Source organism: Epinephelus lanceolatus, chromosome 15 (genome assembly GCF_041903045.1).
Source record: "Epinephelus lanceolatus isolate andai-2023 chromosome 15, ASM4190304v1, whole genome shotgun sequence".
Classification (NCBI taxonomy): Eukaryota; Metazoa; Chordata; class Actinopteri; order Perciformes; family Serranidae; genus Epinephelus; species Epinephelus lanceolatus.
Genome location: NC_135748.1, coordinates 44,283,129 through 44,405,024, shown reverse-complemented (window position 1 = coordinate 44,405,024; position 121,896 = coordinate 44,283,129). Strand labels below are relative to the sequence as shown.

At 44.6% G+C, this 121,896-nt stretch overlaps 3 protein-coding genes and 2 long non-coding RNA genes across 6 annotated transcripts in view; 1 reads left to right on the top strand and 4 right to left on the bottom strand.

The window, feature by feature from the left end:
• Positions 1-4,901: 4,901 nt before the first annotated feature.
• LOC117266809 (protein LBH-like) lies at positions 4,902-33,325 on the bottom strand. Of its 2 annotated transcripts, XM_033642170.2 has the most exons (5): positions 33,133-33,325; positions 19,129-19,207; positions 18,180-18,354; positions 5,765-5,865; positions 4,902-5,387 (listed from the first exon to the last, which is right to left on the bottom strand). In XM_033642170.2, exons 2-4 carry the CDS (start codon positions 19,204-19,206, stop codon positions 5,798-5,800), a joined length of 321 nt encoding a protein of 106 aa, XP_033498061.1. In that variant the 5' UTR covers position 19,207; positions 33,133-33,325; the 3' UTR covers positions 4,902-5,387; positions 5,765-5,797. The 2 variants fall into 2 exon arrangements, with proteins under 2 accessions (XP_033498061.1, XP_033498060.1); XM_033642169.2 differs by having other exon boundaries at positions 4,902-5,865.
• On the top strand, positions 21,149-26,794 carry LOC144467057 (uncharacterized). Its single transcript, XR_013493431.1, has 2 exons — positions 21,149-25,549; positions 25,671-26,794. It is a non-coding gene; the product is annotated as an uncharacterized LOC144467057 (long non-coding RNA).
• Positions 33,326-35,142: 1,817 nt separating the features above from the next.
• On the bottom strand, positions 35,143-68,902 carry LOC117267159 (uncharacterized). The gene is made up of 7 exons (XM_033642868.2): positions 68,583-68,902; positions 53,820-53,869; positions 49,415-49,519; positions 48,787-48,900; positions 48,539-48,692; positions 48,118-48,278; positions 35,143-48,028 (listed from the first exon to the last, which is right to left on the bottom strand). Exons 1-7 carry the CDS (start codon positions 68,638-68,640, stop codon positions 35,852-35,854), a joined length of 12,819 nt encoding a protein of 4,272 aa, XP_033498759.2. The 5' UTR covers positions 68,641-68,902; the 3' UTR covers positions 35,143-35,851.
• Positions 68,903-84,366: 15,464 nt separating this feature from the next.
• Positions 84,367-84,990, bottom strand: LOC144467052 (uncharacterized). The gene is made up of 3 exons (XR_013493420.1): positions 84,893-84,990; positions 84,656-84,805; positions 84,367-84,569 (listed from the first exon to the last, which is right to left on the bottom strand). It is a non-coding gene; the product is annotated as an uncharacterized LOC144467052 (long non-coding RNA).
• A 32,732-nt stretch (positions 84,991-117,722) lies between these two features.
• Positions 117,723-121,896, bottom strand: part of LOC117266692 (SERTA domain-containing protein 2) — a 6,725-nt gene continuing 2,551 nt past the window's right edge. Inside the window, exon 3 of the mRNA XM_078175397.1 lies at positions 117,723-121,896. This exon is cut by the window's right edge and continues 942 nt beyond it. The gene's annotated coding sequence lies outside the window, so the exon portion shown is untranslated.

The following is a 121,896-nucleotide window of genomic DNA, read 5'->3' as shown; positions in this document are numbered from 1 at the left end:
TGTGATAAATAACCGAAATATTGTTCATGATGTCAGTGAAGAAGAACTCTGCAGTTAAAGTTACAAAAACAGGACCAACTGAATGTAGTTGATGTTTTAGTGACTCAGTGAATCTGTAATGATGTTTCAGTGACTCAGTGAATCTGTGATCATGATGTTTCAGTGACTCAGTGAATCTGTGATCATGATGTTTCAGTGACTCAGTGAATCTGTGATGATGATGTTTCAGTGACTCAGTGAATCTGTGATGATGATGTTTCAGTGACTCAGTGAATCTGTGATGATGATGTTTCAGTGACTCAGTGAATCTGTGATGATGTTTCAATGACTCAGTGAATCTGTGATGATGATGTTTCAGTGACTCAGTGAATCTGTGATGATGATGTTTCAGTGACTCAGTGAATCTGTGATCATGATGTTTCAGTGACTCAGTGAATCTGTGATGATGATGTTTCAGTGACTCAGTGAATCTGTGATGATGATGTTTCAGTGACTCAGTGAATCTGTGATCATGATGTTTCAGTGACTCAGTGAATCTGTGGTGATGATGTTTCAGTGACTCAGTGAATCTGTGATCATGATGTTTCAGTGACTCAGTGAATCTGTGATGATGATGTTTCAGTGACTCAGTGAATCTGTGATGATGATGTTTCAGTGACTCAGTGAATCTGTGATGATGATGTTTCAGTGACTCAGTGAATCTGTGATGATGTTTCAATGACTCAGTGAATCTGTGATGATGATGTTTCAGTGACTCAGTGAATCTGTGATGATGATGTTTCAGTGACTCAGTAAATCTGTGGTGATGATGTTTCAGTGACTCAGTGAATCTGTGATGATGATGTTTCAGTGACTCAGTGAATCTGTGGTGATGATGTTTCAGTGACTCGGTGAATCTGTGATGATGTTTCAGTGACTCAGTGAATCTGTGATGATGTTTCAGTGATTCAATGAATCTGTGATAATGTTTCAGTGACTCAGTGAATCTGTGATGATGATGTTTCAGTGACTCAGTGAATCTGTGATAATGTTTCAGTGACTCAGTGAATCTGTGATGATGATTTTTCAGTGACTCAGTGAATCTGTGATCATGATGTTTCAGTGACTCAGTGAATCTGTGATGATGTTTCAGTGACTCAGTGAATCTGTGATGATGATGTTTCAGTGACTCAGTGAATCTGTGGTGATGATGTTTCAGTGACTCTGTGAATCTGTGATGATGATGTTTCAGTGACTCAGTGAATCTGTGATGATGTTTCAGTGACTCAGTGAATCTGTTATGTTTCAGTGACTCAGTGAATCTGTGATGATGATGTTTCAGTGACTCAGTGAATCTGTGATGATGATGTTTCAGTGACTCTGTGAATCTGTGATGATGATGTTTCAGTGACTCAGTGAATCTGTGATGTTTCAGTGACTCAGTGAATCTGTGATGATGTTTCAGTGATTCAGTGAATCTGTGATGATGATGTTTCAGTGACTCAGTGAATCTGTGGTGATGATGTTTCAGTGACTCAGTGAATCTGTGATGATGATGTTTCAGTGACTCAGTGAATCTGTGATGATGATGTTTCAGTGACTCTGTGAATCTGTGATGATGATGTTTCAGTGACTCAGTGAATCTGTGATGTTTCAGTGACTCAGTGAATCTGTGATGATGTTTCAGTGACTCAGTGAATCTGTGGTGATGATGTTTCAGTGACTCAGTGAATCTGTGATGATGTTTCAGTGACTCAGTGAATCTGTGATGATGTTTCAGTGACTCAGTGAATCTGTGATGATGATGTTTCAGTGACTCAGTGAATCTGTGATGATGATGTTTCAGTGACTCAGTGAATCTGTGGTGATGATGTTTCAGTGACTCAGTGAATCTGTGATGATGTTTCAGTGACTCAGTGAATCTGTGATGATGTTTCAGTGATTCAATGAATCTGTGATAATGTTTCAGTGACTCAGTGAATCTGTGATGATGATGTTTCAGTGACTCAGTGAATCTGTGATAATGTTTCAGTGACTCAGTGAATCTGTGATGATGTTTCAGTGACTCAGTGAATCTGTGATGATATTTCAGTGACTCAGTCAATCTGTGATGATATTTCAGTGACTCAGTGAATCTGTGATGATGTTTCAGTGACTCAGTGAATCTGTGATGATGTTTCAGTGACTCAGTGAATCTGTGATGTTTCAATGACTCAGTGAATCTGTGGTGATGATATTTTAGAAGTTAAGAGCTTCCACCTCTGTCAGTGAAATAAGAGGCGTCTTTAAGAGGACAGATGAGTGCAGGTCCGTCGTCCCTCTGAAAAACAACTCGTGACATTTCAGAGATAATTGACACAGGTTTTTTTCCTCCTCGCAGCTCCGCTCCCGCAGTCCTTCATTTTCCCAGGAGTGATCCCGCTCACTGCGGTGAAGTGCTCTTCTCAGCGCTGTCATCAGAAAGGTCAGATCCAGAGACAGAAATAAGACAGAGATCCTTCTCACTGTCTGAACCGAGACACTGCGCTGTCACAGTGTATCAGCCTCAAGAAGCCGTCGAAGCGTAGGAGGGAACACGACGCATGTTGGTCGGAGTGTGTTTATACAACAGAAGGAAGGATGAGACGCTGAGACAGGAAACACTCACAGTTATAACGTTTGCTCCGAATTCTTCTTCTCTGAAAGAGGACCTGTTCTTCATACATGACTTTAATGTTTCTACGAGAACATGTTAACGTACTTTAACATTTATCCCTCTCGTCCTGTCTGTGCTGAAATACCTGGATTCACCGTCTGTCTGAGACTGAGTCTGTTTCAGCACCTGTCTCTTTAACACCTGGGACAGTCTGCTCTGATTGGTCAGCATCTCTGGTCCTTCTGATGCAGCTGCCAGCTCAGACGAGAAATACTGCAGATACAGATGTATTTATCTGTTTATACAGGAGGAAATATTTTCTCTACGAAACACTACGAGCATTAATATCTGTCCATTATATCTCATTAAACTGTGACATTAAAGAACTGTGCGTCTGCTCAGAGCTGCTTTATATCGGTCCTCTGTCAATTTACTCAGGTTCTGTTTCTTCTACTTTAAATACCAAACTCTTTATTCACTATAATTTATCGCTTAAATTTTAATCTCATCTCCACTTCGATCAGCTGATTTTCTTCCTGTGACTTAGTTTACACTGTAGGAAACACTGTTGGATACAGACGTGTCTCAGCGTCAGTAAAAACCAGCAGCTGCTTTCAGCTGAGTACGGTGGCCTGGAGAGTTTAAACTACTGCTCTCAGCTGAGTACGGTGGCACAGGGAGCTCAAACTACTGCTTTCAGCTGAGTACGGTGGCCCGGAGAGCTCAAAGCACTGCTCTCAGCTGAGTACAGTGGCCCAGAGAGCTCAAAGCACTGCAACTTGAAAAGACTCAATCATAAAATCAAAACATAAGAAAAACATGTGAAGCGCTGAACTCTGCAAAGTTAGAAAACAACCACAGACAGAAACACGGACACGCCTCAGGTCCCACCAAAAAACCTACATTTTATCTCGTTTTCAAACATCACGGACGGACAGACGGCTTCAATAACTTCACAAGTCAGAAACAACAAACCTGTCAGAGCCGTGTGCTTCACTTTTTACTGTCCCCTGGAAACTGTTGTGGTCTGCTCCCAGCAGGTTTCTGTGTTTACATGTGTTTTGTTTGTTTATATGTGTTTTGTTTGTTTACATGTTTTTGTTTAACATGTTTTTGTATGTTTACATATGTTTTGTTTGTTTGCATGTTTTTGTTTAACATGTTTTTGTTGGTTTACATATCTTTTGTTTGTTTACATGTGTATTGTTTGTTATCATGTTTTTGTTTAACATGTTTTGTTTGTTTACAAGTGTTTTGTTTGTTTAAATGTTTTTGTTTGTTAACATGTTTTTGTTTAACATGTTTTTGTATGTTTACATATGTTTTGTTTGTTAACATGTTTTTTTTAACATGTTTTTGTTGGTTTACATATCTTTTGTTTGTTTACATGTGTATTGTTTGTTATCATGTTTTTGTTTAACATGTTTTGTTTGTTTACATGTGTTTTGTTTGTTTACATGTTTTTGTTTGTTAACATGTTTTGTTTACATATGTTTTGTTTGTTTACATGTTTTTATTTTACGTGTTGTGTTTGTTTATGTTTTTGTTTAACATGTGTTGTTTGTTTACGTGTTTTGTTTGTTTACATGTGTGTTTGTTTACATGTTTTTGTATGTTTACATGTTTTGTTTGTTTACATGTTTTTGTTTATTTACATGTGTTTTGTTTGTTTACATGTGTTTGTTTGTTCACATGTGTTTTGTTTGTTTACATGTGTTTCTGGTTTTCTTACATGTTTGTTTGTTTAGATGTTTTTGTATGTTTACACGTTTTGTTTGTTTACATGTTTTTGTATGTTTACACCTGTTTTGTTTGTTTACGTTTTTGTTTGTTTACATGTTTTGTTTCTTTATGTGTTTTGTTTGTTTACATGTTTTTGTTTGTTTGCATGTGTTTTGTATATTTTGTTTTTATGGTTTTAATCTTGTTTTTTTGTTAGAGAAAATTAGCATTAGCATCATCACAGTTCATAACAGCTTTAAATGCACAATGCTAACCTTGCTAGCAGCTACAGTAGGGTTAGCTCCACCCTCTCATCCAAATATGATCACTTCTGGCTCCAAAAGACCAAGATGGTGAAGGCCAAAATGACAAACCTGAGGCTTCAAAACGGGAGTCCACAAACCAACGGGTAACGGGTCATGGTGTTTACATTGATTATTCTCACGTATTAAGCTGCAGTGTGTTGAACCTCCAGGCCCACCGTACTGACATCATTAAACATCAAAGCTTCACTGCGAGCGTCACAGCACAGGGACAATAAATTAGAGAGGTTTAAGAATTTTGAAAAGGTTTATTGTGCAATAATTTAGGCTTCCAGTATTTTAAAAAATATCATGTCTGTGACAAGTGACACACGTCTAAAATATTCCGCTCATTATTATTAATATTATTATTTCCTTTTTCTTCAGTAACAAAATGGACGACCATTAACTTCCTGTCAACATATTGCTCCAATAAGTGAAACAGAACACCATCAACAACATCTTATAATCTATTAAAGAACATCGAATAAAGTGATGAAGGCTGTCCTCATCATCATCATAAAATACATCGTAGCTATTATTACAAAGTGCGTCACCAAAACTACAGCGGTCAACATACAGTCATCATTTACACCTAAAGTTCATGTAAAAACTGTGCACAGAAAACAGCAGCTACCATCAGTAGTTGTAGTAATATGGCACACAGGAGCTAAATACTTAAGACAGCATTTAGAAACGTCCGTCCAGATCACATGACGATGACGTCCCAGGCATCTGGATGGCGAGGGCTTGGAGCCAGAGAGACAAAATAATTTATTAAAATCACAAACAGAGACGAGAACGAACCCTCAGATACTCTGACTTCAAAAACATGAGTGCTGCCTGAAGGTTAGAAACAGTTTGATCATGTTCAGGCAGCGTCTCGTAAAAACAAAATAACTTCAATCATCTGCCTGATATGTGACGATGTCATACGTGACGTGAGAAGAACCTCCCACATCAGCGTGGAAGCGTTAAAACAGTAACATGACTCTGGCTCCAAGCCGCTGAGCTGGGGTTTGGAAATCTGTTTTTCTACCTGTCTCTAAACTGACTCCGGATCTTTCTACCATCGAGTTCTTCTACTGGACTTTACTGTCATTCATCCCTGTGTGGACACACTCACAGGGACAGAGGACGACTCAGGACGACAGCTCCTTCAGTTGGAGTCCTCCATCTCTGCCGCTGACACCTGTTCGTCCACGCCGACATCCGACTGGTCCACATCTGGAACAAACACATTCTGGTTTTAAATCTGAGTTTCAGACCAGACGGACTCTTGACAGGACTTATGTTATGACACTTCGCACAGTCATCGACCCAAAAACAAATCTGTACTGTCAACAGCCATGCCAGCGGCTCAGTGAGGCATCAGCCAGCTAACAAGCTCACTGTAGATGTCTTCAGACAGGAGAAGCCCCGCCCAAATTTTTATTAACCATGACCCATCATAGATCTTTGAGAGAGTTTTTTAGCTCTGAGCGCCAGACGAACCATGAGCGACGTACGTGAACAATGTACGCAGCACTGTTAGCCATTAGCCATTAGCCAAACAACAGCTCGTAACAAAGAAGATGGACCAACAGTAAAGTCCAGGATTTACTGAATGTAAATGTGACGGAGGAAATACAACACGATTTAAACTCTTCGAACAGTACGTGATACTGATTGACCTACAGTCCGTCTGTTCAGTGTTCATGTTGGCGGTGTGAAAGCAAACAGAGAAAAAAAACTGTTTACTGTCTGTAACTGTGAAGAGAGCGCATCATCTCATCAGCACAAAGAACGACAGGGAGTCAGTACAGGAAATGACCTTTTATGGCTTTAATCAATCAATCAATCAATCAATCAACCTTTATTTGAATTCTGAGGATCATTGAGAGCAAGCCCTCATTTACAATGATGCCGAATGTACAACAACCATAAAAACAATATATAACAACAATACAATAAAAATTAAACAGAGACAAATTCAAAGCAATTACACTCATAAGTAAAATGGTTAACCAACATAATTTGAATTGACCAGGCTGTACAAACGTTTCCAACTTCAGTGCATGCTGCAAAATGTTCCAACTGTGAGCTGCACGGAAGCTAAATGCAGTTTTTCCAAATTCAGTACGTGGACATGGTACTTCCAGCATAAGAAAATCAGAGGAGCGGGTCGGGTATCTACCACTTTGCTGCCTCAATAAGGAGCTATGGTAATAAGGAAGCCTTCCAATAAGGGCTTTATAAACAAAGAGAAACCAATGCCTATCACATCTGACAGACAGGGAAGTCCACCCAAGTTTTTTGTACAAGATACAATGATGAGTAGAATAACTATCACCAGTGACGAATCTTAAAGCTGAGTGGTAAACAGCATCAAGTGATTTTAGGGTGGAAGCAGACGCGTGTTGATAAATGACACCACCATAATCCAAAACTGACATAATAATAATAATAATAATAATAATAATAATAATACATTTTATTTATACAGTGCTTTTACAGCTCTCAAAGACACTTTATATTTAAAACCAAAGAAAAGAAGTACATACATGTAAGTGCAAAGACATAAACAGAAAACAAGGACAATATAAAACAACAAGGTGCAAAAGCATAGTGCAAAACAAAGAAAAGGAGGGCACATGAGGAACCGAGAACGTAAAGCTAATGTTAAAGGTTAAAAGCGGATTTGAAAATGTGGGTTTTGAGGAGTGATTTGAAGGTGGATGGATCTGGACAGTCACGGATGTGTATAGGGAGGGTGTTCCAGAGGGAGGGGGCAGCTATGGAGAAGGCTCTGTCGCCCCAGGTTCGGTGCTTGGTCCTGTGTGGGGGTGAGAGGAGGTTTTTGACAGATGATCGAAGGTTGCGGGAGGGAGTGTGGTGGTGGAGCATGTCCGTGAGGTAGGAGGGGGCCTGGCTGTGGAGGGCTTTGTGGGTGAGGAGGAGGATCTTGAAATTGATTCTGTACAGGACAGGGAGTCAGTGTAGGTTTTGCAGGACAGGGGTTATATGCTCACGGGAGCTGGTGTGGGTGAGGAGGTGGGCAGCAGAGTTTTGGATGTACTGAAGTTTGTTGAGGACTTTGGATGATGAGCCGTAGAGGATGCTGTTGCAGTAGTCCAGTCTTGAGGTGATGAAAGCATGGATGAGAGTTTCAGCGGCAGAGAAGGAGAGTAATGGACGGAGACGGGCAATGTTTCTAAGGTGAGAGAAGGCAGTTTGGGCGAGGCAGCTGATGTGATGTTCAAATGAGAGGTTATTGTCAAAGATGATACCAAGGTTGCGGATGAATGGGGAGGGAGAGAGGGTGGTGTTGTCAATGCTGAGGGTGAAGTTTTGTGTTGCTGTAGAGAAGGATTTTGGGCCGATGAGTATTATTTCAGATTTGTCACAGTTGAGTTTGAGGAAGTTGGCTTGCAGCCATGATTGGTTTGAAGAGTTTATTGATGGTGGAAAAGAGAGTCTTGGGGTTATTGGAGCCAGAGTGAATGAGTTGTGAGTAGTAGTTGGACCGGGCGGCAGTGAGGGCATCTTTGTAGTTTGAAAGGTGGTCTGTATAGGCATGGAGACGGACTGTGAGACTGGTTTTCTTGTAAAGTCTTTCAAGCTGGCGCTTACGGGTTTTCATGTGACAGAGTTCAGGAGTGTACCAGGGAGATGAGTGAGTAAATGAGACAGTTTTGGTTTTTAAGGGAGCCAGTTTGTCGAGGCAGAGGGACAGTGTGTTGTTGTAGTGGTTGACCAGGTCAGAGGGGTTTGGGGTCAGCGGGGTGATGAATGTGGACAGAGTATTTGCCAGTGAGTCAGAGAAAGCAGAGGGGGAGATGGACTTGATATTTCTGAAGGATATAATGCGTTTGAGTTCTGGGGGAGGGAGGGGGGTCTTGAAGTCCACAGTGATGGCCAGGTGATCTGAGATGTGGAGGTTGGTACTGGAGAGTTGGTGGAGGGTGAGACCGGTGGAGCAGACTAGGTCCAGGATGTGGCCGCGACAGTGGGTGGGGAAGTTGAGATGCTGGGTGAAGTGAAGGCAGTAGAGCAGTTCCAGGAGGTCTATTGCACTTTTGCAGTTTGGATCATCGATGTGGATATTGAAGTCCCCCAGTAGGAGAATTGAGGGGGATACGGCAGATAGCTGGGTGAGGAATTCGGCAAGGTCTGACAGGAAGGAGTTGTTTGGTTTGGGAGGGCGGTAGATGATGGCGATGACCAGGGAAGTGGGACCAGACAGTTTGAGGGCGACTTGTTCGAAGGACTGAGCAGGAGGTATGGAGATTGTGGATATTTTAAAGCGTTTCTTGTAGATGGCAGCAACGCCACCACCCCGTCCATCTGGGCGGGGTTTGTCGGTGTAGGTGTAGTCAGTGGGTGTGGTCTGGTTTAGGGAGAAGTAATCCAGGGGTTTGTGCCAGGTTTCAGTGAGGCAGAGGAAGTCCAGTTTATTGTCAGTGATGAATTCATGTAGGATGGCACTTTTGTTGGTCAGTGAGCGGGTGTTGAGTAGAGCCAGTTTCAGGTCTTGTAGGGTTTGAGTAGTACAGGGGGTAGCAGGAGTGCAGAAGATGGGGGATAAGTTTTTGTAATTCACAGTCTTAGTGCAGTAAGGGCGGGGTGGTCTGTGCTTTATGATGGACTGTATGGGGCATGTCTCAGGTGGGAGGGTTAATGTTTGATATGGTCAGACGGGGGCGCTGGTGAGTGGGGCTGTGCTCTGAGCTGCAGTTGGAACGGCGTGAGGAAGTGTGTCGGTGGAGGGGGCGTGTGATGTAAATAGTCATGCACGTGGTGCGTGATGTACGGCATGCTGAATATTGGCTGCCAGCATGCGGCTTCCCAGGGAGGTAGGGTGAATGCCATCGTGTTTGAAGAAAGAGGGACGGTTCCAGAAAAGATTAAAATTGTCGGCAAAGTTGAAGCCTCGAGCGTAGCAGGCAGGCCTCAGCCAGGTATTCATCAGGAGCAGCCTGGAGAAGCGAGCGTCCCCGCGACCAAGTGTGGGAATGGGACCGGAGATAAAAACGGACTTTCCACAAGTGCGTAGCAAGTCCAGGAGGGAGGTGAAAGCACTTTTGGTCAGCTCAAAGGCGCCCTGAGCCAGGTTGTTGGTCCCTACATGCACCACGATGCGGGTAATGGAGGAAGGGAGTGACTGCAGCAGCCCAGGGAGTTTTCCCGGGATTACCAGGACTGTGGCTCCAGGGAAACAACAGGTGGTGGCATTGAAGAAGCGGATATTCCTTGTGATGGAGTCTCCGATGATCAGGGTGGTTGGAGGGAAGAGCGGGCGAGGAAAGGTTTTTGCCGGGTTGGATGGTGGCGAGCCAGCGTCCGGGTCGTCCGCTGGCCGCGGTATCGGTGACCGGGCACGGTTGGACAGGTGTTGCGGTGGATCGGCCGTTACAGCCCTAGGATGAGGAGAGTCTGCCGGGAGCGTGGGACATGAAGACTGCCTCAATTACCTGCTTCCTGCAGGACGTAGGACAATTATCTCTATATTTATAGAAATACCCAATTTTCTGACGCAGCTTTGTAACAAGTGTGGTGATATGACGCTTAAAAGTGAGTTTTTGATCCAGCCAAATACCAAGATATTTATATTCTGGAACCCTTTCAATATATTGACCATCCTGGGTCCTGATGCCCAGCGGCATGTCGATGACAACTTCATTTCTAGGAAAAAAAAAACATAAATTTGGTCTTGTTAGGATTTAGTAATAAAGAGAATCTTGCAGGCTGTCAAAGGCTAATTGAAGGGTTTCAATAGTGGACTGAGTAGTATCAGCAGAACAGTATAGAACTGTATCATCTGCATGATGAGCACTACTGCTGGTCAAAGCAGATGTAATATTGTTGATTAAGACTGAGAACAAGATAGGACCCAGGATAGACCCTTGAGGAACACCTTTTGACAATGGTAGGAACATAGAAAGATCATTACTCTAGATCACACACTGTTGTCTATGAGACAAGTAATCACTAAACCAGTTACAAGAGTTATGATGAAAACCAATGTCACATAATTTCTGTAGGAGCAGAGCATGGTCAACAGTGTCAAACGCTTTGGTAAGATCAATAAAAGTGCAGCACAGTACTTCCTCTTATCAATATCAGAAACAACATCATTTAAAACCATGGTAATAGCAGTGATAGTACTATGTTGGGCTCTAAAGATTGATTTGGACTCAACACAATTTTCTGAGAGGAACAATTTGAGCTAGTCATCTACAAGAGATTTCAGTATTTTAGCAAGGCAGGGTAGTTTGGAAATCAGTCGATAATTATTTAAATCATTTTATCACCACCTTTATGCAGTGGGATTACATGGGCAGATTTCCAGACTAAAGCGACAATTCCACTTGATATAGAAAGGTTAAAAAGTTAAGCTGTTCTGTAATAAAAGGGGCACAGAGCTTTAAAAAATAAGGATCTAGTTTGTCCTCCCCAGTTGCTGACCTACAATCGATGGACTGTAGTACCTTCCTAACAGTAGAGGGAGTAACAGCCTGAAGAGTGAACTGAGGAGAGGCAGAAGAAGTAGAAGACGGAGTGGATGCATAAGCCGAGGACTTGGAACAAGAGGCTGCTCCTGGATATTTGACATCAAACATAATTCCAGCAGAAGCAAATTGGTTGTTGAAAGCCTGACAAATATCTGATGTCTTATTTAACAGACAGTCATTTAACGTGATATGAGATGGAATTGATAGAGGACTTTTTATCTTTTATATTTACTGCTTTCCAAAATTTCGAGGGATTGGAGGAAGAGCAGGTAATCAACTCCACATGATAGCCTGCTTTTGCTTTCCGTACAGAGGATGTGCATTTTTTTAAGTTGTCTGAAAGTTGGCCAATCAGCTGCTTGACCAGTACGTCTGGCTAGTGGCCATGCTTTGTCCCTTTCCTTGAATAGAAGAGACAGTTCTGCAGTTCTTGTCTGATGAAGGGCAGGGGCCCGAAACGTAACACATGAATAAATTGTTCAAGGAGCAGCTTCTGGTGTGCGGACTTTATCTTTTATTCCATACTTACCTTTTGGTCCAGCACCCAGCATTAAATTTTTTTGGGATGTGCGTGCTACTTTTACCTGTTAATAGTTCTGCAGTAAACCAGGGGCTTGATCTTTCTTTAATCCTAAACTTTTTAAGAGATGCGTGTTTATCTATGACAACAAGTAAAGTATTTGTGAAATATTTCAGTGCTGCTTCCACATCAGGAATGTCAGAGGTATACAGTAAATCAAATTGCTGTAGGTGAGGTCCCTAAGAAAGGCCTGTTTATTAAAAGATTTAAAATTCCTTTTAAAAATAATTTTCTAGCCTAGTTTTTTTCCGTTTACAACTGCGTATACATACAACAGGACAATGATCACTAAAACCAAGTGTGAAGACCCCAGATGCAGTAATGTTTTCCTTCCTGTTTGAAAAGAATTAAGTCAATCAGGGTAGATTATGATGGGTCCTTTAAATTTGGTCTTGGTTCTTCAATCAGTTGTGACAGATTGAAATTTGCACATAACTCCTTTAAACTAGATGAATCACTTGACAACCAGTTCAGCTTTAGGTCACCCAGGATCAGTAGCTCATAATGCTCAAACTGAGCAAGCAAATCAGCCAAAGCACCAATAGCACCAGGAACAGCCAATGGTGGTCTGTAAACACCAGCAAGATTGAATGGCTTATCATGAGATGAATTAATTTTCAAAATAATCAATTCAAAACAGTGGGGCACAGAAACAGCACTCAAAGCAGAGACAGGCAAGCTAGATCTGACAAATACAGCAACACCTCCTCCTCTGCCAACCCTGTCAATTCTATAAAGATTATAATTTTGGAGGGAAACCTCTGAGTCAGGAATACTTTTCTTAAGCCAGGATTCAGTCAAACCAAAATATCAGGGTCAGACTGTTGTACAAGAATCTTTAGATCTTCTAATTGTCTGCAGAGACTTCTAATATTTAGGTGTAAGATTCCCAGGCCTTTCTGGCCTTAAACAAAGCAGGGTTTAACAGAGGAGGCTTAGGGGGTTCCAATATTGGGGCTGATAGAAAAGAAAAGACACTTGGGGTGATGACCATGGATGGTTAGTGATAACAGAAATCAGTGAGCCTTGACAATTAATAGGTTGTGAAGGGAGGACCAGTGAAAGTGGTACTGCCATAGGAAGCTGGCAGGGGGCGCTGTGGTCAGTAATAGCATCCAGAAGTGAGGGGGGGAGAGAAAGTGGGTGAGTGCATACAATTGGATGTTTTTACTGTCAGTCAAGCAGAGATGGGTGCTCGACAGGACTTCACAGTCAGATCAATATTAATTGATAAGAGCTGTGATCCTTCTCGGTTAGGATGTAGACCGTCCCTGCCAAACAACCGAGGTCTGCCCAGGAAGATGGTAAAGTTGTCCGCAAAGGGAACATTTCTGCGTAGACAATAACCCTTCAGCCACAAGTGGAGTTGGCGGAGATGGCTGGTGGTGACATCACCGAAGCGAAATGGGGGAAGCGGGCCAGAAAGAATTACCTGCTTCCCAGTGTCCAGCAGGGGGTCCAACAGGTGGATGAAGTCTTTCTTAAGAAGCTCTGACTTTTCTTGTTTTAGATCGTTTATGCCGGCCTCGATAACCACCGTGGAGGCAGAGGTGTGCTGAGGTGTAACCTGCAGGGCGGCAGATGTAATATCCCTGACGGTGGCACCAGGGTGGCAAAAGATCTGACTGTCGCGTAACGCCACATGTCTGACCATGGAGGACCCCACAATCAGCACAAAGGGAGGGTGCCGCACCTGGGCACGGACCCCTGACCTCCTGGGGGTGTGTCGGCAGCGCGATGGAGCCCGCTGTAGATGACCCACGTGTCACTGGACCCCATCCGCTCACACACAGCCGACATGACAGAAAAGTTTGTAAGTCGGTTACTCAAGTGAGAGAAACATGACCGAGATGTTGTTTAAAAGCAGTATTTCGCTGGTGTGGTTTGGTGTGCGGCTGCGAGGAACAGTCATGGCTCAACTCTTCCTCCAAAATCTTTAAAAGTACAAGCCCGATGACTGAGATTCCTCATCCAGTTGAAGGACACGATTTAATAGAACAAGTTTCTTATACAAGGTGTATCAAAAAGAGGCCAAAAAGGTTGTAAAAACTTGCACACGGGAGCTACACACGGAAGTGACCCTTACCCAGCAAACTTAAAGAGGCAACAGACAGCATCTTTTCCTATATATATCATGATGAAAATAATGTGGGTTGCACAGGGTAGTGGCCACAGTAAAATCAGACTATCAGTGTTTACATAGGTTACTTAATGGTTTTGCAATAAGCTTCTGCCACCGGTGCCGAAATTTCGCGGAAAAAATCTGCTTTGTGGCAAGAAACGCGTCATGTATTGCAAAACTGGTCGGTCAGCCAATCAGGGACTGGAGCTGGTCCTTATGAGGAGTTGGGCATGAGATAGTTGAGTCATGAGCACAATGGCAGACGGACAAAGTTTGGAGACAAGTGAAAAAACGGCCTAGCAAAAGAAAAGGAGCTCCTCTGTGTGAGGAGGCAAAGAAGAGCAAAAAGGAGAGTGATAAAAGAAGAGGAAAAACAAGAGTAAACCTCAGTCAGGCGTTCAAGAGATGGAGGGAGCTCCGTGACCAAAAAGGCTTCAAAACCCATGTCCGGCTAGCTTTCTTTCTAATGGATCAGTAAGTAACACGGCTAAATGTTAGCTAGACCAGAGAGGACTGTACTGTACTGGCTGCTAGTTCATTCCTTCCTGGCCGGCATCGCATCCTGGTTGCCATTCTATGGCAGCCCTCGGACAGCGATAACGTTACCACCCCCCCCCCCCGACTGGGACAAGTGGACTAAAATCCTCTCCTCCGCTCCCGTTTGTCTGGTGAACGCCTCTCCTCTGTCAACACACTCTGTTGGCATCAATAATATTGTTGCCAGTTGTAACATTTGAATGTTTTAGTAGTAAGCCATGTTCTAAGGGGGATAATGTATAGTGAGCCAGTGACTGTTGAAAAATAACTCCGCTGCGCGTCGTGGTACCATTCCCCTGTCCATCTGTCACCGGCTCACTATACATTATCCCTTACATGTCTACTGTTGTTTGTACTGATACTGTACATATTGGTATCATTTACTGTGAGTTGTTTGTACTGGTACTGTGCATTCTGCTATAATTATTTGCATTACTATTTGTTTTTTCTTCAGATAAATCTGATAATTGTTGCTCGGTCTCTTTACTCATTTATTTAGTAGAGTGTCCACACACCTTATCATTCTACATAAACACAAAGGTATACTGGTGGCTTTACAGCCTACATTTTATTCATTATCTCTGATCCCCACGCTCAATTTGGTCGTTGCGACAGTGCGACGCAACACCCCTGATGCTAGGTGGCGCCAAGCTAAAAAAAAAACGAATCCGTTCTGTTGCCTCTTTAAATTAGAACTGAAAAAAAAAGTTTGGATGTTGATTTGTGTTGTTACGCCCCACCCTTAGACGGCCCTATGGAGCAAACAAAACTCCAAACACTGACCCAATAACAATCACATAAACACCTTTAAAACAATCAAATCCATGGGATTTATTAGAATTTAAACAGGCAACAAGACAACAAAAATCCCTCGGTGAGAGGCAGCAGGACCAGCAGTCCCCACACCAGAGCCTCTCCCCTTTGCTGCTGGCGCAGGAGCTCTTAAGCACCTCCTCCATGCCAGGTGTACTGCACCTTGTTAGGTAATGCAGCACACCTGGGCAGATCTACAAGGAGTGAAAAGGGACAGCAGCAAGGAACACATAGACAGCCGTAGCACCCCCACCCTTAAAACAATGAATAAATAATTTGTCACACTGTCAGTTAAGGTAATTACGGTTAAAACACCCCATAGTTCAGACAAATGCCATGTATTCATTGAAATGTAAGAGGAAATGAGTGCTACTTACCAAGGCTGTATGTTAAGACAAACAACCAAACACCCAGATTAATAGGACTGATAAAGTGTCACCATGGGTCAAATTTGGATCAAACAAGATTTAAATCATACAGGGCCAACTAATCTTCTGCCACTGAGTTCAAGAATAAGCAGCAGCTGCACGAGTAGCCACATCAGTGGGTGCCAGTCCCACCTGGTGCAAAATGGCTACGGCCATGAGGTGAAAAGAAACCCAAAGCCAAACGAAGTTACTGCATTACCAACACCAAAAACAGTAACACAGGTGACCAACACAACAGTGGAGTGCAACAGCCACATACCAAAAGGATAATCACACATAGACCACCTACAAAGTTGTTGCCATACCGACAACACAAAGATCCAACAAAAGTGAACTGCCACTACCACAACACAAAATGGACACCATATGGTCTCGAACCACACACACAAGTTACTGTGATGGATGCAGGAAACCAGCAACACAAATGGACCTGATGAATTGGGAAACCACACCCACCACTCTAAGATCCAATGATCTGTGGGGGTGACTACATCCCAGAGTCACAACGAATCTGCTACAACAAATACCGACAAGCAGTAACACACAAGTGACCACACCAAAAAGTGGACTGCAACAACCACAGAACAAAATGGTCACAATGTAGTTAACCACTACACATATGTTGCTAACTTAAACCTAAGCAGCAACCAACAAGTGACCCAACAAATGTGGAGTGCAGTGACCACCACCCTAACGGTCACAAACCACAAGTTACTGCACAAGTATTTATCACAGCGACACAAAACCACGACCAAACAGAAACTAGTCATCTCAAGCAAAACAAAATCACAATCAAGTTGCTCTGCAAAGTGCCAACAAGGAAACAAGTTGTTGAGGCACCCCAACCCTGACGTACCTACCAAGACAGCTTACTAACCTAGCTAATTTTCAGTGGCCTGCCGAGCTCGAGGCGGCTTTAAACGCTGAACTCAGTGCATCGCAGAAGACCATAGAAATAGCCAACTGTAATATACTGAAGCGTGCCCCCACTCAGGATTACCACCAAAAATAAAAAAGGCAAAATAACAAAGTGGCAAGATCTTACCTGCCTGGTGACTACCTAGTCAGGGTGCTCAAAACTAAAGTTTCAACTCAACACAGACCAACAACCACAAATGATTTAACAAAAGGGCTTACCTCTACACAATAAAAAGGCCACGAGATACACACAAAAACTCACATTTACATCACCTCATGGATATTCAAATTCCGGACGAGCCCCCATTTGTTACTCCCCACCCTTAGACGGCCCTATGGGGCGAACAAAACTCCAAACACTGACCCAATAACAACCACATAAACACCTTTAAAACAATCAAATCCATAGGATTTATTAGAATTTAAACAGGCAACAAGACAACAAAAATCCCTCGGTGAGAGGCAGCAGGACCAGCAGTCCCCACACCAGGGCCTCTCCCCTTTGCTGCTGGCGCAGGAGCTCTTAAGTACCTCCTCCATGCCAGGTGTACTGCACCTTGTTAGGTAATGCAGCACACCTGGGCAGATCTACAAGGAGTGAAAAGGGACAGCAGCAAGGAACACATAGACAGCCATAACAGTGTTCAGAGAGATGAGCTCACCAGCCACTGGAGGAAAGTTACTGAAAGTTACTGAATATATTTACTCGAGTACTGAACTCAGGAGTACCACCACATTAATCTGACGTCTCATGTTTCGATTTCACATTAAAAACTTTTAAATTTATAGAATAAAAAACACGTCATACATTAAACACAAACAATGTCACAGGTTCCTGTTCTCCAACGCCACCTTCACTCTGGACATGTCATCACTCTGATGGATGTTTACACTAAGAGCTCATTTCTCTGACACTCAGTGACAGATTAATCTCCTGTGTTCTGGTCACATGATCTGTCTGCTGCGCTTCCAATCGTCTGTCTCGTCCTCTGTTTACATTCAGATCATTTATATCAAATATTAAAGCCTCCCAGACTCACTTCTCTTCTGAAGGAAACTGACTGCACCAAACCAAACTATCGCTCCAGATGGTAAGCCGGCTGCGGAGCTCAGGGCCGCATCGTGTTTACTGTCGACAGCACAACTGTTTAACAAAGGCGGTGAAAGGAAGCGGGAAGAAATCATTTCACTTTTCAGCATTTCTGAGTCCAGTGTGAACCCGACAACATTCGACCCACAGGAGTGTTTCCTGAGTGGGCGCCTGTACAGGTGTGCAGTGGCAGAACAGGTCGTACATGATTCAAACACGTGAACGCAACATAATGAAATGATAGGGTTAGAAATATTTGTTACTAACATGACGTAAGCTGACATAACCTGACATAACGTGACCTCGTATGAGTACCGCCACGTTGTGATCCACTGGACCAGTTAACTGTTATATTGTCGTTAAAAGTAGCTCCACCCACCCAGCAGCTACAACAGTAACATGATACTAAAGCACTGATCATGTCACTGTCACTACTTTTCCTCCAGTCAAAGATCTGAGTGCCTGTTCACTTCTGATTTGTCAGTTTAAATCTAAATGATCTTTTCCCACTGTGGAGTCAGTAACCTCACCTCCTCCTCCTCCTCCTCCTCCTCCTCACCTGCAGGTTGTTCAACTGCATGCTGCCTCTCAGTTTTGGCGTCTGGAGAGCTGGGCTCCTTTGGCGGCCAGCGGAGCTCGCCACTCTCCACCTCAGCTGCGTCCATCGGCTCCACCACGATGGAGGGAAGCCTCTTGGAAAGCTTTGGAAACCTCTCGTGGGTCTCTGTGAAGATCTGAGTAAAGCTGATGTAAGGTTGAACACACCTGGGAAATGACGCCGTAACCACGTGTGTGTTGGCTAAACGTAACCACGTGTCTGTGTTAGTTAAATGTAACCACGCATGTGTGTTGGCTAAACGTAACCACGTGTGTGTGTTGGCTAAACGTAACCATGTGTGTGTGTCGGCTAAACGTAATCATGTGTGTGTGTGTGTGTTGGCTAAACGTAACCACGTGTCTGTGTTAGCTAAACGTAACCACGTGTGTGTGTTGGCTAAACGTTGTTGAAGGAAAAAAACATCAGTTGGTGGTGTTGTACTCACATAGTGCTTTTATTTTGGCTGATCTTTATATCATTGTATCACATGAACTCTGAAGGTCAAAGGTCAAACTTCCTGTTTCAGTCTGCTGTGTTGTTTCAGTCGACATCAGGATGAGATGCTCAGGAGACACTCATCATCATCACCATCATCACCATCATCATCATCATCATCATCACAGTCACCGTCATCACCGTCATCACCGTCATCATCACCGTTATCATCATCATCTTCATCATCATCACCATCACCATCATCACCACTGTCATCATCATCATCACCATCATCATCTTCATCAAGTTTATTAAATCAGTGGAAGTGTAGTAGATGATAAAACCTCACAGCCCAGTTTACTGTTGCTCATCACTCCTGTAACTCACCGCCGCCACTGTGAGCTTTACACACCAATAACACACACACAGACACACACACACACACACACACACACAAACACACCTGAAAGGATACTGAGCCCTGATCTGCTCCGGCTCCGCCCCCGCTGAAGTCCTCCGTACTGGGCTCCAGAGAGTTCATCACCTCGGTCATTCTGCAGGAAACACAAACTGATCATCACCAATCAACAACATGTCTGTACAAACATTTCTAAGGACATTATTACTGTCTCTGTTCACACAGAGGGGGTGCCACAGAGCCATACTGCCATACGTGCACGCCACACAAGCAGCCTGCTGTGCACTTCCTGTTCCCCACCCACATGTCCCCAGACCATTAAATGTGTAAAATCACAGACATAGCCACAGTGACGTCACCCGTTGGTTTGTAGTCTCCGGGTTTAAAGCCTTGAGTTTGATTATATTTGAGCAAGAAAGTGGGGCTGTGGAGGAGTGAACTGTGAAGGAGTGGAGCAGTGAGGGGTGGGGCCGTGGAGGAGTGAACTGTGAAGGAGTGGAGCAGTGAGGGGTGGGGCTGTGGAGGAGTGAACTGTGAAGGAGTGGAGCAGTGAGGGGTGGGGCTGTGGAGGAGTGAACTGTGAAGGAGTGGAGCAGTGAGGGGTGGGGCTGTGGAGGAGTGAACTGTGAAGGAGTGGAGCAGTGAGGGGTGGGGCTGTGGAGGAGTGAGGGGTGGAGCTGTGGAGGAGTGAACTGTGAAGGAGTGGAACAATGAGGGGTGGGGCTGTGGAGGAGTGAGGGGTGGAGCTGTGGAGGAGTGAACTGTGAAGGAGGGAGGAGTGAGGGGTGGGGCTGTGGAGGAACTACAGGTTGTGACTTCCTGTTTCAGTCCTGCAGGGCGACACCTGGTGGAGATCTGCACTCACCTGACTTTGTGTTTGTATCCACCTGAGACAAAACCAAGAGTGAGACATTGTGCTGGATCTGAGGGGATCTGTGTGGATCTGAGTGGATCTGAGTGGATCTGTGTGGATCTGAGTGGATCTGAGTGGATCTGTGTGGATCTGAGGAGATCTGTGTGGATCTGAGGGGATCTGAGGGGATCTGTGTGGATCTATGTGGATCTGAGGGGATCTGTGTGGATCTGAGTGGATCTGTGTGGATCTGAGGAGATCTGTGTGGATCTGAGGGGATCTGAGGGGATCTGTGTGGATCTATGTGGATCTGAGGGGATCTGTGTGGATCTGAGTGGATCTGTGTGGATCTGAGGAGATCTGTGTGGATCTGTGTGGATCTGAGGGGATCTGAGGGGATCTGAGTGGATCTGAGGCACATTCAGTCATTCGTTTCTGGACCTTCATCAGCAGTTGTAACTGGAGTTAATGTGTCCCATCATGCCTCAGTGTGACATCATGGCGTCCATTAGGCTCCTGTATCTGTTTAAAGCAGTTCCAGTTTTCGGCTCACTTCACTTTAACATGTGACACGTTATCAGAAACACTTTCCATACAATCAGGCTGCCAGGTGCTGTTTCCATGGAGATGGCCGGTTGGGACTGTGCGCCTCTGATTGTCTGAGTGCTGCACTTTGGCAGAGCGCAGCAACAAGGCCGAGAGCTGATGTGTATTCATGTCAGAGCGGCTCCTGGTCGTTGTGTCGCCATCATCGGGAGACAATCCGTCCTTTATTCCTCATCACAGCCTCGTTTTGTTCCTGCAGAGATGATCTGTGGCATACATCTCATTGAGGTATCAAGAGGAGGAGGAGGAGGAGGAGGTCTGATTCAGTCTGCTCTGAAGAAGAGTTTACATGTTTTTATCTTTGCAGCTGAATTATTTTAATGATTTATCTGATGCTTTAAATCTGCGACACGTCTTCACTCAGTCTCAACATGCTGATATATCATCTTACATTTTAATAAATCCATTAAAGGTGTCACAGAGTAAAATTCTTTATAAAAAAAAAAGAGACCTGATGTATTAAATCAAACTTGAGTGCCGAGTTCTCGCCCCTGGACTTTTTACGTTTCTCAACTGAATCAATATTTTTCAGCTTTATGGAAACTGAAATTGATCTTGAATTAAAAACATTTAGATTTCTGACTGTGAACTTTAAACTCTTTAAACTGTCCTGAGAAAGTTTCATGTGAACAAACAGAAATTATTTTAATGTTAGTTTCTTCTCATCCAAATTAATTTTATGTTTTTATTTGCAGGATTTGAAATATTTTAAGTCACATTGACGTTAACGTGTCGGCCGAGATGTGTGATCATGTGACCAGCGAGCTGACGGAGTGAAGACGGAAGTCATCCTGAGCGGTCGGTAAGGAGTCAGGTCAGGAAGGTGGATGAGTCACAAACACAGGACTTTTTCCCCAAAAGACACGTGTTCGTACCCGTATCAGTCATTTTAAGGTTCTTCCTCACCGTGTTTCTGTTCCTGAACTTAACCTCTAAAATGATGTAACTGTACGTTCAGGACGTAACGTCATTCTTGGGGCGCTAACTTGTAGGCTATCACATGAACAGTTGTGTGAGGACATGTTGACCAACAGCAGTGACCACAAACAGAACAGGGGACCCACCTGTAAAAACACTGCTCTATAGCGCCACCACAAGGTCCCTTTAAGCATCTGTTGGAGCTACATCTTGTTTCATTACTGTATTCACACGCTACACTGAAGTAAAAATGCAAACAGTCCTTCATTTAAAATCATATGTGAGAAAATATTGTCAAAATATACTTCAACTATCAGAAGTAAAAGTTCTCATTTATTCTGAGGTATGATTTTAAATCATGTCACTAATAAATCTGCTTCTCTTTTAATAAACTGATACGGAGATGCTGTATGAAGATGATATAATGCTCCACACTCACCACCAGAGGCCACAGCTGTGGGTGATGGGGAGAATGTCACAGGCCCTGTTGGTGCTGACCATAAAGTCAGTTATTTAATAAATCTAGTTTTATAAACTAGGTTCGGGAAGAAAGACCACGCCTCGAACACATCCCATTTTAATTTTATTTTTTTATTTATTTATTTTTTTTATTTAAGCACATCTGATTCATTCTCTGTCTCTTCGACATATTTCTCACACAGACCGACCGTGTGCTTCACGTGTAACCACAGACTTACCTCAATCTAAAAGTAAGACAAACGCTAGTTTTTATTGTATCATATAATCAATCAATCAATCAATCAATTAATTTTATTTATAAAGCCCAATATCACAAATCACAATTTGCCTCACAGGGCTTTACAGCATACGACATCCCTCTGTCCTTATGACCCTCACAGCTGATCAGGAAAAACTCCCCAAAAAACCCTTTAACGGGGAAAAAAAACGGTAGAAACCTCAGGAAGAGCAACTGAGGAGGGATCCCTCTTCCAGGACGGACAGACATGCAATAGATGTCGTACAGAACAGATCAGCATAATAAATTAACAGTAATCCGTATGACACAATGAGACAGAGAGAGAGACAGAGAGAGAGAGAGACAGAGAGATGCAGGTAATGACAGTAGGTTACAACAACATTATTGAAAGTAATAATATTATAGTTATAGTTCTGACTACTGTGGTACAATATGTTGAAAGTATGTATTAATATCTGGCAGTATACATGTGTGACAATAATCATATGTGTATAATAACAGTAGAGGTATGACTAAAATCAACTCACCACGGATCCAGAACTGCAGAACAATCCTTCTGATCCAGACAAAATCCTCCTGAAAGCCATTATGCTCGAGTCATATTATTTCCGCAGCAGTCAGGCTACAGACATACTTCTAGGCAGAGCTGCAAGCATTCCGTGGCTTCCATACCTCGGCTTCGCGAGCTCCTCCATTCCATCTGCCCCGCAAACTCTCTCCAACTCCAGATCAATCCTCTCCTCCATCCACAAGGGCCAAGAATCGCGGTCGCCATTGTCGTGGCACGTGCATGTTCTCCACTTGTTCCGACGAGCCATTGCCACGCTCTCAACCCTAACCCTATGTGTTTATCCTTTCTTGAGTCATTCCATTATTCTTGTCATCTCTGCATTCGAAGGCTTCATCACATCGCCACCAGTCATCTAATCAGTTCCACAACCAGAAAACCTTCCATCAGCTTCAACAGAAAGCTTTCCATAACAATCTTGTTATTTCCATCACTCTCGGCCCATCTTACTAGCCAGTGTCAGCTCCCCTTTCCTCTCTTGACGTTACGTTCATTCGCAGTTTAACCATGCACTGTATCCATTAAACAATTATAATAATACCCACAACTACCTATTCGGAACCAGCTTTTCATTAATCTAGCTACTGGCAGTTGCAAATTGCTACATACATTCTCACATTAACCAACACTTGCAAAAGATTTCTGCTCTTGCGGCAAACGCTTGCCACCGACTTCCAACTTTCTTAGCCCTGCATCCATTCTCTTCAGGCTACTCATACCCCCAGTCAACCCCTCTGTAGCATCCATGGTCCTTGCTTCAAATTTGCTCCAATGCATCTATGACCCTCCACTTCATCCCAGTTTTTCTAAATGCTACTTCATACTTCTGCCTGTCTCTCGTTGTCACTCCTGAGATGTAAATAAACGCAGCCTCCTACTGACCACCACATTAGCTCCCACGTTTGCAACAATCATAACCATTTCCTCCTCCCAGACCTTCATATATCCGTCCCAGACAAGCATTAATGGACAACCTCCTGTCCCATGTTTATCCCCTTTTCTCATTCAACATGTCATAATTCCCCATCTTATTAAAGCTTTACAGTACAAATCGCTTGGTCATGGTAAAGTCCTTGCTAGTAAACCAGTTTACCAGTTGGCTTAGGGTCTGGGAGCAGGACCACGCCTCACTACTTATCCCTTGTTTTCCTCCTCACGCAATTTGTTTCCGTTTTCTTTCATGTAATCAAAATTTTCATTGCTTTTAGCATATGTTTATGTTTTTGGGGTAGTTGATTTTCACACTTTACGCATTCCATGCTGACACCAAACTGCGTGCTGTGAACTACTGAGACTAACCTTTCAAGCTGACTTGAACAAGGGTCAGTGTACTGTTCCCTGGTGTGGTGTTAACTCTTCACACTTATCCAAAGAGCCAGACTGAGGTTAAGCATGCACAGATCACCCAAGCTTGACTAAACTTGCAAGATGGAGCTAAAACCTTAGCACCAGTCCCAAAATTCTCCCGGAACGACATCCCCTTTTGTGACGATCACACTAAGCCACGAGTTATCCAACCGTACACAAACTCAGCCACCCCCACCCCTTCATCCACAACCCGCGAAATGTACCCAGTCTCTATAGAAGCCATTCTTTTGGGGGCACGATCGCATTCACTTAACCACATGCTTTTCATGAGACACTCACCCTAGCTGAGCTCACAGAGAGACAACGCCCCCACTCAGTCTCACTCCCAGGATCCCTCCTACGTTCCTGCTTTTGACCCAACACATTCATCATCGCACTCGCCTGCTACCCAGAAACTGAGCCTTCATCCCTCAACCCTCATCCCTTCATCCCTCAACACTTCATCCCTCATCCATTCGACCCTCAACCCTCATCCCTTCATCCCTCATCCATTCGACCCTCATCCCTTCATCCCTCATCCTTTCATTTTCTAATCCCTTAATCCTCACCCCTTCTCACCTTCCTCTGAACCCAGAATCCATCATATGCAATAACTCATTCGAAATCTTCATCTTGTTGTTGTGGTCTTTGTTAGTGAACCACATGATGTCATTCGACACATCGTCTGCATTCAGCCCTCTGATGTGTCGTTTCTGCTTAATTTTGGGTTCTCCTTGCTTCCTGTCTGTTCATCACTCTGTGTGAAGGTTTAAACCCGTCAGAGAGCAGCTGATGACATGTTAGGATCCAACATGTTCTCACTCCAAACTCCTCACATATCACCGTCTGGTCACGGGACCTTCACGTCTACATGTGACGAGCTAGGTGTCCGGGTTGCATCTGTTGTTGATGTTCTGTGATGCTGATCATTTCACACCCGTCACAATGTGTCCTTTCAAAATAAACTTCTGTTTTCATAGGAAGTGTTTCTGCGCGTTAGAGACAGATAAAGGCTTTTTCAAAATAAACTTTCAGCATAGGAAAACACCTCATAGTTACCTTAATGTCACTGTGTAACAAACACACCTGCTCAGGTCACACCTGGGGCCTGTATCACGAAGCGAGATCAACCTTTCCTGGGTTACCCAGACCTATCCTGGGTTGACTAACCCTAACAATGGCAATCAGGTTAATCGGTATCACGACGGTGGATATCAACTCGGTAACTCAACCCAGAGTTGCTTTATCAAGAGCCGTGAACGCGCACGCAGCGGACCAATCACAATCATGAGAGAAGCGCAGCGTCACTGAGCGTCACTGAGCGTCCTCACAGAGCGCCGTATGTGAGGGGGAAAAAAGTATTTCTCATGTGAGGATCAGAGATCAATTCTACTAAAATATGAGGAGGAGAAAAGCAACATTAGAGAAAAGGCCAACACCGTGGCAGCTGCAGGAGGAGGAAACATGCGTGGCAACGCATAACGGGATGAATAATGTTTAGTTTTAGTTTAGATTAGTTTATTTGCACATAATGATAAAAACAGACAGTATAACATTTACAAGATTAAAAAAAGAAAAGTGCCGGAGAGGTTAGAAGCCACTAAAAGCTTATCAAAGAAATTCCCCTGTCAAAACATCAATGAAATCACATAATAGAGAAGAAAAAGAAACGGGTGAGGAAAGAAGAAATAGAGGAGGAGAGAGGGAAAAATCAAGACAAAACAAGGCAGCAAATAAAATGATGTGTAGGTTAAATTACTCATCACTGGTTCAAGTAGCTACAGTACCTGTACCTGTACATCTGACACTGATCACACCCTTGAATCCCATGAAATCAATGCTGCGCAGATGAATTGCGTGTATTACAATTATCGTCTAACATCATTGCGTCTGATAAATTGGTCTTCTTTGTCATAACGTTATATATGCTACAATAAAGCTTAAAGGCCCAGTGTGTAAAATGGGTTGAAAACCGTTGAAAACAGTGACATCAGTGGTCAAATTCTAGATTGCAGGGCTCACTCGCTCACCCCTCCCGTCGGGTAAATGACGGTGGCCTTGTAGGGACAAAAAGCCTTGTGCACGAGTTTTTCAGGAGTAGGTCTATCTAGCAACGAGGTGAATGTTTATTTAGAAATCTAAACCATGTGTTGGGAATAGAATGATTTTATGTGTTTTACTATAAGTTGTGTTTCACTATATAAGTTTTAGATGTGTGAACAATGAGAATACTGAGATGATTTCAGCTGATCTGAATGTGTTTGCTTTGCAGAAGTGAAGAAGTACAGGAGAGGAAGAGACATGAAGTCTGAGGAGCACATACCGCAATGCTTAGATAATTAGTTTCATATATGGTAAAAAGAATAGAAAGTGATATACAGATAGTAAGGTACAGCACGTGTAGGGAGCTGTGTTGTTCTCTTGTCTTTCAAAACAGGAACCACGCCCCCACCGCCAGCGGGAAGGAGTCAGATTAACAGGAGGCAGGGGCGTGGTGTGGTGAAGGAGGAAGTGGAACTGCCAATGAGAAGAGGACAACGCCTTGCGTGCACAATGACACTCTGTTACGCTCAAATATACTGGGTCAGGGAAAGGACAGGAGGTCAGACTTCGTGAACTGACACACCTTTGTTGTTCGTCAGGGACGTGAAGTTGAGACCCAGAGCTCTGTAATTTTATTCCTTTACTGCTTAATAAACTACATTAACTGAGACCGAATATCTTCTCCTATTGCTTCATTAAAGAACACGCAGGACTGAGCTCACACATAGCACACTGGAGAGTAGGATGAGACTCTTAGTCCAACACATGTTACGATATTGTAATGAATCCCTCACGAGCAGGAGACCAGAGGAGCATTCGGGAAAAAGGACGGTTTATTTGAGCACTCCAGAAACTCTGGTAACACTCCACTCCGTCCCAAACTCTGACTCTTCTGGCGTTACAGACACACTTAATAACTTTACACACATACTCATTTACGATACTAAGTGGGGACCCCCTCCCCCCTTCTGCTCCACCAATCTCCAGCCCACACACTGACTGACAGGGTAGCCGGTAAACAGTGCTCAGCTGTTTATTTAACCTAGCAATATCTCCGGACTATAGTAGCTGCAATGGACGACTTTGAACGCGATTTTGAAGAGTTTCTTGTAGTGGACACAGACCCAGAGCCATACCTGTTTGAGCCGGAGCATACAGATGAGGAACTCCATGTGTTTGATGCTGAGCGGGTGAGAAGAGAGGCTGAATGCACAGAATGGGATTCGGTGCTACTGCTGCCATCGTTGGGGAGATATATCATCAGGAGGAAAAGCGCCGCAGAGAGTGCATCACAAGGAGTGAAGTAGCGTCTTCTTTTCCTCGCAGATGACGGTTCGGGTTCATTCTCTCCTGTTGCGTGGTAAGTGTGGTCCATTCGCAAACTTTATAACTAAAAAAACTTTTCACTACTCTCTATCTACGAACTACTAACACTCTCTGCTGTTTCTTCCTCCTTCTTCCTTCCTTCCGCTGTCTTCATTGGTTCATTTATACACACAAAACGCGTTCTCTGGCTGGCTGGATTGTCCACTCGGTCTGCCGTACATACATGGCGGCGCAAGATGGCGACCTCTCTAAAGCAAGGCCCTTGATATATATATATATATATATATATATATATATATAAAAGCATAATTATAAGGCTACGAAAACCAAACAAATTTTATTTTATAGCGATCATACACTTGTATAAACATATTAATGGGTAGAATATTCAGATTCAGATTCAGACTGACAATAAACCATGCCAAATATTACACACTGGCCCTTTAAAGCTGACGCCACAATAAATCATATCAACACCAAATTGATAGTCTGAATAAAATCATCCTGATATTGAGCTGTGTTAGAAATTAACAGCTGCACAAAAATATAGCTAGTGTCCCTCTTTAAAAAACAAAAAGGAAAATCCCTCAAACACCATGAAGTGTAGACATGATAGGCTACTTTCCACATTTCCAGCAGCAAAGCTGTCAATTAGGCCCATTATCTTTAACAGGGATCATTTCCTCCAACAAAACAAAATGTTGGCACTAATTAATGGTGCTATTAAGTGTCTGCAAATGATCAGTTTCTTTCTTATGAAGGGGTGGGATGAAAGTTCCACTTCTTTCCACTCCTTTTTGAACAATCTTTTCATTGTCTGTTGTTGTTGCTTTCTTTTCTGTTTTAATGTTCAAAATAAACTTTCAAATCAAAATCAATCAAATGAATTAAACTTCCCGTCATGACTGGGCTGCATTTCTGTCAGCCATCAACAGCTGATTGGCCAGTGGGTGGTGCTTTTTATAGGATCAGATTCAACCCTGAACTTACCCTGCTCCGGAGCAGGATAGCCGTTCAGAGTAAGTTACCATGGTGATCTACCCCAATAAGAACTGAACCGGCTTCGTGAGACCGAAAACCCAGAGTTAACCCTGAAGTTACCTCGCTAAGACATTAATCCTGCTTCCTGATACAGGCCCCTGTTCAGGTCTCACCTGGTCAGGTTTAGGGTTCCTATTTGTGGGTGTTTATCAGTCTCAGGCTCCGCCCTCCTGCCATAAAGAGACTTTCCACCTCTCAAAGTTTAGTTTTTGTCTTGCAGCATTCCAAGCTGGCGCCATCCAGCGGCAAATCGCACCACAGTGATAGGGTGGCTTTTTTAATCTGTCTAACACAGAAATCACGGACTGAGCGTCGATATGTTACGACTTCAGAATGAGACAGAGTCCAAACGGCGCTGTAGAACAGATGACATCACACACACACCGAACCATGATCACCACAGATACTGTCCGTTAAAATGAGTTTACAACAACAGAGAAATGTCAGGAAGATACAAAAAAATAAACGATACCACCGAGGTGTGAAACTGACTCTGCAGCTGTCAGAGCATCATACAATTACAACAGGTAATATATCCAGTATTAAATTTATATATATATTTATACATATATGCTGCTCTCTGGATTATTATTATTATTACTATTATTATTGTTATTATTATTATCATTATTTTTACAGATGAGAAACAGAATGTTCATGTTGTCACTACCGGACCTGACGTTACATCACATCCTGTTTATTTTCCATCATGATGAGATGATAGAACTGGTGACTGTTGTCTGAATGAACCAATCAGATGTCTAGTTTGTTAAAATCTTATTATACAAACTGAGTTATAACGACGGCCATCAGATTAATGTGACGTGGTGAAGTAACAGTACATCAGACTCAGGATTACAGTACTGAAGTATTTGTACTTAGTTACTTTTCACCACCGCAACGATCCAATGAAACATCTTCACACTGCAGATTTTTGTTTTTAATATTCTGAAACAAATTAAATGTGTAACGATGTTTATGATATTTACTTAATCAATGATTTCAAATCCAAACTGTCATCAGACGTTTATTTTTTATTGTTTTGATGAAAATCTGTTTCCTGTTGTGTTTTCAGAAACTTTAATTATTAAAACAATAAATAATAATTTAATCAAAATAAAAGTGTAACTGACCTGGAGCTGAGATGATTCATGGAGACACTTTAAATCTGAACATTTTGTTTTTTTATTATTAATATTCGTTGTTTGAATAAACAGAGACATTTTGTGATGAATGTTTCAGCGTCTGATAGAAACTTGAGCAGAGAATAAAACAATAGTTTGTTTCGCAGCCGTCGACGTCTCACAGCCAAGAACACCAAGTGATGGAGCCAAAAACCCACAAACGCACCCTGATGTAGCGCCGCTTCACAGACCCGAGCTGTGATTAACAAATATCAGATTGATGAAGGAAGTGACCTCCCCTTCATCACGGTGGAGACACTCCAGTTAAAGAACCGAGGATGATGATGGTACTCTTCCTCTCTTCTCATTGCCCTAGCTGCTTTTTTTTCCATTTTTGCTGCTGCTAAATCAGAGCCAGCAGCAACACCTCCTCTTCCTCCTCCTCATCTTCCTCCTCCTCTTCCTCCTCCTCCTCCTCCTCCCCCATTGCAGTAAGTTTGTACAGCCCAAGGACATGAAATAAAAATCCAATCCATGTCCAAATATAGTGGTCATCTGCTGCTCTCAGCTCACAGCCTCTTCACTGCTTCTCCTCTTCATCACCTCAGTCTGTTTTTATTTTAGGCTAATGTCTCAGATTCATTACATGATGATCTGACACATACCTGACACGTATCTGACATGTACCTGACACGTTTCTGACATGCATCTGACACGTATCTGACACGTTACCTGACATGTACCTGACATATATCTGACACGTATCCGACACGTTATCTGACATGTACCTGACATATATCTGAAACGTATCTGACACGTTATCTGACATGTACCTGACATATATCTGACACGTATCTGACACATTATCTGACATGTACCTGACATATATCTGACACGTTATCTGACATGTACCTGACATATATCTGACACGTATCTGACACGTACCTGACACGAACCTGACATGTACCTGACATGTATCTGACATGTATCTGACACGTACCTGATATGAGGGGTGAAACGTATCAGCGAACACACACAGTGCATTCACTGCGTATTTGATACATGTACATTGCGTGCGCAACCATCACCTGGTACTTGCTTCGCGTGCACTGCGCGTGCATTCACCGTGTACTTGTAACACATGCAATGCGCGTGCAATGCCTGCACACGCCTAGATGTGTGGTTATTAGACGTGCGTGTGTTTATGGCAAGCCGTTTTAACATTTAATCGCTAGACTGGATATTCATTACTGATATCTGCAACATAATTTTGCCTAGTCAAAACTCTTATTCAAGATATCTGTAATTCAGTTTTGACTAGTAAGATTCAAACTACTTTTGCCATTCATGTGTATGTAGTTTGTCATTATAGATATCTCCAATGTAGTTGCGGATATCTGCAATTGTTATTGCAGATATCCGCAACTGAATTGTGGATATCTGTAATTCCAGTTTGAGATATCTACCATTTAATTTTGACTAGTCATAATTCAAGTTCAAGATATCTTTAATTATCATCAATTGAAGATATCTACATGGTCCTTTCTAGATATCTTGAATTAAGTTTCAGATAGTCAGAATGATGTTGTAGATATCTGCATCTGAATATCTGTAATTCAGTTTTGACTAGTCAGAATGACATTATAGATATCTGGAATTAAAATTCATACTAGTCAAAATGACATTGTTGATATCTATAATGGTAATTCCGGATAGTCACACTAGTCACACGATTAAATGTTAAAACGGCTTGCCACAGTGCGTTGACACATGTTGAGGCATATAGGCTTTTTTACAGCAAACAGGAATAAAATATAAATCTAGATTTTACAAGTAAGGAAAGACTTGACAAAACATCAGCATGAACAGCGCTGTGTTCCCCACTCTCAACCTGGTAGCCAAAGTCCGAGTGAATTTAACCCATTTAAACCCATTTAAGGATGTCTGAAAAGCTGTTTCCATAAACAGTCAAATCCGCAAAAGGGCAAAATGCGAAAAAAATGTTTATGAAAACACAACTATTGATTAAAAACATACAGATGGAGGTTTGCAGCATTTAGGATCCAATTCAATAATAGGCTATATATTCACAATTAGGCTGTTGTAGCCTATATATTATCTTAGTTAAATATTTTTAAACCACAGCCAGACATCGAGGGTGGTCAGTAGCTCTGATTTGTGAGGATAAAATAAAAATTTTAAAAAATCATGCGTGTGTATATGCAGGCGTATATCTGCAGCGACTTGATTCATTATTCATTTCATCATGAGCGATTCATTTATTCATTCCACTCTTGCGAAGCACACACACGCACGCCTGCCTGCACGTGTAAACTATGGAGACAGACAGTTTGCCAAAGTAATCTGACGCGTTCAAGTGTTAATGATGTGTACATGCACTGTGTGTGTGTGCGAGATTCACACGCACACGCAGGTGTAGTGTATGTGTGGCATTTGTAAAGCACTGTGCACGCGTCCTGAAAAGACGTGTGAGCGCGTCATGTGAGTGGAACGAACAACACCTGCGCGTCATGTAGCAGGCGTGCGTGTAACACTCGTGTCTCCATAGTAACCCTATGTAAAATGTAGGCATGCGCTCACGCGGTTTGATTTCATCTGATGTGTCCTAAGTAGGCGTAAGTGACGCATTGTAGTGTGGTTGGGTGAAACGTTTGACACCTCATAGTATCTGACATGTATGTGACATGTACCTGACACATATCTGACATGTATGTGACATGAATGTGACATCTATCTGACACGTACCTGACATGTACCTGACACATATGTGACATGTAGGGGCATGTATCTGACACGTACCTGACATGTATCTGACACGTATGTGACATGTATGTGACATGAATGTGACATGTATCTGACACGTACCTGACATGTATCTGACACATATCTGACATGTATGTGACATGAATGTGACATCTATCTGACACGTACCTGACATATATCTGACACATATCTGACATGTATATGACATGAATGTGACATGTACCTGACTCGTACCTGACTCGTATCTGGCATGTACCTGAAATGAACCTCCTCATTCCTTCATTTAAACTCCTCTTCCTCACTCCTTCATCAAACTCCTCTTCTTCCTCACTCCTTCATCAAACTCCTCTTCTTCCTCACTCCTTCATTAAACTCCTCTTCCTCACTCCTTCATCAAACTCCTCTTCCTCCTGTTCCTCACTCCTTCATTAAACTCCTCTTCCTCACTCCTTCATTTAAACTCCTCTTCCTCACTCCTTCATCAAACTCCTCTTCCTCATGTTCCTCACTCCTTCATTAAACTCCTCTCCCTCACTCCTTCATTTAAACTCCTCTTCCTCACTCCTTCATCACACTCCTCTTCCTCACTCCTTCATCACACTCTTCACTCAGTCAGTTTGATGATTAAAAGAATAAAGTCCTGTTGGTGAAGTGATGAAGGCTGTAATAAATAATCGGAAGAATAAATGTTGCAATAAATGACTGAATGAATGTGTTAGATCTCGGCACCTACCTGTCGGTGTGTGTTTCAGGTCCAGAGTCTCACAGCAGGAAGGTCTCTGTCCTCCGCTGCTTCATCACACTGCTGCTGCTGCTGCTGCTGCTGCTGATGATGATGATGATGGTGATGATGATGCGGGCTGTTGTGGGCAACAGGCGGCGGGGCGCGCGCGAGGCTCCCGGTGAAGTTGCCGCTCTTTAAGTGTTCGGAGTCTGCGCAGTGGAGCGGGACCGGTGCTGCATTCAGGGACTGTCGGACACGTTTGGATGGGAGGCAGTACACAGATGTCTGAGTGAAGTAGAAGTATCAGAGAGCAGAAGTACTCTGTTACAAGTAAAAGTACTGCGTTCATAAAGTTACTCCAGTAGAAGTATAAGAGAGTATGACAGAATGAGGTTTTTATTTATTTATTCATTCATTCTTGTATTTATTTATTTATTTATTTATTTATTATATCCTATGTACTGCCACGCAGCTTGTGAATTTCACCAAGAGATTAATTAACTTTATCCATAAAATCATATTTTACTTGTTGAATATATTTTTAATTATTGATAAATTATAAAATCCAAAGTATGAAAAAGATGTAGTTAAATAAAAAGTAGCCTACAGGAAGTATAAAGACGCAGTACTTGAGTAAATGTACTTGGTTACTTTCTGCCATTATTGTGCTTTTAATTTGAAAGGTAGCTCTGTGTGTGTGTGTGTGTGTGTGTGTGTGTGTGTGTGTGTGTGTGAGACCTGTGATGTGTTCAGGTTAAAGGTCAAATTACCTTAATGAAGTAATTAAACTGTGAATCAATAATCAATAATCAGTGATCATGTTCTCTTCATTAAACACAAACCTTAATTTAATTTAATCTTCAGACACACACACACAGTCAGGTTTAAACTCGGTGTGTGTGTGTGTGTGTGTGTGTGTGTGTGTGTGTGTGTGTCCTGTGAACTGTGTCTCCCTCTGCTGTACAAACCTGTTCATTCCTCCTGTGACCTACCGAGGTGATGACGTCATATTGAGTCTTCTCATGGAAGAATTAAAGCAAAAATACTACATTACAAAAACACTTTGTTACTAGTCAAATTCAAACATCAAAATAAAAATAAAAGTTATGATTTTACAGAATAAGTTAAATAAATGGAATATAATTATTAATATATGTTCATCAGTAAGGTGTAAAAAAAAAATCAGTAAGGTGTAAAATGTGTGACTTTCATTATTATCATTATTATTATTGATATCATTATTATTATTATTATTATTATTATTATTATTATTATTAATGGTTAAGGAGAACCAGTGTGTGTGTGTGTGTGTGTGTGTGTGTGTGTGTGTGCTTAGATCAGGGTTTCCTCTTCGTGTGTGTGAAACCTGATCAACAACATTTATAGACAAACTGGATTTTATCATGTTTTTATATGTTGGCTTGACGTTGTTGGACGGACTTCAGTGGTAAAGTTTAACTGAGATATTTATGGAGTCTGAATTCATAACGATGAAAAGGAAAATGTGCAGTAGATGTTTTTACATTCACATTAATGAGGGATGAGACGTGTTCTCCCAAATCTCACAACACAATAAAGGTTTAGTGTCAGGTGACACAGACGTGACGTCACATGTGATTTAACCTGCTGTCCTCTTCGTGTGGACACGTAACATCTGCAGAGTTTCAGACATGCAACGTCCATCGGAATGATTTTTTTAAATTAATGACAGGAAGTCTCATAAACTGTCCCAGTCTGCCTCAGTTCACCCAACATGGAAATACTCAGGTACTGTGTGTACAGTACTCGTGTAAATGTACTGTTACCTTCCATCAGTGGTGACAGTATCTGTTTATTCACTGAAATCTGACCTGTTTCCAATAACCAACAGAATAAAGAGGATAAAAACAGTGTGTGGCTGAACTGGAGCCAGAGACAGAACTCATCAGCTTCACCTTTACATTTAATCATATTTATTTATTTACTGTGTGTAACTCTGCCAACAGGCGGCATCAGTCATCAAATAAAACCCAGAGGTCATTAACAGCTATTTACACAGCCAGTTTATTAATATTCCTCTTTGTACAGAGATACTGAAAGGCATCCTACCATCCATATATTTTTATCGTAGCAAATGAGGTTTTAAGCAAAAATATTAATACAAATATAGATGCAGCAGCAGCACACGTCATCAGGAGCGTTTCATTTCAGCTTTGCATTGCTATGTTTGTTTCTTCAGCTACAGCAACAAGAATATCTGGTGATACATTATCTGTTGTAGACTGCGCCAAACGAAGGCGCTGTGAAATTACTGTAAACACATTTTGGAATGTCAGTAACATCAACTGATTTTCAGCTCAGATCAAACTTTCTTAAATTAAATGCACTGGTGATTATTGTCTGATAAATAAGAGCACAGGAAGTCGGATCAGTGTCAGACTTTATAAAAAGATACTAGAGTAAAAGTCATGGCTTATTTTAGTTCAGTACCATAAGAAGCAGGATATTTGGTTCATTATCTGCAGTAAGGGCACTCAGTTACACAGCTTATTAACAACTTCATCACATGGTCAGTGTGATTTACATCAATCCGTCTCTTTACAGATCAACAACATGCAACCAGAGGTGAACGCAGACTCAATCTTTACTGTGATTCGTTAATGATCTGTTTTCTGTCTAAGCTCTCCATCAGTCAGAAACCCACCGGCCCCTGATACCGGTCAATAAACACAGTTTATATTGAGTTATTTCACTTGTTGACTCCGTCGAAGAACCTCATTTTCTCCAAGTGCACAGAGTCTCGTAGTCGCTGAACGGATGACGCCGTCTCACCTGAGATGGGCTCCAAGGAACGTGTGATCTGTTTTGTTATAACAATTGTTTCTTTGCTTTCACTTCTTCCACTTGATGTTTCCCGGACTAAACGCCTTTCAAGGACCGTCCTCTTGCCGCCATGTGAATCCTCGACGGTCCACGCTGCCGCTTCATCAGCGTCTGATTGGAGGGGAAGGGCTCCAGCTGATTGGACCTGGAGAGCAGTTAGCAGCTTGGCATGCTGTGCCTCTGGCGTCGCCTGTATGTTTGATGTAATGACATGTATTTTTCCAGATTCCAGTCTGAGGGTGTCCTCGGATGAAGATGAAACTCCGGATGACAGAATGGTGATTTTCTCAGGCAGGTTGGGCTCAACGGAGACAAGCTCAGTCCTTGTGGTGGAAGTAATGATGTTACTGTGCATCTCTCCAAGCACTGTGGCAGCATCAGGGTCCGAGTATTTGACCGTGACTTTGGTTGGAGAAGATAAGGACAGGCCAGCATGCTCACTCGTCATTGCAGAGCTAATGTCAGCGAAGGCATCAGATGACTGGACAGAACAGGTTTGACTTATTTCCTCATCCACTGATTCTCCTGCTGGACTCTTCTTGTCCTTGTGCTCGTCTTTTTCAGGTGTCTTAACAGGTTCTGATGGCGAGGACAGTCCAAACCGGGGGAATTTAAACCAGCCTGTCCTCTCAGGACTTTTGACAGTATCTTGCTTTGTCTCCTCTTTTTTTGTCTCAGACTTTTTTCCACTGGGTTCATCTGTGTCATGAACTTCCTTTGAGGTTTCAAGACTTTCTTCTGGTTTTGGGACATCAAATTCAACATCAATATTCTTGAGGATCTCACCAAATGATGTCAAAGCCTGTTTTGGTGATTTAGTCTCTGCTTTTGACTCAGCCTCCTTTTTCAGCTGATCTTTGCTGTCAGTGTCCACTGGGATATGTTCGTCCTCAGGGACATGTTCATCCACAGGGACATGTTCAGCCTCAGTGGCGGCTCTGGAGAAACTCAGCTTTGGCATCTTAAATGTTGGTAATTTGAATTTACTTGGAGAGGCAAGGCCTGCGCTGTCTGTTTCAGTTTTTGGTGCTTCAGAATCTGCTGCAGCAGCTTTGGACACATCTGTCTTAATGTCAACACTTGGACCTTTGATGGTGACAGTGACATCCTCCTTCAGTTTAGCTCCTTCAGTTTCCGCTGCTTTGTCAGCGGCAAGTGCTTCTACGGTGACATCATAGACAGCACCTCCAAATTTGGGCATTTTCACTGTGGGCATTTTAAACTTTGACGGTGATCCTCCAACATCTTTTGACTTGGCTTCACTCTCAGAAGCTTTAATTTCCACACTTGCTGAAGATTGTTTGACTTCAGGGAGTTTGACCTCGGCTTTAACATCTGGCAGTGTGATGCCTACGTCTCTCTGCGATGTACTTAACTCTTCTGCAGGTCCTTTTGTTTTTGGTAATGCGATGCCAAACTTTGGCAATTTAAACTTGCTTCCTTGTTCATCATGTTCAGCTTCAAACTCCAGAGCTTTCATTTTCATTTCAGGTTGTTTGACTATCACTTCTCCCTCTGGAAGAGAAACATCCACCTGTGCACTGACTGCACCTTCTTTAACATTTGACTTTGACAAAGAAAATCCTGGTAGAGAAAATGTAGTTTTTTTCAGGTTTGCATCGAGTTCAGCAGAATGAGGTTCTTCCACTGAAACGGACCCTGAAGGTCCGTGGACTTCTGCTTTGGCCTCTGGTGATGTCACATCAACTTTGGGTGATTCAAAGTTCACATCAACATCAGGGGCTTTACTGCCTGTCCGTGAAAATGAAAACTTTGGAAATGTCCAGTTCGGTCGTTTCAACTTGGCCTCAACCTCAGTAGTTGGTGCATCTGGTACTGAAATGGCACCTTCAGGTTGTTTGACTTCAACATCAGGCAGTTTGACTTCAGCTTTGGCTTCTGGTAGTGTCACATCTACATCTTTCTTTGATGAACTCAGATCAATTTCAGGTCCTTTAACTTTGGGCATTGAGATGCCAAACTTTGGCATTTTAAACTTGCTTCCTGACCCTTCAATGTCACTTCCTTTAGCTTTCACATCTACAGAAACACCTTCAGTGTCAATGCTGGGTGCAGTAACATCCACTGTAGCTCCATCAACTTGAACATCTGTGTCTACATCAGGTACTCCCACACTGACCTTTGGAGCTCCAAATTTGGGGAATGTGAATGATGGCATCTTAAGTTTGGCCGGTGATCCATCAACATCACCAGTTTGACCTTCAATCTCAGGAGATTTGAGGGCAGAGGGTTGTTTCATTTTGACGTCAGGTAGTTTGACTTCAGCTTTGGCTTCTGGTAGTGTCACATCTACATCTTTCTTTGATAAGCTCAGATCCATTTCAGGCCCCTTAACTTTGGGCATTGAGATGCCAAACTTTGGCATTTTAAACTTCCTTTCCTGCCCCTCTAATTCTATGTCACCTTCTGACAGCTTAAGCTCCACCTCAGGTTGTTTGACTTCGACATCAGGCAGTTTGACTTCAGCTTTGGCTTCTGGTAGTGTCACATCTACATCTTTCTTGGATAAGCTCAGATCCATTTCAGGTCCTTTAACTTTGGGCATTGAGATGCCAAACTTTGGCATTTTAAATTTGCTTCCTGACCCTTCAACATCACTTCCTTTAGCTTTCACATCTACAGAAACACCTTCAGTGTCAATGCTGGGTGCACTAACATCCACTGTAGCTCCATCAACTTGAACATCTGTGTCTACATCAGGTACTTCCACACTGACCTTTGGAGCTCCAAATTTGGGGAATGTGAATGATGGCATCTTAAATTTTGATGGTGATCCTTCTTTACCCTTTCCTGATACCTTGATCTCAGGAGATTTCATTTCCACTTCAGGTTGTTTGATTTCAACTTCAGGCAGTTTGACTTCAGCTTTGGCTTCTGGTAGTGTCACGTCTACATCTTTCTTTGATAAGCTCAGATCGATTTCAGGTCTTTTGATTTGAGGTCCAGAAAAACCGAGACTTGGCAGTTTAAACTTGCCTCCTTTTCCTTCATGCTCAATTCCTGTAGTTTTAATATCTATTGAGGGGCCTTCAATGTCAACACTGGGTGCTGCAATGTCAACTGTAAGAACTTCCTCAGGAATGTTGATGTCAGCTCCTTCAAATTTGACATTTTTGTCGGGTACATCTACAGTGGCACTTGGAGTACTAACTCCAAATTTGGGTAGTTTGAATGTAGGCATCTTAAATTTTGATGGTGATCCTTCTTTACCCTTTGCTGATACCTTGATCTCAGGAGCTTTGATTTCCACTTCAGGTTCTTTGATCTCGACATCTGGTAGTTGAACTTCAGCTTTGGCTTCTGGTAGTGTCACATCTACATCTTTCTTTGATAAGCTCAGATCCATTTCAGGCCCCTTAACTTTGGGCATTGAGATGCCAAACTTTGGCATTTTAAACTTGCTTTCCTGCCCCTCTAATTCTACGTCACCTTCTGGCAGCTTAAGCTCCACCTCAGGTTGTTTGACTTTGACATCAGGCAGTTTGACCTCAGCTTTGGCTTCTGGTAGTGTCACGTCTACATCTTTCTTTGATAAGCTCAGATCCATTTCAGGTCCTTTAACTTTGGGCATTGAGATGCCAAACTTTGGCATTTTAAACTTGCTTCCTGACCCTTCAATGTCACTTCCTTTAGCTTTCACATCTACAGAAACACCTTCAGTGTCAGTGCTGGGTGCAGTAACATCCACTGTAGCTCCATCAACTTGAACATCTGTGTCTACATCAGGTACTTCCACACTGACCTTTGGAGCTCCAAATTTGGGGAATGTGAATGATGGCATCTTAAATTTTGATGGTGATCCTTCTTTACCCTTTGCTGATACCTTGATCTCAGGAGATTTAATTTCCACTTCAGGTTGTTTGACTTCAACATCAGGCAGTTTGACTTCAGCTTTGGCTTCTGGTAGTGTCACGTCTGCATCTTTCTTTGATAAGCTTAGATCCATTTCAGGTCCTTTGACTTTGGGCATTGAGATGCCAAACTTTGGCATTTTAAATTTGCTTCCTGACCCTTCAATGTCACTTCCTTTAGCTTTCACATCTACAGAAACACCTTCAGTGTCAATGCTGGGTGCAGTAACATCCACTGTAGCTCCATCAACTTGAACATCTGTGTCTACATCAGGTACTCCCACACTGACCTTTGGAGCTCCAAATTTAGGGAATGTGAATGATGGCATCTTAAGTTTGGCCGGTGATCCATCAACATCACCAGTTTGACCTTCAATCTCAGGAGATTTGATTTCCACTGTGGCAGAGGGTTGTTTCATTTTGACGTCAGGTAGTTTGACTTCAGCTTTGGCTTCTGGTAGTGTCACATCTACATCTTTCTTTGATAAGCTCAGATCCATTTCAGGCCCCTTAACTTTGGGCATTGAGATGCCAAACTTTGGCATTTTAAACTTCCTTTCCTGTCCCTCTAATTCTACGTCACCTTCTGGCAGCTTAAGCTCCACCTCAGGTTGTTTGACTTCGACATCAGGCAGTTTGACTTCAGCTTTGGCTTCTGGTAGTGTCACATCTACATCTTTCTTTGATAAGCTCAGATCCATTTCAGGTCCTTTGACTTTGGGCATTGAGATGCCAAACTTTGGCATTTTAAACTTGCTTCCTGACCCTTCAACATCACTTCCTTTAGCTTTCACATCTACAGAAACACCTTCAGTGTCAATGCTGGGTGCACTAACATCCACTGTAGCTCCATCAACTTGAACATCTGTGTCTACATCAGGTACTCCCACACTGACCTTTGGAGCTCCAAATTTGGGGAATGTGAATGATGGCATCTTAAATTTTGATGGTGATCCTTCTTTACCCTTTGCTGATACCTTGATCTCAGGAGATTTAATTTCCACTTCAGGTTGTTTGATTTCAACTTCAGGCAGTTTGACTTCAGCTTTGGCTTCTGGTAGTGTCACGTCTACATCTTTCTTTGATAAGCTCAGATCGATTTCAGGTCTTTTGATTTGAGGTCCAGAAAAACCGAGACTTGGCAGTTTAAACTTGCCTCCTTTTCCTTCATGCTCAATTCCTGTAGTTTTAATATCTGTTGAGGGGCCTTCAATGTCAACACTGGGTGCTGCAATGTCAACTGTAAGAACTTCCTCAGGAATGTTGATGTCAGCTCCTTCGATTTTAATGTCTTTGTCGGGTACATCTACAGTGGCACTTGGAGTACTAACTCCAAATTTGGGTAGTTTGAATGTTGGCAATTTAAATTTTGATGGTGATCCTTCCTTACCCTTTCCTGATACCTTGATCTCAGGAGCTTTGATTTCCACTTCAGGTTCTTTGACCTCGACATCTGGTAGTTGAACTTCAGCTTTGGCTTCTGGTAGTGTCACATCTACATCTTTCTTTGATAAGCTCAAATCCATTTCAGGCCCCTTAACTTTGGGCAATGAGATGCCAAACTTTGGCATTTTAAACTTGCTTTCCTGCCCCACTAATTCTACGTCACCTTCTGGCAGCTTAAGCTCCACCTCAGGTTGTTTGACTTCAACATCAGGCAGTTTGACCTCAGCTTTGGCTTCTGGTAGTGTCACGTCTACATCTTTCTTTGATAAGCTCAAATCAAATTCAGGCCCCATAATTTTGGGCATTGAGATGCCAAACTTTGGCATTCTATACTTGCTTCCATCAACTTCTGCCTCTAATTCTGGTATGTTCATATCCACTTCCCCTTTTTTCACTTCCACTTTGCTCTCTGGAATTGCAACTTTCACGTCCTGAAGACTAGCATCCATTTCAGGGACATTAACACTTGGTTTTGAAAAAGAAAATCTGGGCAATGAAAACCTGGATTTTTTCAGTTTTGCATCTACCTCAGCACCCGGCTGTTGATCTATCACAACACTGCCTGAAGGCATTGTGACTTCAACCCCTGGCAGATGGACCTCTGCTTTAACTTCTGGTACACTGACATCTGCTTGTGGCACAGATATGTGCATGTCTGTGCCATCAATTTTGAGTTTTTTGTCTATATCAGGTACTTCAGCGCTGACATTTGGAGTGGCAGATCCTAATTTGGGAAATTTGAATGTTGGCAGTTTAAATTTTGAAGGTGATCCTTTCACATTGCCTAATTGAGCTTCAATCTCAGGAGCTGTAATTTCCACTTTAGCAGAAGGTTCTTCAAGTTCAACATCAGGAAGACTGACCTCAGCTTTTGCTTCTGGTAGGGCGATGTCTGCATCTTTCTTTGATAAGCTAAAATCAATGTCAGTTCCTTTTACTGTTGGCATTGAGATTCCAAACTTTGGGATTTTTAACTTGTGCCCTTGCCCATCAAGTTCACCTTCAGACTGGAAGGCTTTAATTTCTAGTTCAGGGTGTTTAACCTCCATCTTTGCTTCTGGCACTGAAACATCTACTTTTCCAAGGTTAACATCAATTGCAGATCCTTCTGGGAGTTCAACCTCAGGCTTGGCCTCAGGTAATTTGATATCTTTCTTTGGTAAGCTTAAATCAATCTCAGGCCCTTGTACCTTTGGCAATGATATTCCAAATTTTGGCACCTTGAACTTGCTTTCTTTCCCCTCACCTTCAGTTCCTTTCATTTTTACATCAAGTGATGGGCCATCAATATCAACATTCTGTGCTGCAATATCAACTGTTTCTCCATCTTTAGGAATTTTAAACCTAGCCCCTTCAACTTTTATGTCTTTGTCCATTTCAGGTACCTCTGCACTGATGTTTGGAGTGGCAGCTCCAAATTTAGGAAACTTAAATGATGGCAGTTTAAATTTTGATGGCAATCCTTCCACGTGACCCAGCTGAGCTTCAATCTCAGGAGCTCTAATTTCCACTTTAGCAGACGGTTCTTTCAGTTCAACATCAGGAAGTTTGACTTCAGCTTTAGCCTCTGGTAGTGTCACATCGACATCTTTTTTGGAGAAGCTTAAATCAATTTCAGGTCCTTTTACCTTTGGCATTGTGATTCCAAACTTTGGCATTTTAAACTTGCTTCCTTGCCCATCAATTTCTGCTTCACACCCTGGTGGTTTCATATCAACACCAATGTCCGGAGCGTCTGGGAGTTCAACCTCAGCTTTAGCCTCTGGAATTGTCACATCAACATCTTTTTTGGAGAAACTTAAATCAATTTCAGGCCCTTTTACTTTTGGCATTGTGATTCCAAACTTCCGCACTTGTAACTTGCCTCCATGCCCTTCACGTCCAACATCATCAGGTTTTCTAACCTTCACCTTTGCTTCCGGAATCAAAACTTCTGCTTGTCCAAGATTGGCATCGATTTTCGGGGGTTCTGGGATTTTGATCTCTGCTTTAGTCCCTGGTAATATGACATCTGTGTCTTTCTTTGATAGGCTTAAATCTATGTCAGACCCTTTGACTTTAGGCATAGAGAAACTAAAATTTGGCATTTTGAATTTTGAAGGTGATCCTTCTGTGCCCCTAGCTACATTTTCAATCTCAGGAGCTTTAATTTCTACTTTAGCATGAGCGTCTTTAAGTTCAACATCAGGGAGGTTGACATCTGCCTTGGCTTCTGGTAGGGTGACATCTCCATCTTTCTTTGAGAAGCCTAGATGAAATTCAGGACCTTTCACTTTTGGCATCGACATTCCAAACTTTGGCATCTTGAACTTGCTTCCTTCAACTTCAACTTCAGTCTGCAAAGGTTTAATTTCCAGCTCAGGTTTTTCAACATTAGCCTTTACCTCTGGAATGGAAACATCTGCGTTTCCAAGATTAATATCAGTTTTAGGGGCTTCTGGGAGTTTGACCTCAGCTTTAGCCTCTGGCAGTGTGACATCAACATCTTTCTTTGATAAGCTTAAATCAAATTCAGGCCCTTTTAATTTGGGCATTTTAATTCCAAGCTTTGGCATCTTGAACTTTCCCCCCTGTCCATCAAGTTCACCTTCAGTCTGCAAGAACTGCTTTTCCATGTCCGGTTTTTTAACCTCCACAGTAGCCTCTGGAACTGAAACATCTACTTTCCCAAGATCCACCTTTGGAAATTTGGCATCAGCTTTAGCCTCTGGTAATGTGACATCTCCATCTTTCTTTGATAGGTTTAAATCAAACTCAGGCCCTTTGATTTTTGGCATTTTGATTCCAAACTTTGGCATTTTAAACTTCTCACCATGTCCATCCATCTCTGCTTCTGGTGGTTTTATCTCCACAGCGAGTTTATGGTCTTCTGGAAGTTTTATTTCAGCTTTAGCCTCTGGAATTGAAACATCTACTTTCCCAAGATTGACCTCTGGAAGTTGGACATCAGTTTTGGCCTCTGGTAACGTGACATCTACATCTTTCTTTGAAAGGCTCAAATCAATTTTAGGTCCTTTCACTTTTGGCATGGATAAACCAAGATGTGGCATTTTAAATTTGCTTCCTTTTCCATCCTGTTCAGTTCTTTCAGTTTTCATATCTATGGAAGCTCCGTCGATGTCAATGCTGGGTGCTGTAATGTGAACTGCAGACCCCTCGTCAGGGATATTAATACCTGCTCCATCGATTCTGACACCTTTGTCCGTATCAGGTGGTTCTGCAGAAATGTTTGGAGTTACAATTCCAAATTTTGGTAGTTTGAATGTTGGCATCTTAAATTTTGTTGGTGATCCTTCTGTACCTTTTGTTGCAACATGTATTTCAGGAGCTTTGACTTTCACCTTCACAGAGGGTTCTTTTAGTTCAACTCCAGGGACATCTACTTCAGCTTTGGCTTCTGGCAATGTCCCATCTCCATCTTTCTTTGATAAGCCAAAGTGAATTTCAGGTCCTTTTACTTTTGGCATTGACACTCCCAACTTTGACATTTTAAACTTGCTTCCTTGACCATCAAGTTCAACTTCACTTTGCAGAGGTTTTATTTCTAATTCAGGCTTTTTGACTTCAATTTTTCCCATTGGAAGAGAAACATCTGCTTTGCCCAGACTGACATCAACTTCAGGAGCTTCAGGAGATTTTACTTCAGCTGTGGCTTCCAGCGGTGTCACATCTCCATCTTTCTTCGATAAGCCAAAGTGAATTTCAGGTCCTTTTACTTTTGGCATTGAGATTCCAAACTTTGGCACTTGGAACTTGCCTCCATGTCCTTCAAGTTCAATGTTAGTCTGCAAGGTTTGGACTTTCACTTCAGGTTTTCTAACCTCCACCTTTGCTTCTGGAATCAAAACCTCTGCTTTTCCAAGACTGGCATCAATTTTAGGGGTTTCTGGGAGTTTGAGCTCAGCTTTAGCCTCCGGCAGTGTGACATTAACATCTTTCTTTGATGAGCTAAAATCAAATTCAGGCCCTTTCACTTTTGGAATTTTTACAACAAATTTGGGTATTTTGAACTTTCCTCCCTGTCCATCAAGTTCGCCTTCAGTCCTCAGAGGTTGGATTTTCAGCTCAGGTTTTTCAATCTCCATCTTTTGCTCTGGAATGGAAACATCTACGTTTCCAAGAGTAACGTCAGTCTTGGGGGCTTCTGGTAGTTTGATCTCAGCTTTAGCCTCTGGCAGTGTGACATCAACATCTTTCTTTGATAAGCTTAAATCAAATTCAGGCCCTTTTAATTTGGGCATTTTAATTCCAAGCTTTGGCATCTTGAACTTTCTTCCATGTCCATCGAGTTCACCCTCAGTCTGCCATGGTTTGATTTCCAGTTCAGGTTTTTCAACCTCCATCTTTTGCTCTGGAAGAGACAAATTTATTTTTCCAAGAGAAACGTCAACCTCAGGAATGTCTGTGAGTTCAGTCTCAGCTTTAGCCTCCAGTAGTGAGATGTCTACATCTTTTTTTGACAAGCTTAAATCTATTTTCGGTCCTATCACCTTTGGCATACTGATAGTTGGCATTTTAAACCTCCCATCCTTTTCTGTTTCTGCCCCATCAATAGTCATATCCATACCTGCATCAGGCATAGTCACACTGATGTTTGGAGTCACTGCTTCAAATTTTGGAAGTTTGAATTTGTGCTCCTCAGCTTCAGCGTCTTTAATTTCATCCCTGATCTCCGGAAAGGAGAGATCACATTTTGGGCCTGCAGCATGAAGATTATCACCAAGACCCGTAAGCTTTATGCCAGCATCCTTTTTGGCTGGTGAACCATCTACTGAATCAATGTATTCAATGCCCTCAATTTCAGGTATCCTGACATCTGATATGACTCCTCCCATCTTGTTCCCTGTTTCAGTCTTTGACACCTTTACTTCTTGGAAGAAAATCGTCCTTTCTCCTTTCACGTTGTCAACTTTTTGCTCAGAGATAGTTTGTTTAGGCAAGTCAATTCCAATGTCAGGGATTCTTATGTCTGGTTTTGCAATCCCAAAGCGAGGCATTGTCATCTTCTTTGATTTGAATGTAACTGCAGATTCATACTCGGACTTGATGTCCTCTGTGCCTTGTGTCTGAAGAGTAGCGACTTCACATGCACTTTCTTTTCCAGGTATTACGATATGTTCTCGTTTATAAACCTCTCCATCGCCTTGCTTTGGCTCAGTTTTGTATTTCTTTTCAGGTTTGTTCAAATCTACGCGGGTCTCAATCAGAAGCTCCTCTGAAGATAAATCAGTAGGTGTGATCTTTGGTAGGTTGACTGATGTCTTGGAGATTTCTGGAGAGGCAGCTACATCGAACTTACTGAAGTGTGTCTCATGTTTTGTTTTCGTGGGTGTTTTCACTGATATTCTTTGTGCATTTGCATCTATCACAGTAATTTCTTCAGGAATAGGAACTCCACTCGTGTCAACCTTAGGCAGCTTAAATCCAGGCAGTTTTGAAACTGCCTCTTTCACGCTGTCAACATCAATGGACAGTTGTACAGTTTCAGCCTGAACGTCTTCATAATTTCCAGTATAACCAGCCTTTGGCTCTTTAATTCTTTTGGCTGTGGGCTTCGTAAATTTGTCCTCCATACCTGGAATCTCAATGTCTTCACGTTTGGGAAGTTTTGTTCTGGAACGACTGCTTTTTGACAGTCGCTCATAAGGATCTTCTTTCACCTCTGTGCCCTCAGCTGTAACCTGCTCAATCTCAGTTGTGCCTTCTTCAACGTTTACATTATTCTTTGGTATTATTTCCTCAGTGTCAAGGTCGCAAAAGCCGATTTTAGGCAGTTTGAATGTTGGACCTATCTTTGTTTCTTGTTTCTGCTTCATGTCTTTGTCTTTGCCTTTCTGTGGAGATTTTTGTATCAATAGAACATCAGATATTTCAAGTTCCACCTTTAGTGCACTCGTTTCCATCTGTGTCGTCCCTGATTTGGTGGGGATTATCCTTGAACTGTCACTGCTGTTTATTTGGGTGCTGCCATCAAGTGCTAGTTGATCTCCCTGTGGTCGTGTTTGTGAATCCAAACTTGGGATGACATCTGATTTTTCATTTCCAGGTTGGTCTGCTATTTCAATACTTGCCCCCAGTGTTTTCAGCCTCTTTGGTGATGATTTGGCTTTTGCATCTTTCTTGTGCGATTTATCCTTCCCCAGAATTTTCAATTTTAATTCGGACCGTTCTTTCTTCTTTTTCTTCCCGTCGGGGGATTTAATACCGGACGGGCTTTCTTGACCCGCCAGAGCCGCAGTTAGATCTGCTGTTTTCACAGTGCTGTCTATATCGATGAGCTCCACCTTGTGTTGAACAGTTTGAGGTTCGGTCAGTTTTTGATCGGTTTGCTCACGTCTTAAGTCTTCAGCATAGATTTGAAGTGTTTCTCCTGAGGGGCTTTCAAGGCACTCAGGTGAAATCATCTGCGTTGTTGTAGGTGCATCTGTGTCCTGGTCTTCGGATGAACTAATTCGTCCTCTCTTTGTCAGAGCAGAAAGCTTCACTTTATGCTTCTTCTTGCCTTTGAGAGCATCCTGAGATTTTATAGGTGACTCTGTGTCGCTTGTTGTTGGGCTAAGCTCGAGTTTTCGCTGCTCATCAGCCTCTGAGGAGCTGTGAGACCTTGTAAAGCGGGACTTCCGTCCTTTCCCAAAGGAGGGAAACTTAGGCCATGAAATGCGGGCATCACCACGCCTTTTGGTTTTTCCTTGCTCCCTCATCTCTGGTGCGTAGATGTCTTCCTCCTGTTTGAGCAAAAGAAAAAATGAAATGTGAGTCTTAGCCTGAAGACGACCCATCATCACAAAGAGTCTGACAACATGAAAATAGTTACAGGGATGACGTCAGACTCGATGGTTGGTTCAGTCTCTGTGATGTTGGGTTTGCGTTTCAAGCAGAGCTTCACTTTGTACGCCTGAGCGTGCTCCAGGATCTGGATGGCATCCTCGTATGACACGTTGTCAAAATACACAGTAGCGCTCAGAATCTGATCACCTGCATTTAAACAAGAGCAAACTATTTCAGGGGATTTCACTGTTTCAATGTGTGATAACGATTCAGTAAAATGGAAACAGCAGATACAGTAAGAGAGGTCATCAGTGAAGGTGATGACACTTCCAAAGTTAGAAAATATGCGGCACAAGATTTCAAAGTACGACGGATGTTTGAATGTATGCCGCTCATTAGCTTCATTAATCTCCCCTTTCTCAGTCATATTGGTTTTTGTTGTAGTAATATAATAGTTTGTCATTTACCTTCTTTGAGTTTGAGACTTTTTGAGGCAGGTGACTCTGGTACGACTTCCTTAATAAAGATTCCCTCTCTCCCTCCTCCACCATAAACCAGACCCTCCGCACATCCGTCTTTGGCTGTTTTCACGATCAGCCCGGACTCGGGACTATGGACTTCCTGTGAACACATCCATCAGATCATTTTACCTCCAGGCTGTGTTGATCTCTGCTGCAGAGATTCAGTACAGAGACGAGAAGGTGGAACGTCTCACCTTCAGTTTACTCATCTTTGGAGTGGAGCGCTTTTCAAACATGGACCCAAGCCCAGACTTCTTAGTTTTCCTTCCACTCCCACTTATGTAGTGTGGGTCATGCTCCTCTTCACACTAACAGGAAAACAGAAAAAATGATCAGACTGAAAAAGAAAAATACTGAATAAAGTACTGAATAAAACCCTGCAGCAGTCTGAGAGATTCAGTCTGATTTAAACATTAGTAGGTCTGAACCCAACATCTTTGTTTTACATTCAAAGCTTCTATTGAGGTTTTTGAATAAAGCCTTTTTATGATGTCATCGCAATAAAATAACAAAAATTGTTGTATGAAATATATATGTGTAGAAATATAAAAGTGATTCATTGGACTGAATCAGTCTTCTTTCAGTTTAAATGAATGAATGTAATTTAAGCTAAAACAGGATTGTGTTGATGCTGTCACACAGTCTGTTTCCATGACAACAGAGAAAACCGATTTATATAAATCCCTGTAAACATGTTAGTGTGAGTGAATACAGTCAATCAGACCCAAACTGGCCGAGGTGCTCTGAGCATGCTCCACAGTTTCCGTCCCGGGCTTTGACCTGTGTGTGTGTGTGTGTGTGTGTGTGTGTGTGTGTTGGTACCTCTTTGTCACTGTCGGTGTATTTCTCAGTTTCAGGATACTCCTCAACAGGGGACGATCCCTGAGGCCGCGGTCTCTCTGTGAACTGAGATGGCTCGTCACATGTCTGCGTGGACATGAAGGTCAGTTAAAACAGTCACATCATTTTAAAGAGATATGATGACACTTTGAGTCAGATATTTTTCAGCCACCTGAAACACAGTTTGAATTTTAAACTGGTGTTTCTGCAGTGTGGGGAAACCTGGATGATAAACGATGTGATGACACCTTGCTGTGCCAAAGACAGCACTGACTGTCTGTTTGGTGTTTAACAGTTGATGGACGGCAGCATTGGCCGATCTGTCCGTTCAACAACAGAGCAAAATATGTCAAAAATAATTTCATTTATTCTCATGTTATTCAGTTCAGAGATTAATTAATTAAATAACTTCAGGCTTCATAATTTATTTCTGCGGTATGTGGCCCACTGAAATCTCAATATCACTATCCTCATTCAGATTAAGAAGTTACAAATTATATTCAGCCACAAAATAAGTCTGAAAAGCTGCAAATCAGAACGGAAGTACAGAGAGTTGTTGACTAGAGATGATACACCGTCTCATGGTGGTCTCATGGTGGCACAACTCTCTGTGCTTCTGATCTGTAACGTTGACAGGAAGTGGCCACCATGAGACAGCGTATCATCTCTAGTCAACAACTCTCTGTGCTTCTGATCTGTAACGCTGACAGGAAGTGACCGCCATGAGACGGCGTATCATCTCTAGTCAACAACTCTCTGTGCTTCTGATCTGTAACGTTGACAGGAAGTGACCACCATGAGACGGCGCATCATCTCTAGTCAACAACTCTCTGTGCTTCTGATCTGTAACGCTGACAGGAAGTGACCGCCATGAGACGGCGTATCATCTCTAGTCAACAACTCTCTGTGCTTCTGATCTGTAACGTTGACAGGAAGTGACCACCATGAGACGGCGCATCATCTCTAGTCAACGACTCTCTGTGCTTCTGATCTGTAACGTCGACAGGAAGTGACCGCCATGAGACGGCTCATGGTGGTCACTTCCTGTGCACCGCCAGGTTTGACAATAGTTGTTTGTTCCAGCTCATCTTGTCATGAATCTTTGGTCTGAACTGACCTTCGCACTCAGACTGTAGAGACCTGCTGTTTTATTAATGCTGTGAATGTCAGACACAGAACCTTTAATGCTAACATAGCATGCTAACATGTAAACCTCAGAATGCTACCATGATACACCGTCTCATGGTGGTCACTTCCTGTCAACGTTACAGATCAGAAGCACAGAGAGTTGTTGACTAATGATACACCGTCTCATGGTGGTCACTTCCTGTCGACGTTACAGATCAGAAGCACAGAGAGTCGTTGACTAGAGATGATACACCGTCTCATGGTGGTCACTTCCTGTCAACGTTACAGATCAGAAGCACAGAGAGTCGTTGACTAGAGATGATACGCCGTCTCATGGTGGTCACTTCCTGTCGACGTTACAGATCAGAAGCACAGAGAGCCGTTGACTAGAGATGATACACCGTCTCATGGCGGTCACTTCCTGTCGACGTTACAGATCAGAAGCACAGAGAGTCGTTGACTAGAGATGTTACTCCGTCTCATGGTGGTCACTTCCTGTCAACGTTACAGATCAGAAGCACAGAGAGTTGTTGACTAATGATACACCGTCTCATGGTGGTCACTTCCTGTCGACGTTACAGATCAGAAGCACAGAAAGTCGTTGACTAGAGATGATACGCCGTCTCATGGCGGTCACTTCCTGTTGACGTTACAGATCAGAAGCACAGAGAGTCGTTGACTAGAGATGATGCGCCGTCTCATGGTGGCCACTTCCTGTCGACGTTACAGATCAGAAGCACAGAGAGCCGTTGACTAGAGATGATGCGCCGTCTCATGGTGGTCACTTCCTGTCGACGTTACAGATCAGAAGCACAGAGAGTCGTTGACTAGAGATGTTACTCCGTTTCATGGCGGTCACTTCCTGTCGATGTTACAGATCAGAAGCACAGAGAGTTGTTGACTAGAGATGTTACTCCGTCTCATGGTGGTCACTTCCTGTGCACCGCCAGGTTTGACAGTAGTTGTTTGTTCCAGCTCATCTTGTCATGAATCTTTGGTCTGAACTGACCTTCGCACTCAGACTGTAGAGACCTGCTGTTTTATTAATGCTGTGAATGTCAGACACAGAACCTTTAATGCTAACATAGCATGCTAACATGTAAACCTCAGAATGCTACCATGATACACCGTCTCATGGCGGTCACTTCCTGTCGACGTTACAGATCAGAAGCACAGAGAGTCGTTGACTAGAGATGATGCGCCGTCTCATGGTGGTCACTTCCTGTCGACGTTACAGATCAGAAGCACAGAGAGCCGTTGACTAGAGATGATGCGCCGTCTCATGGCGGTCACTTCCTGTCGACGTTACAGATCAGAAGCACAGAGAGTCGTTGACTAGAGATGTTACTCCGTCTCATGGTGGTCACTTCCTGTCAACGTTACAGATCAGAAGCACAGAGAGTTGTTGACTAATGATACACCGTCTCATGGTGGTCACTTCCTGTCAACGTTACAGATCAGAAGCACAGAAAGTCGTTGACTAGAGATGATACGCCGTCTCATGGCGGTCACTTCCTGTTGACGTTACAGATCAGAAGCACAGAGAGTCGTTGACTAGAGATGATGCGCCGTCTCATGGTGGCCACTTCCTGTCGACGTTACAGATCAGAAGCACAGAGAGCCGTTGACTAGAGATGATGCGCCGTCTCATGGTGGTCACTTCCTGTCGACGTTACAGATCAGAAGCACAGAAAGTCGTTGACTAGAGATGATACGCCGTCTCATGGCGGTCACTTCCTGTTGACGTTACAGATCAGAAGCACAGAGAGTCGTTGACTAGAGATGATGCGCCGTCTCATGGTGGCCACTTCCTGTCGACGTTACAGATCAGAAGCACAGAGAGCCGTTGACTAGAGATGATGCGCCGTCTCATGGTGGTCACTTCCTGTCGACGTTACAGATCAGAAGCACAGAGAGTCGTTGACTAGAGATGATGCGCCGTCTCATGGTGGTCACTTCCTGTCGACGTTACAGATCAGAAGCACAGAGAGTCGTTGACTAGAGATGTTACTCCGTTTCATGGCGGTCACTTCCTGTCGATGTTACAGATCAGAAGCACAGAGAGTTGTTGACTAGAGATGTTACTCCGTCTCATGGTGGTCACTTCCTGTGCACCGCCAGGTTTGACAGTAGTTGTTTGTTCCAGCTCATCTTGTCATGAATCTTTGGTCTGAACTGACCTTCGCACTCAGACTGTAGAGACCTGCTGTTTTATTAATGCTGTGAATATCAGACACAGAACCTTTAATGCTAACATAGCATGCTAACATGTAAACCTCAGAATGCTACCATGATACACCGTCTCATGGCGGTCACTTCCTGTCGACGTTACAGATCAGAAGCACAGAGAGTCGTTGACTAGAGATGATGCGCCGTCTCATGGCGGTCACTTCCTGTCGACGTTACAGATCAGAAGCACAGAGAGTCGATGACTAGAGATGATGCGCCGTCTCATGGCGGTCACTTCCTGTCGACGTTACAGATCAGAAGCACAGAGAGTCGTTGACTAGAGATGATACACCATCTCATGGCGGTCACTTCCTGTCGACGTTACAGATCAGAAGCACAGAGAGTCGTTGACTAGAGATGATGCGCCGTCTCATGGCGGTCACTTCCTGTCGACGTTACAGATCAGAAGCACAGAGAGTTGTTGACTAGAGATGTTACTCTGTCTCATGGTGGTCACTTCCTGTGCACCGCCAGGTTTGACAGTAGTTGTTTGTTCCAGCTCATCTTGTCATGAATCTTTGGTCTGAACTGACCTTCACACTCAGACTGTAGAGACCTGCTGTTTTATTAATGCTGTGAATGTCAGACACAGAACCTTTAATGCTAACATAGCATGCTAACATGTAAACCTCAGAATGCTAGCATGCAAAGTTAATGTAACTTTAGTCCTCTATTTTTCTGAATTGTTTCACAGGTCTTTATCTCGTTATCATCACCTGATGTTGATCAGGAACAAACATGGAGTCTGTTCACAGAGCAGTTCAACCATTCTTCACATCATATCAGTAATTTAAGCTATCAGCTGAACAGTTTTGAAGCAGGACCTTTGATCCAGCATCAGAGGAAGGTGTGCCACGTTCAGGAGGCCACAGCTGATTTATTTTAATGTGTCAGACACATGTGGGTCGGTATGAGCTGGATCAGGGCCAAAGACAGCTGAGGCTAAGCTAACTGAAGCTAAAACAGAAACTTTTGGTGTCTGATGAAGAACTGAACCAGAAAGACGAGTACTAAAACATGAGTCACTCACTGAATCGTCCTCTGTGCCGGGCTCTGGTGCTCTCAGCCTCCGACCAGCTCCTGTTCACAAGAAAACAGACACACATTAAAATCTGACACGACGTCTGCTCACAGATTCATCTCACGTTTGGTTGTATAAATGAAAGGATGCAGAAAACGTCAGTGCACAGAAACGTTGGTGAAGCTCAAATGTTTTTCAGCAGTAAGCTGAGACCTGAGTCCTGACTGTTGTTGTGAGGCTCAGAGATACTGGAGCCGATGATGAGACTATTTCCAGTTCTTCCCGGCAGTATATCCTTCGGGGAGCCGCTGCCTCCTTCATCTGCTAAGTGATCCGCTGTATTGATCCACAGATAAGACTGCAGGTCTGCCTCCAAACGAATGTGGTTAGTCAGATTATTGCTATGATCTGATCTCTGACCTCTATCTGATTAAAATCCCATTTAAACTTCATTCAGGACTTTTTAATGTGACTTTCATGTAATCAGGTTTCCTGCTCAGAGATGAACTGCAGTTCTTAGTGGATCAGATGTTTCTCAGATTATTAAGGTTGTATAAATCATGATGTGTTTGTGTCTGTCCTCCATGTTCTCTGAGGTTTCAGCTCCTCATTGGCCAATAAATTCATCAATCAGCCAATGGTTAGTTGTCTATGACGTGTCTTTATCAGCAAATCGGATTGCCAGGCTGGTCACGCCTCCGGGATACTACCAGCTGATAGACACGTCATGACACATGTCAGATGACGCTTCTGAAGAAGACTGAAGTGACAGTCGAAACATGTCAAGGTAAACTACATCTCCTTAAAAACTCATTGTCTGAAAAAAAGAAACTTTCTACACAGAGGTCTGTGATGTTTGGATCTAATCAGCATTTTTCTCCTCAAGTATTTTGAAAGGTTTTGATGGAGGTTTTGATGCTGTTTAACTTTCTGTGAATTTATCTGAAAACAAACTTTTTTCTGATGTGAAACGTTTTGTGGTTAAACATTCATCTAAAATAAATGAGTTAAATTTTAATGAGCTGATGTAACAAACAGACAGTAACATACATCCTGTAGCAGCAGCAGAGTTTCTCAGCTGACCCCACCCTCTGTCCTAATGTACATCATGTGTCGGTGCATTAACAGACTCTGAAAGCTTCCTGCTGCATCAGAAGGTGGCGCTGCTTCAAGGCCTAACCCTAACCCAACCCGCTCTGATACTGACATTAAAAACCTGAGACACAACCTGTGCCGTCACTGCAGACACATAAAGATCACCAGGATCAGAAACTGACAGAGCACTCTGAACACACCACGATCCAGATGTGTTACAAAATATAATAATCAGGTCTGTAGAGCTGCTGGCACCATCATCACCATCATCATTATTACCATCATCATCATCATCATCATCATCATCCTTCTCCATCAGACCAGACAGAAATGATTTCTGTGTCAGAGAACTCACCTCCCTGCTGCTGCTGCTGCTGTGTTTGACGTCTGAAATAAAGCGAGGAGTAAAAACAGTTGTGCAGTTCGTCTGACTGACTGACGTGATTTGTTCAGTCTCACATGGACGAAGGAGGCGGGACACTTTTAGGCTGCGGTCATACCATGTCTGAACTTGTGTCACTCCCAAACTGGATTAAGTCCTGGTGTTGACTTTGGTTTCACAGACTTTGCACAACATATTTACATTTACATGAATCTGTCATTAATAAATATCACGCCCCCTGAAATGTTTTTGAATTATTACTGAAGGAGAAGAACGGCTGAAAAACTCCTCAGTTACTCGCAGTTTACTTTATAAAAAACAACAAAAACAAAAAAAACTCAGTTTTTGATTTATATATTATAAACACCTGTGATGAATTCACAAAAATAATCAAAGATAACGAACACATCCACAAAACACACTAAAACCCCCTAATCACCATCTTCATCATTATTGCTAGCAGCTGAGGTTAGCATTTAGCTTTAAAGCACAGTACAGACTCACAGAATCTAAAGCGTGGCAGTCAACTCGTAGGGTCCGAACTTACACTCGCCACAACGCAGCACAACCATCACTGTTAGTTTGAGACTGACACCGTCGTTATTTTCACAGCCAGCGCCCTCATTGTGTGAATCATAAATGTATTTGAGTTCATCTGTGCACCTGTGGGTGTGTAGGTGTTAAAATGAGGTGTGGTCATTGCTGGCGTGTTGTTATGTTGAAGCAACAGAGAGTGACTGATCCACAGACCAGAAACCTGTTCTGAAGTCTGAAGTCCAACTGCTTCACTATTTTCCTGCTGTTTAAAGAGCTCATTATTCAGACACTGAGATGATCGAACACAGACTGGGTCATAACACACACACTCTGATCTGATTACAGGTGGATTAAATAATCCGTCATTAAAGAGGAAAATATTTATGACATTCGGTAAAATGTGAACGTAGCAGAGACCAGAGCAGAGCTGCAGAGAGATACTGTACATGTTTCAGTTTTATAGTTCTGTTATTTGCAGCAGTGATGCTGTGTAAGATGTGAACGTAGCAGAGACCAATACAGAGCTGTAGGGAGACGCTGTGCACATTTGCACTTGAGGAGCAGCGTAACTTCAGATTATTTCAGAAGCTAAAAGTTTTGTTTCCTCTAGTTTATTTATAACGACAGGTTTTAGTTTGGTTATTTGCTGCGGTGATGCTGTTTAAAATCAAGAGATCAAATTTTGAGTGCAGAACTTGTGACAAAGTATTACTGTGTTGTTTAATAGCTACTTTTAATTCAGTAAAATATTTGAGTCCTTCGTCCACCTCAGCCGACTGAAGACATGTTGACTTTAAACTTCAGTCCCCAAAACTGACAGATGTGTTAAACATGATTCTTGAGCTGCAAACAGGAGACGGAGCGTTAGGACGTTTATCAGCCGTGACACACGGATTAGAGGAGAAACGCCAAGAAACACGAAGTAGTTTGACATTGAAATATTGAGGAGGAAAGAAAAGGTGTGGAGATACTGAATAAACATCTCATAAGAAGTTCTTCACGAGTTTCTGAGGATGTTTTATTTTTTTAAACAACCTGTTTTGATACTGTGATTACAGCTACAAGAGTAGACTCATCTGTCAGGTGTCACGTGTCATGTTTTCAGGTGTTTTCAGCTCGTCTGCAGCTGTAGCAGTGGATCACAGTGTGGATGTGTGCAGGGATCTTTGTGCAGGATTCAGGCCCTGCTCAGACAGACTGACAGACTGATGATGTATCTCTGGCGTTATTTGGGCGGATGTCCAGTATTCCTGCACCAACCGCTGGCACCCAACATGCACAAACTCCTTTCTCAAATATTTGTCATGTGGGCGCTGCAGAGGTCTGATAACAAACTGTGAGTGCTGACCAGAGCCGTCAGGTTCAGGCCACACAGTCGACCTGTTGTTTGATTATCACAGATCAGATGTGTGAATATTGTGACATAAAGCTGCTGCCTGATGTTTTAATGTGACTTCAGTGAGGATATTCTGCAGATATAAAAAACAGTTAATGCTGTGGATCATGATGCTGATTCATGTTTTGGGTGCAGCTGCAGTTGTTTGGATTTGGGTGTGGCTCGTCCTTCAGACTGAGGCTTTAAACTGCTGCGACTGTCCGTAAACGATCCTGCGACATCTCATCTGCTGGCTCTGAGTCAGATCACAGGATCTTAGACAAACTGGGACATTAAAACGTAATTCAGTTTCAGTTTGGTGTCCTCAGCTCATCTCTTACATAACCAGTTTGTGTTTCCTGTTGAGGAGCACCTGGTCTAAAGTCATGCAGCTCGTTATTTGGACTGTGCTGGTTTTTCAGTTTCAGTCAGACAGGAGTTCCTTTCACTGCAGGAGCGTTAGTTTGGATCAGATTATAATCAGATTAAAGTAAGAGCAGAATTAGATTTTCTGGATGGATTATATGAACATGGGACAGCAGAGGCACATGCTTTCAATCTGTTGATCTGCTGCGACTCTGACACACAGTTTGATCACAGCTCTGAATCCTGATCTATCTGACTGTTTTACTACACCAACATGTAATCAGCTGAAAACACAGACCTCAGGTCAGCGGTCTCCCCCCACACTGAACCCTGCCAGATTAGCTCATCAAGCCTGAAACGCCAAGTCGCTTTAATGCTCATCATTCAGTCAGAGTTAATTTAAAGGTCTGATGGACAGATAGTAAATAAACAGATACTGACAGACAAACGAGGCACTTTGTATTTAATGTCAGCTGTGGAAACAGTCCAATAATACGTCACTTCTCATATTTTTGATAATGAACTCAAAGTTCCCTCAGTCTGAGATCGGTCTGTGTTCGGTCTGAGATTGGTCTGAGATCGGTCTGTGTTCAGTCTGTGTTCGGTCTGTGTTCGGTCTGAGATTGGTCTGAGATCGGTCTGTGCTCGGTCTGTGTTCGGTCTGACATCGGTCTGAGATCGGTCAGTGTTCGGTCTGAGATCAGTCTGTGTTCGGTCTGAGATCGGTCTGTGTTCAGTCTAAGATCGGTCTGTGTTCGGTGTGAGATCGGTCTGTGTTCGGTCTGAGATCGGTCCGTGTTTGGTCTGTGTTCGGTCTGAGATCGGTCTGTGTTCGGTCTGTGTCCGGTCTGTGTTCGGTCTGAGATCGGTTTCTGTTCGGTCTGAGTTCGGTCTGTGTTTGGTCTGTGTTCGGTCTGTGTCCGGTCTGAGTTCGGTCTGAGATCAGTCTGTGTTCGGTCTGAGTTCCGTCTGTGTCCGGTCTGTGTTTGGTCTGAGATCGGTCTCTGTTCAGTCTCTGTTCAGTCTGTGTTGGGTCTGCGTTCAGTCTGAGATCGGCCTGTGTTCGGTCTGAGATCGGTCTGTGTTCGGTCTGAGATCGGTCTGAGTTCAGTCTGTGTTTGGTCTGAGATCGGTCTGTGTTCGGTCTGAGATTGGTCTGTGTCCGGTCTGAGTTCGGCCTGTGTTCGGTCTGTTTCCAGTCTGTGTTTGGTCTGAGATTGGTCTGAGATCGGTCTGTGTCCGGTCTGTGTCCGGTCTGTGTTCGGTCTGAGATCAGTTTGTGTCCGGTCTGAGTTCGGTCTGTGTTCGGTCTGAGATCGGTTTGTGTCCGGTCTGAGTTTGGTCTGTGTTCGGTCTGAGATCGGTCTCTGTTCGGTCTCTGTTCAGTCTGTGTTCGGTCTGAGATCAGTCTGAGTTCAGTGTGAGTTCAGTCTGTGTTCAGTGTGAGTTCAGTCTGTGTTCGGTCTGTGTTCGGTCTGTGATCGGTCTGAGATCGGTCAGAGTTCGGTCTGTGTTCAGTCTGTGTTCGGTCTGTGTTTGGTCTGAGATCGGTCTGAGTTCGGTCTGTGTTCGGTCTGAGATCGGTCTGTGTTCGGTCTGTGTTCACTGAGTTCGGTCTGTCTTCGGTCTGAGATCGGTCTGTGTTCGGTCTGAGTTCGGTCTGAGATCGGTCTGTGTTCGGTCTGAGATCGGTCTGTGTTTGGTCTGTGTTCGGTCTGTGTTCGGTCTGAGATCGGTCTGAGTTCAGTCTGTGTTCGGTCTGAGATCGGTCTGTGTTCGGTCTGAGATCGGTCTGAGTTCGGTCTGTGTCCGGTCTGAGTTCGGTCTGAGATCGGTCTGTGTCCGGTCTGTGTTCGGTCTGTTTCCAGTCTGTGTTCGGTCTGAGATCGGTCTGTGTTCGGTCTGAGATCAGTCTGTGTTCGGTCTGTGTCCGGTCTGAGTTCGGTCTGTATTCGGTCTGTTTCCAGTCTGTGTTTGGTCTGAGATCGGTCTGTGTTCGGTCTGTGTTCGGTCTGAGATCGGTTTGTGTTCGGTCTGAGTTCGGTCTGTGTCCGGTCTGTGTTCAGTCTGAGATCGGTTTATGTTCGGTCTGAGTTCGGTTTGTGTCCGGTCTGTGTTCAGTCTGAGATCGGTTTGTGTTCGGTCTGAGATCGGTTTGTGTTCGGTCTGAGTTCGGTCTGTGTTCGGTCTGAGATCGGTCTCTGTTCGGTCTCTGTTCGGTCTGAGATCAGTCTGAGTTCAGTGTGAGTTCGGTCTGTGTTCGGTGTGAGTTCAGTCTGTGTTCGGTCTGTGTTCGGTCTGTGTCCAGTCTGTGTTCGGTCTGAGTTCGGTCTGTGTTCAGTCTGTGTTTGGTCTGTGTTCGGTCTGACATCGGTCAGAGTTCGGTCTGTGTTCGGTCTGAGATCGGTCTGAGATCGGTCTGTGTTCGGTCTGAGTTCGGTCTGAGATCGGTCTGTGTTTGGTCTGAGATCGGTCTGTGTATGGTCTGTGTTCGGTCTGTGTCCGGTCTGTGTTCGGTCTGTGTCCGGTCTGTGTTCGGTCTGAGATCGGTTTGTGTTCGGTCTGAGTTCGGTCTGTGTTCGGTCTGAGATCGGTCTGTGTCCGGTCTGTGTTCGGTCTGTGTCCGGTCTGAGTTCGGTCTGAGATCAGTTTGTGTTCGGTCTGAGTTCGGTCTGTGTTAGGTCTGAGATCGGTTTGTGTTCAGTCTGTGTCTGGTCTGTGTTCGGTCTGAGATCAGTCTGAGATCGGTCTGTGTCCGATCTGAGTTCAGTCTGTTTCCAGTCTGTGTTCAGTCTGAGTTCAGTCTGAGATCGGTCTGTGTCTGGTCTGTGTTCGGTCTGAGTTCGGTCTGTGTCCGGTCTGAGTTCGGTCTAAGATCGGTCTGTGTCTGGTCTGAGTTCGGTCTGAGATCGGTCTGTGTCCGGTCTGAGTTCAGTCTGTTTCCAGTCTGTGTTCAGTCTGAGTTCAGTCTGAGATCGGTCTGTGTCTGGTCTGTGTTCGGTGTGAGTTCGGTCTGTGTCTGGTCTGAGTTCGGTCTGAGATCGGTCTGTGTCTGGTCTGAGTTCGGTCTGAGATCGGTCTGAGTTCGGTCTGAGTTCGGTCTGTGTCCGGTCTGAGTTCAGTCTGTTTCCAGTCTGTGTTCAGTCTGAGTTCAGTCTGAGTTCGGTCTGTGTCTGGTCTGAGTTCGGTCTGAGATCGGTCTGTGTCTGGTCTGAGTTCGGTCTGAGATCGGTCTGTGTCCGGTCTGAGTTCAGTCTGTTTCCAGTCTGTGTTCAGTCTGAGTTCGGTCTGAGATCGGTCTGTGTCTGGTCTGAGTTTGGTCTGAGTTCGGTCTGTGTCCGGTCTGAGTTCGGTCTGAGATTGGTCTGTGTCTGGTCTGTGTTCGGTCTGTGTCCGGTCTGAGTTCGGTCTGTGTCCGGTCTGAGTTCGGTCTGAGATCGGTTTGTGTCTGGTCTGAGTTCGGTCTGAGATCGGTCTGTGTCCGGTCTGAGTTCGGTCTGTGTCTGGTCTGAGTTCGGTCTGACATCGGTCTGTGTCCGGTCTGAGTTCAGTCTGTTTCCAGTCTGTGTTCAGTCTGAGATCAGTCTGTGTTCGGTCTGAGTTCGGTCTGTGTCCGGTCTGAGTTCGGTCTGTGTTCGGTCTGTGTTTGGTCTGAGATCGGTCTGAGTTCGGTCTGTGTTCGGTCTGAGTTTGGTCTGAGATCGGTCTGTGTTCGGTCTGAGATCGGTCTGTGTTTGGTCTGTGTTCGGTCTGAGATCGGTCTGAGTTCAGTCTGTGTTCGGTCTAAGATCGGTCTGTGTTCGGTCTGAGATCGGTCTGAGTTCAGTCTGTGTCCGGTCTGAGTTCGGTCTGAGATCGGTCTGTGTCCGGTCTGTGTTCGGTCTGTTTCCAGTCTGTGTTCGGTCTGTTTCCAGTCTGTGTTCGGTCTGAGATCGGTCTGTGTTCGGTCTAAGATCGGTCTGAGTTCAGTCTGTGTCCGGTCTGAGTTCGGTCTGTGTCCGGTCTGTTTCCAGTCTGTGTTCGGTCTGAGATCGGTCTGTGTTCGGTCTGAGATCGGTCTGAGTTCAGTCTGTGTTCGGTCTGAGATCGGTCTGTGTCCGGTCTGAGTTCGGTCTGTGTTCGGTCTGTTTCCAGTCTGTGTTTGGTCTGAGATCGGTCTGTGTCCGGTCTGAGTTCGGTCTGAGATAGGTTTGTGTTCGGTCTGTCTTCGGTCTGTGTCCGGTCTGTGTTCGGTCTGAGATTGGTTTGTGTTCGGTCTGAGTTCAGTCTGTGTCCGGTCTGTGTTCGGTCTGAGATCGGTTTGTGTTCGGTCTGAGTTCGGTCTGTGTCCGGTCTGAGTTCGGTCTGAGATCGGTCTGTGTCCGGTCTGTGTTCGGTCTGTTTCCAGTCTGTGTTCGGTCTGAGATCGGTCTGAGTTCAGTCTGTGTTCGGTCTGTGTCCGGTCTGTGTTCGGTCTGTTTCCAGTCTGTGTTCGGTCTGAGATCGGTCTGTGTCCGGTCTGTGTTCAGTCTGTTTCCAGTCTGTGTTTGGTCTGAGATCAGTCTGTGTCCGGTCTGTGTTCGGTCTGAGATAGGTTTGTGTTCGGTCTGACTTCGGTCTGTGTCCGGTCTGTGTTCGGTCTGAGATCGGTCTGTGTTCGGTCTGAGATCAGTCTCTGTTCGGTCTGAGATCAGTCTGAGTTCAGTGTGAGTTCGGTCTGTGTTCGGTGTGAGTTCAGTCTGTGTTCGGTCTGTGTTCGGTCTGTGATCAGTCTGAGTTCGGTCTGTGTTCAGTCTGTGTCCGGTCTGTGTTTGGTTTGAGATCAGTCTGAATTCGGTCTGTGTTCAGTCTGTGTTTGGTCTGTGTTCGGTCAGAGTTCGGTCTGTGTTCGGTCTGAGATTGGTCTGTGTTCGGTCTGTGTTCGGTCTGTGTTCACTGAGTTCGGTCTGAGATCGGTCTGAGTTCGGTCTGAGATCGGTCTGAGTTCGGTCTGAGTTCGGTCTGTGTCCGGTCTGAGTTCGGTCTGAGATTGGTCTGTGTCTGGTCTGTGTTCGGTCTGAGTTCGGTCTGTGTCTGGTCTGAGATCGGTCTGTGTCCGGTCTGAGTTCGGTCTGTTTCCGGTCTGTGTTCAGTCTGAGATCAGTCTGTGTCTGGTCTGTGTTCGGTCTGAGTTCGGTCTGTGTCCGGTCTGAGTTCGGTCTGAGATCGGTCTGTGTCCGGTCTGAGTTCAGTCTGTGTTCAGTCTGAGTTCAATCTGAGATCGGTGTTTGTCTGGTCTGTGTTCGCTCTGAGTTCGGTCTGTGTCCGGTCTGTGTTCGGTCTGAGATCGGTCTGTGTCTGGTCTGAGTTCGGTCTGAGATCGGTCTGTGTCTGGTCTGAGTTCGGTCTGAGATCGGTCTGTGTCTGGTCTGAGTTTGGTCTGAGATTGGTCTGTGTCTGGTCTGTGTTCGGTCTGAGATCGGTCCGAGTTCAGTTTGTGTTTAACTGCCCTGTAATGGTCTAAAACACTGAAGGGTTGACAAAGCCTCTCTATATAAATATATTCAGTTGGCCAAATCTCAAACTTTCCTTTCTTTTCTTTAAGAAAACAAAATGAAGTTGTTATTTTTTGAGTTTTAAATGTTATGTAAGATATAAAGTTAAATAAACTTAAATGAAACCTGAACACAGACTGTACTGTTTATACTGCTGGACAAACTGGACCTACGTCAGGAAACGTCCCAGGTTTAAAGCCTCCAATACAGAACAATGAGCGAGCGTCAGGGAGAGGAAACTATCCAGTATACAGACAAACAGATGGACGGACTGACCGACGGACGGACCGACAGAAGGACAGATGGACGGACTGACCGACGGAAGGACAGATGGACGGACAGACGGACCGACGGAAGGACAGATGGACGGATGGACGGACCGACCGACGGAAGGACAGATGGACGGACGGACCGACGGAAGGACAGATGGATGGAAGGATGGATGGACGGATGGACCGACGGAAGGACAGATGGACGGACGGACCGACGGAAGGACAGATGGATGGAAGGACGGATGGACAGATGGACCGACGGAAGGACAGATGGACGGACTGACCGACGGAAGGACAGATGGACGGACGGACCAACAGACAGGAGGTTAAATATCTAAAGAAAATACAAATACAAATTGTGCCAATGCTAACATCACCACTGAACAAAAACTAAAGGAAATGATCTGCTCCAAAGTTTGACACAAACGTCCTGAAGTTAATTCAGCTGATGTATGAGTTGATCAGTCGTTCTGTCCTGGTACTGATGTAGTGGGAAATAAAACACATCAGTCTGTCCGTCTCTGTATGTCTCTGTCCATCTCTGTCCGTCTCTGTCCATCAGTCAGTCAGTCAGTCAGTCAGTCAGTCAGAGGTCATCAGTCAGTCAGTCAGTCAGTCAGTCAGTCAGTTAGTCAGTCAGTCAGAGGTCATCAGTCAGTCAGTCAGAGGTCATCAGTCAGTCAGTCAGTCAGTCAGTCAGTCAGAGGTCATCAGTCAGTCAGTCAGAGGTCATCAGTCAGTCAGTCAGTCAGTCAGTCAGTCAGTCACAGGTCATCAGTCAGTCAGTCAGTCAGTCAGAGGTCATCAGTCAGTCAGTCAGAGGTCGTCAGTCAGTCAGTCAGTCAGTTAGTCAGAGGTCATCAGTCAGTCAGTCAGTCAGTTAGTCAGAGGTCATCAGTCAGTCAGTCAGTCAGTTAGTCAGAGGTCATCAGTCAGTCAGTCAGTTAGTCAGAGGTCATCAGTCAGTCAGTCAGTCAGTCAGAGGTCATCAGTCAGTCAGTCAGTCAGTCAGAGGTCATCAGTCAGTCAGTCAGATGTCATCAGTCAGTCAGAGGTCCTCAGTCAGTCAGTCAGTCAGAGGTCATCAGTCAGTCAGTCAGATGTCATCAGTCAGTTAGTCAGTCAGAGGTCATCAGTCAGTCAGTTAGTCAGTCAGTCAGAGGTCATCAGTCAGTCAGTCAGAGGTCATCAGTCAGTCAGTCAGTCAGTCAGTCAGTCAGTCACAGGTCATCAGTCAGTCAGTCAGTCAGTCAGAGGTCATCAGTCAGTCAGTCAGAGGTCGTCAGTCAGTCAGTCAGTCAGTTAGTCAGAGGTCATCAGTCAGTCAGTCAGTCAGTTAGTCAGAGGTCATCAGTCAGTCAGTCAGTCAGTCAGAGGTCATCAGTCAGTCAGTCAGATGTCATCAGTCAGTCAGAGGTCCTCAGTCAGTCAGTCAGTCAGAGGTCATCAGTCAGTCAGTCAGATGTCATCAGTCAGTTAGTCAGTCAGAGGTCATCAGTCAGTCAGTCAGTCAGTCAGTCAGAGGTCATCAGTCAGTCAGTCAGTCAGTCAGTTAGTCAGTCAGTCAGAGGTCATCAGTCAGTCAGTCAGTCAGTCAGTCAGAGGTCATCAGTCAGTCAGTTAGTCAGTCAGTCAGTCAGTCAGAGGTCATCAGTCAGTCAGTCAGTCAGTCAGTCAGTTAGTCAGTCAGAGGTCATCAGTCAGTCAGTTAGTCAGTCAGTCAGTCAGTCAGTTAGTCAGTCAGTCAGTCAGAGGTCATCAGTCAGTCAGTTAGTCAGTCAGTCAGTCAGTCAGAGGTCATCAGTCAGTCAGTCAGTCAGTCAGTTAGTCAGTCAGAGGTCATCAGTCAGTCAGTTAGTCAGTCAGTCAGTCAGTCAGTCAGAGGTCATCAGTCAGTCAGTCAGTCAGTCAGAGGTCATCAGTCAGTCAGTTAGTCAGTCAGTCAGTCAGTCAGTCAGTCAGTTAGTCAGTCACAGGTCATCAGTCAGTCAGTCAGTCAGTTAGTCAGTCAGTCAGTCAGAGGTCATCAGTCAGTCAGAGGTCATCAGTCAGTCAGTTAGTCAGTCACAGGTCATCAGTCAGTCAGTCAGTCAGTTAGTCAGTCAGTCAGTCAGAGGTCATCAGTCAGTCAGTCAGTCAGTCAGTCAGTTAGTCAGTCAGAGGTCATCAGTCAGTCAGTCAGTCAGTCAGTCAGTCAGTCAGTCAGTCACAGGTCATCAGTCAGTCAGAGGTCATCAGTCAGTCAGTTAGTCAGTCACAGGTCATCAGTCAGTCAGTCAGTCAGTTAGTCAGTCAGTCAGTCAGAGGTCATCAGTCAGTCAGTCAGTCAGTCAGTCAGTTAGTCAGTCAGAGGTCATCAGTCAGTCAGTTAGTCAGTCAGTCAGTCAGTTAGTCAGTCAGTCAGTTAGTCAGTCAGAGGTCATCAGTCAGTCAGTTAGTCAGTCAGTCAGTCAGTTAGTCAGTCAGTCAGTCAGTCAGTCAGAGGTCATCAGTCAGTCAGTTAGTCAGTCAGTCAGTCAGTCAGTTAGTCAGTCAGAGGTCATCAGTCAGTCAGTTAGTCAGTCAGTCAGTCAGTCAGTCAGTTAGTCAGTCAGTCAGTCACAGGTCATCAGTTAAAGGACCAGGTCAGGAAGCTGAAGATGTTTCAGAGGGTCATTTTTTTCCTTGCTGAAGAGATGAGAGTAAAAAGTAATCTGATTACACTCTGAAGTGTTGGATGTCCTCTGTCTGAGCCAGTCTCTGACTGACAGCAGGTATTGATCCAGCAGCAGGATCAGTCAGACTGAGCCTGATGGGTCTTAATGGATCAGGAAGGCCTGATGTGGCTCCACGGTCCAGATCTCTGTCTGTCTGTCTGTCTGTCTCTGTCTGTCTGTCTGTCTGTCTGTCTCTATGTGTCTCTGTCTGTCTCTGTCTGTCTGTCTGTCTGTCTGTTTGTCTCTATGTGTCTCTGTCTTTCTTTGTCTGTCTGTCTCCATCTGTCTCCGTCTGTCTCTGTCTGTCTCTGTTTGACCTTGAACGCCTCCTGAAGTGTCTCACAGCATCACAAACGTCCGCCCGTCTTCAGACACGTCTCAGTCAAACTAACAGCCAACAGAAACCAGGAGGATCATGGGAAATGAAGAGGAGACACAGCTGATAACCTGACCTCACCATGTCTCTGATTCAAATCAACTTTATTTACACAGTCTCATCACAGTCTGTCCTCTGTCTTCTGTCCTCAGACCCTCTGTCCCCTGTCCTCTGTCCTCAGACCCTCTGTCTTCTGTCCTCAGACCCTCTGTCCCCTGTCCTCTGTCCTCAGACCCTCTGTCTTCTGTCCTCAGACCCTCTGTCCCCTGTCCTCTGTCCTCAGACCCTCTGTCTTCTGTCCTCAGACCCTCTGCCCCCTGTCCTCAGACCCTCTGTCCTCTGTCCTCAGACCCTCTGCCCCCTGTCCTCAGACCCTCTGTCTTCTGTCCTCAGACCCTCTGTCCCCTGTCCTCAGACCCTCTGTCTTCTGTCCTCAGACCCTCTGCCCCCTGTCCTCAGACCCTCTGTCCTCTGTCCTCAGACCCTCTGTCCTCAGACCCTCTGTCCCCTGTCCTCTGTCCTCAGACCCTCTGTCTTCTGTCCTCAGACCCTCTGTCCTCAGACCCTCTGTCCTCAGATCCTCTGTCCTCAGACCCTCTGTCTTCTGTCCTCAGACCCTCTGTCCTCAGACCCTCTGTCCTCAGACCCTCTGTCCTCTGTCCCTCACAGCAGATAAATTCACAGCTGACAGAGTTTGCAGCACCAACATGTGTCTGATGTCATGTTGTTTACTGATGAGAATGTCCTCGTATCGTCCACACGTCCTGTGTGGTCTAGTTTAGATTAATTCCTCCTCAGAAAGAATTCCTGTTCAGAACTCAGTGATTTCTAATCATAAAGACAGTTGTCCTCCTCGACCTCGTCCTGTCTCATTCAGTAAACAGCTGACTGAATCCATCACAGACGCTGAGACGAGATGGACAGGAACAAACCCAGAACCTCCGATCAACCTAACCCGACACTTCCTGTTTGAATCCTAAAATCTGAACCTGTGACGGACCACCGCTCCAAACCTGCAGGAACCTGTCTCTGATTGGTCCTCCTTAAATAAACATGTCAATGAATAAATACATCTTTTTGTTTGTTTGTTTGTTTGTTTGTTTCCTGTAGACGTTCAGACGTCGTCATTAAAACAGTTTGAATGTTTCACACAAACTGTCTGTTTCTGTATCATCATCATCATCATCATCATCATCGTGATCACCATCATCATCATCATCATCGTGATCATTGTCATCATCATCATCATCACCATCATCATCATCATCATCGTGATCATCGTCATCATCATCATCATCGTGATCATCGTCATCGTCATCGTCATCATCATCATCGTCATCATCATCATCATCATCATCGTCATCATCATCATCATCATCGTCATCGTCGTCATCATCATCGTCATCGTCATCATCATCATCATCGTGATCATCGTCATCGTCATCGTCATCATCATCATCATCGTCATCATCATCATCATCATCATCATCGTCATCATCATCATCGTTGTCGTCGTCGTCGTCGTCACCACTGATGTGATGGAATATTAAAAACATTTTCTGTCTGACTATGTTGATGATGATGATGATGATGATGATGAACAGTGATCAGACTCAGCTGTGTGGTCATGTCTTCTCAGTGAGGTCACTGAAGGTCACTGAAGGTCACAGTTTGTGTCTCTGCAGCTTTAAAGTTTCTGTCTGAATCTGTTTTAGGAGGTGAAACGTTTTCCCTGTCCTCCCTCAGGACGTTCACAACGTGCTCGTCTATCACTGCTGTTTTTCTGCCTTGCTAACCGTGTGTGTGTGTGTGTGTGTGTGTGTGTGTGTGTGTGTGTGTGTGTATGTTTCAGAGCCGCAGCAGGAGGAAGCAGTGCGGAGCTGCCTGACTTCCTCCATGATGACATCTTCAAACACTCCTCTGCAGACACACCCAGCGCTCACTGCAGGTCAGCATCATCTGCACCAGCTGCCGCACACTCACTCCGTCCTCGCCACCAACACACACACACACACACACACACACACACACACACACACACCCACACACACAGTGACACACACACTGCTGCTGCTGCTGCTGCTGAGTCAGTCAGAGGGAAACACACACACACACACAGTAACAGTAACAGTAACAGAGAGCAGAGAGAGTGATGCCCACCCGTCCCGGAGGAGGCGGCGTGCCAGTTGGGGAAGGCCAGGTGGAAACAGTCGCACATGATGGCGGTGGCGGCAGAGACGAGGTCCTGGTCCAGGCAGGCAGGGAGGAGGGATGGAGGATGGAGGGTGGAGGTGATGGAGGGTTAGGCAGGTGGTGCCGCTGGTCCTGGATCAGCCTGTGGATCAGCCCGTGGATCAGTGTGTGGTCGCAGCGCAGCGAAAGATGAGCTGCAGAGATAACCAGAGAGAGCTGGCTGCTTCCTTCCTGCTCCGAACGCCGCACTGTCCGACTGAAGGAAACTCCCTCACTGCCCCGTAAACATGGACCTCCAGTGCAGCACACTAACTTCATTATGGGAGGAGCTGCCCCCACCACCCACCCCCACCCCACCCTCAGCTCACACAGACACAACCCCCAGTCCCCCTCCTCCTCCTCTTCCTCCTCTCCCTCCTCCTCCTCCTCTCCCTCCTCCTCTGTTTAGTCTCATTGATCGGTGTAATCGTACAGGGACAATCACCATGTCAGCTTCTGGCTCCAGCACTTACCGGGGGGGGGGGGGGGCATAGAGCCATAACTCAGTTTGACGCTGTTTAAAAGCCTCACTGTGAAGACGAGATGATGAAGATCTCTGATGGGAAGTCGTTCTGGGATCTGAACCACAGACAGTTTTTACTGTCCTGATGAAGTTTGATCTTCAGGACCAGTTAAAGATCCTGATGTCAGTGACGAGTCAGCGGACAGAAACTCAGGTTTCATCCTGTCGTCTGTCAGAAGACTCAGATCAGATCAGATGGGATCAGATCAGATGGGATCAGATCAGATGGGATGAACCTCTCCAGACAGATCTACAGTAAAATAAATACAGTATAAAGACATCTCTCCCTGAGACTGAATAAAAACATCAGTTGTTTCTCCCTGATGACAACATGATCAGTTTGTTTCCCTGTAAATACTGGAGTATAGGGGTGAGGGTGGAGGATTAGGGTGGAGGATTCCTTTAACAGAGCAGCCTGCTGTCCTGAAACAACACACTGATCATGTGCCTGACTCAGCCAATCACATCGCTGACATCATGACGGAGGAGACTCTCAGGTTAAAAGCTTTTTAAACTGGATCGATGAAGGCGTGGCTGCTGACCAACAACATCAGGCTCCACCACTGGGTGGAGGTTATTACTGATACTGACTGTGTGTTCACACAGGTGAAGGTTATTACTGATGGTGTCACAGGTGGAGGTGTGCAGGATGATAAGCTCCTCCCACATCATGTGTAAACCTGTCTGAGGATGATTCATCGTCCTGCTGACCGATTTGTCTCCTCAGATCAGAACCAGTCACTGCTGCACTCACACACATCTGTGGGTGCTCATACTCGTGCACGTGCTCGTGAGTGGTGTTTGGAGGGTGGAGGCTAGGTGGTGTTTGGAGGGTGGAGCCTGAGTGGTGTGTGGAGGGTGGAGGCTAGAGGCTGACTGGTGTTTGGAGGGTGGAAGCTAGGTGGTGTTTGGAGGGTGGAGGGTGGAGGCTGGAGGCTGATTGGTGTTTGGAGGGTGGAGGCTAGGTGGTGTTTGGAGGGTGGAGGGTGGAGGCTGGAGGCTGATTGGTGTTTGGAGGGTGGAGCCTGAGTGGTGTTTGGAGGGTGGAGGGTGGAGGCTGATTGGTGTTTGGAGGGTGGAGGCTGATTGGTGTTTGGAGGGTGGAGGCTAGGTGGTGTTTGGAGGGTGGAGCCTGAGTGGTGTTTGGAGGGTGGAGGGTGGAGGCTGAGTGGTGTTTGGAGGGTGGAGGCTGAGTGGTGTTTGGAGGGTGGAGAGTGGAGCCTGAGTGGTGTTTGGAGGGTGGAGGCTGAATGGTGTTTGGAGGGTGGAGGCTGAGTGGTGTTTGGAGGGTGGAGGCTGAGTGGTGTTTGGAGGGTGGAGAGTGGAGGCTGATTGGTGTTTGGAGTGTGGAGGCTAGGTGGTGTTTGGAGGGTGGAGGGTGGAGGCTGGAGGCTGATTGGTGTTTGGAGGGTGGAGGCTAGGTGGTGTTTGGAGGGTGGAGGCTAGGTGGTGTTTGGAGGGTGGAGCCTGAGTGGTGTTTGGAGGGTGGAGGGTGGAGGCTGATTGGTGTTTGGAGGGTGGAGACTGAGTGGTGTTTGGAGGGTGGAGGCTAGGTGGTGTTTGGAGGGTGGAGCCTGAGTGGTGTTTGGAGGGTGGAGAGTGGAGCCTGAGTGGTGTTTGGAGGGTGGAGGCTGAGTGGTGTTTGGAGGGTGGAGAGTGGAGCCTGAGTGGTGTTTGGAGGGTGGAGGCTGAGTGGTGTTTGGAGGGTGGAGGCTGAGTGGTGTTTGGAGGGTGGAGAGTGGAGCCTGAGTGGTGTTTGGAGGGTGGAGGCTGAGTGGTGTTTGGAGGGTGGAGGCTAGGTGGTGTTTGGAGGGTGGAGGGTGGAGGCTGAGTGGTGTTTGGAGGGTGGAGGCTGAGTGGTGTTTGGAGGGTGGAGAGTGGAGCCTGAGTGGTGTTTGGAGGGTGGAGGCTGAGTGGTGTTTGGAGGGTGGAGGCTAGGTGGTGTTTGGAGGGTGGAGGCTGAGTGGTGTTTGGAGGGTGGAGGCTGAGTGGTGTTTGGAGGGTGGAGGCTGAGTGGTGTTTGGAGGGTGGAGGCTGAGTGGTGTTTGGAGGGTGGAGGCTAGGTGGTGTTTGGAGGGTGGAGAGTGGAGGCTGATTGGTGTTTGGAGTGTGGAGGCTAGGTGGTGTTTGGAGGGTGGAGGTTGGAGGCTGATTGGTGTTTGGAGGGTGGAGGCTAGAGGCTGATTGGTGTTTGGAAGGTGGAGGCTAAGTGGTGTTTGGAGGGTGGAGGCTGGAGGCTGATTGGTGTTTGGAGGGTGGAGGCTAGGTGGTATTTGGAGGGTGGAGGCTGCAGTACATTAACTGTGTTGGGACGAGCGCTCAGATCGATGCAGCAGTTAGTAGAGACAGACTCAGGATCAGGAGGCTGCTGAGGTCCTCGTCTCTAATGTGTCTGCTCCATGTGACTGTGGGTTAAATCTCTGTGTGCTGAAAGAACTCAATCATTAGGACAAAGAATAAAAACAGGAGCTTCCTGTGGGGCGTGTCCTCCTCCTCCTCCTCATCTGCAGAGCGCCATGATCAGATCTCAGAGCAGTAAACTCTCACAGTTTTGCTTCACTGATGCAAAAGCTAATAATGACAGTTCTTTTTCTCATCATGCACTGATCCACGCATCAGTGGACTGTTCTTTATTTATCAGAGGATGTGACCTCACAGTGTGACCTCACAGTGTGACCCCACAGTGTGACCTCACAGTGTGACCTCACAGTGTGACACAGCATTTCATTTTGGCACGAGTTCAAAAAACATTTTCAACCCTGAATCAATTTCTGTCTGCAGATGAAAGGAGGGTGGCTTTTTCATCATAAATAAAAAATGAGATTTCTGAGGCTTTAATGAAAAAGCAGGTTACATGAGAACGACAAAAAGACTGGAGTCAGAACAAAGTGGACATCGATAGGCAGATTGTGCTGTTCTGTGGGTTGTTGTTTTTATTCTCCTCAGCTAACGTCTCACAGTGACCTTCAAACATGTCTCTAAACTCAGTGACCTTCAAACATGTCTCTAAACTCAGTGAGCTTCAAACATGTCGCTAAACTCAGTGACCTTCAAACATGTCTCTAAACTCAGTGACCTTCAAACATGTCGCTAAACTCAGTGACCTTCAAACATGTCTCCAAACTCAGTGACCTTCAAACATGTCTCTAAACTCAGTGACCTTCAAACATGTCGCTAAACTCAGTGACCTTCAAACATGTCTCTAAACTCAGTGACCTTCAAACATGTCTCTAAACTCAGTGACCTTCAAACATGTCGCTAAACTCAGTGACCTTCAAACATGTCTCTAAACTCAGTGACCTTCAAACATGTCGCTAAACTCAGTGACCTTCAAACATGTCTCCAAACTCAGTGACCTTCAAACATGTCTCCAAACTCAGTGACCTTCAAACATGTCGCTAAACTCAGTGACCTTCAAACATGTCTCCAAACTCAGTGACCTTCAAACATGTCTCCAAACTCAGTGACCTTCAAACATGTCGCTAAACTCAGTGACCTTCAAACATGTCTCCAAACTCAGTGAGCTTCAAACATGTCGCTAAACTCAGTGACCTTCAAACATGTCTCTAAACTCAGTGACCTTCAAACATGTCTCTAAACTCAGTGACCTTCAAACATGTCTCCAAACTCAGTGACCTTCAAACATGTCGCTAAACTCAGTGACCTTCAAACATGTCTCTAAACTCAGTGACCTTCAAACATGTCGCTAAACTCAGTGACCTTCAAACATGTCTCCAAACTCAGTGACCTTCAAACATGTCTCCAAACTCAGTGACCTTCAAACATGTCTCCAAACTCAGTGACCTTCAAACATGTCGCTAAACTCAGTGACCTTCAAACATGTCTCCAAACTCAGTGACCTTCAAACATGTCTCCAAACTCAGTGACCTTCAAACATGTCGCTAAACTCAGTGACCTTCAAACATGTCTCCAAACTCAGTGAGCTTCAAACATGTCGCTAAACTCAGTGACCTTCAAACATGTCTCCAAACTCAGTGAGCTTCAAACATGTCGCTAAACTCAGTGACCTTCAAACATGTCTCCAAACTCACACTGACGGTCATGTTATTATAAAGTCATTAAATGTTTAGATCTTATTTTATGTCAGTCTGATAAAAAATCATTCACATGCTCCGAGGTCAAACTCCTATGTCTAACATATGTCATATTACATCTGAATATCTGTCTGATAAAAACAAGTTTAGGTCAGACTCCTGATCACTCTGATATCTGTCTGATTCTTAATACAGCATCTCCATATCAGTTAAATAAGAGAGGAGCAGATTTATTAGTGATCATATCTTTATAAACACCCTGCTGCACCATGACATCACGACACATAATGTTTGTACATTCGTACGTAGTTACGTCGCAGATTTATTGAAACTTTTCTTTACGTTTCAACAACACCGTGTTTCTCCTGTGGATGTTCAGATGCAGTAACACAAGGTTCACGTCAGGAGATGTTCATGTTTCAGGTTCAATCACATTCATTGTTGGAGATGCTGCTGATGTCTCTCTGGAATACAACGTGCTTTGTTGTTTGTTATTGTCAAACAGTTGTCTGCAATGATGTCACACCATCCAGCGTTCTCTCCTGATGACAAACACAGCTCGTATACATGTGATCAGAACTACGTCGCTTTAGAAATGTTAGGATTGAAACGTACAAACGTATGTGTTGAACAGAAACATTAAAATACCAACGTTTCCTTATGGCAACTGAGTCAAGTGTGACACACGGAGTCGACATGTTATCTGCTGATGATGTTTAAATGAAGAACATGTCGATAAGCAGGCGTTAAAACCACAGACAAAGGCTGAGAGAGGGTGAAACTGTCTGTGGACGGACTCAGTTGTTCCAATAAACATATTGATCACAGCTCCATAAACAGGATCAGAGAACAGTAAGACAGAGACTCATCTGATAACCAGAGGTTCAATATTCCTGCACAGAGCAGTTTCCTCTGTAACAGTCCTCTCTGGTCGTTTGAGGCGGAGCTGATGAATTCGTCACCGATACAAGCTACTATGAAAACGAAGGTGTGTGACCTCGACTTCAGTTCCCAGAGGAATGAACGTGATGAGCATTTGGTTCCACATGACACGCCGTGAACAGACGAGGCAGCGTCACATGACACTGGATCCAAAACATCCTTAGAGAACATGCATGAAGACACAACATACTGTATGTTCTCTGATGAGACCGATCCACAAGCCCTGCTGCTCGCCACGCCAAGTTACATCAGTCTCACAGAGTTACAGCTGACTGTCAGTCTCACAGACTGAAGACCTCTACAGTTGTTGAATGGTTTGGTCTACAGGAGGATGAATACCTGTGACTGTGGTGAACTTTTTCTCCACACAGCACCACCATCAGGTCACAGTTTCATTTATCATGTAAAGTATCTGGACTTTATCAGACTGCAGTTCATTTACAGCGAGTTCCTTCAGACTGACAGATCTGATCAGTGTGATCAGTTTAGTGCAGCTACACTGTGAAATGTGTATCTGATAAACATCAGGTGTGATGTCTGCAGACTGTAGGGTGACACAGCTTCACACACTGAGTGATGCTGCAGGGTTATTACTTCACCTGAGAAGCTCAACATAGAGACTCACATTGATACTAACCCAAAGTTTAGTGGGCGCTATACACTGCTGTGTGTGTGTGTGTGTGTTTGTGTGTGTGTGTGTGTGTGTGTGTGTGTGTGTGTGTGTGTGGACACACAGTGGACTGGGAGGAACGGCCTGCCTAACCTGAACCTTAGTGGTGTTTTGTTATTGGTTTGCTTTTATTGATTAACGGTGGAGATGTGACAGGAAGTGAGAGGAGAGAGGGGGCGGGTCCTCGCTGAGTCCTCTGTGAATACATGGTCAGCATCTGAACCTCCTCAGCCACCAGGACATCCCATAATACCTTGAGTTAAACTGTCACCACTGTCTGCAGTGTTTCAGTTGTTGTCTCTGAGTGCTGTACAGTGAGAAACAAACGACAGACACAGTCAGGAACAGCTGCGTTTCAGTCATTGTCTCCTCTGAGAGAGTTTAACTCATATTAGCAGGTCTGACTGTAAAGATCCAGAGTTCTCATTCAATTTCAATTTCAATTCAATTTTATTTATAAAGCCCAATATCACAAATCACAATTTGCCTCACAGGGCTTTACAGCATACGACATCCCTCTGTCCTTATGACCCTCACAGCTGATCAGGAAAAACTCCCCAAAAACCCTTTAACGGGGAAAAGATGGTAGAAACCTCAGGAAGAGCAACTGAGGAGGGATCCCTCTTCCAGGACGGACAGACGTGCAATAGATGTCGTACAGAACAGATCAACATGATAAATTAACAGTAATCCATATGACACAATGAGACAGAGAGAGAGAGAGAGAGAGAGACAGAGAGAGACAGAGAGTATTAATATCTGGCAGTATACATGTGTGACAATAGTCATATGTGTATAATAACAGTAGAAGTATGACTAATGACTAATGATGGCAGCAGCACAACCACACACGTCACGCTGTCCAGGCACCGCTGTGATATGAGTTAATCTGAGAGACAGTGGAGCACAAAGGCTCCGGAGAAGAAGCCGAGTTAGTGACATCCAGAATGGCCGAGTTAGCAAGATGCAGTAATAGAATACGAGAGAGAGAGAGAGAGAGAAAGAGAGAAGGTGCCCGGTGTATTATAGGGGGGTCCTCCGGCAGACTAGGCCTAAGTCAGCCTAACTAGGGGCTGGTACAGGGCAAGCCTGAGCCAGCCCTAACTATAAGCTTTATCAAAGAGGAAAGTCTTAAGTCTAGTCTTAAATGTGGAGACGGTGTCTGCCTCCCGGACCGTAACAGGAAGATGATTCCACAGGAGAGGAGCCTGATAGCTGAAGGCTCTGGCTCCTGATCTACTTTTGGAGACTTTAGGGACCACGAGTAACCCTGCGTTCTCAGAGCGCAGTGTTCTGGTGGGATAATATGGCACTATGAGCTCTCTAAGATATGACGGAGCTTGACCATTTAGAGCTTTTTAAGTTAACAGTAGGATTTTAAATTCAATTCTGGATTTTACAGGGAGCCAGTGCAGAGAAGCTAAAACAGGAGAAATATGATCTTGTTTCTTAGTTCCTGTTAGTACACGTGCTGCTGCATTCTGAATTAGCTGGAGAGTTTTTAAGGACTTACTAGAGCTACCTGATAATAGAGAGTTACAGTAATCCAGCCTTGAGGTAACAAAAGCGTGGACCAATTTTTCTGCATCTTTTCGGGTCAGGATAGGCCTAATTTTCACAATATTACGCAGATGAAAAAATGCAGTCCGTGAGGTTTGTTTTAAATGAGAATTAAAAGACAAATCTTGATCAAATATTACTCCGAGGTTTCTTACGGTAGTGCTAGAGGCCAGAGCAATGCCATCTAGAGAAACTATGTCATCAGATAAAGAGTCTCTGAGTTGTTTGGGGCCAAGAACAATAACTTCAGTTTTGTCTGAATTTAACATCAGGAAATTGGTGCTCATCCAAGTTTTTATGTCTTTAAGGCAGTTATGGAGTTTAGTTAGTTGATTACTTTCTTCTGGCTTCATCGATAAATACAACTGTGTATCATCCGCATAACAATGGAAATTTATAGAGTGATTTCTAATGATGTTACCTAAAGGAAGCATATATAGGGTAAATAGGATTGGTCCGAGCACAGAACCTTGCGGAACTCCAAAACAAACTCATGTGTTTATTAAACCCAGGTATCAATCTGAGCTGTGATGATATGTCCTGAGGTCAGCAGGAGTCATGTCCAGCTGCTCAGGAAATATGTGAGCGGCTGATCTGGATCTTTCCACTCAGCTGCAGTGTTGAAAATGAATTCTGTCTCCATGATGTGATTCTCCACAGACATGTTTTAGATGGACACAAGAGACATGTCCAGTCTGCTGCAGCGACATTCTTTGACTTTACATCATTTGAGATGCATTTCTTTATGGACAGATGGATTTATGACTCACTTATGTAACTCTCATCATGTGGAGTCTTCATGGTGTCGCACATCAGAAAGTACAAATTATTTAGACTGATGCCGACATACGTCATGTTAACGAGGTGGACCTGAAGCTGAGCGGTGCAAACCTCCACACAGACAGGTAAATAACCAGATACTCTGTCAGGTGTCTCAAAGTTGTTGGGTGGAGGACAGGTGTGACTAAAACAGGGTGTCTCTGTGGAACAAACAAACCTCAAAGTGCTGGATAAATAAAATACCTGGAGATGTTTTTATAGCTGAGGTTGGAGCTCCGTCTTCACCTCATTTGGTAGATTACAACATTCAGAGGATCAGAGTTGATGCTTGTGTTGCATCAGATGTTTTTATGTACAGACCCACAGACTGAGGATGAGTGATGGGTGGAAGATTTTATCTGAACCTGAACTTATCACGTACTCGTTCCAGCCTGAATGATTTCCTGAACTTTCTGTCCAGAGGTGTTCAGACAGAGTCTTACTCACAGAGGACAGGAGGGTGTTGGCTCACATTGTCTCCTCTGTAGGAGAGACTTGTTTAATTCATTCAAACTACTGCTGCATCATTTCAAACCTTCAGATTTCTCCACATGTTATCCATCATTCCTCTGTCCTGCATGGGAACAAACAGACTGGGCGGGACCTCAAAATGGGGGCCAGCTCCTGACCTTTAGATTGACACCTCACTGAGCTAATAGGAGCTTTAGGTGCTGTTTTTATGGCCTCGATAGCCAATCAGAGCCTGAGCTGAAGGAACTCATTTCCTGTAGTTTGTCTGAGAGTGATACCTTTTAGATGAGACCGTGGGTGCATCCCAAGTCTCTTATTTTATACTGCTAACTCCTAACTCCTTACTTGAACCGGAAGTCGTTCGAGGTCCGCCATCTTTAAGGTCGTCTCATGTCTCTTATTGCTGCCAGTAAGGAGTTAGCGTTAGGAGTTAGGAGGGATCTGTTAGGTGCGATGAGTAAGGTAACATGAGAGGTTCCTAACAGGAAGTCTTTTTCAGCTTGAGGCCATGACGTATAAATACCCGCCCCCTACATCTGTCTCATTTGAACGAGATGGCGGAGAAACAGCTCAAGTGTACCCGTTACCCGTTAAACGCTGTAATTCACATGCCTACGTGACTACAAAGAGTAACGTTGATGATATTTCGTGCAAGACTGTCATGTTGTAATTAAGTTTATTTCATTCACAACCCGTTGCGTTGTTCAGCGGACTGTCTGTGATGTGTGGCTGTTAAATGTGCAGCTGCTCATGTCCAGATATAACACCACGCACACACACATACACACACACGTACACAAACACATTTGCCCATCATTAGGCTAATTGTCCTGCATGTCATGTGACTGGAATGTTTAATAGCTTGTAGGTAATATTAATTAATATTATTACTTTCATTAATGTTGTTGTAAGCTACTGTCATTACTCTCTCTCTCTCTCTCTCTCTCTGTCTCATTGTGTCATACGGATTACTGTTAATTTATTATGCTGATCTGTTCTGTACGACATCTATTGCACGTCTGTCCGTCCTGGAAGAGGGATCCCTCCTCAGTTGCTCTTCCTGAGGTTTCTACCGTTTTTTCCCCGTTAAAGGTTTTTTTGGGGAGTTTTTCCTGATCAGCTGTGAGGGTCATAAGGACAGAGGGATGTCGTATGCTGTAAAGCCCTGTGAGGCAAATTGTGATTTGTGATATTGGGCTTTATAAATAAAATTGATTGATTGAGGCAGACTGACAGGTTTGATATGTCTTATTCACTCAGCAGCTGACTTGTTGAATGATGGCGAGTGGATTTAATAATAGTGATATAATGATGATGATAATAATAATGATAATGATGCTCATCACAGTGACAGTGGCAGGGCTACAGACCGTTCTTTAATTGCCACAAACTGCGGCAAATGACTCACTAACAATGGTAATACATGCAAAAGTGTGTGACCAGAGTCATGGGGGGGGGGGTTACGGCTTTGATCAGCGAATATAATGGGACTTGGGATGTACGCCAAATGCTGGCTCCGTTATGCAGCAGATCCAGCTGTGCCGCCATCATCAGGACAGGACGTCGCTTCACGTGTCGCTTCAGAGTAAGGCCGTCTCATGTCTCTTATCAGCAATCCTCGCTCCTCACTCCTAAGTCCTGACTCCTTAAATGTTTTCCTAAGCGGGAGGGACTAAACAGTTAGGTTAGGTGGCTAGGTTAGGTGGTTAGCAAGTAATTTTAAGAGACTTGGGACGCACCCCGTGTGTATACATGAATTAAAGATGGAGGAAGAACAGCTGTCGGTTCACTCTGGGTTTGACTCTGATAGTTGTTTAGACCACTGAGAGGAACCCGTGCCATTTGGTGAAACACATACATGCAGGTAATGTTTAACACCAGTCAGCTCTGTATAACAGGGTCAGTTCTCAGCTGCAGATGTCCTTCGTTGGACTGTGTTAAACCTGTTTCAGTTATAGTTGGTGTTTTTTTTTTTTTTCATCTGTCCAGGTCAAAGTTATCATTTTACTGCTGATCAATAAAAATATCTGCAGGATGGCTTCAAAATGTTTACAGATATCCCTACGTCTTATCCAGTTTACAAAACTATAACCTGCTCCTGACATCTTCCTTTATTATGATCAAACACACACATTAATGTCACAGTGTGACATCAAAGATCTGATTAATTTAATCACAGATGACATAACGAGCTGTGACAAAGTGATTAAAGACAAATAAAGGTTCATATATTCTAACAGGCTCGACTGAAGCCTCTCACTAATATCTGTAATCAATGGAATTATACAGCCTCGCTCAGTCATGTGATTTCCACATGACTCATACATGTTCGGCCACATGCACGAGTCTCATCTGCATGTGGCCGACAAGACTAACAGCTTCTGTCCTGTGGTTAATTACCCACACTGATAATTCATCAGGACAAATTAGATTGAACCGTGCAGACAGAGCAGTCGTATGCTGCAGAGGAACTCTTCCTCCTCTAATCAAGATTTACCAACATCATCATCATCATCATCAGTAATGTCATCATGATAAAACCATATAACTCATTGTTTGTTGATTTGTTGGAGGGAAAAAAAGAATATTTATTGTTTTGAATAAATTTTAATTGTTAACTTTTATTGAGTGAACTGTTGTCATCATGTTGATAATGTGCATGGTGCCAAACATTTCAGTCATATCAAAAAAAGCGTTTTGGTAACTGTTAAATGTGATTAACAATATTAAATAGCTCCAATAATATTCCAATAATCTGTGTCTGACCTTACAGATTGAATTGTGTCAAATTTTAACTGTTAACTTTGTGAAACTGTAATGTAACATTCCATTTCTGACATTTTATAAAACACTTGATTAATCTAATAAGTTTATCAATAAGATTCATCAGAAGAATCATGAGCTGCAGCCTTGAATCCAAACTTGATATCAGTATGTATTAATTAGTGGTAGAAAAAGTATTTAGTACTTTTATGTGAGTAATTTTAACTGAGTTAAAGTGCACAATGTAAAATGTATGTAAGTATCAAAATAAAGCAGTGATGCAGAGTGAGTGGTTACTGTAGGTCTGCCTGCAGCATTTTATTCTGGAACTGGTAAATGTAAAGTTAATTTTATTGACTACAAACTGTTGTGTTTTTGAATCTGTATAAGTGTACAAGTTTGTTCTTTAACATCTCATCATATTAAATCCTGATCTGCAAAGTTAGCAATGAATAAAGCTGTAAGATAAATCCATGAGTAAATAATATCATAAATTCTTCTGTAGTGTGAGAACCATGAAAAAGAAACACTCAGTAAATGTTCCCTCCATCTCGGTACTAACACATAATGTCCCAAGCAGAACGAGCCCAGGAAGTCTTCAGGGTCATTATTTTTATTTTTCATCGAGTTCTTAAAAAATGTCAAATCTTGTTCATCAGACTATGATTACAGACACCATCTGTCATCAGATCCAGTGGTAGGTTTTAAAAGACACAAGTTTTTTTGGCTGTTGGGAGACATCAGAAATATAAATATATATTCTTTAAATGTGTCGATGTCAGATGCTGTTAAATTTCACAGTTAAAGTTCACAGTTTACAGATAAAGTTTTGACTGTTTGGAGATATCAGAAATATAAAGAGTTATTCTTTAAAATGTCCTCGGTGTCAGGTCTAATGACAGATAAAGTTTTGGCTACGTGGAAATGACCTGGTCGTTGACTTCCCCTCATTTCCCCTCTCAATTAGCAAGTCCACGTGTTCTGGGGTCAGGGACAGATCCGTCTCGGCCGTCTCACAATCAAGAAAAACAACATACCAGCAGATAATTTGTTTCCATGTCAGAAGACGCCACTTCAAATCCATTTCTACATGAACGCATGTGTTCAGGTCATGTCTCGGACCTGCTATCGAGTCTCCACCGTGTCCCGGGGACAGACAAAAAGGAATCTGTTCATTGATCGTCACACACATTCCTCATCATCTTCATCAGAAAGAGACATTCCTCAGATATTCAGTCACAAGGTCTTTAATTCCTCAGTCGTTTCTCTCTCAGACACTCCTCCTCTGATTTTATGTTTTTATATAGTTACAAAGGTCCTTTTATTTTATCTACAGTACAGGCCAAAAGTTTGGACACACCTTCTCATTCAATGCGTTTCTTTATTTTCATGACTATTTACATTGTAGATTCTCACTGAAGGCATCAAAACTATGAATGAACACATGTGGAGTTATGTACTTAACAAAAAAAGGTGAAATAACTGAAAACATGTTTTATATTCTAGTTTCTTCAAAATAGCCACCCTTTGCTCTGATTACTGCTTTGCACACTCTTGGCATTCTCTCCATGAGCTTCAAGAGGTAGTCACCTGAAATGGTTTTCCAACAGTCTTGAAGGAGTTCCCAGAGGTGTTTAGCACTTGTTGGCCCCTTTGCCTTCACTCTGCGGTCCAGCTCACCCCAAACCATCTGGATTGGGTTCAGGTCCGGTGACTGTGGAGGCCAGGTCATCTGCCGCAGCACTCCATCACTCTCCTTCTTGGTCAAATAGCCCTTACACAGCCTGGAGGTGTGTTTGGGGTCATTGTCCTGTTGAAAAATAAATGATGGTCCAACTAAATGCAAACCGGATGGGATGGCATGTCGCTGCAGGATGCTGTGGTAGCCATGCTGGTTCAGTGTGCCTTCAATTTTGAATAAATCCCCAACAGTGTCACCAGCAAAACACCCCCACACCATCACACCTCCTCCTCCATGCTTCACAGTGGGAACCAGGCATGTGGAATCCATCCGTTCACCTTTTCTGCGTCTCACAAAGACACGGCGGTTGGAACCAAAGATCTCAAATTTGGACTCATCAGACCAAAGCACAGATTTCCACTGGTCTAATGTCCATTCCTTGTGTTTCTTGGCCCAAACAAATCTCTTCTGCTTGTTGCCTCTCCTTAGCAGTGGTTTCCTAGCAGCTATTTGACCATGAAGGCCTGATTCACGCAGTCTCCTCTTAACAGTTGTTCTAGAGATGGGTCTGCTGCTAGAACTGTGTGTGGCATTCATCTGGTCTCTGATCTGAGCTGCTGTTAACTTGCCATTTCTGAGGCTGGTGACTCGGATGAACTTATCCTCAGAAGCAGAGGTGACTCTTGGTCTTCCTTTCCTGGGTCGGTCCTCATGTGTGCCAGTTTCGTTGTAGCACTTGATGGTTTTTGCGACTCCACTTGGGGACACATTTAAAGTTTTTGCAATTTTCCGGACTGACTGACCTTCATTTCTTAAAGTAATGATGGCCACTGGTTTTTCTTTAGTTAGCTGATTGGTTCTTGCCATAATATGAATTTTAACAGTTGTCCAATAGGGCTGTCGGCTGTGTATTAACCTGACTTCTGCACAACACAACTGATGGTCCCAACCCCATTGATAAAGCAAGAAATTCCACTAATTAACCCTGATAAGGCACACCTGTGAAGTGGAAACCATTTCAGGTGACTACCTCTTGAAGCTCATGGAGAGAATGCCAAGAGTGTGCAAAGCAGTAATCAGAGCAAAGGGTGGCTATTTTGAAGAAACTAGAATATAAAACATGTTTTCAGTTATTTCACCTTTTTTTGTTAAGTACATAACTCCACATGTGTTCATTCATAGTTTTGATGCCTTCAGTGAGAATCTACAATGTAAATAGTCATGAAAATAAAGAAAACGCATTGAATGAGAAGGTGTGTCCAAACTTTTGGCCTGTACTGTATATCTGTATTTATATATTTATTTAATGGGGTTTAAACTGCATTACAACACAGTCAGTCAGTAAACGTTATTTCTGCTGCTTAAAAAACAGTGTCTCACAGGTGAAGAAGAATTTATTATTAAACTCTTTTTTTGTAAAACTTAGTCGCTTACGGCAGCTGAGTTTCTCCTCACAGAAACAACAGAAAAACAGTTAGTGTCCATCTGTACACTAACTGCTGTCCGTCCCTCCGTCCCAACATCTCTAATGACAAAAACAAGCAACACAAACAAACAAAATAATAAAATAGATATGACAGGAATAAAAATAATGATAATGCACATGATTATCATAATAAATAATAAAGAGGAGTGAAGTAAATAAAAATAAAATAGGATGCTTTAAAAAATACACAGGGGAAAAAAGACGTATAAGAAATAAGCTGTTTTGGTTCAGAGGACATCCCATAATATGTTTGATTCTTCCTTTTTTCTTCTGTATAACAAATGTTTTCTGTTTTCTTTCCATCTCAGTTCAGCTTGGTTTTTTATACAACTAGAATTTAAGGAAATAAATTAATTAATTGGTGTCGTTCAACAGAGAATTAATTTTAATGATTATTTATTCAAACAAAAAGATTCAAAGTTTCAGCCTCTGATTTGCAGTTTGTCTTTGACTTACATGAAACAGAAGCACGGTTATTATAGTTTAATATTTGTCATTATTTTTATTATTTATTTATTTAAAAAAAAATTGTTCAAGTTTAATTTGTTTCAGGATTTTTAGTTTTAGTTTCAGTTTTAGTTCATAAGAATAACTGATAATCCAGCAGTAACTCAGACTGATGATCTGACAGAATAATAATCAACTAGAAATTCATTAGTTTTATTTTACAGAAACAATTAATTAAATAAATAAATAAAACAGTTTCAGAAACATTAAACCATCACAGAGGAGGAGTTAAACACTGACACTCACTGCGGATGTTGAGTTCTTTTTTTAAAAAAACATTTTAATGTCCAGAATTCACTTGTGTCTTTGTTGTTATTGTTATCTTTGTCTGAAGCATCATTTTCAGACCAGCAGGGGGCGCTACAACTCTTCACTAAAACCAGACTGATCAAACTGTTGTTCACATCAGCAGCTGATTTAAGCTCCACAGATCCTCGTCTGAAGAAGACAAATGAACTCATTACAAAAATAAAACACAGTTTTGATCAATAAAATGAAACAAATATACAAAAACTGAAACTGACCTGATCATGATGGGCTCAGAGGTGACGACACACAAACACTGCACAGAAGCTTTTTTATTCTCTCCTCTGCATGTCAGCAGCTTCACAGGGTTCAGACTTGATTAATCTTATCAGCAGCAGGTTGTTTCAGCAGCTTTCTGCACAGACACACTGTAACACATGAAGACACAGAAACACGAGTCAAAAATAAAAAGTCGGCCTTAGTGTCGTGTAACTTTAAAATCATGACTTATTTACCTCATGTTTACGACCTCTGTAACATCAGTTATACACAACCAGCAGTGTCCTGTGTCCTGTGGACAGAGACTCAGTGATGTGTTCAATCAATCAATTTTATTTATAAAGCCCAACATCACAAATCACAATTTGCCTCACAGGGCTTTACAGCATACGACATCCCTCTGTCCTTATGACCCTCACAGCTGATCAGGAAAAACTCCCCAAAAAACCCTTTAACGGGGAAAAAAACGGTAGAAACCTCAGGAAGAGCAACTGAGGAGGGATCCCTCTTCCAGGACGGACAGACGTGCAATAGATGTCGTACAGAACAGATCAGCATAATAAATTAACAGTAATCCGTATGACACAATGAGACAGAGAGAGAGAGAGAGAGAGACAGAGAGAGAGAGACAGAGAGAGAGAGAGAGACAGAGATTTTTTTTTATTTTTAAAAAACACCTTTATTTTCCAATAAATAACGGACAATCTCAAAATGACATGATTACCAGATTAGACAGAAATAAATAAATATGTTAAAGAAAAAAAATCTCATAGAAACACAGAGTTAAATCTCAGCTACCCCTCAACAACAGAACACAGAGCTTTGTTGAAACACCATTGAGACAAAAATTCATCAACATTATTCATCAGAATCTAAAATCCACTCTAACTCTGGCTTTCACCAACGACACAAACATTGATAACACTTCCTCACCTAAAACATTCTCTATTTGATTTTTTCCTGCTTTTATAAATAGCCAGTTTGGCCTGTCCTACGACAAAATTCAACAACTGCCACTTCTTTGCATTTTCCTTCTTGTAGCCAGCACCAAAAATAAAAGCAGTTTCAGACCAACTCTCACTACAATTTAAAAACACAGTTTTCAGGGCTTCAAACAGAACTTCTAGTCTTCTACAGTCGAGGAAACAGTGAAAAATAGTTTCTGGTTCCTTACAGAAGGGACAATTAATGGAAACATTGGGATTTATCTTAGAAACAAAACTATTAACAGCCAGCGCCCCCTGCAGAATTCTCCACTGCAGGTCACCTGACCTCTTGTTTAGCGGCGGTTTATAAAACACCCTCCACACTGGCTTCCAGTCATCCTGCACCTTTAGTCTCTCTCTCCACACAGTGTCCTTCCTCCCACTCAGCTTTTCCTTATTTAAAGCTCTGACACAGTATTTATACAAGACTTTTCCATTCAACATGGACAAATTTACAGAAGCAGCCATAGTTCTGACCAGTAATGGCTCTGTCAATCCAGTTTTTTCAATTTGAAGACCCAGTTCAGGGAACGGATCTCCTCCATCAGGAGTCTCTGTTCCAATAAAATAGTCCTGGAGCATATCCATTTCCTCGCTGGTCAGTCTTTTAATCCATGCGTTTAAAATGTCTCTAATGTGCCGACTTGACCTGAGACCCAGTAGAGATGCCACTGCCTCTGTGTTGTGAAGTCCTGGACCTGCAGTATCCACTATGCGTTTCAGCTTCACTGACCCGGTTGAACATAAGCGTTGTGTGAGAGCAGGTCTGCTAGCTTCTTGAACATCCAGCCGGGCCCTGTGGATCAGAGGCTCTTCCAGGAGCCAAAACAGTGAAGCTGCAGGTTCCAGTCTTTTCCATTTAAAAAGAGTCCAGGCTCTAAACAGTCCCTGATAAAAAGGAGGCAAATCACACAAACAAATAAAATCACAGTCCATTAAAAACAGAGACGCATCCAGACCCAAACCTGCTATTCTCCTTAAAATGGTGCTCATCAATGGTTTCCAGACCACGTCGTCATTTCCTGTAAGGTACCTTTGAATAACTTGTATTCTGAAGGCTGCTGCTCTGCTCTCCAGGTGCACTAACCCCTGCCCCCCCTCTTCCTTTGGCAGGTAAAGTACACTCGAGGAAACCCAGTGCAAGTTATCCCAAAGAAAGTTGACCACCATAGACTGTACTTTTTTTAGTAGACCAGAAGGGGGTTCCATACACTTTAACCTATGCCAGAGAGTTGATGCTACCAAATTACTGATAATCAGGACTCTTCCTCTGTAAGACATGTGAGGTAACAGCCACTTCCACTTGGCCAACCTCCCCTCCACCTTCTCCACCACTCCCTCCCAGTTTTTCTTTATGTTCTGTTCATCTCCTAAATGGACTCCCAGGTACTTTAGGCCTCCCCTCCTCCAGCTTAACCCTCCTGGCAGCTGAGGGAGCCCCGCAGACCAACTCCCAACTGCTAAGGCCTCACTCTTTGCCCAGTTTACTTTGGCAGCTGATATTTTACCAAAGTTTTCAACAATGTCTCCTAAAACCTTCACATCTTCCTGATTCTTTACAATGACAATAATATCATCTGCATATGCAGATAAATTAAAATGTATATTAGAATCAGATAAAACCAGACCATCAATAAAAGAACGAATATTGTGCAACATGGGTTCAATAGAAAGTGCGTAGAGCATACCAGACATCGAGCAGCCCTGTCTGATACCTCTGGTCACTTTAAAAGGTTTACACAAACTACCATTGATTTTCAGTACACTCTCAATGTCTTCGTACAGAACCTTAATCTTGGCAATAAGTCCAGGGCTGAGGCCGAACCTTTGTAACACTTTCCAAAGGTAACGGTGCTCAACCCGGTCAAATGCCTTTTCTTGGTCCAAAGAAACCGGACCAGCAAACCCAAAGAACCAGAGACTTCCAAAAAATCTCTAATCAGTGACACATTGTCAACAATGGACCTGCCGGGCACCCAGTAGGTTTGGGTCCGGTGGATGACTTGGTCCATCACCTTCTTCAGTCTATTAGCCAGGACTTTCAATAACAGTTTATAATCTGTGCAGAGCAGAGAGACTGGCCGCCAGTTCTTTATATCTTGCAGGTCACCTTTTTTTTGGTAAGAGAGTCAGCACTGCTCTCCTACAACTCTGTGGCAGAAATGAGTCATTAAAACTCTCAGTGAAGACTTCTAGAATATCTTCTCTCAGCTCATTCCAAAAAGCTTTAAAAAACTCTGGTGGAAGCCCATCGATCCCAGGGGCCTTCCCTCCCTGCATGCTCTGCAGCGCCGCGTACACTTCCTCTTCAGTCAGAGGACCCTCCAGCTCCTTGTTGGTCTCCTCTGGGACTCTGGGCAGCCCACTGCAGAAGGAGTTAAAAGCCCCCTCATCCTCTGTGTACTCACTGTCATACAGATGGGAGTAAAAGTCCACAGCTCTCTGCCGGATCCCACCGGCTTCAGTCAGCATCTGTCCTGAAGTCGAGCGCAGTGCGTGGATAAACCTGCTCTGCCCATTCTTCTTCTCCAGGCTGAAAAAAAACTTTGACGGTGAGTCCATCTGAGCAGCGCTCTGAAAGTGAGACCGGACCAGCGCCCCCTGTGCTTTAGAGCCCAGCAGGTCTGCCAGTATGGCTTTTTTAGATTTGAGGTCTTCAAAGCAGCCTCAATTTCCTGTGGACTCTGCAGAACTCTGCAGTTCCACTATTTCTATCTCCAGATCCCTCATAGATTTGGTTATGTTCCGAGAGACATTGAGAGTGTACTGTTGACATAGCTGCTTGATCTCCACCTTCCCACAATCCCACCACTGCTTCAATGATGTAAAATCTTCTTTTCTAGTTTTAAAAACTTTCCAAAAAAAAGTAAAGTTTTCTCTAAAATGTACATCTAATAACAAAGCAGTGTTAAAGTGCCAATATGTAGACTTGTGTTTTACATTTGCAATGAAGACATTACAAGACACCATGGAATGATCTGTAAACCCAACCGGCAGTATTCTGCACCCTTTAAAAATACTAAAATGATGCTTAAAACAATAAAATCTGTCTAATCTGGCCATAGGAAAAAAAATTCTCTCTGTGTTGGACCCAAGCGTACTGTCTCTGTTTGTCGTGCATTTCTCTCCATACATCAGTTAAACTATGAACCTCCACCAGCTGTTTTATGGCACGTTTTGAAGCAGCATGAGATTCAATATGATTCCTGTCCACCTGATCGTTCTCAGTACAGTTAAAATCCCCTCCTAAAAATAAAAACTCTTCAGGCCCACACTGACTTAAAACCACACTGAGTTCATTTAAAAACTGAACTCTGTCAGGTCCTGTGTTGGGAGCATATGCATTTATAAACACAATAGTAAACAGCTCATATGTGGCTCTAACCACCATCAGTCTGCCCTGTATTATTTCCTCCACCACCTGAGACTTTGGCAGAAGGTTTTTGGAGAAAAGGACTGCCACTCCTCCACTGGTTCTGCTTAAATGACTAAGAACAACCTCCCCATCCCATTCCCTCTTCCAGTCAGTCTCATTTAAAGTGTCACTGTGCGTTTCCTGAACCAGCATCACATTGATGCTCTTCAGTTTAACAAGCTCAAACAGACTCGCTCTCTTCCTCACATCTCTAGCTCCATTTAAATTGAGTGTGGAGATTGTGAAATCACTCATGATCTCTGATGTCAGAAGTAACACACAGAGTAACACAGACAGCAGACAGACTGTCTTACATGGTTTCTGAGTCCTCATCATTATAAAGTTCTTGTCTGAGTTTCTGTACTATTTTCTTCAGTCTGTAAATCTCCTGGTCAGAATAACCTCCCTTTCCTCTGCTTCTCATCTGTGACCGGACAGAAAGAAAGAACAATTCTTTGTCTGCAAAGTAATTTTCAACTTTCACTTTTTTCATGTTTTTTGTTTTTTTGCAGGAATTTTTTTATCTGTTTCACTTCATACTGTTTCTCCTGCTGCTGTGATTCAACAGACTGTTGTGAGTCGGTCTGAGGCTGGTTGTCTTCCGCACAGACCTCTTCCTCCTCCTCCTCCTCCTCCTCCTCCATACCAGACTCAGACTCTGGCTGCTCCTCCTGCTGACCCCCCCTGCTCCTGGTTACTGGTCCTTTTTTGGCCTGAGAACCACTGTTGTCATTAATTTGTTTTCTTTTGAGAACAGGGACTTTAAACACATTCTCTTCCTCCTCCATCAGGTCTTCATCACTGTCCCTCACTGTGTCCTGTGCTGCTCCGTCTGCACTGTTCAACACAGTCTGCTCTCCTTCTGCTTCCTCACTGTTATTGCTTGTCTCATTTTCTTTCTGGCTGATAGCTTCTTCACTCTGTGTATCTTTTCCAGCCTCACTATTTTCCTGTCTCTGCTGTGTCTTTTTTGTCCCCTCATCATCTTTAGTCGATCTCTGTGTGTCTCCTCTGGCCTCCTCTCTCTGTGTTTTATCATCAGAGGAAGCTTTCTCAGGACAGGCCCGGATTAAGTGACCCTCCCTCCCGCAGCCAAAACACTTAAGAGTCCCCAAGGTCACAAACACAATATATTCAAATTCGTCTGCTTTCAGATTGAACACCAGATTGAGTTCCTCATCTTTCTTATTAAGGATCATGTGAACCTGCCGTCTGTGTGAAACAACGTGTTTCAGCAGCGGAGATTTACAGCCCGATGGCAGCTTCCTGATAGGGGAAACGATCTTCCCGTGCCTCGACAATTCCCTCAACAACACATCGTCACTGATAAACGGCGGGATGTTAGATATGATGACTCGTTTAGCAGGTGTATTGAGAGGAGACACTGATACAAAAGTATCGTTAACAACAATGCCGGTCTCGATCACTTTGTTTACTTTTCCAATCTCATCCACAAAAATGACCACTGCGCCGTTCATCCGAGCAGCAGATTTAATGCTGCTGTGACCCACAACTTCTCCCACTGCCAAACTGCAGTCCTCCACTGAGCACGGGAAACCCAGAGAGATTTTAAATCCATGTTTCCTGCTGAGTTTGGTAAAATCCATGCCGGCGTTAAGCACGCCGACCAGCGAAAAACTGGCCGACCGCAAAACCCGCACAAAACCCCTAGAACCACTGTATATACACACCAACACAATAAACACCGAATACACCTACAACTACACTATTTACAACATTTGAGATGAAAAATAAAGATAGAAAAAAATCACTTACAAAAGCTCTCACCCACACACCGCTCAACACACTCACTCCTTCCACTCCGAGAGAGAGAGAGAGAGAGAGAGAGACAGAGAGAGAGAGACAGAGAGAGAGAGAGAGAGAGAGAGAGACAGACAGAGACAAAGACAGAGAGAGAGAGAGAGAGAGATTTGATTTTAAAAAATCCCTTTATTTACATTTAGCAATTACAAATCAAATCACTGTTTCATCGTCTCTTCAGAGCAACTAAACCAAAAAAAAAAACACACAAAACCAGAAAAGAACTTTCAGTCCCAAAAACTCTTTTCAAACATGAACCTTTAACTGTCCATCTCCACCCACGGAGCACAAAACCCCTCCCACAGCCCACACCCAGCTGAAGGCCTGCAGGTCCTCCATCAGCTGGTAGTAAGAAAACTCCACCCTCAGTTTGGCCTTCAGCAGACCCCGCAGAGCCTCCACCGGATCCACAGCACCACAGTCCAGGGCCCTGTTCTTCCGGGTCAGCCAGATGGCCAGCTTTGCAGAGCCCAGGAGAAAGTTCATCAGAGTGAGCTCTGCTTTCCTCCTGGCAGTGTACTTTGGGCCATAGATAAAGAGTCCAAAAGAAAACCTCTCCCCAAGAGTCCGAGTCCACCTGCCCAGCAGGTCAAACAGAGGAGCCAGCCTGGGACAGCCAGTGAATAGATGAGCCAGAGTCTCAGTCTGAAAGCAGAACAAACTCCCCTCTCCCACGCCAGGATCTGTGTGCGCTCTGTGTCTGTTCGTAGCTATCGCCCCATGTACGATCCTCCACTGGAGGTCTGCAGTCCTCTTTTCGATGGGCCCTTTGTACAGGGACCACCAGCTGCCTTTGGGGGAAACGTCTGGGCCAAACAAACCAGTCCACCTTGACTCTCTCATCCCCGACAGAGACCAGACGTTCAGGACCTTCACGCAGAGCTGGTAGATGGCCCTCCGACCTGCGTCCTGAAGCTTGTCCAGGTTGGGGGTTTTGAGGGACAGCAGCTGACCAGCCCCCTCCTGCCACTCCCCCACCTCTGGACCAACAGACAAGGAGGGGAAACTGTGCTCTGCACCCTCAACCCACCGCCCACACACAGACTCGTCTCTGGCGAAGGCCCTCAGGCGAGGGGGCAGGGCAGCAAGGACCTCCTCCACCACCCTGTGGATGAGTCTGGCAGAGGTGACGTTGGCTCTCTCCCTCAGTAAATCCACAGATGTCGAAGTCAGCCTCATCAGGTGACCCAGTTTGGTGCAGCCTGCCTCCCTGAGACTGGACCGTAGGCTCGCAGACTGGAGTGTCTGAGTCCTGATGAAGCTGTTAAGGAACAAAGGTTCCTCAAACACCCACATGCCTGCAGTCTCTTGCCCAGCCCGGGACAGTCTGAGGATCCTCCAGGCCTGCAGTACTGAGCTGTAGAAAGGGGTGAGGCCAGAGAGATCCACTCCCTCCATCTGCAGAAGAAAAAGCTGTTTGTCGTAGCTCCAGCGTCCAGCTTTCCTCAGCAGCACGCGAGCTGTATCCAGCCAGCTTGGGCCACAGTTGTAAAGCAGTCTTTGTGCAGTCCAAAGTCTGAAGGAGGCGATCTTGGCCTGAATGTCAATCAGTCCCTGCCCTCTTTTGGCTGATGGCAGGTAGAGAGCCGCTGCCTTAATCCAGTGATGGCCGGACCAGAAGAAGTCCACGATCATCCTCTGAACCTCCTCCATCAGTCCTCCAGGTGGTGTCAAGGCGATGAGTCTGTGCCAGAGAGTCGAGGCGACTAAGTTATTGGCAACCAGAACCCTCCCCCTATACGACAACTGGGGCAGCAACCATTTCCAATTAGACAACCGAGTGCACACTTTCTCCTTAACTCCCTCCCAGTTCTTCCTCTGAAAACCCTCTGTACCCAAAAACACCCCCAACACCTTCAAACCCTCCCTCCCCTACTCAAGGCCTCCAGGTAGACTGGGCACCACCTGATCCCTCCACCTTCCCAGCAGGAGAGCTTCACTCTTAGCCCAGTTCACCCGTGCAGACGTGGCCCTCTCATACAGGGACAGGGAGTCCTGCAGACACCGAACGTCCCCCTGGCTGGTGATGAAAACGTTCACATCATCTGCATAAGCAGAGAGTGCAGGGGGACATTCAGCGCCACAGGACCCAGGCAGTGAGAGCCCGCTGAGCCGACCCCTCAGCCTGCACAGTAAGGGCTCAATAGCTAAGCTATACAGCTGGCCGGAGATGGGACAGCCCTGTCGGATCCCTTGCCGTACAGGGATTGGCCGACTCAGCCCTGCCCCCAGCTTCACCAAACACTGTGCACCGTGATATAACAAACCCAGCCAAGAAAGAAACCCATCACCAAAACCAAAAGCCCTGAGTGCAGCAAACAGATAAGAGTGGTCCACCCGGTCAAAGGCCTTCTCCTGATCCAGAGACACAACACCACAGTTCACATCATACACACGGCACACATCAATGACGTCTCTGATCAGGAAGACATTGTCCATTATTTTCCTGTCTGGGACACAGTAACTCTGGTCTCTGTGTATGATGGTCCCCAGAAAGTCCTTCAGCCTGTTGGACAGAGCTCTGGACAGTATCTTATAATCCGTGCAGAGAAGAGCTACTGGCCTCCAGTTTTTCAAAAGGGCGAGATCCCCTTTCTTTGGGAGCAGGGAAAGCACCGCTTTCTGACAGGACCCAGGGAGAGATCCTGTCCTCAGACTCTCCAGCAGCACTGCATGAAGATCCGGTCCCACAATGTTCCAAAACTTCTTATAGAAGTCCGCAGACAGCCCGTCAATCCCCGGTGCCCGACCTGAAGCCATCTGACCCACAGCATCAGTTAACTCCTCCAGGGTCAGCTCACAGTCCAGAGCAGCTGTTTCTTCTGGACTGAGCTGAGGTAGACCCTCCAGGAGCTCCACACGGCCCTCCAGGCTACAGTCCTCTGCTGCAAACAGGTCTGCATAGAAGTCCACAGCGTGGCTCCTCATTTCAGCCGGATCAGTGGTTATCCTGCCGTCTGGGAGCTTCAGACAGGACATGAGCTTCCTCTGCGCTGCCGACCTCTCCAGGTTGAAGAAGAAGGAGCTTGGGGCGTCCATGTCCTTCAGCTGGAGGAAGCGAGACCGGACCAAGGCTCCCTTCACTCTCTCCTGCAGGATCGAACTGAGCTCCATCCTCTTCTCCTGCAGCTTTGGGCCAGTGGTGGGATCTGGGCTCCGCTGTAACCCCTCTTCAATGGTCTTAATGTCAGCCTGCAGGTTTCTAACTGCTGCTTGTAGGCGAGCAGAGGAGTGAACAGTGTACTGCTGACAGCACACACAGATCTGAGCCTTGCCAACCTCCCACCACAGTTTTAAGGTACCGAAGTCTGCTCTCCTCTTCTGCCACTGCTCCCAGAAAGCCTGAAAGCCCTGGCAGAAGATGCTGTCATGGAGGAGCTTGTTGTTAAAATGCCAGCAGGACTTAACCCTCTCACCTGGCGACAGAATTAATTCAATGTTGACAAAGTGGTGGTCTGTGAAGCCCACCGGGCTGATGGTACACTGAACCAGTTTAGGACTGAGGGTTTTGGAGAGGTAAAGCCGGTCCAGTCTGGCTGCACAGACTGTGTTGTTATGGACTCTGACCCATGTGTACTGTCTGGACTGAGGGTGTTTGATTCTGAAGGTATCTAGCAGGTCACAGTGGGAGATAACAGAGCTGAGAGACCGGGATGAAGGTGGGTGAAGTTCCTCTCCTATCCTGTCTGTGGTAAAGTCCAGGGTGCAGTTAAAATCCCCACCAAGGATAATTTGGTCTTGATGGAAGACCATCAGCTCATCTTTCAGCCGGCTGTAGAAAGCCACCCTTTCTGATCCAATGTTAGGAGCATAGACATTAACAAAACAGAACACACACCCATCAATTTCTGCCCTAACCAGCAGCAGCCGGACCGGCACCACCTCACTACAGGAGAGCACATTAGCATTAGCATTAGCTTTAAAACAAATAGCTACACCAGCACTGAAGTTAGTGCCATGGCTGAGCTTACAGAAACCGTCCCACCATAAACCCCAGTCAGTCTCGTCAGATGGATCACTGAGTGTTTCCTGCAGAAACAGCACATCAACCCTTCTCTGAACACAAACTTCAGAAAGAAGAGCTCTTTTATTTCTGTCTCTCCCACCATTTATATTAAGAGAACCTATCTTAATGCTCCTCATGGAGAAGTGAGACAGGAGAAGCAGACAGACAGAAACCAGCAGGACTCTGTAGAGAGAAGACACCCTGTGATGCATGATCATTTTTATTTCCTGAGTTTACGGACAGTTTTACTGTTGACTTTTCTCAGAGTGGTGATGTGTTTTTTAAGTCTGAACCGTTTCTTTTCATCGAGGAGGTCAAAGCCGACCTGTTTCTTTAATGTGTTGACTGACCTGATGAATTTCTCTGTGTCACTAAAGTAATCGCTCACCTTTACTGCTTTTTTATTGTATGTTTCATCCATGAACTGATTGATTTCCAGTAAAGAGTAAAGATCTGTGCCCCTGTTTGAAGCTTCAGTGTTATCTGAGTCATAGTCCTCCTCCATGTCCTCTCCCTCACATGAAGCCTGACTGCACACTGCCTGAGCCTGACCTGTGACCTCACTGATGGGAGCTGCCTCCTCACCATTTGACCGAGAGCAGACTGACAGCTGCTCAGGTCTGCTGCAGCTGAGCTCTGAGCCGAATCCACTGTCTCACCACACTGTGATCCAGAAGTATGAGAGCACACATCAGCAGGAAAACAAACCGCCACTTCATCCGCCTCCACAAACGCCCACGCGGCGGGCGCAGCCGCGGACGCAGGCGCGGCGCGGCGCTCGCAGCGTCAGCAGCATCCTGCCGCTTATGCGGACAGGCAAAGCGTTTATGTCCCACATCTCCACATTCAAAGCACTTCATGCTCCCTGAGCTGGCGTAAACCATGTAAGAGCCATCTCCATGTTTGACCCTGAGGGACACCTCCAGAGTCTGAGAGGGAGAGTCTAAAAACATGAACACCTGTCTCCTCAGAGACTGCACGTGCTTCAGTTTAGGATCTTTACACCCCAAACTGATCGTTTTGAACCCGCTGGCCAACTTCCCGAACCTGCGGAGCTCAGTCTCCAGCAGCTCGTTCGGGATGAACGGAGGCACACCGGAGACGGTGATGCGCGTGGACGGCACCGAGAGCGGTGACACCTGAACAAACAAATCGCGGATGAACACGCCGCTTTCTATCAGCTTAAACACCAGCGGTTCAGCCTTCAGGAACACAACCACACCTTTGTTCATTCGGGAGGCAAAACACAGGTTCTCATGTCCTACCTGCTCACCTGCAGCCAGCAGAACCTCCTCCACAGACACGCTCACGTCCGGAGGGACGATCCGGACTCCCTGTCGGAGAGTCGGAGGAGGCGTCTCGGCGGACGTCATTCCTCCAAAAAAAACCCGACAAAACACTTACAGTCTGTCTGACCCAGTAAATACTCAAAAATAAAAAACATTTACCTGATCATGCAGCAAGAAAAACAGAAACACAGCCAGAAACCGGTGAAAAGTTTGAAAATTAGCGCCACTCTCACGTCCACCACCTCCACTCACGCTCACACACCAGAACCGGAAACGGAGAGAGACAGAGACAGAGACAGAGAGACAGAGAGACAGAGAGAGAGAGAGAAACAGAGAGACAGAGAGAGACAGAGAGAGAGAGAGAGAGACAGAGAGAGAGAAAGAGAGAAATAAAAAAAAAGGACATTTACATTGTACATAAGTATTGATTATTTAATATACCAGTTATTGATTTATTACCTTTTATAATATGTCATGTAGATACTCTTAAATTATTTTCTTTGACTTAGTAGTTTGTCTCATTTTGATCACCAAATGCAGCCTTTTGAGTTTTAAATGAAATCTAAATCTTTTGTCATCTCTTGTTTGAATGTTCAGGGTCTGAGATCTTCTGCTCTTGGCCTTAAGAGCAGGACCTCAGACTTTATTAGAGAGTTAGAAAATGCAGATGTCTTTATACTGCAAGAGACTTGGTGTAGAGGAGATGTCTCCACTGGTTGTCCCTCAGGCTACATAGAGATAATGTCCCCGTCCACCAAACTAAAGGGAGTAACACAAGGAAGGGATTCAGGGGGAATGCTGATCTGGTATAAGGCAAACCTTGTACAATACATTGAATTAATCAAAAAAGGAGAATTTTCAATTTGGCTCAAAATCAAAAAAGACCTTATCACCACAGATAAAGATGTATTCCTGTGTGCAGCATATATCCCCCCATCACAATCCCCTTATTTTAATGAAGACAGTTTCTCTATTCTCGAAGATGAGGTTAGTTACTTTCAGGCCCAGGGAAGTGTACTGATCTGTGGAGACCTGAATGCCAGGACTGGTACAGAACCAGACTTTATCAGCACACAAGGAGACAAACATATACCTGGTCAAGTCAGCATCCCCCTCCCTTCACACCCCCGCAGAAACAACTTTGACAAAACTGTCAATAAAAGTGGGCAGCAACTGTTGCAGCTCTGCCGAACATTGGGTCTGTACATGGTTAACGGTCGGCTTCAAGGGGACTCATTCGGTCTTTACACTCATAGCTCTCCTCTTGGCAACAGCACAGTAGACTATGGCATCACTGACCTAGACCCCTTCTACCTGAGAGCATTTACAGTCAGCCCCTTAACCCCCTTATCAGACCATAGTAAAATCACACTCTACATTAAAACGACAGCAAACGACCCTCACACAGTAGAACCCTGCAATCTGACCTACAGAAAACAACCTTATAAATGGACAAACAAAAGCAAAGACGAATATCAGACAGCAATCAAAAATCCAATCTTTCAATCCCATTTAGACTGTTTTCTTTCCACCTCGTATCCCCTCAATCAGGACGGCCTCAGACAGGCTGTACAGGACATGTACAACATATTTGACCATGTGGCAGACTTATCCAGTCTGAAAAAGCGCCAGCACCACAGACCAAAAGACCCGACCAATGACGAGTGGTTTGACACAGAATGCAGACAACTGAGAAAAACTCTCAGAAATGTGTCAAATCAAAAACACAGACAACCTGACAACCCTGAGCTCTGCCTCCAGTACTGGGAAACACTGACAGTATACAGAAAAACACTCAGAACTAAAAAAGAACAGCATGTGAGGCATCAGTTACAAATAATTGAAGAGTCCATTGACTCCAATGACTTCTGGAAGAAATGGCACTCTTTCAGCAAACCACAAAAAGAAGAATTGGCTATTCAAAATGGTGACATCTGGAAAAATCACTTTGAAAGTCTGTATACTGCTGTTCCCCTGAATTTGGCCCAAAACAATCTTCTCAACAAATTACAAATTTTAGAATCAGTCATTAAAGACAACCAGAACCCTCTAGACTACCAAATTACTGAAGCAGAGCTGCTGGCTAAAATCCAGGCACTGCAGCCAAAGAAAGCCAGCGGTCCTGATGGCATTTTAAATGAAATGCTAAAATTTGATGACCATAAATTTAACATTGCCATATTAAAATTATTTAACCTTATTCTGGGTGTCGGACATTTCCCTGACCTCTGGAGTGAAGGAATCATCACACCAATCTTTAAAAGTGGAAACAAATTCGACCCAAACAATTACCGAGGCATCTGTGTCAGCAGCAACCTGGGGAAGTTGTTCTGCAGCATCCTAAACAGCCGACTGCAAGACTTCCTCAGAGAACATGATGTCCTGAGCAAGAGCCAGATAGGATTCACACCCAAACATAGAACAACAGACCATATCTACACCCTTCACACCCTCATTAATAAAGACGTCCACCAAAACAAGAGGAAAATCTTCTCTTGTTTTGTGGACTTCAAAAAAGCATTCGACTCAATTTGGCATGATGGACTGTTCTTAAAATTAATTGAGAAGGGTGTAGGGGGGAAGGTCTATGACATCATCAAAACCATGTACAGTCATATGAAATGTGCTGTTAAAATTAACAACATGGAAACAGATTTCTTCCCCCAGAGTAGAGGAGTAAAACAGGGCTGCAGTCTGAGCCCCACCCTCTTCAACATTTATATCGATGAATTGGCCAAATCACTAGAACTATCTGACATCCCTGGTCTCACTCTGTCTGACACACAGGTTAAATGCCTACTTTTTGCAGATGATCTCATATTGCTGGCTCCATCAAATGAAGCACTACAACAGCAACTGGATCACCTGCAAACCTTCTGTCAGACCTGGGCCCTGACAGTAAATCTGGACAAAACCAAAATTATGATATTCCAGAAACGACCCAGGGGTCAGGGAGACCAAACCAGGTTTTTCCTGGGCTCTCATGAGGTGGAGCACACACACGACTACACATACTTAGGACTACACATCACGTCCATGGGAAACTTTAACCTGGCTGTTGATGATCTCAGAGAGAGGGGAAGAAGGGCTTTCTATGCTATAAAGAAATCTTCAAACATTAATATACCCATTAGAATCTGGCTCAAAATATTCAAATCTATAATTGAACCAATTATTCTGTATGGTAGTGAGGTGTGGGGTCCTCTTGCAAATCAAGATTTTGAAAAATGGGACAAACACCCCATCGAAATCCTGCATACAGAGATTTGCAAGAGCATCCTCAGAGTGCACAGGAACACCCCCAACAACGGGTGCCGAGCTGAGCTAGGCCAATTCCCCCTTTTAATTAGAATTCAAAAAAGAGCCATCAAATTTTATAAACACCTTAAAACAAGTGACCCCAACTCCTACCACTACAAAGCTCTGCAATGCCAAGAGGAGAACATGGAGAAGAGCCCCCTCAGCCAGCTGGTCCTGAGGCTCAGCTCCTCTAACAGCACAAGACCTCAGGACAGCCCTCACACAATCTGGACCCACCAAATTATAGAGAAACAAAAAGAACATTATATTAACTATTGGACATTGACCACAAAAATGCAAAGCAAACTTCAGTGTTATTTGGCTCTAAACAGACAGTACACGGTGGCAGAATATCTGAGCACCGTGACTGATGAGAAACTGAGGAAGACTTTGACCATGTACAGACTCAGTGACCACAGCTTGGCCATAGAGACGGGCAGACACAGGCAGACCTGGCTGCCCAGAGAGGACAGGTTGTGTGAGCTCTGTCCACACAGACAAGCGGAGACAGAGACACACTTCCTGTTGCACTGCAGCAAGTATGAACACATCAGAGCCGACTTCCTCTCAAAAATAAAACATAAAGTCACTGACTTTGATTCTCTGCCTGATCAAACTAAAATGCAACACATCCTTGGAGAGAACAGAGTCAGCAGCTTAGCAGCAGCAAAATATGTCAGGTTATGCCACAGCCTGAGGGACAACCATCACAACACCTGACACACCTGTCTATATTTACAGTCCTTGTAACTCACAACCTACATTTTTCTTTATTCATTTTTTTTTCTATATTATATATTGGTGTATTGTATTGTAGATTGGTGTATTTTGTATTATATATCATATATTTAATCTTTTTTTTTATAGTTTTCTGACTTACTTTTATTATTGTACTTTATTTGTAAATTTTTAATGTCTGGCAATATTGTTAATCTACAGTCATGCCAATAAAGCTTATTGAAATTGAAAAAAATTGAAAATTGACAGAGAGAGAGACAGAGAGACAGAGAGAGACAGAGAGAGAGACAGAGAGAGAGACAGAGAGAGACAGAGAGAGAGACAGAGAGAGAGAGAGAGAGAGACAGAGAGAGACAGAGAGAGACAGAGAGAGACAGAGAGAGAGACAGAGAGAGACAGAGAGAGAGAGAGAGACAGAGAGAGACAGAGAGAGACAGAGAGAGACAGAGAGAGAGAGAGAGAGACAGGACAATCAATCAATCAATCAATCTTTTTATTTAGACTCCAGGTCCATTAAAAAAGACAAACATACAATATTTAAAAAAGACAGTCATACCAGTGCTTCCACATAGCAGACTGATATCGTACAGTACTGAGGACAGGGTTAGTCAACATCATTATAATTGCATTACAAGAACTGTTAAGTCAACATATAAATTTGAATGTCAATCGTCTCAAAAGAGCACGAAATGTGATTACTTGTACTTTACAAAAAAGTTCACTTGCACTATACCATCTTGGTTTCCCAAGCAAAATTCGCAGACAATCATTATACGCAACCTGAAGTTTGCAGATGCTGGCCTTTTTAAACTTAATCCACAAGGGTGCAGTATAAAAACGGGTGCAGTAAGCCCTGAAAAGACTCACTTTAACCTCTAGTCAACAAATTTGCCTGCATATATAAAATACGATGCTGTCTGTTCATATCATCATCATCCGTCATATCATCAGTGATGATGTGTCCCAGATATTTAGTTTGAAAGCAAGCAGGGAGCACTTGTCCTGACGGGTAAAAAGATGGAAAAGTGAGGTCCTTATCCCCTTTTACTCTGCAAATCATAACAGAACTCTTCTTAGCGTTATAATTCACATCAGATTTTATACCATAATCAGAACATATGTTGAGCAGCTCTTGAAACCCAGCACTGCTAGGCGAAACAATTGCCAAATCATCGGCATACATAAGATGATTAATAAGTACACTACCAACCATACAACCTGTTTTACAGCTTCTTAACTGGACTGAAAGATCATTCATATAAATATTAAAGAGGCAAGGTGACAAAAGCCCCCCCCCCCCCATGTCAAACGCCATTACTTGTCCCAAATGGAGCAGAGACAGCATTTCCCCATTTAATCTGCATGCTCTGGTTAGAGTACCAATAAGACAGGATCTTTATAAAACTGTCAGGCACTCCCCTCTGATGTAATTTTAAAAACAATTTAGAATGATTTATACGGTCAAATGCCTTTGATGCATCTATGAAACCAGTTAAAACAGTAGAGTTCTGTCTTCTATATGTTTCTACCATTTCCTTCAGTGCATAGATACATAAATCAGTACTATGTTTAGCCTTAAAGCCAAACTGGTTATCAGAGGTGCATAGATATACAGATAATCTGTCTAGTAAAATCCTCTCCAAAACTTTGGACAACACACTGGCTAGAGCAATTGGCCGATAATTATCAATACTCCCCACCCTGCCCACTTTGTCCTTGATGATAGGCACCAAAGTAACAGACAACATAGAGTCTGGTAACACACCATGACTTATGGAACATGTAAAACAAATAGCAAGGAGAACCGCTGCCCTTGGGCTTGCCAGTTTAAGGTGCTCTGCAGATATTTCATCTGAGCCACATGCTTTATTATCAGCTAACTCTGAGATGGCTTGAAAAACTTCCTTAGCTGTGATTAGTGTCAGAATTGACAATCTCACCCACTATGTAGGGGTCACTTTTAACACAATTAAATAATGCAGAGTAATGTTTCCTCCACAGCTCAAGTATGTTATCAACACCAGAGACCCCCTCTAACGTACATGGTAAAGATGTGGTGTTTGTGTTCAAAGCTCTCACCTCCTTCCAAAAACCAGTAATATCATTATCAAGGAGCTTTTCAGCCATACAGTCCGCTCTCATTTGTTGTGCATGTTTCTTGACATAACGAATTGCATATTTATAATTAGAATTAGTGAACTTTTTAAGATCAAGGGCAGGCCCTTCTCTGGGCCTTCCTGCATGGACCCAGGCCCTAAAAGCATTCTTAGCTTCAGCGTGATAATGAGCCACATACTTGCTCCAACCTGGCTTAATACTGGGTTTTTTGTCAGCATAGGTATAGAGCGGTAAGCTAGCCTCATATATAGCTTCCACAATATGATCATACAAGGCACAAAAATCCTCACGGTGAGAGCTTTCATCACAGTTCACATCAGAACATAAAATAGCATCCACTGGCAAATAAACTTCACTCAACAGGATATCAGTTCTTCCATAATATGATAGCTTATTCTCAGATGGTAATAACAGTAGGTTACAACAACATTATTGAAAGTAATAATATTATAGTTATAGTTCTGGCTACTGTGGTACAATATGTTGAAAGTATGTATTAATATCTGGCAGTATACATGTGTGACAATAGTCATATGTGTATAATAACAGTAGAAGTATGACTAATGACTAATGATGGCAGCAGCAGCAGGAGGCATCTGGCAGGACCACGGCAGCAGCACAACCACACACGTCACGCTGTCCAGGCACCGCTGTGATATGAGTTAATCTGAGAGACAGTGGAGCACAAAGGCTCCGGAGAAGAAGCCGAGTTAGTGACATCCAGAATGGCCGAGTTAGCAAGATGCAGTAATAGGATACGAGAGAGAGAGAGAGAAGGAGAGAAGGTGCCCGGTGTATTATAGGGGGGTCCTCCGGCAGACTAGGCCTAAGTCAGCCTAACTAGGGGCTGGTACAGGGCAAGCCTGAGCCAGCCCTAACTATAAGCTTTATCAAAGAGGAAAGTCTTAAGTCTAGTCTTAAATGTGGAGACGGTGTCTGCCTCCCGGACCGTAACAGGAAGATGATTCCACAGGAGAGGAGCCTGATAGCTGAAGGCTCTGGCTCCTGATCTACTTTTGGAGACTTTAGGGACCACGAGTAACCCTGCGTTCTCAGAGCGCAGTGTTCTGGTGGGATAATATGGCACTATGAGCTCTCTAAGATATGACGGAGCTTGACCATTTAGAGCTTTATAAGTTAACAGTAGGATTTTAAATTCAATTCTGGATTTTACAGGGAGCCAGTGCAGAGAAGCTAAAACAGGAGAAATATGATCTCGTTTCTTAGTTCCTGTTAGTACACGTGCTGCTGCATTCTGAATTAGCTGGAGAGTTTTTAAGGACTTACTAGAGCTACCTGATAATCGAGAGTTACAGTAATCCAGCCTTGAGGTAACAAAAGCGTGGACCAATTTTTCTGCATCTTTTCGGGTCAGGATAGGCCTAATTTTCACAATATTACGCAGATGAAAAAATGCAGTCCGTGAGGTTTGTTTTAAATGAGAATTAAAAGACAAATCTTGATCAAATATTACTCCGAGGTTTCTTACGGTAGTGCTAGAGGCCAGAGCAATGCCATCTAGAGAAACTATGTCATCAGATGAAGAGTCTCTGAGTTGTTTGGGGCCAAGAACAATAACTTCAGTTTTGTCTGAATTTAACATCAGGAAATTGGTGCTCATCCAAGTTTTGAAGGTCTGTGGTTAAGAAAAGCTTAAGCGAGTTTCAGGTTTTGTTCTATGACATAAAACACATCAGTAAATACCCTACTTGCGACATTAAACGTCATCACCCCCGAACAGGCGAGAGTGCTGGCAGTCCACCCTTACAGCTTCTTATTTAGCTTAAACAGTCATTATATTATTATACAATGTAGGGTGACCATATTTTGATTTCCAAAAAAGAGGACACTCAGCCGGCCACGACATAGCCTACTTAAATGATACTCGCAGTTTACAAAATAATATCTCTCAAAGACAGAAATTCAGATAGGCCCCAATAGGGGACACATACACACACTAGAGTGTGGCGATCCGAGCCCAACGGCACCCGACGGGTCGAGCCGGGTTTGGTCAAAATGTATAAATTGTATTCGGGCTCGGGTCGGATTCGGTCAGCTTTCAGTGAAAATGTAGTGTAAAAATACATAAAATCCTATTGTCTGTCCTGTTTATTGCTTGGGAAACGGTTATTTACGTGACAACACCTGAACATAACACACACAGACAAACTGCTGTTTGTTTCTACCTCTCTCCTCTCTGGAAGCCTCGGACCTCCAGCCGCCCGCCTCCGCCTTGATTAAACGCTGAAAATAAAATAAAAGAGGGAGGCAGGTTTTTTCTATTTTATCTTATTCTGTATTACGTCTCCATCTTCTTTCGCTGGAAGCCTCGGACCTCCCGCCTCCCGCTCCCGTCTCAAACACGGAGGTCTCTCTCTCCGCTGAGCATGCCCAGCCTGTTAAATAGCCTGTAACCATAACAACCGTGTGACACAAACTCAGTGCTTTGGTCATTAAATAAAGTCGGGCTCGGTTCGGGTTCGGACAGAAATATGCTGCCTGTGCCGCACTCTAACACACACACACAAACACACGGAAAACCGGACATTATCATCAGTTTTTAAAAAAAACTTGGACGCCCCGGACAGGACGTGAAAAGTGGACATGTCCGAGCAAAAGAGGACGTTTGGTCAGCCTAATACAATGTTTTTAAAATAAAGCAGACGAAATCAGTTGAAAGCTTAGTGGCGGTGACGTCAAGAGTCATGCGACCGTGGAGTAGTCATGTAGTCCGTTAAAGCCTAACGTTTGCTTTTTACTCCTGGCGATCACATTTAAGCTTCAAATGCGGTATGAAAGGTCTTCATATGTGAAGATTATCTCGCTGAACAAAACCTGTAAGTATCATAAACCTGTGTTAGACACAGAGTTTATTTTCTGACATAATCCAAAAAGCAATGCAAAAATCACATTCACTTTCTTTTCCAGGAACCAGCGCGATGATAAACTTCCGGGTTTTGACGTCAGCCCTGGCACACTCTATACGCGGTGGTCTATTTCAGACAGACGCACGTCAATTTGCACAGACCAGATGAGTCAAACAGGAAGTCGGGTGCAGAAAAGACGACAATATCCGGTCGATTTTCAAAATAAAACACCCATGAAAACTCCGGATCGTATTTCACATCGCTACATCAACATGATGTGACATGTAACTACCATGAGCCACATGAGAAAGAGAATGTTTTCAGAGCTTACGTAAATGGTGCTATGTGTTGCCGTGCAGGCTCAGACTTAAGTCTTAAATAGCCTACAGCCACACACTTCTCTACTGATGTTTTCCGGGTGTTTTCAAGAATGCCTCACGAAGTAGATGTCAGTATTCCCCAGTTTTCTGTTTAGAAATGCGTTCTGCTCTATCAACTCAAGCTCACGTTAGGAGAGCGACGTCTGTGGTGAGGCCGAGGAGAGTGAGGGGGAGGGAGGGAGAGCAAAAGAGTTCTCAGAAGGCCTCCAGCGGGTGCTCTACAGAGTGACGGTCATTTACCGGAGGCATTTTATATCTGGCCGATTTTTGGAGACTATGGCGGGGCAAATTAGTCAATGTATGGGAAACACTGTATTTAAACACTAGAAAACTCGTGCCCTTTTCCTCCTTGTGTGGTGTATTTTGCATGATCTAGTGGGTGCGCCTCTTTAAGTGGTCCGACCGGCAACCTGTTGAGACAATTTAGTTCTGCGTTTTGCGTTGCCCCTCCGACTCTTTGGCAGGGGGCGCCAGACTGCTGGCCCCCCCCTAAAACCGCCATTGGTCCTTGGTTCACTGCGGAGCTAGCAGATTTATTCATTGAACGTAACAAAGCCTGGTCTTTAGCGAGAAGCAGTAACACCATGTGTGACTGGGCTGCTGTCAGACAACTGCCTAACAAATGTACTACTCTAGTTCATAAAGCCAAGTCTGATTATTAGATCAATTTGGTTTCCAGCTCCTGCTCAGATCCAAAGAAACTCTGGAAAGCAGTAAAAAGCATTTAACCAACATTTTGCTGCTGCTGGCCGCCTTTTTGATCGTGAGGCTAGACATTCTTCTCCAGCTGTAACAACCCAATCTCTGGTTAATGAACCTTCCTTCTGCCCACGTCCCTCTCATCATTCTCAATTCAAGTTACAGCCTGTTGATCTAGATTTTGTACTGTGGTCCCTTCATACAATTGATCCTAAGAAAGCAACTGGTGCTGATAAGTTAGATCCTTACTTTCTCCGCCTTTCTGCTGATATGGTCGCTATTCACATAACCCATATATTCAATCTCTCCATTTCATCATGTGTCATTCCCAGTATTTGTAGTAGCTACTGTAGTCCCCCTTCATAAGGGCGGTGATACTTGTGATCCATATAATTTTAGACCCATTTCCAAATTATCCTGCCTGGCCAAACTGCTGGACTCCCCAATAAACGTTCAGCTTAATTCAATTTTAAATTCATATCAGTCTGGTTTTAGGCCACAGCACAGTACTGCACTGCTACCACCTTAGTTGTGAGCAATATTGTTAATGCCCTAGATAAGAAAAATCATTGTGCCGCCATGTTTGTTGACCTCTCTAAAGCTTTCGACACAGTAGATCACACATTGCTCCTTGAAATTGTAAATAAGATTGGCTTTGGCTCCATGACTTGCACCTGGTTCAAAAACTATTTATCAGATCGGCAGCAGTCATTTTTACTTGGTCCTATACAATCAAATCCCTTGAGTATTACTAAAGGCGTGCCCCAGGGTTCAATTTTGGGCCCTGTCCTTTTCACGATTTATGTTAACAGTGTATTTTCATTTTTATCAAACTGTAATGCCCATTTGTACGCAGATGATACAATTTTATACTGCGTCGCAATCTCCCCTGAATTAGCTATAAAAAACCTACAAGCTTCATTCAGCGCCCTTCAGGCAGCATTTATTGAACTTAAGCTTGTACTGAATGCAGAAAAAACCAAATGGTTGCTGTTCTCCAAAGCTAGTAATACATGCCATAATCTTCATATCTCCACGATACATGGCTCTTATATTGAAAGAGTTTCTGTATACAAATACCTTGGTATTTGGATCGATGAGAAGTTTTCATTTAGTTTCCATATCGACAATCTTGTCAAAAAACTTTGACAGAAAATTGGTTTCCTACACAGAAAAAAATCAAATTTTCCCATGTCATGCAGTAAACGAATAGTTGAAGCTGTTTTTATGTCTGTTTTAGATTATGGCGATCTTATTTACACTTATGCCCCCGCCTCTGTGCTTAAACCTTTAGGCAAGGCAAGGCAAAGCAATTTTATTTATATAGCACCATTCATACACAAGGCAATTCAATGTGCTTTACAAGAGAAATACATTAAAATAAAACATTAAAGGTAGGATCTGGAGGATTTCAAACAAAACAAAATATAGACATATACAAATGAAATCCTGCTTAATCATCACCTATGGGCTTCTACTCATGTGTGGTGGTGACTCTGTTTGCAGAGCTCCTGCCCTTTAACTGTATTTTGATGTTTTTGTGAGCTCGGACCGCTTCTGGGCAGAGATTTCCCCAGCCAATGAGAGAGCGCAGGTGCCGTGCCCGAGCATGTCCAAGCGTGCACCAGCGCGAGCCTTGCCTGAACCTCTTCTGTGAAGCCTTCTTCCGTACCTCCGGGCTCCGTACACCCAGGAGAGTTGAGCCTGATAGGAGGGGCCGAATTTGAATGTGTGTTTACAAACAACAACTGGAAAATCCTCCAGACCCTACCGTTAAAGTAACAATAGATCATTAAAAACAAAAGCTAAAAGCAAGACAATAAATAGTTAAAAACAGTGCAGAAAATGCATTTAAAAAGCAAACATAAAGCAAAAGCAACAGCAGACAAATATAAAAACAATAGCTACAGATTATCTTAACAATAAGTTACATATCTAGTTCACTGGTAAGCTGCAGTAAATAGTCATGTTTAAGCCCTGATTTAAATGAGTTGACAGTTTCAGCCGACCTCAGATATTCTGGAAGTTTGCTCCACAGGCGGGGAGCATAGAAACTAAAGGCTGCTTCACCTTGTTTGGTTTTGATCCTGGGAACACTGAGTAAACCTGTTCCAGATGATCTGAGGGGTCTGGATGCTTCATAACGTACAAGTATATCAGAGATGTATTTAGGCCCGAGACCATTTAGTGCTTAAGTAACAAGATTTTAAAGTCTATCCTTTGACACACAGGAAGCCAGTGCAGTGATTTAAGCACTGGTGTGATGTGCTCCACTCTCTTGGTGTTGGTGAGGACTCTGGCAGCAGCGTTCTGGACGAGCTGCAGTTGTCTGATTGATTTTTTACTCAGGCCTGTGAAGACACTGTTACAATAGTCCAGCCTGCTGAAAATGAAAGCATGAACAAGTTTTTCTGTATCTTGTTTAGACAGAAATTCTTTTATTCTTGCTATGTTTTTAAGGTAGTAGTAGGCTGATTTAGTAATTGTCTTAATGTGACTATTGAAATTTAGGTGTGAGTCCAGAACTACACCAAGATTTCTGGCTTGATTTGTAAGTTTTAGTGTCATGGCGTCAAGGTGAGCACTTTGATCTTTGTTCTTTGGGGCCAAAAACAACCATCTCAGTTTTGTCTGTGTTTAGTTGTAGAAAATTCTGGCACATCCATGTATAGATTTCATCAATGCACTTATTTAGCAGATGTAGGGGACTGTAGTCATCTGGTGACACTGTTATGTAAAGTTGTGTGTCATCTGCATAAGTATGGTAGGAGATGTTATGATATTCCATAATCTGAGCAAGAGGGAGCATATAGATGTTGAACAGAAGAGGCCCAAGAATGGACCCTTGAGGAACTCCACATGTAATCTTTGTTCGCACAGATTCATAATTGCCAAGTGACACAAAGAAATCCCTGTCTTGTAAATAAGATTTAAACCAATTTAGCACAGTGCCAGAAAGTCCCACAAACTTTTCTAGTCTGTCGAGCAGTATGTTATAGTCAACTGTGTCGAATGCAGCACTGAGGTCTAGTAATACCAGAACCGAAATCTTTGATGCATCACTGCTCATCACTGCTTTTCCATTGGAAAAAGGCCTGACTGAAGAGAACAGTTGACTATCTGTAGTATATCTGATGCTATGCAGTTAAAAACATCTTTAAAAAAGCTTGTAGGCAGAGTGTCAAGGCAGCAGGTAGTGGACCTAAGGTTTCTAACTATGTCTGTCAAAGTAGCATAATTTAATGGGTGAAAAAGTGCCAAATTAACTGGAGTAGTCTTATGAGGCACAGGTGAAATAGCCACTGTGTTGGAGTTACAGACTGTCTGTCTTATCTTTAAAATCTTGTCTGTGAAAAAAGAAGCAAAGTCATTGCATGCCTTGGTGGATAGCAGTTCAGGAGGGACTGACGCTGATGGGTTTGTCAGTCTGTCAACAACAGTAAATAAAGTCCGTGCATTGTTGTTATTTTTGTTGATAATCTCAGAGAAAAAGGACTGCTGCGCCCTTTTTAGCTCCAAGTTATAGATGTGCAGACTTTCCTTACAGATGTCATAATGAACCTGGACTTTGGTTTTTCGCCACCTGTGTTCTGCTTTTCTACATTCTCTTTTTTGAGCTTTTACCCGTGTGGCATTTACCACTCTGCCCTCAGGTTTATCACTGGAGCTGCCTATTCCACACATCACTGCTCTCTGTATGATTTAGTTGGGTGGTCCTCAGCTTAAAGACGTGATTCCCACATGCTCATATTCATTTACAAGGCCCTCATTGGCAGATGTCCTGATTACATTTCTTTATTGCTTGTCCGGTCCACTAACACTTGTAATATCCGCTCTAGTAATTGGTTACAATTAATAACTCCAAGAGTCCGTACTAGAGCCCTGTGTGTGTCTTCTCCCGTCCCGCAGGAGAAAACACGTCATTTTATAGGCTATTAATAAAGAGATTCATGGGGTTGTTTGTTTCGTTTCCCTGGTCTGCATGTCTTTTGACACACTGGTCAGGAATAGCGCTCCTATTTCGTTGTTTTTATTTAGTTTTTAATGAAATAAAGGCTGTTTCATATTCTATTCTCCTCCTCTGTATTTATTTATTTTTCTACCTTTATATAATCACGCAGTGATTGAGGTTAAGGCAAGCCCGGCGCCAGGATGAAGTTACTGAGGGGGCGGTTAAAAATTACGAGGGGGCAAATCTTTATTATGTAACATAGGTTCACACAGTGAGTTATAAAGAGCATGCAGCCGTGCGTAATTGTCGCACGTAATGACAGCTCGTCGCCGGTGAAACACAATAAACTGCACGTCGTCTTTCATGTGTGTCTCATGACAGATGGAGCTGACAGACAGACAGACAGACAGACAGACAGGTGGAGCAAGCGGCAAATTGGTATGAAAGCTGGTTCAGGGCATATTCGTCCATTTATGAATAAATATAGAGTGGAAATGCTCATGCATGTGCACCAAGATCCCGCAGTGTTTTTTTTTAGCCGCCCCTTCCCGCCCGCAGCAAAGTCCAAACCGCCCGCTCCCACAATATTTGCATTGGGTCCCGCCGGGTCCCAATGCAGCCCTCTGGTCCGTACCGAGGTGGAGAGGTCTGCCTTTTCTGCTTATGCCCTATATGCTTGGAACAATCTCCAGAAAACCTTAAGTTAAACTCACCTGTTCCCCTTCATCATTTTAAATCATTAATTACTCAATGAAAAAATGGGGGATTTCCGCACACTTAAATTTGCACTAAAATTCACTTTTAAATCGTTAATTACTAACTCTCTCTCCTCTGCTTGCACTTGGTTTCACTGATTTGATTATTAATTTATGATCTTTTGTTTTATATTGACATGTATTTTATTTATCTCTGTTGTTGTTTATCTTGCTCGTTGACACTGTAAATGAGGCTTGCCTCAGTGTACTCATGAGTTTAAATAAAGGTTACATACACATACATGACGATGATGAAGATGAAGGACCAGCTGACTCCTCTGAACACACACTGAGAATCTGCACCATCATACTTCGCTGCTGTTCAGTCACATGACCACCAGGGGGCGGTGTTCACTTCAGTCACATGACCACCAGGGGGCGGTGTTCACTTCAGTTTCACAGCTGAGGAAAATCAACATGTAGCGGTAGATTTTACCCTGAGCTGAGCCTGACAGGCTGAACTCTGTAACACACTCACACTGCAGGCTGGAGATGTTTCCATCTGTCTGTCTGCAGAACTTTAAATATTAAATGTTAGACCTTTAAAAATAATTTTTGAAATAGTCTTAACTTCAGATCTTATACATTTTTAGACGCTAAAAGTCATTCAGTAATTTAACATTTGAATCTGTGAGCTCTTAATCATCATTTGATCATTCGGTCTCAATTATCATCTTTAAATTTGTTTTTATTGAAATGTTTTCATATTTCAGATGTCACAGATCTTTAAACCTCGGCTGAACCTGACGCTGTGTGTTTACCTCACACTGCACTCATTATAAAATATGAATCTGATATCAAACATCTGTACAGGACCACATTTACACTGCTGACCTTCACACTGATTTGTCAGGCTCTAATCAGATCATTTGTACAAATATATCTGCAACATGGTGATAAAAATAAAGTCATTACATTAAACAGCCTGAACACACACCTGAGCTCACCTGTCTGAGAACAGGAGGAAACTGCCAACTATTAACTACAGTCAGATGGTTGTGTCTTTAAACACACACGCACGCACACACACACACACACACACACACACAGAGGGTAATTTTGGTATTTTGACTTTATTACTGAATAAAATCTATAAATATATATATATATATATATATATATATGTATGAGACAGAGACAGGTGTGTAGGTGAGGAGGTGTGGAGGTGAAGAGGTGTGGAGGTGTGTAGGTGAGGAGGTGTGGAGGTGAAGAGGTGTGTAGGTGTGGAGGTGTGGAGGTGTGTAGGTGAGGAGGTGTGGAGGTGAGGAGGTGAGGAGGTGTGGAGGTGTGGAGGTGAGGAGGTGAGGAGGTGAGGAGGTGTGGAGGTGTGGAGGTGTGTAGGTGAGGAGGTGTGTAGGTGAAGAGGTGTGGAGGTGAGGAGGTGTGTAGGTGAGGAGGTGTGGAGGTGTGGAGGTGAGGAGGTGTGGAGGTGAGGAGGTGAGGAGGTGTGTAGGTGAAGAGGTGTGGAGGTGAAGAGGTGTGGAGGTGAGGAGGTGTGTAGGTGAGGAGGTGTGGAGGTGTGGAGGTGTGGAGGTGAGGAGGTGTGTAGGTGAGGAGGTGTGGAGGTGTGGAGGTGTGGAGGTGAGGAGGTGAGGAGGTGTGGAGGTGTGGAGGTGTGTAGGTGAGGAGGTGTGTAGGTGAAGAGGTGTGGAGGTGAGGAGGTGTGTAGGTGAGGAGGTGTGGAGGTGTGGAGGTGTGGAGGTGAGGAGGTGTGTAGGTGAGGAGGTGTGTAGGTGAAGAGGTGTGGAGGTGAGGAGGTGTGGAGGTGTGGAGGTGTGTAGGTGAGGAGGTGTGGAGGTGAAGAGGTGTGGAGGTGAGGAGGTGTGTAGGTGAGGAGGTGTGTAGGTGAAGAGGTGTGGAGGTGAGGAGGTGTGTAGGTGTGGAGGTGTGGAGGTGTGTAGGTGAGGAGGTGTGGAGGTGAAGAGGTGTGTAGGTGAGGAGGTGTGGAGGTGTGGAGGTGAGGAGGTGTGTAGGTGAGGAGGTGTGGAGGTGAGGAGGTGTGTAGGTGTGGAGGTGAGGAGGTGTGTAGGTGTGGAGGTGAGGAGGTGTGGAGGTGTGGAGGTGAGGAGGTGTGGAGGTGAAGAGGTGTGTAGGTGAGGAGGTGTGTAGGTGTGGAGGTGAGGAGGTGTGTAGGTGAGGAGGTGTGGAGGTGAGGAGGTGTGTAGGTGTGGAGGTGAGGAGGTGTGTAGGTGTGGAGGTGAGGAGGTGTGTAGGTGTGGAGGTGAGGAGGTGTGGAGGTGTGTAGGTGAGGAGGTGTGGAGGTGAAGAGGTGTGGAGGTGAGGAGGTGTGGAGGTGAGGAGGTGTGGAGGTGAAGAGGTGAGGAGGTGTGTAGGTGTGGAGGTGTGTAGGTGAGGAGGTGTGGAGGTGAAGAGGTGTGTAGGTGAGGAGGTGTGGAGGTGAGGAGGTGTGTAGGTGAGGAGGTGTGGAGGTGAAGAGGTGTGGAGGTGTGGAGGTGAGGAGGTGTGGAGGTGAAGAGGTGTGTAGGTGAGGAGGTGTGTAGGTGTGGAGGTGTGTAGGTGAGGAGGTGAGGAGGTGTGGAGGTGTGGAGGTGTGTAGGTGAGGAGGTGTGGAGGTGAGGAGGTGTGTAGGTGAGGAGGTGTGTAGGTGAAGAGGTGTGGAGGTGAGGAGGTGTGTAGGTGTGGAGGTGTGGAGGTGTGTAGGTGAGGAGGTGTGGAGGTGAAGAGGTGTGTAGGTGAGGAGGTGTGTAGGTGTGGAGGTGAGGAGGTGTGTAGGTGAGGAGGTGAGGAGGTGTGGAGGTGTGGAGGTGAGGAGGTGAGGAGGTGAGGAGGTGTGGAGGTGTGGAGGTGTGTAGGTGAGGAGGTGTGTAGGTGAAGAGGTGTGGAGGTGAGGAGGTGTGTAGGTGAGGAGGTGTGGAGGTGTGGAGGTGAGGAGGTGTGGAGGTGAGGAGGTGAGGAGGTGTGTAGGTGAAGAGGTGTGGAGGTGAAGAGGTGTGGAGGTGAGGAGGTGTGTAGGTGAGGAGGTGTGGAGGTGTGGAGGTGTGGAGGTGAGGAGGTGTGTAGGTGAGGAGGTGTGGAGGTGTGGAGGTGTGGAGGTGAGGAGGTGAGGAGGTGTGGAGGTGTGGAGGTGTGTAGGTGAGGAGGTGTGTAGGTGAAGAGGTGTGGAGGTGAGGAGGTGTGTAGGTGAGGAGGTGTGGAGGTGTGGAGGTGTGGAGGTGAGGAGGTGTGTAGGTGAGGAGGTGTGTAGGTGAAGAGGTGTGGAGGTGAGGAGGTGTGGAGGTGTGGAGGTGTGTAGGTGAGGAGGTGTGGAGGTGAAGAGGTGTGGAGGTGAGGAGGTGTGTAGGTGAGGAGGTGTGTAGGTGAAGAGGTGTGGAGGTGAGGAGGTGTGTAGGTGTGGAGGTGTGGAGGTGTGTAGGTGAGGAGGTGTGGAGGTGAAGAGGTGTGTAGGTGAGGAGGTGTGGAGGTGTGGAGGTGAGGAGGTGTGTAGGTGAGGAGGTGTGGAGGTGAGGAGGTGTGTAGGTGTGGAGGTGAGGAGGTGTGTAGGTGTGGAGGTGAGGAGGTGTGGAGGTGTGGAGGTGAGGAGGTGTGGAGGTGAAGAGGTGTGTAGGTGAGGAGGTGTGTAGGTGTGGAGGTGAGGAGGTGTGTAGGTGAGGAGGTGTGGAGGTGAGGAGGTGTGTAGGTGTGGAGGTGAGGAGGTGTGTAGGTGTGGAGGTGAGGAGGTGTGTAGGTGTGGAGGTGAGGAGGTGTGGAGGTGTGTAGGTGAGGAGGTGTGGAGGTGAAGAGGTGTGGAGGTGAGGAGGTGTGGAGGTGAGGAGGTGTGGAGGTGAAGAGGTGAGGAGGTGTGTAGGTGTGGAGGTGTGTAGGTGAGGAGGTGTGGAGGTGAAGAGGTGTGTAGGTGAGGAGGTGTGGAGGTGAGGAGGTGTGTAGGTGAGGAGGTGTGGAGGTGAAGAGGTGTGGAGGTGTGGAGGTGAGGAGGTGTGGAGGTGAAGAGGTGTGTAGGTGAGGAGGTGTGTAGGTGTGGAGGTGTGTAGGTGAGGAGGTGAGGAGGTGTGGAGGTGTGGAGGTGTGTAGGTGAGGAGGTGTGGAGGTGAGGAGGTGTGTAGGTGAGGAGGTGTGTAGGTGAAGAGGTGTGGAGGTGAGGAGGTGTGTAGGTGTGGAGGTGTGGAGGTGTGTAGGTGAGGAGGTGTGGAGGTGAAGAGGTGTGTAGGTGAGGAGGTGTGTAGGTGTGGAGGTGAGGAGGTGTGTAGGTGAGGAGGTGTGGAGGTGAGGAGGTGTGTAGGTGTGGAGGTGAGGAGGTGTGTAGGTGTGGAGGTGAGGAGGTGTGGAGGTGTGGAGGTGAGGAGGTGTGGAGGTGAAGAGGTGTGTAGGTGTGGAGGTGTGGAGGTGTGTAGGTGAGGAGGTGTGGAGGTGAGGAGGTGTGTAGGTGAGGAGGTGAGGAGGTGTGGAGGTGTGGAGGTGTGTAGGTGAGGAGGTGTGTAGGTGAAGAGGTGTGGAGGTGAGGAGGTGTGTAGGTGAGGAGGTGTGGAGGTGTGGAGGTGTGGAGGTGAGGAGGTGTGTAGGTGAGGAGGTGTGTAGGTGAAGAGGTGTGGAGGTGAGGAGGTGTGGAGGTGTGGAGGTGTGTAGGTGAGGAGGTGTGGAGGTGAAGAGGTGTGGAGGTGAGGAGGTGTGTAGGTGAGGAGGTGTGTAGGTGAAGAGGTGTGGAGGTGAGGAGGTGTGTAGGTGTGGAGGTGTGGAGGTGTGTAGGTGAGGAGGTGTGGAGGTGAAGAGGTGTGTAGGTGAGGAGGTGTGTAGGTGTGGAGGTGAGGAGGTGTGTAGGTGAGGAGGTGTGGAGGTGAGGAGGTGTGTAGGTGTGGAGGTGAGGAGGTGTGGAGGTGTGGAGGTGAGGAGGTGTGGAGGTGTGGAGGTGAGGAGGTGTGGAGGTGAAGAGGTGTGTAGGTGAGGAGGTGTGTAGGTGTGGAGGTGAGGAGGTGTGTAGGTGAGGAGGTGTGGAGGTGAGGAGGTGTGTAGGTGTGGAGGTGAGGAGGTGTGTAGGTGTGGAGGTGAGGAGGTGTGGAGGTGTGTAGGTGAGGAGGTGTGGAGGTGAGGAGGTGTGGAGGTGAGGAGGTGTGGAGGTGAAGAGGTGAGGAGGTGTGTAGGTGTGGAGGTGTGTAGGTGAGGAGGTGTGGAGGTGAAGAGGTGTGTAGGTGAGGAGGTGTGTAGGTGAGGAGGTGTGGAGGTGAAGAGGTGTGGAGGTGTGGAGGTGAGGAGGTGTGGAGGTGAAGAGGTGTGTAGGTGAGGAGGTGTGTAGGTGTGGAGGTGTGTAGGTGAGGAGGTGAGGAGGTGTGGAGGTGAGGAGGTGTGGAGGTGAGGAGGTGTGTAGGTGAGGAGGTGTGTAGGTGAAGAGGTGTGGAGGTGAGGAGGTGTGTAGGTGTGGAGGTGTGGAGGTGTGTAGGTGAGGAGGTGTGGAGGTGAAGAGGTGTGTAGGTGAGGAGGTGTGTAGGTGTGGAGGTGTGTAGGTGTGGAGGTGAGGAGGTGTGTAGGTGTGGAGGTGAGGAGGTGTGTAGGTGAGGAGGTGTGGAGGTGAGGAGGTGTGTAGGTGTGGAGGTGAGGAGGTGTGTAGGTGAGGAGGTGTGGAGGTGAGGAGGTGTGTAGGTGTGGAGGTGAGGAGGTGTGTAGGTGTGGAGGTGAGGAGGTGTGGAGGTGTGTAGGTGAGGAGGTGTGGAGGTGAAGAGGTGTGGAGGTGAGGAGGTGTGGAGGTGAGGAGGTGTGGAGGTGAAGAGGTGAGGAGGTGTGTAGGTGTGGAGGTGTGTAGGTGAGGAGGTGTGGAGGTGAAGAGGTGTGTAGGTGAGGAGGTGTGGAGGTGAGGAGGTGTGTAGGTGAGGAGGTGTGGAGGTGAAGAGGTGTGGAGGTGTGGAGGTGAGGAGGTGTGGAGGTGAAGAGGTGTGTAGGTGAGGAGGTGTGTAGGTGTGGAGGTGTGTAGGTGAGGAGGTGAGGAGGTGTGGAGGTGAGGAGGTGTGTAGGTGAGGAGGTGTGTAGGTGAAGAGGTGTGGAGGTGAGGAGGTGTGTAGGTGTGGAGGTGTGGAGGTGTGTAGGTGAGGAGGTGTGGAGGTGAAGAGGTGTGTAGGTGAGGAGGTGTGTAGGTGTGTAGGTGAGGAGGTGTGGAGGTGAGGAGGTGTGTAGGTGTGGAGGTGAGGAGGTGTGTACGTGTGGAGGTGTGTAGGTGAGGAGGTGTGTAGGTGTGGAGGTGAGGAGGTGTGTAGGTGTGGAGGTGAGGAGGTGTGGAGGTGAGGAGGTGTGTAGGTGTGGAGGTGAGGAGGTGTGTAGGTGTGGAGGTGAGGAGGTGTGTAGGTGAGGAGGTGTGGAGGTGAGGAGGTGCGTAGATGTGGAGGTGAGGAGGTGAGGAGGTGTGTAGGTGTGGAGGTGAGGAGGTGTGTAGGTGTGTAGGTGTGGAGGTGAGGAGGTGTGTAGGTGAGGAGGTGTGTAGGTGAGGAGGTGTGTAGGTGTGGAGATGAGGAGGTGTGTACGTGTGGAGGTGAGGAGGTGTGGAGGTGTGTAGGTATGGAGGTGTGTAGGTATGGAGGTGTGGAGGTGAGGAGGTGTGTACGTGTGGAGGTGAGGAGGTGTGGAGGTGTGTAGGTATGGAGGTGTGGAGGTGAGGAGGTGTGGAGGTGAGGAGGTGTGGAGGTGTGGAGGTGTGGAGGTGTGGAGGTGTGGAGGTCCTCCTCCTGCTCCTCCTCCTTCTGTTAGGACACATGAAGCTCAGACTCTGGTTGAACAGAGAAAAGAGACAATGGAGGCTCAGCTGTTTCTGTAACCACTCTTTATCAATGAAGCTCAGATAGAGTAGGATCAGTAGTAAGGCACGCTGTGGACAGAGAGGACACAGAGAGGACAGAGAGACAGAGGACAGAGAGGACACAGAGAGGACAGAGGACAGAGAGACAGAGGACAGAGAGACAGAGGAAAGAGAGACAGAGGACAGAGGACAGAGAGACAGAGGACAGAGAAGACACAGAGAGGACAGAGAGACAGAGGACAGAGAGACAGAGGACAGAGAAGACACAGAGAGGACAGAGAGACAGAGGACAGAGGACAGAGAGACAGAGGACAGAGAAGACACAGAGAGGACAGAGGACAGAGATACAGAGGACAGAGATACAGAGGACAGAGAGGACACAGAGAGGACAGAGGAAAGAGAGACAGAGGACAGAGGACAGAGAGACAGAGGACAGAGAAGACACAGAGAGGACAGAGAGACAGAGGACAGAGAGACAGAGGACAGAGAAGACACAGAGAGGACAGAGAGACAGAGGACAGAGGACAGAGAGACAGAGGACAGAGAAGACACAGAGAGGACAGAGGACAGAGGACAGAGATACAGAGGACAGAGATACAGAGGACAGAGAGGACACAGAGAGGACACAGAGAGGACACAGAGAGGACAGAGGACAGAGAGACAGAGGACAGAGAGACAGAGGACAGAGAAGACACAGAGAGGACAGAGAGACAGAGGACAGAGGACAGAGAGACAGAGGACAGAGAAGACACAGAGAGGACAGAGGACAGAGGACAGAGATACAGAGGACAGAGATACAGAGGACAGAGAGGACACAGAGAGGACATAGAGAGGACAGAGAGGACATAGAGAGGACATAGAGAGGACACAGAGAGGACATAGAGAGGACATAGAGAGGACATAGAGAGGACACAGAGAGGACAGAGATACAGAGGACAGAGAGAACACAGAGAGGACATAGAGAGGACATAGAGAGGACATAGAGAGGACACAGAGAGGACACAGAGAGACAGGACGGGACACTTTGATCTGAAAGGAGAACACTGAGAGGACACTGATGATGGAGTGTAACCCAACAACACACACACACACATACACACACACACAGACCTGAGAAGGTAGAACAGGATTCAAATAGACATTAACTTTAAAACTCATCAAACATGGTGGTAAAACTTCAGACTCAGGCTGCAGCTGGTTCAATAGTTGGTTCTATTGGTTCAATAGTTGGTTCAATAGTTGTTTCTATTGGTTCAATAGTTGGTTCAATAGTTGTTTCTATTGGTTCAATAGTTGGTTCTGTTGGTTCAATAGTTGGTTCAATAGTTGGTTCTATTGGTTCAATAGTTGGTTCAATAGTTGTTTCTATTGGTTCAATAGTTGGTTCTGTTGGTTCAATAGTTGGTTCAATAGTTGTTTCTATTGGTTCAATAGTTGTTTCTATTGGTTCAATAGTTGGTTCAATAGTTGGTTCAATAGTTGGTTCTGTTGGTTCAATAGTTGGTTCAATAGTTGGTTCTGTTGGTTCAATAGTTGGTTCTGTTGGTTCAATAGTTGGTTCAATAGTTGGTTCTGTTGGTTCAATAGTTGGTTCTATTGGTTCCATAGTTGGTTCAATAGTTGTTTCTATTTGTTCAATAGTTGGTTCAATAGTTGGTTCTGTTGGTTCAATAGTTGGTTCCTCAGGTCTGGAACGTGGCAGCGTCCTCCTGACTGTTGACGTGAGGTGATCAGCTTCTCATTTAGACACATCATCACCATGATTACATCACCGTTGTGTTTACACATGGACACAGATCAGTGTTGCCAAGTCCGCTTATTATAAGCAACTTTGGGCTTGTTTTTCTGTAAAGTCGCTTACAAATATTGGTAGTCGCGGATCGCGTTTTTTTGGGCTTGTTTCTAAAGCGTAGTTGTTTATTTGGGCTTGTTCCCAGCTCAATAATAAGTTGTCAAGCAGATATTTTCAATATGTTATTTAAACGTAAGATAGTTTGTCTTGCCTGTTCCCTCTGTCCCTCCCTTTCCCCATACACACAGGAGACAGCAGAGTTTTTCCCACCCGCATCCTGCTTCTAATTGACTCTGACCCTTATGCAACGAGTACTAGCCAATCAGAGGCAGAGCAGGGCAATCTCTTTTTTTTCTGGTTAGGAAAACGTCATTCCTGTAACTAAAAGAAAAAAGTTAGATGAGTGCATAAAAAGCAATAATAAATAAATAATTTGTGAATTCAGGATGATATTTATTTGTGTGTGCAAATGTTAATTATCAGAGGTTTACTGTGTATATAATGTACTTAGTACATCAGTCTATATTTGATATCCCATCTGTTTTCTAATGTTAAATAATGTTAAAAGGTGGTTTCACTCCCTCTTGTGGTCGTTGTCCTGAAGCTCAGGGGGGAGAAAAATAAATAAACTGCGCAGTTTACTACATCTGTCCACATGGATGTAAATTGACAATCTGTCCCCACGGACTGTAAAACCGTGCACACAGTTTATTTAATTTTCTCTCACCGGAACCTCGGGGGGCTCCGTAGAAAACGTTGCTTGTTTTGGGCTTGTTTTCACATGCCTGGTTGCTTATTTGTCTCGCGAGATCTGGCAACACTGACACAGATATTAGGCCGCTACAACAGGTTCTTGAAAACAGATATTTTCCTTTATGTCTTCACGTTCAATAACAGATTTCTAACACTGTGCACACTGTCCACAGTAGGACACTGTCCACAGTGGGACTGTGGATAATGAAGAATAAAGGAAAACGTTAGCATGTCCAGAGCATCACACGTATGTATGAGTCCGCTCCTTCATCCTCAGTCATCAGTGATGAGATCTGCATGGAACTGGATCTGTTTGGAAAAGTTAGCCTCAACACGTTGTTTCCTGTCACACACCAGGTGGTAGCTAACGTTAGCCTCAACACGTTTGTTTCCTGTCACACACCAGGTGGTAGCTAACGGTAGCCTCAACACGTTTGTTTCCTGTCACACACCAGGTGGTAGCTAACGTTAGCCTCAACACGTTGTTTCCTGTCACACACCAGGTGGTAGCTAACGTTAGCCTCAACACGTTTGTTTCCTGTCACACACCAGGTGGTAGCTAACGTTAGCCTCAACACGTTTGTTTCCTGTCACACACCAGGTGGTAGCTAACGTTAGCCTCAACACGTTTGTTTCCTGTCACACACCAGGTGGTAGCTAACGTTAGCCTCAACACGTTGTTTCCTGTCACACACCAGGTGGTAGCTAACGTTGAAGGTCGTCTCTGTTGTCCAGTTTGGTCGGATATATTTTTTAAACCAAAAGTCGTGTGGACAGTTTTTTTTTTAAACAGGAAAAATATCTGTTTTCAGGAACATGTGTCCAGGTGTAGACGGGACCTTAAATACATGTTTGTATGTGTCATTGATGACATGATGGATTAACTGTAAATAGGCTCGATCGTCAGAGGTCATAAAGAAATGTGAATAGTAAATTAAACTCAAACCTACAGATGACATCAGCTGCAGGCTGTGGCTGGTTTTCATTCATAAATAATAATAATAATAATGATAATGTTTCATAAACTCTTCAAACATTTGACTCTGTCAGAGAAACAAGACGTCGACCATATCTTCTGTGACACAGCGTGAACATGGCGTTCGTCTGCAGAGACTGAACGTCCACGGACTCAGTGGCCACAGTCTCCTTTTCATGAGCCAAATAAAGCTGCAGATAAAAACCATCCAGTCACAGTGAGAGGAGCCGAAACCTTGACCCTCCGGGCTGACTGAAGGGATTCAATTAATAATCAACCAAGTCTTATCCAACAGTCCGACTGACGCACACACACTGGCGGATCAGGTTCCTCCTTCTCCTCCTCAGCTGTGGACTCACTCAGACATGTTGCTTCGACTTAGGCTGACTCTGAGGCCGCAGAGCTCTGAGACCTGAGACCTGAGGCCACAGAGCTCTGAGACCTGAAGCCGCAGAGATCTGAGACTTGAGGCCGTAGAGACCGGTCTCTCTCTGCCTTGTTGAATATCAACAGTAAAGTTTCAGAGTGAAGCTGTTTTGCATAAAAATCTGTACCTGCCGTTTTTTGTCAACCTGAGTTCAAACGACCAGAATCAGGACATTTTACAAATGGTTCTTTATCATAATAAATATTCAGAGTTCAGTTTGAGGCACACCTTCA

Coding starts and splice junctions, on each gene's coding strand:
- LOC117266809 (XM_033642169.2), bottom strand. CDS start 19,206: ATGACCGAGGTGATGAACTCTCTGGAGCCCAGTACGGAGGACTTCAGC. Junction 18,355..19,128: donor CCGGAGCAGATCAGGGCTCA/GTATCCTTTCAG, acceptor AGCTTTACTCAG/ATCTTCACAGAGACCCACGA. Junction 5,866..18,179: donor TGCAGTTGAACAACCTGCAG/GTGAGGAGGAGG, acceptor TGTTTGTTCCAG/ATGTGGACCAGTCGGATGTC.
- LOC117267159 (XM_033642868.2), bottom strand. CDS start 68,640: ATGTGCGACTGTTTCCACCTGGCCTTCCCCAACTGGCACGCCGCCTCC. Junction 53,870..68,582: donor CGCCGCCTCCTCCGGGACGG/GTGGGCATCACT, acceptor TCTTGTGAACAG/GAGCTGGTCGGAGGCTGAGA. Junction 49,520..53,819: donor CCGGCACAGAGGACGATTCA/GTGAGTGACTCA, acceptor ATGTCCACGCAG/ACATGTGACGAGCCATCTCA.